Source organism: Anomaloglossus baeobatrachus, chromosome 12, assembly GCF_048569485.1.
Source record: "Anomaloglossus baeobatrachus isolate aAnoBae1 chromosome 12, aAnoBae1.hap1, whole genome shotgun sequence".
Taxonomy (NCBI): domain Eukaryota; kingdom Metazoa; phylum Chordata; class Amphibia; order Anura; family Aromobatidae; genus Anomaloglossus; species Anomaloglossus baeobatrachus.
In genome coordinates this window covers 53,986,368-54,095,212 of record NC_134364.1, presented here as the reverse complement: position 1 = coordinate 54,095,212, position 108,845 = coordinate 53,986,368, and the positions used below count along the sequence as shown (strand labels likewise).

Below are 108,845 nucleotides of genomic sequence, written 5' to 3'. Positions count from 1 at the left end.
CCGCAGTCATTGGTTGCAGACAGCTTCATTTTCAATTTCTTGAGTGCCAGATCAAACACCCGGAATCCAGGGCCCGGGTCTGGCATCCGGTTATCTGTGAAACCACGCGGATCCAGATTTTCACAGTCCAGGTCTGCTCATCACTACTCTTCACTCATAAGTCGTTGCTGGAGATCTTGGAGATGGGAAAACTCCTAAAACTGCAATCAAGAATCATGGCCACATATAGTGGGGTCCAGGAGGTTGGGCCACCACGCATAGATGGATAGCCTGATATGCTCATGTAATTGAATGTCATAAACCACTGCCTGAAACGTACCATTTAAAGTCCCTCAGGATGTGCAACTTACTGTTACTAGAGATCCCCTGCTGTTTCCCAGTTTAAGGCCTAAGACACACGACATGAAAATCGGAGCATTCCACTCGGACCAATATTAGCCCATGTACCAGCACCCATGAGAGATTATTTTCTCAGCCCCAATCGGACCGAGAAAACAATCGCAGTATGCTGCGATCAATGCAAATCTCTTTCTCTCACACCCCTTCAAGTCTATGGGGCGAGAGAAAGCTCGCACTGCACTTGCAGTACACTGGTGTAATGCGAGTGCAGAGCGAGAATGGCAATAGCCGGCTACGGAGGAGAGAGGGAGATAAATCAATCCCTCCCTCCCCAGCGCCGGCCCCGCGCAGCTGAGGTCCGATTGCATGATCGGACCTCAGTCGCAGTGACACTTGCATGACACTTGGCTCCTGCTGTGCTGCCAGTGTGAGCCGAGTGTCATGCGAGGATCACAGTAGTCCCCGTGTGGCCCCGGCCTAAGGCCATGTGCGCACTAGAAATTGACTTCCTCGAGGAAAATCCAGACCCTCTTAAAGAATCCCGCACCTGCGGTAAAAAAAACTGCAACAAAATCCGCATGCGGTTTTGCCACGGTTTGGTGCGTTCTTTCCGCAGGTTGGTGCCTGCGTATTTTTACCATTATCTATGGCAAAAACTGCAGGTACCTGTGGAAAAGAAGTGACATTGCTCATTAATTCCCATCGAAAATTCCACAGGTAAATCCGCAGATATATAAAATAAAATAAAAATGCACTGTGTGCACAGCATTTTTTTTTTATACCCATAGGTTTTGCTGGGGAATGACTGCAGAAATTAGACACATTTTCTGCAGCAAATCCGCAGCGTGCGCACATAGCCTAAAACTGGCTCCAAAATGCCAAAACCACGACAACAAATGGAAATAGCCCAGTGCTAGACAAAAGTTATTTATTTGCACATTAACAGCTGAACAATCGCAATTGGTCTTACAAAAAAAAAAAAAAAATGTTGAAACACATACAAAGCAGACAAAGGTTTGGCATTATCCCATACTCCAAATCTTTTACTAATAAAACTAAATCTGTACAGATACCATTGTCTACCATTAGCGATAATGTCACCCTGAGAGGTTGCTCACACCAAATGCAGAAACATTTTTTTCAGATCGTGGAGCCATTGGGTGGTCTCCAATTAGGTAATGGGGAACAGTGTCACAGTTGTATCACTCCCTATGCTAACTTTTAAAGTACTAATGTGGTTATGTTATGGATTTTTAGGGGAATAGGGTGAAAGAATAAAAGCTAGGTGCTTGTTCTTGTCAGTATTTTATGACTGTACATGTATGGATTCAAAGAAAAAAAAGACTAAGGGGTTAATTTTTGACGGTCCATTTACAGGGATGTATTTTAACCATACTTTTTGGACTTAAAGTAACACCAGAAAATAAGAGGCAAAGATACTGGGGGGAAAAAAAAAAATCCTTAGCGGTTTTTATTTGAAGATCTTTGAGCTTACACCTCGTAAATCACCAAATTACAAAATTATGCAAAAAGGTTTAAAATTAAAAAAAAAAATAAAAAAAAAAAAAAAAAACAATGAAGAAATTCTTTGTGCTTTCCGAAACAATTAGTACCATGCTATTGTTAAGGCAGCACCATGTTCTACTACAGTCCAGAGCATAAATTGGTCAACGTCTTTTGTCTTTTCTTTCCGATTTACGGTCTCGCTCGTTTCTTGACGGCCTTTTGGCTGACCGGTTACCTTCAGAAACAGTCCTCTTCCGGTCAGACCTTGAGCCTTTTTCCTTGGATCCTTTGGAGTCTCTGCTACTCACTTTAGAAGACTTGTGACTCCTCTCCACTCCTGATGCCTCTCTTTCCCTTCGCTTGCGCTCCACGCTTCTCCTACGTTTCTCTTCTCTTACGTGCCCCCTCCCTCTGCTGCGGCTCCGACTTTCGCTGCTGCTGCTACTACTGCTGCTGCTGTCCCTGCTGCTGCTCCCGCTGCTGCTACTGCTGCTGCTGGAGCTGCTCTGACTGCTGCTGCTGCTGGAGCTGCTCCCACTGCTGCTAGAACTGGAGCTACTGCTGGAACTGGAGGTGCTACTACTCCGGGTCCTGGGCTTGACCACTTTATTCTTGTTTCTTCCCCTATTTTTGCTCTTTTTCGCTTTGTGTTCGGAGTGGGTCATCTGGATCTGCTCTACTAGAGGCTCTAGATTAATTACACTTATTACGACCTCTCTTTCGGGCAGCGGCTCCTCTTCCACACGGTAGTGCGTTTCTAGCCTTGTCTGGGGCTCGTAATCGTCTGGTGGATGAAACATAAGTTCTGGCTCTCGCTCCTTTTCTTGCTTTCCTGTGCATTCTGTTTCTATTTCAGACTCCGGCTCATTTGTGGTTTGGATTTCGGTTTCCTCGTGGATCTTACTTTCTGCCTGATCATCAGCTCTCTCCTCGCTTTCCACTTCCTTACTATGATTCATATCATCACACGATTCATAAACACTTGCCTGACTAGTATCCATTGCCTCAGGTTGCTCCTCATCCTCCACATTATCTATCTTCTCATCTTCTTTTTCATCTTCCTTAACCGGTGTCTCCCTTTCTTCCCACTTACTAATCTGTGGCTCCTCTACTTCCACTCTACCCTCTTCCTCAATCTTCTCCTCAGCCTTAGCATCGTCCCCATCCTCCATAAGTGGGGTCTCCTGCACTATTTCTACCTCTGGTAATATAATACTAACATCCTTCTCTTCCTCAAAAGTCTCCTCCATCTCTATGTCATTAGGCAGGTTACCTGTCTCCTCATCTACCTCATTCCGAGCCACCTTACCATCTTCTGGGTCCTCCTTCTGTTCTTCGTTTTCTTCATCGTGCTTCTTTTCTTGATCTTTGTCTTTCATGGAATGGCGCCTTGGCCTAGCTTCCATTCTATTTAACTGTTCAGCAAATTCAGCACGCCTGTGTTCAAATATACCTAAAGAAAAAAAAAGAAATCATAAAGCATTTGGTTATATATTTTACAAATTTATTTAAAGGGAACCTGTCAGGTGGAATATGCCCCCCAGAACCACGAGCAGTTCTGGGTGTGTATTGCTATTGCCTGCCTAACCGTCCCTGTATACACTAAGATAGATAAAGAGATCTTTAGAAAAAGTATTTCTACAGATCCTTTATCGTATGCTAATGAGTGCAGGGACTAGTCCCAAGGGTGTTATATCCTCCTACTAGGCCGCCCTCTTAGCATGTTAGCACTCCCACATGGGCTTACTAACCTGCTATTCAATGCATAGTGTTATCAGTGTTCGCTGTGACTGCGCTACTGAATGCCGGGCATTTCTGCTCATGCGCAGTATGAAGGCGGGTGTATGCGTCCCGACTTCAGAGAGGTCTACTGCGCATAAATCCAAAAATGGAAATAGAAATCCATATTTCATGAATGCATATCTACCAAACTAAATATATTTAACCTATATTAGACCTGCATATTAATACAAGTGTGTCAAAAAGACAAAAGAAATCCAAAAATTGATAACATCTTTATTAACATGATACAAAAAAGAGAATTTTGTTTACTTACCGTAAATTCTTTTTCTTATAGTTCCGTATTGGGAAACCCAGACCATGGGTGTTTAGCTTCTGCCTCCGGAGGACACACAAAGTACTACACTTAAAAATGTAGCTCCTCCCTCTGAGCTTATACACCCCCTGGAGAACCAGATCTAGCCAGTTTAGTGCAAAAGCTGAAGGAGAATAGCCACCCAGAAGTAAAACAGAGCAAGAACCGGAACAACCGGAGACTCTGTCCACGACAACAGCCGGTGATAACACGCGGAACAAGAAATTGCCAACAGGCAACAGGGAGGGTGCTGGGTCTCCCAATACGGAACTATAAGAAAAAGATTTTACGGCAAGTAAACAAAATTCTCTTTTTCTTTATGGTTCCTATGGGAGACCCAGACAATGGGACGTCTCAAAGCAGTCCATGGGTGGGAATAAACAGAAAAACTAAGAAGTAGGCGGAGCCTAACTTCACAAATGGGCGACAGCCGCCTGAAGGATGCGTCTGCCCAAGCTCGCATCTGCCGAAGCATGAGCATGCACTTGGTAGTGCTTCGAGAAGGTATGCAGGCTAGTCCAAGTGGCAGCCTGACAGACTTGTTGAGCCGTAGCCTGGTGCCTGAAAGCCCAAGAGGCACCGACAGCTCTGGTCGAGTGTGCCTTTATCCTCGGCGGGGGAGGCACCTTAGAACACTGGTAGGCATCCGAAATGGTCGACCTAATCCAACGGGCTAAGGTCGGCTTAGAAGCAGAGAGGCCCTTGCGCCGACCTGTGGTTAGCACAAAAAGAGAGGTGCACCGCCTAAGAGCAGCGGTGCGAGACACATAGATCCGGAGAGCACGCACCAGATCCAGAGTATGCAACGCTTTTTCAAAGCGATGAACAGGAGCCGGACAAAAGGAAGGTAGGGTAATGTCCTGGTTAAGGTGGAAAGGAGAGACCACCTTAGGAAGAAAGTCCAGAGTTGGACGGAGAACCACCTTATCTTGATGAAAAACCAAAAAAGGTGACTCCGAAGAGAGCGCAGCCAAATCAGAGACTCTCCTGAGGGAAGTTATGGCCACTAGAAAGACCACTTTCTGTGAAAAACGAAACAAAGAAACCTCCCTAAGAGGCTCAAAGGGGGGTTTCTGCAAAACCGTGAGAACCAAATTGAGGTCCCAGGGGTCCAAGGGCCGCCGGTAAGGTGGAATGATGTGAGACGCGCCCTGCATAAAGGTGCGGACCTGAGCCAGCCGGGCGATACGCCGCTGGAATAGCACTGACAAACCCGAGACTTGTCCCTTGAGAGAGTTGAGGGACAGTCCCAGCTGCAGACCGGACTGTAGAAAGGACAGCAGGGTCGGCAAGGAAAAAAGCCAAGGAGGATGGCCGGAAGAGCGACACCAGGACAGGAAAATTTTCCAAGTACTGTGATAGATCTTTGCGGAGGAAGACTTACGGGCCCGAGTCATAGTGGAGATGACTTCAGGAGGGATACCAGAAGCCGTCAAGATCCAGGACTCAATGCTTTGTACCTCCAACATTGCCAGGCGGCTGCGTGTCCCGCCTTGGTGATTGATGTAGGCAACCGCTGTCGCGTTGTCTGACTGGACTCGAATGTGCCTGCCCGCCAACAGGTGGTGAAAGGCTAGGAGAGCTAGAAGCACAGCTCTGGTTTCCAGCACATTGATTGAAAGGGCTGACTCGGACGGAGTCCAAGTGCCCTGCGCTCGGTGGTGGAGACATGCTGCTCCCCAGCTGGATAGACTGGCATCCGTGGTGAGGATCACCCAGGACGGGGCCAGAAAGGAGAGCCCCTGAAACAGAGAGAGGGGCCGAAGCCACCACTGAAGAGAGCTCCTGGTCTGTGGCGACAGAGCCACTAACCTGTGCAAGGAGGAAGGCCGCTTGTCCCAACAGCAGAGAATGTCCAGCTGCAGGGGACGCAGATGGAACTGGGCAAAGGGAACAGCCTCCATTGACGCCACCATCTGACCCATCACCTGCATCAGGCGCCTGAGGGAATAACGGCGGGGCCTCAGCAGAGAGCGCACCGCCAGTTGGAGGGACTGCTGTTTGACTATGGGCAACTTCACAAGTGCCGGCAAAGTTTCGAACTGCATCCCTAGGTACGTGAGACTCTGGGTCGGAGTCAGAGTGGATTTGGGCAGATTGACCAGCCACCCGAATTGAGCTAGAGTGGCGAGAGTGAGCGAAACACTCCGCTGACAGTCCGCGCTGGATGAAGCCTTGACTAGAAGGTCGTCCAGGTAAGGAATCACTGCCAACCCCTGGAGGTGCAGAACCGCAATCACTGCTGCCATGACCTTGGTGAATACCCGAGGGGCCGTGGCTAACCCGAAGGGGAGAGCCACGAATTGGAAATGTTCCTCTCCGATTGCAAAACGTAGCCAACGCTGGTGTGAAACTGCAATTGGCACATGCAGATAGGCATCTCTGATATCGATGGATGCCAGGAAATCCCCTTGGGTCATTGAGGCAATGACTGATCGCAGAGACTCCATGCGAAAATGCCGCACCTGAACATGCTTGTTGAGAAGCTTGAGATCCAGGATGGGCCGGAAGGAACCGTCCTTTTTGGGGACTAGGAAGAGATTTGAGTAGAAACCTCTGAACCGTTCCCGGGCGGGAACCGGTACAATTACTCCGTTGGCCTGCAAGGATGCCCCGGCCTGAGAGAAGGCAGCAGCCTTGAAGCAGGGGGGAGTTGACAGAAAAAATCTGTTTGGCGGGCTGGAAGAGAATTCTATCCTGTAGCCGAGGGAGATGATATCCCGCACCCACTGATCGGAGACGCGTCAAAACCATGCGTCGCCAAAGTGGGAGAGCCTGCCACCGACTAAGGATGTTGCTGGAGCGGGCAGATAGTCACGAGGACGCTGCCTTGGCGGCAGCACCTCCTGCGGTCTTTTGTGGACGCGCTTTTGGGCGCCAGTTGGATTTCTGGTCCTTGGCTGAGTTAGAGGACGAGGCCGAGGGCTTAGAGGACGACCAGTTGGAGGAACGAAAGGAACGAAACCTCGACTGATTCCTGCCCTGGACAGGTTTCCTGGTTTTAGTTTGTGGCATGGAAGTACTCTTCCCGCCAGTAGCTTCCTTAATAATTTCATCCAGCTGTTCACCGAACAGCCGGGACCCAGCAAAAGGGAGTCCAGCAAGGTACTTCTTTGAAGAGGCATCTGCCTTCCACTCTCGAAGCCACAATATCCTGCGGATAGCGAGGGAATTAGCCGAAGCCACCGCAGTGCGGTGAGAAGCCTCCAGCATGGCAGACATGACATAGGATGAAAAAGCTGAAGCTTGGGAAGTTAAGGTAACCATTTCGGGCATAGATTCCCTGGCGAGGGAATACATCTCCTCTAGAGAAGCAGAGATGGCTTTGAGAGCCCACACTGCTGCAAAAGTCGGGGAGAACGAGGCCCCTGCCGCCTCATATACAGATTTGGCCAGAAGGTCAATCTGGCGGTCAGTGGAATCCTTAAGAGAGGTGCCATCAGCCACCGATACAACGGTCCGGGCTGAGAGTCTAGACACCGGGAGGTCTACCTTTGGGGAATGAGCCCACTCCTTGACCACCTCAGGTGGGAAGGGATAACGGTCATCAGAACCACGCTTTGGGAAGCGTTTGTCAGGACAGGCCCTGGGCTTGGTCACAGCGGCCTGAAAACTAGAGTGGTTAAAGAACACACTCTTTGCCCTTTTAGGCGAGGTAAACTGGTGCTTTTCTGCCAGAGAGGGTTGCTCCTCTGATACTGGCGGATTGAGGTCCAGTACAGAATTAATGGACGCAATCAAATCACTAACATCTGAGTCACTTTCGGACAGATCAATGGGGCACATGGAGGTAGCCTCCGAGCCCCATGTAAAGGCATCCTCCTCATCCAGCGAGTCAGCTCTGGAATCAGAGCCACGGGACGAGGAAGGAGAGGGAGCCCTGCGTCTCTTCTCAGGAGGACGGGGTCTGGGACCAGATGATGAATCCTCTGTGAGCTCCGGTCCTGAGAGACCCCTAAGCAGCAGAGGCACCCTGTGAGGGGGGCTGATGCATATTCAGCAAAGTCCTGGACAGAAGTCCCATGGAGTCGGCAAAAGACTGGGAGATAGACCTAGAAAAGGATTCTACCCAAGCCGGGGGTTCAGCCACAGAAGCAGGAGCAGCCTGAGAGACCCCTGGGGGGGGGGGGGGGGGATTCCAGGCTGAGGCACCGTCAGGTTAGAGCAGGCATCACAATGTGGATAGGTGCTCGGTTCAGGCAGCAGGAGCTTACATGCAGCGCATACTGAATAAAGCTTTGGGGCCTTGCTCCTCGTGTGAGACATGCTGCTGGAGTGGGGGCTCTGCCAAAGAATGACCCCCAGAGAGTATATACAGAGGTCCACAACCAGAGGTTGTGGCTTACCAGACCGCTGTGCTGTGCAGAGCGGTGTTGTGTGCCCTCCAGATCCCGAAGCCCGGACCCCCAAAGCACAGCACCTCAGCAGGGATGCTGCAGACCAGCGCTGCAAAGACTGATCACAGGGGGAACGCTGAGAAAATGGCCACCGGAGCGAAGAGAGGGGGCGGGACTTGCTTGAGAGCGGGATCTGGAGGGCCATAGAGACCTACAGGGGAGGGGACACACACTGCAGTGAGGAGTGACCCTCCCCTGTGCAGAACGGCCGCTGGGCGGAGCCGCACTGTCCCTCTGCATGAGTGACATGCGAGGGCAGAGAAACTGAAACTAGGCCTCCGGCGAAGCCGGGGCCTAAATTTGAGCGGTGCGGCCGGCGCGCAGGCACCATCGGCGCAGCTCTCAGGCGACAGCCAGAGAACCCGCCGGAAATGTCATAAAACATAATCAGCACACTCTCCCACAACAATAAAGTACAGGGACCCCCAATATATAAACGCCTCAGGTACTTAGCTTGCTGAGACGCAGGGTTCCAAGTCCCTGGGGATGAGTGCTCCGGTCCAGCAGGATCCTGAAGGGCTGCGGATGGAGACCGGTCTCCTGTCAAGCATAGAGAACCGTGCTGGCTCCCTCTTCAAGCCAGAGCCCAGGAGGGATGGTGAAGGAGCGCGGCATGTAAGGCTCCAGCCTTGGAATCAACCTTAACAACACCGCCGACACAGTGGGGTGAGAAGGGACATGCCGGGGGTCCAGATTTGGACCCGCTTTTCTTCAAACTCTTTCCAAAAATCAAAAATCAGATGAGAATGCATGTGTGGATGTATGCCTCCTGAACACAAAGCGATAAACTGGCTAGATATGGTTCTCCAGGGGGTGTATAAGCTCAGAGGGAGGAGCTACACTTTTAAGTGTAGTACTTTGTGTGTCCTCCGGAGGCAGAAGCTAAACACCCATTGTCTGGGTCTCCCATAGGAACGATAAAGAAAGATGGGTATAAAAAAAAAGAAGGGAATTTTGTTACTTACCGTAAATTCCTTTTCTTCTAGCTCCTATTGGGAGACCCAGACGATTGGGTGTATAGCACTGCCTCCGGAGGCCACACAAAGCAATTACACTAAAAAGTGTAAAGCCCCTCCCCTTCTGGCTATACACCCCCAGTGGGATCACTGGCTCACCAGTTTTAGTGCAAAAGCAAGAAGGAGGAAAGCCAATAACTGGTTTAAACAAATTCACTCCGAAGTAACGTCGGAGAACTGAAAACCATTCAACATGAACAACATGTGTACCCGAAAAACCACCAAAAATCCCGAAGGACAACAGGGCGGGTGCTGGGTCTCCCAATAGGAGCTAGAAGAAAAGGAATTTACGGTAAGTAACAAAATTCCCTTCTTCTTCGGCGCTCCATTGGGAGACCCAGACGATTGGGACGTCCAAAAGCTGTCCCTGGGTGGGTACAGAATACCTCATGTTAGAGCTGCGAAGACAGCCCTCCCCTACGGGGAGGCAACTGCCGCCTGCAGGACTCTTCTACCTAGGCTGGCGTCCGCCGAAGCATAGGTATGCACCTGATAATGTTTGGTGAAAGTGTGCAGACTCGACCAGGTAGCTGCCTGGCACACCTGTTGAGCCGTAGCCTGGTGTCGTAATGCCCAGGACGCACCCACGGCTCTGGTAGAATGGGCCTTCAGCCCTGATGGAAACGGAAGCCCAGCAGAACGGTAGGCTTCAAGAATTGGTTCTTTGATCCATCGAGCCAGGGTGGCCTTAGAAGCCTGCGACCCTTTGCGCTTACCAGCGACAAGGACAAAGAGTGCATCCGAACGGCGCAGGGGCGCCGTGCGGGAAATGTAGATTCTGAGTGCTCTCACCAGATCTAACAAATGTAAATCCTTCTCATACCGATGAACTGCATGAGGACAAAAAGAAGGCAAAGAGATATCCTGATTAAGATGAAAAGCGGATACCACCTTCGGGAGAAACTCCTGAATGGGTCGCAGCACTACCTTGTCCTGGTGGAAGACCAGGAAGGGAGCCTTGGATGACAGCGCTGCTAGCTCAGACACTCTCCGAAGAGATGTGATCGCTACCAGAAAAGCCACTTTCTGTGATAGTCTAGAAAGTGAAACCTCCCTCAGAGGCTCGAAGGGCGGGTTCTGGAGGGCAACTAGTACCCTGTTCAGATCCCATGGATCTAACGGCCGCTTGTACGGGGGTACGATATGACAAACCCCCTGCAGGAACGTGCGTACCTTAGAAAGTCGTGCTAGACGCTTCTGAAAAAAGACGGATAGCGCCGAGACTTGCCCTTTAAGGGAGCCGAGCGACAAACCTTTTTCTAACCCAGATTGCAGGAAAGAAAGAAATGTAGGCAATGCAAATGGCCAGGGAGACACTCCCTGAGCAGAGCACCAGGATAAGAATATCCTCCACGTTCTGTGGTAGATCTTAGCGGACGTGGGCTTCCTAGCCTGTCTCATGGTGGCAACGACCCCTTGGGATAATCCTGAAGACGCTAGGATCCAGGACTCAATGGCCACACAGTCAGGTTCAGGGCCGCAGAATTCCGATGGAAAAACGGCCCTTGGGACAGCAAGTCTGGTCGGTCTGGTAGTGCCCACGGTTGGCCGACCGTGAGATGCCACAGATCCGGATACCACGCCCTCCTTGGCCAGTCTGGGGCGACGAGTATGACGCGGCTGCAGTCGGATCTGATCTTGCGTAGCACTCTGGGCAAGAGTGCCAGAGGTGGAAACACATAAGGGAGCCGGAACTGCGACCAATCTTGCACTAAGGCGTCTGCCGCCAGAGCTCTGTGATCGCGAGACCGTGCCATGAAGGTTGGGACCTTGTTGTTGTGCCGGGACGCCATTAGGTCGACGTCCGGCCTTCCCCAGCGGCGACAGATTTCCTGAAACACGTCCGGGTGAAGGGACCATTCCCCTGCGTCCATGCCCTGGCGACTGAGGAAGTCTGCTTCCCAGTTTTCTACGCCGGGGATGTGAACTGCGGATATGGTGGAGGCCGTGGCTTCCACCCACATCAGAATCCGCCGGACTTCCTGGAAGGCTTGCCGACTGCGTGTCCCCCCTTGGTGGTTGATGTATGCCACCGCTGTGGAGTTGTCCGACTGAATTCGGATCTGCCTTCCTTCCAGCCACTGCTGGAAGGCTAGTAGGGCAAGATACACTGCTCTGATTTCCAGAACCTTGATCTGAAGGGTGGACTCCTGCTGGGTCCACGTACCCTGAGCCCTGTGGTGGAGAAAAACTGCTCCCCACCCTGACAGACTCGCGTCTGTCGTGACCACCGCCCAGGACGGTGGTAGGAAGGATCTTCCCTGTGATAATGAGGTGGGAAGAAGCCACCACTGCAGAGAGTCCTTGGCCGTCTGGGAAAGGGAGACTTTCCTGTCCAGGGATGTTGACTTCCCGTCCCATTGGCGGAGAATGTCCCATTGAAGAGGGCGCAGATGAAACTGCGCAAACGGAACCGCCTCCATTGCCGCCACCATCTTCCCGAGGAAGTGCATGAGGCGTCTTAAGGAGTGCGACTAACTTTGAAGGAGAGCCTGCACCCCAGTCTGTAGTGACCGCTGCTTGTCCAGCGGAAGCTTCACTATCGCTGAGAGAGTATGAAACTCCATGCCAAGATACGTCAGTGATTGGGTCGGTAACAGAGTTGACTTTGAGAAGTTGATGATCCACCCGAACGTCTGGAGAGTCTGCAGTGCAACATCCAGGCTGAGTTGGCATGCCTCCTGAGAGGGTGCCTTGACAAGTAGATCGTCCAAGTAAGGGATCACAGAGTGTCCCTGAGAGTGCAAGACTGCTACCACTGCCGCCATGACCTTGGTGAACACCCGTGGGGCTGTCGCCAGACCAAATGGCAGAGCTACGAACTGAAGATGGTCGTCTCCTATCACGAAGCGTAGAAAGCGTTGGTGCTCTGTAGCAATCAGCACGTGGAGATAAGCATCTTTGATGTCTATTGATGCTAGGAAATCTCCTTGAGACATTGAGGCAATGACTGAGCGGAGGGATTCCATCCGGAACCGCCTGGCGTTCACATGCTTGTTGAGCAGTTTTAGGTCCAGAACAGGACGGAATGAGCCGTCCTTTTTTGGCACCACAAAGAGATTGGAGTAAAAACCTTGTCCTCGTTCCCGAAGAGGAACAGGGACCACCACTCCTTCTGCTCTTAGAGAATGCACCGCCTGCAGAAGGGCATCTGCTCGGTCGGGGTGTGGGGAAGTTCTGAAGAACCGAGGCGGAGGCCGAGAACTGAACTCTATCCTGTACCCGTGAGACAAAATGTCTGTTACCCACCGGTCTTTGACCTGTGGCAGCCAAATGTCGCAAAAGCGGGAGAGCCTGCCACCGACCGAGGATGCGGAGGGAGGCGGCCGAAAGTCATGAGGTAGCCGCCTTGGAAGCGGTACCTCCGGTTGCTTTCTTGGGGCGTGAGTGAGTCCGCCAGGAATCAGAGCTCCTTTGCTCTTTCTGAGTCCCTTTGGACGAGGAGAATTGGGGCTTGCCCGAGCCTCGAAAGGACCGAAACTTTGACTGCCACTTCCTCTGTTGAGGTTTGTTTGATCTGGGCTGGGGTAAGGAAGAGTCCTTACCTTTGGACTGTTTAATGATTTCCGCCAATTGCTCACCAAACAGTCTGTCTCCAGATAATGGCAAGCTGGTTAAACATTTTTTAGAAGCAGAATCTGCTTTCCATTCTTTTAACCACAAGGCTCTGCGCAAAACTACAGAGTTGGCGGATGCCATTGAGGTACGGCTCGTAGAGTCTAGTACCGCATTGATAGCGTAGGTCGCAAACGCAGTCATTTGCGAAGTTAAGGACGCCACTTGCGGCACTGCTGGACTTAAGAAAGAGTTCACCTGTGCCAGACCAGCTGAAATAGCTTGGAGCGCCCACACGGCCGCGAATGCTGGAGCAAACGACGCGCCAATAGCTTCATAGACAGATTTCAACCAAAGGTCCATCTGTCTGTCATTGGCATCTTTAAGTGAAGCCCCATCCTCCACTGCAACTATGGATCTAGCTGCAAGCCTGGATATTGGAGGGTCCACTTTCGGACACTGGGTCCAGCGCTTGACCACGTCAGGGGGAAAGGGATAACGTGTATCCTTCAGACGTTTGGAAAAACGCTTGTCCGGATAAGCTGCTTGGGATACAGAAAATGGAATTTCTCCTGCTGGGCAGCTGCCTCCTCTGCTGAAGGGGCTGGGGGAGAAATATCCAACAGCCTATTGATGGCCGCTATAAGGTCATTTACCATGGCGTCACCATCTGGCGTATCCAAATTGAGTGCGGTGTCAGGACCAGACTCCTGATCACCCACCTCTGTCTCATCATATAGAGACCCTTCTCGCTGAGACCCTGACCCGCGTGATGACGTGGAGGGTCTCTCCCAGCGAGTTCGCTTAGGCGGCCTGGGACTGTCGTCAGAGTCAGAGCCCTCAGCCTGTGATGCCTGGGACCCCCTTGAAGTACGGATTAGTTCCAACTGAGGGGGACCGCCGTCCTCCAGCCAGACTGCATGCAGGAATGGCTGCCGGCGTCCTGTGGAGGGGGGGGCGGGCCCTGGGCGTGCTCAGACCAAAAGCGGGAAACCTGCGTCCCACTGTGCCTAGTGAGAGGGCTGGAGCATGTAAATAAGGCTCCAGCCCTCGGCGCTGACGATTGCGCAGCGTCTGTCCCATTCCCTGAGTGACAGGGAGGGGGCGGGAACGAAGCGGAGCTAGGCCGCAAAAGCCGGGGACTAAATTTATAAGCGCCGCCGCCGTAAAAGCGCGGTCGGCGCTAAGTCCCCGGCGCACTACAAGTCCCAGCCGCGCCGCCGCTCCGAGAGTGGCCGGCGCGGTAGTTCCCAGCACATGAAGTCACACAGCTAAGCTGCTGTGACTCAAACCCCAGCGTGCAGCGCTACTGTCCCCGGCGCACTAACACACCCAGCAAGTCTGGCGTGTGCGTGCCTGTCTGTACGGGGACACAGAGTACCTGAAAGTTGCAGGGCCTTGTCCCTGAACGGTACCCAGCTCCGTATCCAGCAGGTTCACTGGGTCTGTGGATGGAGCTCGGCCTCAGGGCTTGGGGGCCGGTAAGATCCCACTTCCTCAGAGCCCCTCAGGGGGATGGGGAAGGAAAACAGCATGTGGGCTCCAGCCTCTGTACCCGCAATGGGTACCTCAACCTTACAAACCACAAGTGGGGTAAGAAGGGAGCATGCTGGGGGCCCCATATGGGCCCTCTTTTCTTCCATCCGACATAGTCAGCAGCTACTGCTGACTAAACAGTGGAGCTATGCGTGGATGTCTGACCTCCTTCGCACAAAGCAGAAAACTGGTGAGCCAGTGATCCCACTGGGAGTGTATAGCCAGAAGGGGAGGGGCCTTACACTTTTTAGTGTAATTGCTTTGTGTGGCCTCCGGAGGCAGTGCTATACACCCAATCGTCTGGGTCTCCCAATGGAGCGCCGAAGAAAAAAAAAAAAAAAAAAAAAAAAAAAAACACCACACAATTAAAAATTAACCCCTTAAAAACACAGAAAAAATCCTGGAGCAGTGTGGTCAATACACTATTACATAAGGGTGGTCAGAAAAAAGAATTATACAATCAATTAGATATACCAAACATGTTATTCCAAATTGATAACCTGACAAAAAAGAGAACTTATTCACTGATAGTGGGGTTTCAAATTTAAAGTGACAGTGCCTCAAAAGTGCATGTATTCCATAAGGGGGTGACATATTAGCTCCTCAAGTACTTCATTAATCATATACAAGAGCATCACTGCAGCCTCACATGTATGAACACAAAAATATATGGCACAGTATTATTTTGAGATTCCCCATAAATAAAAATGCCCATGTTTAAAGGGAACCTGTCACCTAGAATATGCATTCTGGCCAATCAGCAGACGCATGTGTGCCCTAATTACACCTCCCTACCCATCCCTGTGCTGTAAAATTGTATAATATGAAAGTCCTAAACGTTTTCTTACCTTCATATTTCCTATGTAAATTAGAGAGCCGCTGGCCACATAAGCGGCGCCTTCCCCTATGGTCGTCTGCATACTTTCCGTGGTATCACGCCCCTGTGGGCGTGATACTATGGAGTCACATGAGCGACGTCCCAGTCGCTCATTCTATCCTGCGCGCATTTATACTATTGCGGCAGGCTTCTCTTCCGGTTTCTCCTTGTCAGTTTCAGACGCGCATGCGCAGTGCGCGTCTGGAGCCGGCGAGTGAACACCCGGAAAAGAAGTCTGCCACAATGCGCACAGGATAGAATGAGCGACGGGGACGTCGCTCATGTGACTCCATGGTATCACGCCCATAGGGGCGTGATACCACGGAAAGTTCACTTTAAGTCAAATTTACCCCATATACCGTCATACAACCCTGCAAAGCAAAGGAGGGGAAAGCCAGGGGCACCCAACTGCCAGGAAACAATTTGGCAAAATAGAGACCACTACCTGAAGAACCACACTTCCCAGCACCTCTTTCTTTTTTCTGTGTTTTTAAAGGGTTAATTTTGAACTTTTTTTTTTATACCCATCTCTAATCATGTGGTAAATTTAATGATGTCTTTTGTATCACGTTAATAAAGATGTAATCAATTTTTGGATTTCTTTGGTCTTTTTGACACACTTGTATTAATATGCAGGTCTAATATAGGTTAAATAGGTCTAATGCGCATGACTGGAAGTGCCGGGTATTCGGCAGAGCGGTCACAGCGACCACAGGTGCGGCACGGCGCCGCTCATGATGCTGCACTTAATAGCATGTTCGTAAACTCCTGAGGGCGTGCCAACATGCTAAGTGGGCAGCCTAGTCGAGGGATATTTGGGACTAGTCCCCGCGCTCTTCAGGTAAAGTAAAATATCTTTAGAAATACTTTTTCTAAAGATCTATATCTATGTTAGTGTATACAGGGATTAGCAATATACACCCGGAACTGCTCGTGGTCCTGGGTGCATACTGCACCTGACAGGTTCCCTTTAAGGGCTTTCATGGTGAGTAGTACCATCATTTACCCCGCAGTGCACCTCACTGGCCATAAACCTATAACTACACACCGAGCACATGTACTTACCATTCATCTTTCTCTGCGAGTCATCTAATAGCTTCTGCGTGGGTGGACAGTGTCTACCAGGTATGTAGAACAGGTGGGGTCTGGTTCTGGTTCTTATATACTTGATAATTTTCACATTATGTTCATTCCATTCTTCTTGCTGAAATTGTATTAATATAATGCATCAGAAACAATAAAGGCCGACATATACAAACCCAGAGGCTGATGCCGGATAATTTCTCACCAAGTGTGCCAGTTCTACTTTTTGCTCTAATAGTCGCAACTCCGTCTGTTTGGCACGTCTTTCTTCAAAGAGTTCTCTCCTCTCATTTTCCACCTGTTTTTTCTCCTCTTCTGCCTGCACTTCAAGCTTTTGTTCAATTTCTAGGCGTCTTTTTTGCTGGAAGATAGAAAAAAAGAAGGGAATTTTGTTTACTTACCGTAAATTCCTTTTCTTCTAGCTCCAATTGGGAGACCCAGACAATTGGGTGTATAGCTACTGCCTCCGGAGGCCACACAAAGTATTACACTTAAAAGTGTAAGGCCCCTCCCCTTCTGGCTATACACCCTCCCGTGGGATCACGGGCTCCTCAGTTTTAGTGCAAAAGCAAGAAGGAGGAAAGCCAATAACAGGTTTAAAGGGAACCTGTCATCAGAAATTTCGCCCAAAAGCTAAAAGATTCCCCCTCTGCAGCTCCTGGGCTGCATTCTAAGAAGGTCCCTGTTATTATTGTGCCCCATGTGAGACCAAAATAAAGCCTTTATAAAGTTCTACCTTTTTGTATGCAGCTTCTGTAAATCTGACACGGGGGCGGGCTCTCTGCCGTCCGTTATTCTGCCTCCTGGTCCTGTATGCCGCCCCCATCGCTCCTTTCCATATCTGATGCACCGCCCACTGCTCCAGCCATCCCCGCGCATGCCCAGTGCCAGTCTCACAGGACTGAGCAGTGTGACCGCTGGTGACGTGTGCGCAGGCAAGTGATTATGGGTGGGACTGTGACTGTTATCAGCAAGTACCCGCCCATAATCTCGTGAGCACGCAAACCTCTCCAGCGGTCACACTGAGCTCAGTGTAGATGCTAGACTGTATGGGCTGCTTCCAGGGATGACGTCCCTTTGTCATGTGATAGTATTTTGAACACGCCCCTATCACATGACAAAGGGACGTCATCCCTGGAAGCAGCCCATACAGTCTAGCATCTACACTGAGCTCAGTGTGACCGCTGGAGAGGTTTGCGCGCTCACGAGATTATGGGCGGGTACTTGCTGATAACAGTCACAGTCCCGCCCATCATCACTTGCCTGCGCACACGTCACCAGCGGTCACACTGCTCAGTCCCGTGAGACTGGCACTGGGCATGCGCGGGGATGGCTGGAGCAGTGGGCGGTGCATCAGATATGGAAAGGAGCGATGGGGGCGGCATACAGGACCAGGGGGCAAAATAACGGACGGCAGAGAGCCCGCCCCCGTGTCAGATTTACAGAAGCTGCATACAAAAAGGTAGAACTTTATAAAGGCTTTATTTTGGTCTCACATGGGGCACAATAATAACAGGGACCTTCCTAGAATGCAGCCCAGGAGCTGCAGAGGGGGAATCTTTTAGCTTTTGGGCGAAATTTCTGATGACAGGTTCCCTTTAAAGACAAATTCAATCCGAAGAAACATCGGAGAACTGAAACCATTCAACATGAACAACATGTGTACTCGAAAAAACCAAAAATCCCTAAGAAAACAGGGCGGGTGCTGGGTCTCCCAATTGGAGCTAGAAGAAAAGGAATTTACGGTAAGTAAACAAAATTCCCTTCTTTTTCGCTCCTAATTGGGAGACCCAGACAATTGGGACGTCCAAAAGCAGTCCCTGGGTGGGTAAAAGAATACCTCGTGATAGGGCCGTCAAACAGCCCTGTCCTACAGGTGGGCAACCGCCGCCTGAAGGACTTGTCTACCTAGGCTGGCGTCCGCCGAAGCGTAGGTATGCACCTGATAATGCTTGGTAAAGGTGTGCAGACTCGACCAGGTAGCCGCCTGGCACACCTGCTGAGCCGTAGCCTGGTGCCGTAATGCCCAGGACGCACCCACGGCTCTGGTAGAATGGGCCTTCAGCCCTGAAGGAACCGGAAGCCCCGCAGAACGGTAGGTTTCAAGAATTGGTTCCTTGATCCACCGAGCCAGGGTGGATTTGGAAGCTTGCGACCCTTTACGCTGACCAGCGACAAGGACAAAGAGTGCATCCGAGCGGCGTAAGGGCGCCGTGCGGGAAATGTAGATCCTGAGTGCTCTGACCAGATCCAACAAATGCAAACCTTTCTCAAATTGATGAACTGGATGAGGACACAAGGAAGGTAATGTGACATCCTGATTGAGATGAAAGGGGGATACCACCTTAGGGAGAAACTCAGGAACCGGGCGTAGAACCACCTTGTCCTGGTGAAACACCAGGAAGGGAGATTTGCATGAGAGCGCCGCTAGCTCGGACACTCTCCGAAGAGACGTGACCGCCACTAGAAAAGCCACTTTCTGTGAAAGACGAGAAAGGGAAACATCCTTCATTGGCTCGAAAGGCGGCTTCTGGAGAGCAATTAGAACCTTGTTCAGATCCCAGGGCTCTAACGGCCGCTTGTAAGGAGGGACGATATGACCAACTCCTTGCAGGAACGTGCGCACCTGAGTAAGTCGTGCTAGGCGTTTCTGAAAAAATACAGATAGCGCTGAGACTTGTCCTTTAAGTGAGCTGAGCGACAAACCTTTTTCCAACCCGGATTGCAGGAAGGAAAGAAAAGTAGGCAATGCAAAAGGCCAGGGAGGAACTCCCTGAGCCGCGCACCAAGATAAGAATATCTTCCACGTCCTGTGGTAGATCTTGGCGGAGGATGGTTTTCTAGCCTGCCTCATGGTGGTAATAACATTTCCAGATAATCCTGAAGACGCTAGGATCCAGGACTCAATGGCCACACAGTCAGGTTCAGGGCCGCAGAATTCAGGTGGAAAAACGGCCCTTGAGATAGCAAGTCTGGTCGTTCTGGTAGTGCCCATGGTTGGCCTACCGTGAGGTGCCACAGATCTGGGTACCACGATCTCCTCGGCCAGTCTGGAGCGACGAGGATGGCGCGACGGCAGTCGACCCTGATCTTGCGCAGCACTCTGGGTAACAATGCCAGAGGTGGGAACACATAAGGTAGTCGGAATTGCGACCAATCTTGAACTAAGGCGTCTGCCGCCAGAGCTCGGTGATCGTGAGACCGTGCCATGAAAACCGGGACCTTGTTGTTGTACCGTGACGCCATCAGGTCGACGTCCGGCATCCCCCAGCGGCGACAGATCTCCTGAAACACGTCCGGGTGAAGGGACCATTCCCCTGCGTCCATACCCTGGCGACTGAGGAAGTCTGCTTCCCAGTTTTCCACGCCTGGGATGTGAACTGCGGAAATGGTGGAAGCCGTGTCTTCCATCCACGTCAAAATCCGCCGGACTTCCCGGAAGGCTTGCCGACTGCGTGTTCCTCCTTGGTGGTTGATGTATGCCACCGCTGTGGAGTTGTCCGACTGAATTCGGATCTGCTTGCCTTCCAGCCACTGCTGGAAGGCTTGTAGGGCAAAATACACTGCTCTGATTTCTAGAACATTGATCTGGAGGGTGGACTCTTGCTGAGTCCACGTACCCTGAGCCCTGTGGTGGAGAAAAACCGCTCCCCACCCTGACAGGCTCGCGTCCGTCGTGACCACCGCCCAGGATGGGGGTAGGAAGGACTTTCCCTTTGACAATGAGGTGGGAAGAAGCCACCACTGAAGAGATTCCTTGGCCGCCTGAGAAAGGGAGACGTTCCTGTCGAGGGACGTCGACTTCCCGTCCCATTGACGGAGAATGTCCCATTGTAGTGGACGCAGATGAAACTGCGCGAAAGGGACTGCCTCCATTGCTGCAACCATCTTCCCTAGGAAGTGCATGAGGCGTCTCAAGGGGTGTGACTGGCCTTGAAGGAGAGATTGCACCCCTGTCTGTAGTGAACGCTGTTTGTCCAGCGGAAGCATCACTGTCGCTGAGAGAGTATGAAACTCCATGCCAAGGTATGTTATCGATTGGGTCGGGGTGAGATTTGACTTTGAAAAGTTGATGATCCACCCGAAACTTTGGAGAGTCTCCAGCGCAACGTTCAGGCTGTTTTGGCATGCCTCTTGAGAGGGTGCCTTGACAAGTAGATCGTCCAAGTAAGGGATCACCGAGTGACCCTGAGAGTGCAGGACTGCTACTACTGCTGCCATGACCTTGGTGAAGACCCTTGGAGCTGTTGCCAAACCGAAAGGCAGGGCTACGAACTGAAGGTGTTCGTCTCCTATAACGAAGCGTAGAAAACGCTGGTGCTCTGGAGCAATCGGCACGTGGAGATAAGCATCTTTGATGTCTATTGATGCTAGGAAATCTCCTTGAGACATTGAGGCGATGACGGAACGGAGGGATTCCATCCGGAACCGCCTGGTTTTCACATGCTTGTTGAGCAGCTTTAGGTCCAGAACAGGACGGAAAGACCCGTCCTTTTTTGGCACCACAAACAAATTGGAGTAAAAACCGTGACCTTGTTCCAGAAGAGGAACGGGGGTCACCACTCCTTCCGCTTTTAGAGTGGACACCGCTAGCCGCAGAGCATCGGCTCGGTCGGGAGGTGGAGAAGTTCTGAAGAAGCGAGTTGGAGGACGAGAGCTGAACTCTATCCTGTACCCGTGAGACAGAATGTCTCTCACCCAACGGTCTGTGACCTGTGGCAGCCAAATGTCGCCAAAGCGGGAGAGCCTGCCACCGACCGAGGATGCGGAGAGAGGAGGCCGAAAGTCATGTGGAAGCCGCCTTGGTAGCGGGTCTTCCGGCTGTCTTTTTTGGCCGTGACTGAGTTCGCCAAGAATCTGAGCTCCTCTGATCCTTTTGAGTCCTTTTGGACGAGGAGAATTGGGACCTGCCTGAGCCTCGAAAGGACCGAAACCCCGACTGTCCTCTCCTCTGTTGGGGTTTATTTTGTCTGGGCTGAGGTAAAGATGAATCTTTACCCTTGGAGTGTTTAATGATTTCATCTAAGCGCTCCCCAAACAGTCGGTCACGAGAAAAAGGCAAACTGGTTAAACACTTTTTGGAAGCAGAATCTGCCTTCCATTCTCTTAACCACAAGGCTCTGCGTAAAACTACGGAGTTGGCGGACGCCACTGCCGTACGGCTCGTAGAGTCTAGGACAGCATTAATTGCTTAAGACGCAAATGCAGACATTTGAGAGGTTAAGGGTGCCACCTGCGGAGCAGATGTACGTGTGACCGTGTCAATCTGTGTAAGACCAGCTGAAATAGCTTGGAGTGCCCATACGGCTGCGAATGCTGGAGCAAACGACGCGCCGATAGCTTCATAGATGGATTTCAACCAGAGCTCCATCTGTCTGTAAGTGGCATCTTTAAGTGCAGCCCCATCTTCCTCTGCAACTAAGGATCTAGCTGCGAGCCTGGAAATTGGAGGATCCACCTTGGGACACTGGGTCCAGCCCTTCACCACGTCTGGGGGAAAAGGATAACGTGTATCCTTAAGCCGCTTGGAAAAACGCTTATCCGGATAAGCGTGGTGTTTCTGGATTGCTTCTCTAAAGTCAGAGTGGTCCAGAAAAACACTTAATTTACGCTTGGGATACCTGAAATGGAATTTCTCCTGCTGTGAAGCTGACTCCTCCACCGGAGGAGCTGGGGGAGAAATATCCAACATTCTATTGATGGACGCTATAAGATCATTCACTATGGCGTCACCATCTGGTGTATCCAAATTGAGAGCGGTCTCAGGATCAGAATCCTGATCAGCTATCTCCACCTCATCATACAGAGAGTCCTCCTGCTGGGACCCTGACCAGTGTGATGAAGTCGAGGGCCGCTCATAGCGAGCTCGTTTAGGCTGTCTGGGACTGTCGTCCGTGTCAGAGCCATCACCCTGGGATGCAAGAGACACCCCCGGATCCCGGAGCTGTTCCGACTGAGGGGGACCAGGGAGCAATGAGTTAACAGTGTCCATGGCCTGAGTTACTGGTCTAGACTGCAATGTTTCAAGAATTTTAGTCATAGTCACAGACAATCTGTCAGCAAAGACTGCAAACTCCGTCCCTGTCACCTGGACAGTATTTACAGGAGGTTCTGCCTGGGTCACCTCCAGCAGAGGCCCCGGCCGAGCAAGTGCCACAGGGGCCGAGCACTGCACACAGTGGGGGTCAGTGGAACCTGCCGGTAGAACAGCCCCACAAGCGGTACAAGCAGCATAGAAAGCCTGTGCCTTGGCACCTTTGCTTTTTGCGGTCGACATGCTGTTGTGTCCTCTGAGAAATCTAGGAGGGTATATAGCAGAGGATCCCCAGCGACCGTACAGTGCAATGTAAAGCTGCAAGCATAAAATACAATATACACTTCGGCACCAGTGGGGTCAGCCCTTGAGGGCAGCTTACCGCCCGCTGAAAAGCGGGTGTGTGGGCACCAGAATCCCGTGTCTGGGTCTCCCAGTCTCCTCTCTCCAGCTCAGACTGCACACAGGAATGGCTGCCGGCGTCCTGTGAAGAGAGGGATCGTGGGCGTGCCTCAAACAAAGTGCGGGAAAACTGGCGTCCCACTGTGCCCAGTGTGAGGGCTGGAGTATGCAAAGCAGACTCCAGCCCTCTGCGCTGACGTTCTGTACAGCGTCCCGCCCTTCCCCTGACTGGCAGGCCTGGGGGCGGGAACGAAACGAAACTAGGCCGCAGAAAGCCGGGGACTCGAGTAATAAGCGCGGCCGTGATATATGCACGGCCAGCGCGGAAGTCCCCGGCGCACCACAAGTCCCAGCCGCGCCGCAGCGCTGACAACAGTGGCCGCGCGGCAGTTTCAATACATGTCCCCTCTCAGCAAAGCTGTAGATAGGAATGGCACCAGCGCGCAGCGCTGTTGTCCCCGGCGCACTAACACACCCAGCAATGCTGCAGTGTGCGCGCGGACTGTACGGGGACACAGAGTACCTTGGCGTAGCAGGGCCCTGTCCCTGACGATACTCCGCTCCATATCCAGCCGATTCCCCAGGGGCTGTGGACGGAGCACGGTCTCTGTGCCTGGAGACCGGTAAATCCCACTTCACCCAGAGCCCTAAGGGGGATGGGGAAGGATGCAGCATGTGGGCTCCAGCCTCTGTACCCGCAATGGGTACCTCAACCTTAACAGACACAGCCGACAAAAGTGGGGTGAGAAGGGAGCATGCTGGGGGCCCTAGTATGGGCCCTCTTTTCTTCCATCCGACATAGTCAGCAGCTGCTGCTGACTAAACAGTGGAGCTATGCGTGTATGTGTGCCTCCTTCGCACAAAGCATGAAAACTGAGGAGCCCGTGATCCCACGGGAGGGTGTATAGCCAGAAGGGGAGGGGCCTTACACTTTTAAGTGTAAAACTTTGTGTGGCCTCCGGAGGCAGTAGCTATACACCCAATTGTCTGGGTCTCCCAATTAGGAGCGAAAAAGAAATAATGCATTATTTGACAGCTTTTCATAGATCCACTAGCGCACATATATCAAACTCTGTATGCCAGGCACTCATTCTGTATGGAGGGCTATGTGGGGCCCATTATTCTGTATGGAGAGCTATGTGGACCCCATTATTCTGTATGGAGGGCTATGTGGGGCCCATTATTCTGTATGGAGGACTATGTGGGGCCCATTATTCTGTATGGAGGGCTATGTGGGGCCCATTATTCTGTATGGAGGGCTATGTGGGGCCCATTATTCTGTATGGAGGGCTATGTGGGGCCCATTATCCTGTATGGAGGGCTATGTGGGGCCCATTATTCTGTATGGAGGGCTATGTGGGGCCCATTATTCTGTATGGAGTGCTATGTGGGGCCCATTATTCTGTATGGAGGGCTATGTGGGGCCCATTATTCTGTATGGAGGGCTATGTGGGACCCATTATTCTGTATGGAGGGCTATGTGGGGCCCATTATTCTGTATGGAGGGCTATGTGGGACCCATTATTCTGTATGGAGGGCTATGTGGGGCCCATTATTCTGTATGGAGGGCTATGTGGGGCCCATTATTCTGTATGGAGGGCTATGTGGGACCCATTATTCTGTATGGAGGGCTATGTGGGGCCCATTATTCTGTAAGGAGGGCTATGTGGGGCCCATTATTCTGTATGGAGGGCTATGTGGGGCCCATTATTCTGTATGGAGGACTATGTGGGGCCCATTATTCTGTACGGAGGGCTATGTGGGGCCCATTATTCTGTACGAAGGGCTATGTGTGGCCCATTATTCTGTACGGAGGGCTATGTGTGGCCCATTATTCTGTATGGAGGGCTACGTGGAGCCCATTATTCGGTACAGAGGGCTCCACATTTATATATATAAAAGGAAAGATGCAAAACGTACCCTCTCTGTGGCAACATTAGATTCTTGTTTGAATTTTTGAAGGGTACCCATCAACAGGCCAAATATTCGCCGATTTCTAGGGAAAAAAAAAAATTAGTCCATGAATAAAATGATAATACATTGACACTATTTTTAACAGGAATGAGCTGGTAGTAAAGCGAATGAAGAAGATTCAAACACTGAAAAATTAGCTGCAGTAATTGGATGTCATGAAGACCACTCGTGTCAACATTCCCTACTGGGATGTACCCTCAGCTCCATCAGCCATAACGATCAGTAACATTCAGTTAAATATCTGCAATGTAACGTGATCTTTGCAGGGAATATGGATACACATACCCCTTGCAATAGAAGGCTTGGCTGGTGTTACATGGCATTTAGATGGGTTTTAAAACAAAAAAAAACAAACAAAAAAAATAAAAACACATTTATGCCAAGTAGAACTACAGTGCTGAATAGCAAAACCTATCATTGTGTGTATGTGGACTTTCCCCCATAAACTGAGGCTGGGAAGGTGTAAAAAAAAAAAAGAAAAAAAATTAGAAATTAAATTATTTATATATATATATATATATATATATATATATATATATATATATATATATATATATATTAATAAGAATAATTAGCATAATTATAATACTAATATGTATAATGATAATATGAATAATAATATGAATAATAATATGTATAATAAGTATAATAATATGCATAATAATACTATGCATGATAATAAGAATAAGAATAATATTATAATAAGAATAATAATCTTATGTGCATAGCAGCTCCCATTTAAAATTTTAGGGTTATACCATATATTTACCACAGCATATTTACATAGGAGCAATGTTTACCAATGAACTACCAGCCATGATAAAAATGGGTTTGGAAATTTGATTGGGGCCTAATCCCCAATTTGGCTTTTAAACCAGATTGCAACATCACTATATATGTTCCTGCACCATGACATAACTTTTTTCCCCCCAAACTTGCCAAAGCACTTCGTGCAGGGTGATATTTTTCGATGCAATACAGTATTCTTTATTTTGCATGTAATAGCCATATATACAGCAACATCACGGTTACTACATTTTCTACCTTTGCTTTCCTTTCTCGTCCATGTTCTGATCCTGTATGAGATCTCGGCGTGTCCGTTCTTTGGAGGTAGCAACAACAGAGGATTGCAACGCTGGCTGTTAAAATATGACAAAATAGAATAGAGTTTAAATATTCATAATATCTACCGGGTTTTCCTTCATTACCAATTTTACACCAAACACCTACTTTCTTATCATCCTCTTCCTCAGCGTCGCTTTCCTGGCGTGACTCTCTCCTCTGCCGACGCTCTCCGCCCAGCCTGAAATAATACATAGTTGCATAGGTTAAATAAAGCGCCCAGTCCATTTAGTTCATCCTTCCTCCATCAATTATAAATGTTGTCATTAAGTCATTTATAACTGACAATGTTGTGTACTGAGGAAATCATCCAGCCCTTTTTTAAAATCTGCCATTACTACCTCTTGTGGTCGGCATTCCAGAGTCTGACTGCTCTAACTGTAAAGAACCCTTTCCTATTTAGCTGTCGGAATCGCTTTTCTTCCACTCGCAGTGAGTGTCCCCTGGTCCTTAGTACTGTCTTTAGAAGAAATAAGTCATGTGCCAGTCCTTTATATTGACCACACATGTATTTATACATATAAATGAGATCTTAGACATCTTTTTTCTAAGCTAAACAAATTAACTTTTCCAACCTCTCATCATATGGGAGGCCTCCATGCCTTTCAATAATGTAGTTGCCCGCCATTATACTGACTAACTTCTGAATATCCTTTTTAAAATGTGGAGCCCAAAACTGGATCCCGTATTCCAGATGTGGCCTTACAATTGATTTATAAATGAGTAACAATACGTTGGGATCCCGGGATCTAATCTCTTTTTATACACTCTAAAACCTTGTTTGCTTTAGCAGCTGCTGCCTGACATTGAGTGCTGCTGCTCAGCTTATTTGTAATGAGAATACCCAAGTCCTTCTCCTGTTCTGTAGTCCTGAGTTCACTTCCATTTACAAGTAGTTAAAGCACACCAATCACCAGGATTTCCCTATATAACCTAAAGCCAGTGCTATACTGGCACTATCAGGCTGAGTCTATACATACCTTTAAGTGGTCACCTCGGATGTTTAGGTTTTGAAATACAAGTTTATAAAATTGGCAGCTTCTTGAGTGACAGCAGCTGAGGATCAGATAATATCTGGGGGGGATTCATAGTTATCCCCTCTCCTTGTTAGAATTAGCATAAGTATTATACAATCAATGTAACTTTTCACTTCCAGGACCTGTGGTGAGGTCATACCCCTGTGACCAGAAGGGGCTGGGCCTCATCCAATAGGAAAATGTTACTTCCTGATATCAGCTTTGTTGACTGACCTCACCACACCACAGGTCCTGGAAGTGAAAAGTTACATTGATTGTATAATACCTATGCCAATTCTAACAGGGGGAGGAGATAACTATGAATCCCCCCCATATATTATCGGATCCTCAGCTGCTGTCACTCAAGCAGCTGCCGATTTTTATAAACTTTACTTTCTTGGATTTCAAAACCTAAACATCTGAGCTGACCACTAACTATGTATAGACTCAGCCTGATAGTGCCAGTATAGCACTGGCTTTAGGTTATATACAAAAATCCTGGTTATTGGTTCCCTTTAAAAGTAAAAAAAAAATAAAAAAATGCCCTTTTAACGAAATCTCAAACTCATGTAAAATTACTTCTCTCTATAATTTCTATATATACATTCAAGGGTGCATTCTATGAAACAAAAATTTAGCTGCAGGGGAAGGTGGTGTGGAAGGGGGCAGGGCAGCATTCTTGCATTATTATTGACAAGAAAAAAGGCCCGAAAACAATAATGAACAAAATCGCAAAAATTAAATAAAAAGTTGTGAGATCACAAATTACTAAAAAAGGTAGACTACCTGCTCAGTGCACCCTCGTAGTCCCGTTGTTTGGCTGGGGGTCCTCCTCCATCAGAGAGTCCACGCCTACAAATGAGAACATTTCATAAGTAACACAAAGCACTGTGTAGTTGATGGGAAAGCTTAGCACTCTATGCAGCATTGTTTTCATCTCACACAAAAAGATCATAAAACTCAACTAACCCCATTCTAAGGTTAACGGCGTCCATCAGTACATTTAGATAAACTGACTCGGGGACGCTGCTTATTTTCCTATTTATTGGACCATCTAAACCTATGTTCACAAACTGAGTTTTATATTCTTTTGTTGCGGGCTTTTTTTATTGTCTTTTTAAGAAATTTCAGAAAATTGCAGTAAGACAATGACAAAAAGGCAACACAACTGCAACATGTAAGCAGATCGTAAACAGGTTCGCAATCATCTGACTAGCAAAAATCTTCAAGTGGAATCAGTAAGCTTAAAATGAATAGTTCTTGGCAGCACATTGTTACTTATAACCAGGACGTGCTGCTGATAACATGTCATATGTGCACACAATGAGTCAGTGGGATAGATATACACACACTGTATTTTTTGGACTATAAGATGCCGTTTTTTTAACAAGAAAAACTCTTACTAAAAAGTGTGTGCCGTCTTATAGCCCGGAGGCAGACTCCTGTGATGATGAACACCACGTCTTGCCCAATCACAAACAGTTGCCCTCGCACATTGATTTTTGTGATCAGGCAGGAGAGGATGCTGCCAGGATCTGAATAGACGGAGGCTGCAAGAGTTGAGTAACTAAAGGACCTTTCATTGAGTAATTTCACGACCTTTCATGTTATGTGACTGATCACATGATTGGAAAGGTCCTGCAATTATGCGTAAGGTCCTTCAGCAACTCAGGACATGCAGCCTCCGTTCAGCTCCATATCAGAAACAAGATGTGGCGATATAAATATATGGTATATAGTGTGTGCGTAAGCAAATGTAACAGTGCATGTAGCAGAGCCGTGTACGCAACTATGACAGTGCATGCAGCAGAGCCGTGTACGCAAGTATGACAGTGCATGCAGCAGAGCCATGTACGCAAGTATGACAGTGCATGCAGCAGAGCCATGTACGCAAGTATGACAGTGCATGCAGCAGAGCCGTGTACGCAAGTATGACAGTGCATGCAGCAGAGCCATGTACGCAAGTATGACAGTGCATGCAGCAGAGCCATGTACGCAAGTATGACAGTGCATGCAGCAGAGCCGTGTACGCAAGTATGACAGTACATGCAGCAGAGCCGTGTACGCAAGTATGACAGTGCATGCAGCAGAGCCGTGTACGCAAGTATGACAGTGCATGCAGCAGAGCCGTGTACGCAAGTATGACAGTACATGCAGCAGATCCGTGTACGCAAGTATGACAGTGCATGCAGCAGAGCCGTGTACGCAAGTATGACAGTGCATGCAGCAGAGCCGTGTACACAAGTATGACAGTGCATGCAGCAGAGCCGTGTAAGCAAGTATGACAGTGCATGCAGCAGAGCCGTGTACGCAAGTATGACAGTGCATGCAGCAGAGCCGTGTAAGCAAGTATGACAGTGCATGCAGCAGAGTCGTGTACGCAAGTATGACAGTACATGCAGCAAAGCCGTGTACGCAAGTATGACAGTGCATGCAGCAGAGCCGTGTACGCAAGTGGAATTGTGCATTTAGCAGAGCTGTGTACGCAAGTATGACAGTGCATGCAGCAGAGCCGTGTACGCAAGTATGACAGTGCATGCAGCAGAGCCGTGTACGCAAGTATGACAGTGCATGCAGCAGAGTCGTGTACGCAAGTATGACAGTACATGCAGCAAAGCCGTGTATGCAAGTATGACAGTGCATGCAGCAGAGCCGTGTACGCAAGTGGAATTGTGCATTTAGCAGAGCTGTGTACGCAAGTATGACAGTGCATGCAGCAGAGCCGTGTACGCAAGTATGACAGTGCATGCAGCAGAGCCGTGTACGCAAGTATGACAGTGCATGCAGCAGAGTCGTGTACGAAAGTATGACAGTACATGCAGCAAAGCCGTGTACGCAAGTATGACAGTGCATGCAGCAGAGCCGTGTACGCAAGTGGAATTGTGCATTTAGCAGAGCTGTGTACGCAAGTATGACAGTGCATGCAGCAGAGCCGTGTACGCAAGTATGACAGTGCATGCAGCAGAGCCGTGTACGCAAGTGGAATTGTGCATTTAGCAGAGCTGTGTACGCAAGTATGACAGTGCATGCAGCAAAGCCGTGTACGCAAGTATGACAGTGCATGCAGCAGAGCCGTGTACGCAAGTGGAATTGTGCATTTAGCAGAGCTGTATACGCAAGTATGACAGTGCATGCAGCAGAGCCGTGTACGCAAGTATGACAGTGCATGCAGCAGAGCCGTGTACGCAAGTGGAATTGTGCATTTAGCAGAGCTGTGTGTATAATACACTGTAGAGTAAGACTAATAAATTACTTTCTAATTCACCCCATTACATTTTAGGCATAAGTTAGCCGGCGCCACTATAAACATTAGATTGTCAGTTGAATACATCAATATCGGAGGGTTCAGCAGAGATTAGACTAAGGTGTATGGGGGCCTTAAGACACTGAAAAAGGATAGACTGTGTGGAGCTTTTTTGGTTTTTATTTCAAAAAGCTTTTATTAATTTTTATCTACCATATCTTTGTGGGTATGTCAGCGATATACGTGCAACTACAGAATAGACCAATATTGATATTAGTAACGAATAAAAAAAATTTGCAAAACTTAAAAAGGAAAAAGGATATCCTCATACAAAACTATTAATACAGTAAGGAAAATAATTACCGTAGCACAATGCCACCACGGCCTCTACCTCCAATCGCATTTGCGCCTGTGATAGTCATCCGCCTTGCTGGTGCCAGTCTAGAAAAGATCACACGTGTCATTACAAGACATTAGCATGGAGCGCTTAACTTTAACACTAATAGGTGATGTCTATATCCCATCAATGTCAGTGGGGGTAGGGGCAGATCAGAGCTTTTCCTCTCAGTACCAGTGGGAATTGCTTGAACTCCCTTGGATAGAATAAACATTGGCATCAGATTGATGAAAAAACCCTTCATATGTAAATGTGGTAGTACATGTGGCAGAATTAGCAAACAAAAAGATACCAAGAAAGAGTTAACATTAGCAAAACTAAACAAGGCTATTTGAATGGGAAAGGAAATGTGTTATCTAAACAACTGAACTAGACCAACCCTAGAAATCCGTTCACCTTTATGCACCCATAAGACACACACACACACACAGTACAGACCAAAAGTTTGGACACACCTTCTCATTCAAATAGTTTTCTTTATTTTCATGACTCTGAAAATTGTAGATTTACGTTGAAGGCATCAAAGCTACGCGTTAACACATGTGGAATGAAATACTTAAAGTGGGAAACAACTGAAAATATGTCTTATATTGTAGGTTCTTCAAAGTAGCCACCTTTTGCTTTGATTACTGCTTTGCACACTCTGGGCATTCTCTTGATGAGCTTCAAGACGTAGTCACCGGAAATGGTTTTCACTTCACAGGTGTGTCCTGTCAGGTTTAATAAGTGGGATTTTTTGCCTTATAAATGGGGTTGGGACCATCAGCTGTGTTGTGCAGAAGTCTGGTGGATACACAGCTGATAGTCCTACTGAATAGACTGTTAGAATTTGTATTATGGCAAGAAAAAAGCAGCAAAGTAAAGAAAAACGAGTGTCCATCATTACTTTAAGAAATGAAGGTCAGTCAGTCCGAAAAATTGGGAAAACTTTGAAAGTGTCCCCAAGTGCAGTGGCAAAAAACATCAAACGCTACAATGAAACTGGCTCACATGAGGACCGCCCCAGGAAAGGAAGACAAAGAGCCACCTCTGCTGCGGAGGATAAGTTTATCCGAGTCACCAGCCTCAGAAATCGCAGGTTAACAGCAGCTCAGATTAGAGACCAGGTCAATGCCACACAGAGTTCTAGCAGCAGACACATCTCTAGAACAACTGCTAACAGGATACTTTGTGCAGCAGGCCTTCATGGTAAAATAGCTGCTAGGAAACCACTGCTAAGGACAGGCAACAAGCAGAAGAAACTTGTTTGGGCTAAAGAACACAAGGAATGGACATTAGACCAGTGGAAATCTGTGCTTTGGTCTGATGAGTCCAAATTTGAGATCTTTGGATCCAACCACCGTGTCTTTGTGCGACGCAGAAAAGGTGAACGGATGGACTCTACATGCCTGGTTCCCACCGTCAAGCATGGAGGAAAAGGTGTGATGGTGTGGGGGTGCTTTGCTGGTGACACTGTTGGGGATTTATTCAAAATTGAAGGCATACTGAACCAGCATGGCTACCACAGCATCTTGCAGCGGCGTACTATTCCATCCGGTTTACGTTTAGTTGGACCATCATTTATTTTTCAACAGGACAATGACCCCAAACACACCTCCAGGCTGTGTAAGGGCTATTTGGCCAAGAAGGAGAGTGATGGGGTGCTACGCCAGATGACCTGGTCTCCACAGTCACCAGACCTGAACCCAATCGAGATGGTTTGCGGTGAGCTGGACCACATAGTGAAGGTAAAAGGGCCAACAAATGCGAAGCATCTCTGGGAACTCCTTCAAGACTGTTGGAAAACCATTTCCAGTGACCACCTCTTGAAGCTCATCAAGAGAATGCCAAGAGTGTGCAAAGTAGTAATCAAAGGAAAAGGTGGCTACTTTGAAGAACCTTGAATATAAGTCATATTTTCAGTTGTTTCACACTTTTTTGTTAAGTATTTCATTCCACATGTGTTAATTCATAGTTTTGATGCCTTCAATGTGAATCTACAATTTTCAAAGTCATGAAAATAAAGAAAACTCTTTGAATGAGACGGTGTGTCCAAACGTTTGGTCTGTACTGTACATACACACATACACTTGATAAGCGTCACACTGATTGGTTGGGTGTCGGGTCCTTTCACTTCCCATCCCTCCATCGATATGGGTTTCTTTTTCAACCATATTAACTATACAACCGTAATTCAAAATATACTCTGCGCTGTACGTAGCGGTGTATAGGCATAGATTTTCTGTGAGCCCACAGACTAAAAGTTTAGTTAATGCAAATGATAAACAGTGGCACCAAAAAGGCAGTAAGCCAGAGTTGAACAAACGGAATAAACTGAAAAGTGGATTTGTTGCATAACTGATACAAATGGAAGCAGAGGGCCCCCATTGAGTATTACACAGCAGTTTTTCAGCTATTTCTGAAGTTAAAATCTCCTCTCTTGGCAGTAAAAAAGAGAATTTTGTTTACTTACCGTAAATTCTTTTTCTTATAGTTCCGACATGGGAGACCCAGACCATGGGTGTATAGCTTCTGCCTCCGGAGGACACACAAAGTACTACACTAAAAAGTGTAGCTCCTCCCTCCGAGCATATACACCCCCTGGATGATCATATCCAGCCAGTTTAGTGCAAAAGCTGAAGGAGGACATCCACCCACAAGTAGAGATAGAGTAAAACCCGGAACAACCGGAGCCTCTGTCTATAACAACAGCCGGTGAAAACACACGGAACAAGAACTGCCAACAGGCAACAGGGAGGGTGCTGGGTCTCCCATGTCGGAACTATAAGAAAAAGAATTTACGGTAAGTAAACAAAATTCTCTTTTTCTTCATCGTTCCTTATGGGAGACCCAGACCATGGGACGTCTCAAACCAGTCCATGGGTGGGTAATAAACAGAACTGCGAAGTAGGCAAAACCTAACTTCACAAATGGGCGACAGCCGCCTGAAGGATGCGTCTGCCCAAGCTCGCATCTGCCGAAGCATGAGCATGCACTTGGTAGTGCTTCGAAAAGGTGTGCAGACTAGACCAAGTGGCAGCCTGACAGACCTGCTGAGCCGTAGCCTGGTGCCTGAAAGCCCAAGAGGCACCGACAGCTCTGGTCGAGTGCGCCTTAATCCCCGGCGGGGGGGGCACCTGAGAACATTGGTAGGCATCGGAGATGGCCGACCTAACCCAAAGAGCTAGGGTCGGTTTTGAAGCCGAAAGACCCTTGCACTGACCTGTGGTCAGCACAAAAAGAGAGGTGCACCGCCTGAGAGCAGCGGTGCGAGACACATAGATCCGGAGCGCCCGCACCAAATCTAAAGTATGCAACGCTTTCTCAAAGCGATGCACAGGGGCCGGACAAAGGAAAGGCAATGAAATGTCCTGGTTAAGGTGGAAAGGGGACACCACCTTAGGGAGAAAGTCCGGAGTCGGACGGAGGACCACCTTGTCTTGGTGAAAAACCAAAAAGGGTGACTCCGAAGAGAGCGCAGCCAAATCAGAAACTCTCCTGAGAGAAGTTATGGCCACCAGAAAGACCACTTTCTGTGAGAGGCGAAACAAAGGAACCTCCCTAAGAGGCTCAAAGGGGGGTTTCTGTAAGGCCGTGAGGACCAGATTAAGGTCCCAGGGATCCAAAGGCCGCCGGTAAGGAGGAATGATGTGAGATGCGCCCTGCATGAAGGTGCGCACCTGGGCCAGCCGGGCGATACGCCGCTGGAACAACACTGACAGAGCCGAGACCTGTCCCTTGAGGGAATTGAGGGATAGTCCCAGCTGCAGACCAGACTGTAGAAAAGACAGGATGGTCGGCAAGGAAAAAGGCCAAGGAGCATGGCCGGAAGAGCGACACCAGGACAGGAAAATCCTCCAAGTCCTGTGGTAAATCTTGGCCGAGGAAGACTTCCGAGCCTGAGTCATAGTGGAGATGACTTCAGAAGGAATGCCGGAAGCCGTCAGGATCCAGGACTCAAGAGCCACGCCGTCAATCTGAGAGCCGTAGAATTCTGGCGGAAAAACGGACCTTGAGAGAGAAGGTCTGGGCGGTCCGGGAGATGCCACGGCACCTCTACGGACAGACGGAGCAGGTCTGGGTACCAAGCTCGCCTGGGCCAGTCTGGAGCAATGATTATGACCCGACGGCCCTCCATTCTGATCTTGCGCAGGACTCTGGGCAAGAGAGCTAGAGGGGGAAACACGTAAGCCAGACGGAACTGGGACCAGTCTTGAACCAGCGCGTCCGCTGCCAAGGCCTGAGGATCGTGGGAGCGAGCCACGTAAACCGGGACCTTGTTGTTGTGCCGGGATGCCATTAGGTCCACTTCCGGAGTGCCCCACTTGCGGCAGATTGACCGGAACACTGCCGGATGCAGGGCCCACTCGCCGCTGTCCACGGTTTGACGGCTGAGATAATCTGCCTCCCAGTTTTCTACGCCTGGGATGTGGACTGCGGATATGGTGGATTTGGAGTCCTCCTTCCACTGAAGGATGCGTTGAACCTCCAACATTGCCAGGCGGCTGCGAGTCCCGCCCTGGTGATTGATGTAGGCAACTGCTGTCGCGTTGTCTGACTGGACTCGAATGTGCTTGCCCGCCAACAGGTGGTGAAAGGCTAGGAGAGCTAGGAGCACAGCTCTGATTTCCAGCACATTGATCGAGAGGGCTGATTCGGACGGAGTCCAAGTGCCCTGTGCTCGGTGGTGGAGAAATACTGCTCCCCAGCCGGATAGGCTGGCATCCGTGGTGAGAATCACCCAGAACGGGATCAGGAAGGAGCGTCCCTGAGACAGAGAGAGGGGCCGAAGCCACCACTGAAGAGAGCTTCTGGTCTGCGGCGACAGAGCCATTAGCCTGTGCAAGGAAGAGGTCCGCTTGTCCCAACAGCGGGGAATGTCCAGCTGCAGGGGACGCAGATGGAACTGGGCAAAGGGAACCGCTTCCATTGACGCCACCATCTGACCCAGCACCTGCATGAGGTGCCTGATGGAATGACGGCGGGGCCTCAACAGAGAGCGCACCGCCAGATGAAGGGACTGCTGTTTGACTAAGGGCAGCTTCACAAGTGCCGGCAGAGTCTCGAATTGCATCCCTAGGTACGTAAGTTTCTGTGTCGGGGTCAGAGTGGACTTGGGCAGATTGACAAGCCACCCGAATTGAACAAGCGTGGCGAGAGTGAGCGAGACACTCTGCTGACAGTCTGCACTGGATGAAGCCTTGACTAGAAGGTCGTCCAGGTAAGGAATCACTGCCAATCCCTGTAGGTGCAGAACCGCAACCACTGCTGCCATGACCTTGGTGAATACTCGAGGGGCCGTGGCTAACCCGAAGGGGAGAGCCACGAATTGGAAATGTTCCTCTCCGATTGCAAAACGTAGCCAACGCTGGTGTGAAACTGCAATTGGCACATGTAGATAGGCATCTCTAATGTCGATGGATGCCAGGAAATCCCCTTGGGTCATTGAGGCAATGACTGACCGCAGAGATTCAATGCGAAAGTGCCGCACCTGAACATGCTTGTTGAGAAGCTTGAGATCCAGGATGGGCCGGAAGGAACCGTCCGTTTTGGGGACTAGGAAGAGATTTGAGTAGAAACCTCTGAACCGTTCCAGGGCAGGAACCGGTACAATTACTCCGTTGGCCTGCAAGGATGCCACGGCCTGGGAGAAGGCGGCGGCCTTGGAGCAGGGGGGAGTGGACAGAAAAAATCTGTTTAGCGGGCTGGAAGAGAATTCTATCCTGTAGCCGTGGGAGATGATATCCCGCACCCACTGATCGGAGACGTGTTGAAACAACACGTCGCCAAAGTGGGAGAGCCTGCCACCGACTAAGGACGTTGCTGGCGCGGCCAGATAGTCAAGAGGAGGCTGCCTTAGTGGCAGCGGCTCCTCCGTTCTTCTGGGGACGCGGCTTCGTGCGCCAGCTGGTTTTTCGATCCTTGGCTGAGTTAGTGGACGAGGCTGAGGGCTTAGAGGATGACCAGTTAGAGGAACGAAAGGAACGAAACCTCGACTGGTTTCTGCCCTGGACAGGTTTTCTGGTCTTAGTTTGTGGCAAGGAAGTACTCTTCCCGCCAGTAGCTTCCTTAATAATTTCATCCAGTTGTTCACCGAACAGCCGGGACCCAGCAAAGGGGAGCCCAGCAAGGTACTTCTTGGAAGAAGCGTCTGCTTTCCACTCTCGAAGCCACAAGATCCTGCAGATCGCGAGGGAATTAGCGGAAGCCACCGCCGTGCGGTGAGAGGCCTCCAGAATGGCAGACATGGCATAGGATGAAAAGGCCGAAGCCTGGGAAGTTAAAGCAACCATTTCGGGCAGAGAGTCCCTGGTGAGGGAATGCATCTCCGCCAGAGAAGCAGAGACGGCCTTAAGAGCCCACACTGCTGCAAAAGACGGGGGGGAACGAGGCCCCTGCCGCTTCATATACAGATTTGGCCAGCAGGTCAACCTGGCGGTCAGTGGAATCCTTAAGTGAGGTGCCATCCGCCACAGAAACAACTGTCCGGGCTGAGATTCTAGACACCGGAGGATCCACCTTAGGTGAATGAGCCCACTCCTTGACCACTTCTGGTGGAAGGGAAAACGGTCATCAGAACTACGCTTTGGAAAGCGTTTGTCAGGACAGGCCCTGGGTTTGGTCACAGTGGCCTGAAAACTGGAGTGGTTAAAAAACATACTCCTTGCTCTCTTAGGTGAGGTAAACTGGTGTTTTTCTACCAGAGAGGCTTGTTCCTCTGACACTGGTGGATTGAGGTTCAGTACAGAATTAATGGACGCAATTAAATCACTAACATCCGCATCACCTTCGGTTAGATCAATGGGGTACATAGAGGTAGCGTCCGAGCCCACAGTAAAGGCATCCTCCTCGCCCTGCGATTCAGCTCGTGAATCAGAGCCGTGGGACGAGGAAGGAGAGTGGACCCTGCGTCTCCGTTTAGGAGGACGGGGTCTGGGAACAGATGGAAAATCCTCTGTGAGCTCTGCAGAGCAAGTCGGAGCAGCAGAGGCGCCCTGAGAAGGGGGCTGATGCATGGTCAGCAGAGTCTGGGACAGCTGTCCCATGGAGTCGGCAAAGGACTGGGAGATAGCATTAGAAAACGATGCTACCCAAGCCGGGGGTTCAGCCACCGGGGTCGGAGCAGCCGGAGGGACCACTGGGGAGACTCCAGGCTGAGGCACCACCATGTTAGAGCAGGCATCACAATGTGGTTATGTGCTCGTTTCAGGCAGTATGAGCTTACATGCAGTGCATATAGAGTACAGCCTTGCTCCTAGTGAGAGACATGCTGCTGAGGTGGAGGTTCTGCAGTAAAGAACACACTCCTTCAGAATTACCCCCAGAGAGTGTATAAAAAAGTCCACAACCAGAGGTTGTGGCTTACCAGACCGTTTTGTGTGCCCTCCGGTTCCACAGCTTGGACCCCCAGACAATTTGCAGAGCTGCTGCAGCCAGCGCCGATCAGCATGTGAACGCTGAGAAAATGGCGCCGGAGAGAGGAAGGGGGGTGGGACTAGGTCCAAGAGCGGTAACCGGAGGCTAAGGAGAGATACAGGGGAGGGAAACATCTCCTCAGGGAGGAGTGTCCTCCCCTGTGCTGAACGGCCGGTGGGCGGCGCCGCACTGATCCCCTGCATGACTGACATGCAGGGGCAGTGAAAACGAAAGTAGGCCGCAGCCGAAGCCGGGGCCTAAATTTTTACATGCGGCCGACAAGCAGGCACCCTCGGCGCGGTTCTCAGGAAAAAAACAGAGAACTGGCCGGAAATCAGAGCAAAGTTAAAAAACACACTCTACCCCCAATAAATGTACAAGGGACCCCTGAATAACGTCTCAATACTTAGCTTATGAGACGCAGGGCCAGGTCCCTGAGGGGTGAGCGCTCGGTCCAGGCAGGGACCTCAAGGGGCTGCGGATGGAGACCGGTCTCCTGCAAAGCAGTGAGAACCGTGATGGCTCCCACTTCAAGCCAGAGCCCAGAGGGATGGTGAAGGAGCGCGGCATGTAAGGCTCCAGCCTTGTAGAATCAACCTTAACAGCACCGCCGACACAGTGGGGTGAGAAGGGACATGCCGGGAGTCCAGCTTGGACCCGCTTTTCTTCCAATTCTTTAAAATGAAAAATCAAAAATCAGATGAGAATGCATGTGTGTGTGACCTCCTGAAACACAAAGCATTAAACTGGCTGGATATGATCATCCAGGGGGTGTATATGCTCGGAGGGAGGAGCTACACTTTTTAGTGTAGTACTTTGTGTGTCCTCCGGAGGCAGAAGCTATACACCCATGGTCTGGGTCTCCCATAATGAACGATGAAGAAAACGACCAGTCGCATGAGATTTCTAAAATCTCTTTTCTGGTACTGTGAAAGGGAACCGGTCACCGTTTTTTTTGCCCTATAAGCTGCGGCCACCACCAGTGGGCTCTTATATATTGCATTCTAACATGCTGTATATAAGAGCCCAGACCGCTGTGTAGAACAGAAAAAACACTTTATAATACAGTGGAACCTCGCTTAACGAGTAACCCAGTTAGCGAGTATTCCGCTTAACAAGCAAAGCTTGCTGTAAATTTGTAACTCTGTTTACGAGCAAGCTTTGCTGAACAAGCAAAATACTCACCGCACACACTTCCGGTTCCGTACATCCACCGCGCTTCTAACCCGCTCTTGCAGTCCACACAAACACACACGCACGCACATGCTCACCTTACCTTCCATTCCATCACCGGCCTCATGGTTCTTGTAGTTCGCCGGTACAGGATGTGTATCGGCAACCATCGCGACGAAGGAAAAACTTGCTCTGGCAGCGGACGTTCCTCCCTTGTCGCGATGGTTACCCGATACACATCTTGTACCGGTGAACTGCAAGTTCCAGGAGTCCGGCGATGGAACAGAAGGTAAGGTGAGCATAATAGGTGTGCGTTTGTGTGTGTTTGTGCGTGTGTGGAATGGCACAATAGGGCACCAGGATGGGACATTAAAAAGTTGTGGAACGAATTGTCTGCATTGCAATTATTTCCTATGGGAAATCTTGCTTTGCTGAACGAGTAACTTGGTTATCAAGCACACTCCCAGAACGGATTGCTATCGTTAACCAAGGTTCCACTGTACTCACCTAAACCAGTTGCTGCGGTGGATGTGGCTCAGATGAGCGTCTTCATCCTCCGGTGCCGGCGCGGCCTCTTTCGGCCATCTTTGTCTCCTTTCTGAAGCCGCGGTGCATGACACATCCAACGTCATACACACTCGCCGGACGAAGACGCCCATCTGAGCCACATCCACCGCAGCAACTGGTTTAGGTATTATAAAGTGTTTTTATGTTCTACACAGCGGACATATACAGCATGTTAGAATGCAATATATAAGAGCCCGGTGGTGAGGGCCGCAGCTTATAGGGCAAAAAAGTGGTGACCGGTTCCCTTTAAAAGTAGCTTTTAAGTTACATAAAAAAATGCAAAAAAAAAAAAAAAATAAGAAAAAAATGACCACTCCATGTAGGACATCAAGAGAGTTATCTTGAACAAGGACCCGTTTTTCATTTTTAACAGTCAGTCATATCATCCATGCAGAGATTAAAGGGGTGGTTCACCCATTTTTTTTTTTATTTTCTATATGAGTGTAACTTACCATTATAGGCGTTTTCTGCATTGGCGTCTATTTGCAGTTCTGGCAATGAGCGGCGCTATCCTGCACGCTCAGTGCCAGTCACATGACCCCCTGGTGCTGTGGCCGCTAGTATCCTCTGACGTCAAGTTACGGGCTCTCAGACTGGACGTTACGTCAGGGGATGCTGGCGCCACTCACAGTGATTGACAGGGCTGTGGGCGGTGACTACTGCACGTCACAGCCCAGCATCGAGGGGAGGATCCAGAAGATGGTACTGGACGCCAGTGTGGAGTGGTGAAGAGAGCTTAGCGTCCGGCAGATTGGTGAGGCATGGGGCGCCAGTGTGGAGTGGTGAAGAGAGCTTAGCGTCCGGCAGATTGGTGAGGCATGGGGCGCCACAGTGTGGAGTACAGGGGGGGGGGGGGGTCTTCAGCTGAAACCCCCTCTGTCACGTGTGTGATCTCACTATCCAGCCGCCCGCTCTGCTCCGATGTCAGGAGAGCGGGCGGTGTCGGCAGTGTTATCATATACTCCCACCAGCACTACAGGACGCAGCAAGAGTCTGACAAGCTGGTGACATGCAGCACCGCATGTGTCAGAGCAGAGCATGTCACCGCTCTGCTGTCACCTGTCCTGCTGCATGGGACCAAGTTACTGCACATTGTGACTTGTGCTGCATGGGACCAACTTTCTCCACTCTGTCACCTGCACAACAAGTCACAGAGTGGAGCAAGTTGGTGACAGAGCACCTATCTTTTCCCCCTCGCTCTCTCCCCCACTTCTCCCTCTCTCTCTCCTGGCATGGTCAGTACATAAATATCTCTATCGTGGAAGGGTGAGAGGGAGTAATAAACATGGAGTCCCTAATGTGTCTTTGTACTTATTTCTAATAAAGTATTTTTCTCTGTGTGATGTCTTTTTTTTAACCCTTTATTGGAGATTCTTAATGGCCGGGTCAAACTTGGCCTGACATTAAGAATCTCGGGCTTTATACCAGCTGGTAAAACAAAGCTGGTATTAGCCCCTTATTACCCAGTGTGCCACCTGGCACGAGGGCCACTGGAAGACTTGGATACAGCTCCAGAAGATGGTGCTTCTATGAAAGCGCCATTTTCTGGGGCGGCTGTGGACTGCAATTCGCAGCGGGGAGCAGAAATTTTGGGCCACTCTACACTGCGGATTCCAATCCCCAGCTGCCTAGTTGTACCTGGCTGGACACAAAAAAATGAGCGAAGCCCACGTCCTTTTTTTTTAATTATTTCATGAAATTCATGAAATTATTTAAAAAAAAAAAAAGGGCTTCCCTATATTTTTTGTTCCCAGCCGGGTACAAATAGGCAGCTGAGGGTTGGGGGCAGCCTGTACCTGCCTGCTGTACCTGGCTAGCATACAAAAAATTTTGCTTAGCCCATTGAGTACCAGAGCATTTTACTGCTCATTCATCCCTACTAGTGATGAGCGAGTACTAAAATGTTCGGGAGCTCGAGGCTCGGGCCAAGCATCTCAAAATACTCGTGTACTCGGCCCGAGCACCGAGCCCAATGTTATCCTATGGGAGACCCGAGTATTATTCTGAAATGATCCCCGGCAGCATGTAGAAACCATAAAACTTTAAATTAAAAAAAAAAAAACGTGCGTGTGTGTGTGTAAGCGTGCATATATATATATACACGCGGAGTGGAGTGCGGGAGGGGCCGTAGCCGAGCGGGGAAGTGTCGGGCTAAAGGCACGGTCATGCTGTGAGGGCCGGCCAATCACTGCAATTCCACAAGTAACAGGGCTGTGGCATTGCAGTGGTCTGCCAGCCAATCCCTGCATAAGGGATGGCTGTAAAAAGAGCGCCAACATGAAAACCACGAGTACAGCACGAGTATCGCGAAATTACTCGGTCCCCGCCGAGTAGCCCGAGTACAGTGATACTCGTGCGAATACCGAGTAGTGACAAGCATACTCGCTCAACACTAATCCCTACTCCTGACCACACAGCCAGCAGAACAAGTAATCAGATGACTCCAGTGTCGGTCGATTACTTGTTCTGTGTCCCCCTGCATCCATCGCAGCGTGTGTGGGCTGTGAGGTCAGCCGAGTTCAGTCCAGCAAAGGAGTCAGCTGGTCTAACCTCAGCTGACCTCACAGCCCGCACACGCTGCGATGGATGCAGGGGGACACAGAACAAGTAATCGGCCGACACTGGAGTCATCTGATCTGAACTCAGCTGAACTCCTGACCAAACAGCCCACACACGTGATCGGCAGCAGGCAGTAACTGCTGTTAACCTGCATTCATTGTAGCGTGTGCGGGCTGTGAGATCAGGAGTTCAGCTGACTCCAGTGCTGGCCGATAAATTCTGTGTCCCGCTGCAGAAGGATCCGGTATAATAACGGTTGCATGCGCTGCACATTTAATCCACAGGATCCGGTCATATGCGGTTTGCGGTTTTTTGCCTACAGGTAAAAAAAAACGATGTGAAAGTAGCCTGCAAAATGCATGCCACACGGATGATACGGACGACACACAGACTAGGCAAGAGGAGAAAAAGCAACCTCATGACCCCATCATTTTTTTTTCCCCAATTATTTTTTTTACATGTTGCGCCGGCTAATAATCATAATTTCTGTACAAACACACACCACACACACACTGTGTGTATACACACACACCACACACTGTGTGTATACACACACACCACACACTGTGTGTATACACACACACCACACACTGTGTATACACACACACCACACACTGTGTGTATACACACACACACTGTGTGTATACACACACACTGTGTGTATACACACACACCACACACACTGTGTGTATACACACACACACTGTGTGTATACACACACACCACACACACTGTGTGTATACACACACACACTGTGTGTATACACACACACCACACACACTGTGTGTATACACACACACCACACACACTGTGTGTATACACACACACCACACACACTGTGTGTATACACACACACCACACACACTGTGTGTATACACACACACACCACACACTGTGTGTATACACACACACCACACACTGTGTGTATACACACACACCACACACTGTGTGTATACACACACACCACACACTGTGTGTATACACACACACCACACACTGTATATACACACACACACCACACACTGTATATACACACACACACCACACACTGTATATACACACACACACCACACACTGTATATACACACACACACCACACACTGTATATACACACACACACCACACACTGTATATACACACACACCACACACTGTATATACACACACCACACACTGTATATACACACACCACACACTGTATATACACACACCACACACTGTATATACACACACCACACACTGTATATACACACACCACACACTGTATATACACACACCACACACTGTATATACACACACCACACACTGTATATACACACACCACACACTGTATATACACACACCACACACTGTATATACACACACCACACTGTATATACACACACCACACACTGTATATACACACACCACACACTGTATATACACACACCACACACTGTATATACACACACCACACACTGTATATACACACACCACACACTGTATATACACACACCACACACTGTATATACACACACCACACACTGTATATACACACACCACACACTGTATATACACACACCACACACTGTATATACACACACCACACACTGTATATACACACACCACACACTGTATATACACACACAACACACCATATACTGTATATACACACAACACACCACACACTGTATATACACACAACACACCACACACTGTATATACACACACACACACACACCACACACTGTATATACACACACACACACCACACACTGTATATACACACACACACAACACACCACACACTGTATATACACACAACACACCATATACTGTATATACACACAACACACCACACACTGTATATACACACACAACACACCACACACTGTATATACACACACAACACACCACACACTGTATATACACACACAACACACTACACACTGTATATACACACACACACACACAACACACCACACACTGTATATACACACACAACACACCACACACTGTATATACACACACAACACACCACACACTGTATATACACACACAACACACCACACACTGTATATACACACAACACACCACACACACACAACACACTGTATATACACACACAACACACAACACACAACACACTGTATATACACACACCACACCACACACTGTATATACACACACAACACACCACACACTGTATATACACACACAACACACCACACACTGTATATACACACAACACACCACACACTGTATATATACACACACAACACACCACACACTGTATATATACACACAACACACCACACACTGTATATATACACACAACACACCACACACTGTATATACACACAACACACACACACACTGTATATACACACAACACACACACACACTGTATATACACACAACACACACACACACTGTATATACACACAACACACACACACAACACACCACACACTGTATATACACACAACACACCACACACACACACACTATGAACTATATGAGAACAAGCAGAAGATAGCCGCTTTCTTCCCCTGGTTGTGCAAAGCTGGGAGCTTCGGCTATCGCTGCTGTGATTTCTCTCAGTGCTTCCACAGGGAAAAGGCAGGGAGGTGTCTTTGGGTGGAGAGCTGAGTGGGTGTGTTAGATACAGTCCTAGAGCCGCAAAGAATTATGGGAGTTGTAGGAACTGTACCCAGGAAGTCAGAGAGATTAACCCCATCAGAGCTGGAGCCAGCAATGAGGATGTGCTGCTAGAGCACGATAAAAGGTAATATTGCTGAAATAACATAATAGATGTGTGGAGAGGCACATATTAGCAAGATTTATCAGAAAACAAAATCAGTTTTGGTAACAGACAGCTTCTTTAATGTTTGACATCCCTACTAAGGTGTATGGCCAGCAGCACAGCAAGTAGCTTGATGGCCTAGAACACTGGCCCTAATTCACTGGTAGTAGGATCGCATGGCAGCCTGTGATCATCACAATTCCATTACTGCAGGAATTTTTTTTAGGATCTGGTAATAATCCCTAGAAATAAACTATCGACCCTTGCAATATTATGCTTTAAAGGGAACCTGTAACCAGTTTTTGAGCCTTTAAACAAATGTCACCACCATTAACTGTTCTGTGCTGCTTTTCACAAACATTTCCATCACGCGCCTGTCTGACCATGTATACAAACCAAAATACCATTTGATATACTCGGGTGCTACATGTGAATGATGATGGTCCAATCAGACGGGCGTCCTCGCTGCGGTGTCTGTCCATCCGCTCTGCCTTTAATGGCCATCCTCCTGCTTTGATAAGGATAATGCATCCTGCGTCATCCACATAGCGGACTAAGATCTTGTGCCTGTGCAGTAGCCTCCCAGGCCCATGAAAGCGCATTCTGTTCTGTCCTACCGTTGGCAGAGTACAAAACATCACTGTGCAGGCACCATCACTGGAATGGCGTTGCTCGGCACTTGCGCAGGGATGTTTTAAACTTTATCAACAGTAGAACAAGAGCAGAGTGCGCTTGCATGACCCTGGGGGGATACTGCGCAGGCACAAGATCTCAGTTCACTGTTCATGGCGGCCGGTGGAGGATGGATGCGCTCTGCACATGATCCGGGGTACCCGTGACATCGATCATGAGCACTAAACTGATGCCGGGTGTAAGCTTCCCGGCTTCAGTGAGGTATAGTGCGCATGACCAGAAGTGCTGAGGACTCCAGATCATGCCCAGTGCACATCCATCCTCCACCGGCCGCCATCAAGAGTGATGTATATGCGAGTCACTGTACATTCATTAATATAATAATAAGGCCGGCTAACTAAGGGAACAAACGCCTTCGGGACTAGTCCTCGCGTTCATTAACATAATATACGATCTTTAGAAATACTTTTTCTAAAGATCTGTTTATCTATACTACTTAAGCAGGGATTAGCAATATACACCCGAAACTGCTCGTGGTTGTGGGTGCATATTGCATCTGACAGGTTCCATTTAAAGGGAACTTGTCACCAGATCTTCCCCTATTGAACTAAAAGTATCCCCTTCTGCAGCTCCTGGGCTGCATTCTATGAAGGTGCACCTTGTTCCCTGATTCCCCTTCCAGACCCCAAAAATAACTTTAGAAAACCTGGCCGTTAGGTATGCTAATTATCTGTGTTGGCCAGATGGGCGGGCTCATTTTCTGCTCCTGTCCCCCCTCCTTCCGTTGTTCGCCGTCCTCCTTTCTTGATTGACATGATGATGCCTCCGTCATCATCCTCGTCGCATTTTCAAATCTCGTTCCTGTGCAGTTATGTCCGCTCGCGCAGACGCAGTTCACTCTGCCATATCGTGGGCAGAAAAAAAAAAACATAGCTGCCTTCACTCGCTCCGGTGAGCTAAATGCGCAGGCACGAGGATTATGGTCGGCGCTGTGCATGCTCTCACCAGCGCCATCCTCGTACCCGCCCATAATCTTGCGCCTGCGCATTTAGCTCACTGGAAAGCGTGAGAGCAGCTATGTTTTCTGCTCTGCCCACGATATGGTAGAGCAAACTGCGCCTGCGCGAGCAGACCTAACTGCACAGGCGCGAGACTTGAAAATACGACGAGGATGATGGAGAAGGCATCACGTCAATCAAGAAAGGAGGACGGCAATCAGCGGCAGGAGGGGGGACCCATCTGGCCAACACAAGTCATTAGCATACCTAACGGCCAGGTTTTATAAAGTTATTTTTGGGGTCTGGAAGGGGAGTCAAGGAACAAGGTGCACCTTCATAGAATGCAGCCCAGGAGCTACAGAAGGGGATACTTTTAGTTCAATAGGGGAAGATCTGGTGACAGGTTCCCTTAAAGCATACACTCCTGTCTGGAGGTCTTGATTATTACATCCTCAGTGGTAGAAAAATAAAACATTAAATCAGACCGAAATACATTCCTGTATCTTAAACATGATGCTGTATAACATTGTACTGTGACGCCGCAGAATTACAATTCTAACTGGAGTTAATAAATCAAGTATCTAGTTTATAAAGTAAACGAGGCCTGGAGATATAAAAGAACAAGGTGATTAGAGATTTCAGCCAACTTCCTATAAGATCTCATTGAGAAAACGGCAATTAGCACCCTCCCTTTAAATATACAAGTGGCTGATAACAGAGAACAACAGCTCAAAATCAGCGCCAAAAATCAATAAAAGACTAAAGCCCACCGCCTGGCCCTCTGAGCCTCAGGCCTGCAGCCAGGGTCCGGCAGGAGGAAGCAACGGCAGACACCGCCATTACGATAGACCCCAGGGAGACACGCGGCCCGCCGCGCCATGCGCCTCATGTCTGCAGGCAGCCCGGGCTCCTGTCGCACGCCGCACACCCTTCTGTCGCAGCGGCATCCATACCTCGCATCGTTAGGGTCACGGCCGGTCAATTTCCGTATATTTTCGTCCACATTTTTCAGGCTCTCCTTCGCCTTTTCCAATTGCTCTTGCAAAGTGCGCACAGCGACCGCCATCTTGTCCGCCCAACTCGGCCGAGTATCACTTCCGGGTTACAGAACTGACGAGAGAGGGGAAAAAAATGAGCTGGCGACCTGGCGTGACGCGTGCGCTACACAACTCACCGGAAATGACGTCAAAAATCCGCGCCCAACTGCGTAACCAATGAAAACAAAGGGGGCGTGGCGTCCCCGCTTTTTCACTGGAACGCAGAGTTGTGATTGGCTGCTTTCTCGCAACCTGTTCTTATGCAGGCGTCAGTTACCAAAGAGGCTGGAAGGAAACAGCTCTGACCATAGCAACGAGACTGCTCCCTTTATGGTTGCTATGGATGTTAGGCCCTTTTTCTGTCACACACCGTTTACATATGTTACATTAATATGACCTATCTGGTATATTCAGCCCATAGGCTTTGTGCACGCAGTCCATTTGGCGTCACTTCAAAGACCCTTCTTATTCATTCCTATTGTAAAACGACATTGCAGCCTCACACGTTTAGGCCTCAATTCACACCAGGTTTTAGAAGACGACGACGTGCAGTTCTTTTGGCGTTTTCAGCTAAAAAACTGCTCAAAACTTTACAATAGACGTCAATGGGACAAATACAAGGACCCCCAGGAGCCTTTTTGATCATTTTGTAAGTGATTTTGCCTTATAAAGGGCAAAATATGAGAAAATTGCCCACAAAATGAAAACAGAAAACACTTAAGGGGTATTCTCTAGTTTGAAAGTTATGCCCTATCCATGGTTCCTGATAAGTGGGGGTCCAACCTCTGGAACCCCCACGATCACAAGAACCAGGGTTCGGAAGAGTCCCATGTGAATATAGTGGTGCACGATCACAATGAGTGTTGCTTCTTCATGGGACAGAAAGCTCAGCACTGTGCTCAGCTGATCTTGGAGAGATCTTAGGATCGGTGGGGGTCTCAGCAGTCAAACCTCCTATGATTGGATGGGGATAACTTAAAAACTTGAGAATACCCCTTTAAAGGGAATCTGTCACCAGGTTTTTGCTCCCCCATCTGAAAGCAGCATAATGTAGAGACAGAGACCCTGATTCCAGCGATGTGTCACTTACTGAACTGTTTGCTGTCATTTTGATAACATCAGTGTTTTCTTTACTGCAGATCTAGCAGTAAGGCTACTTTCACACATCCGGTTTGAGCAGTGCGGCTCAATTCGGCTGTGAAACCTATGCAACGGATGCGGCGAAAACACCGCATCCTTTGCATAAGTTTTTACATGCGACCGGTCCGTTTTTTTCCGGTTGCGGCACGCTACTGAGCATGCGCAGTGGAAGAAACCGCATGCGGCGGCCGAATGCGTTTTTTTCCGCATCGTGCCGCATCCGGCGTCCATAAGCATGCATTGAAAATGCGCCGCAGTGGCCGGATGCGGCGCAATGCGTTTTTTTTTTCCAGAGCAAAAAACGTTGCAGGCAACGTTCCATCCGGCCGCGGCATCGGCTAATTCTGCCGCATGCGGCAAAAACCGGACCGAGCGCAAGCCCATGCGGCGCAATACGGCACTAATGTAAGTCTATGCAAAAAAAAAACGGCGGCAAAAAAAACCGGTTGCGGTTTTTCTGCAGAGCGCCGTATTGTGCCGCAGAGCAAAAACCGGATGTGTGAAAGTAGCCTTATACAGAGCTCATGAATATGCTGGACTACTTGCAGTACACAAAGTAGTCCTGTAATGATAATCTCCTGCTGATTATTCAGTGATTTTATTAAAGCTATACTAAGCAGCCCAGTAAGTGACACCTCACTGGAATCAGGATCTCTGCCCCTAGATTATGCTGCTCTCAGATTAGGTGGCAAAAACCTGGTGACAGATTCCCTGTAAGGATACTGTGAGGGTGGTGTCTATTTTGGAATATAGCAACGGCATCCAATTTTGCCTCCTGCATGGTGTTTTTAAATACACAATGAATTTTCCTGTTGGTGATTTGAGTACAATGGTTCTCTGTTCAAAATTTCTAAGAAGATACATTTTCCATAGATAGATAACACACTATCTAAATTTTCCCTTGAGAAGGAATGCAAAGCTCATTAGTTTTGCTTTGATAGATAGATAATAGATAGATAGATGAATAGATACATAATGGATAGATAGATAGATAGATAGATAGATAATAGATAGATAGATAGATCATAGATAGAGGAATAGATAGATAATGAATAGATAGATAGATAATGGATAGATAGATAGATAGATAGACAGATAGATAAGAGATAGATGGATAGATAGATAGATAGATAGATAGATAATAGATAGATGAACAGATAGATAGATAGATAATGGATAGATAGATAGATAGATAATGGATAGATAGATAGATAATGGATAGATAGATAGATAATGGATAGATAGATGAATAGATAGATAATGGATAGATAGATAGATAATGGATAGATAGATAGATAGATAATAGATAGATAGATAGATAGATAGATAGATAGATAATAGATAGATAGATAGATAGATCATAGATAGATAGAGGAATAGATAGATAATGAATAGATAGATAGATAATGGATAGATAGATTGATAGATAGACAGATAGATAAGAGATAGATGGATAGATAGATAGATAGATAATAGATAGATGAACAGATAGATAGATAGATAATGGATAGATAGATAGATAGATAGATAATGGATAGATAGATAGATAATGGATAGATAGATGAATAGATAGATAATGGATAGATAGATAGATAATGGATAGATAGATAGATAGATACAGAATGGATAGATAGATAGATACAGAATGGATAGATAGATAGATAGATAGATAGATAGTTAGATAGGAGATGTGCACGCATACACACCCCCCCCCTCCTATGGAAGTATTCCCATTACCTATTAAAACACTAGTTGAAATTAATATCCAATCATGTAGAAGATTGAAATACAACCAATCGGTAGTAAAATGCTAATGCAACCAATAAGATGCTTATATTTTGTATATTATCTCTTTGTTACACCCAGAATTTGAACTGTATAAAATCCCAGAACTTCCAGTCATGGACTGGAGTAAGATTTTTATCTTATGATACGCCATAGCTCATCGTGAACATAACAGTTTTGCCACTTAAGTGTTTTACCCCAGAAATCAGGTGAAAATACTTTGATAAATCAAGACCTTTGCATCTGTTCCAATAAACTCAATGCATGTCCTATTATAATCCGTTTTTTTGTAATTTAAAGGGTTTTCACACTTGTAAAAAGGTAGACCATACACCTTTCTAGTCATGGAAAATAACAAACCACAGATAGTTCTCACCCTCCAGGCTATTCTGCTGCTTTGGTCTTAAGGCCTCGTCACACACTACGATATATCGGGCGATATGTTCGTCGGGGTCACGGATCCCGTGGCACACATCCGGCATCATTAGAGATAGCATAGTGTGTGACAGCTACGAGCGACTGTGAACGAGCAAAAATACTCACCTTATCGTTGCTCGTTGCACGTCGTTCATTTTCATAAAGTCGTTCCTCCTTCTGTGCGCCGGCTGTTCATCATTCCTGAGGCAGCACACATCGCTCCGTGTGACACCCCGGGAACGACGAACACAGCTTACCTGCGTCCCGCTGGCAATGCGGAAGGAAGGAGGTGGGGAGGATGTTACGTCCCGCTCATCTCCGCCCCTCCGCTTCTATTGGCCGGCCGCTGTGTGACGTCGCTGTGACGTCGAACGTCCCTCCCCCTTCAGGAAGAGGATGTTCTCAATGCACAGCGACGTCGTTAGTGAGGTAAGTACATGTGACGGGGATTAACGACATTGTGCGCCACAGTCAACGAATTGCCCGTGACGCACAAACGACGGTGGCGGGTACGATCGCTCATGCGATCGCACGATATATCGTACCGTGTGACGCCGCCTTTAGTGTTTCTGCAGTGGTAACATCATGTCAACAGCTTACATCACCACTGCAGCCAATCACAGAGGTTGACAGGACAAACAACTGAGCTCAGTGATTGGCTGTGGAGGGGATGTTCATGTGACGTCACCGCAGTAGCCAAAACGCAAAGACCGGATCTGCATCAGAGGAATGGCGCTGGACTTGGGAAGAGTGAATGCTATCCTATTTTGATAATATTAGAGAAAAAGTTTGGGGTGTATTTTTCGAAAAATGGAAAATCCCTTTATGTGGTTTCATTAAAATCTAAATATTTTCACCAGTTTTTAAAGCACCACTCCAGTGTTTGTTTTTTTTCAGTGGTGGAGTGGTGCTTGACATCTAAGCCCTTTAAAGGGAACCTGTCACCAGTTATTCAGCCTATAAGCTGCGGCCACCACCACCGGACTCTTATATACAGCATTCTAACATGCTGTATATAAGAGCCCAGGCAGGGGGTATAACATAAAAACCCTTTATAATACTTACCTAACGGTCACACAGTGGGCCTTATGGGCGTCTCTGTTGTCCGGTGCCAGCGCCTAATATTTCGGCCATCTTCGTCCTCTTTCTGAAGCCTGTGTGCATGACGCGTCTACGTCATACTGTCGTGGACAGGTGCCACGCTGCGGCAGAGGGGCTGCTCGGGGGCACTCAGATCGTGTCTGGGGCTCGAATGGTGACCGGACCCGGGGCTTGTGCAACCGCCCGTCCTCGCAACAGTGAAAAGGGGGTATTTACAGGGGAGACAGTTTTTGTCTCTGACGCCACCGGTGGGTTGCGATGATGGGATGGTGGCACCGCCGCTGCCTCTTGTGCAAGCGCCCAGGACCGATGGTGCTGGGCAGCAAAGTGGTGTCCCCTCTTAGGTAGGGGAGGCATAGTCCCGACGCCCAGGTGTAGGTGGGCAGCAGTGCTGGGGCGCCATCGGCAGGTTGGACCAGATGACACCGGTGTACCCACGATTCGGAATAATCCACACAGAGTCTGTACTGTAAACCAAGGCCGGATGCCGATTGCCATTGGAGAGGTGTGCTGGTCCCGCACACAGGTTAGCAAGGTATGGACCCTTCCTCCTGTACTCGTGTCTTGCTGTGTGTTGATTTAACCCGCTTGGAACGGGAGAAATCTGCTCCCCTGCAGTTTTGTATACAGGGGGAGCCGTACCTGCAAAATCTGACCCGTGGGATTTTAATGGGTTCTTGGAGGACACCCTATCCCCCGTGTTGGGCTGCTGTTTTGCTCTCTCTGGACTTTTCTCTCTGGAAACAAGTCCTGAAACCTTGTCCCGCTGGTCAATTAACAAGGGGCTTGAAGCTTGCCTCGTCCTAGGGTCCAGGTACCCCGCCTGTGCACGGCCTTCGGACCGGATTCCCGTTGTCGGAACCGGCGGGCTACAACCCTGCCCCGGTCCACTTCAGGTCTCCCGCTATCGGATCACCGTCGCCTGTGGCCCTACTCTGCCGTCTGCCACCTAGTCAGCTCTCCCGTGGTCCAAGGGCTCCAACCCTGACCCCACTACATTTCAGCTCCACTCAGACTTCCTCTGAACTCCCACTTCAACTTCAACTGACTCTTTCCCGCCCCTTGTCACCTCAAGACCCCAAGGTGGAAAAAGGAGAACAAAGATGGCTAAAAGAGGCGGTGACGGAACCGGACAACGGAGATGCCCATATGGCCAACCGCACGACCGTTAGGTAAGTATTATAAAGGGTTTTTATGTTATACCCCCGGCCTGGGCTCTTATATACAGCATGTTAGAATTCTGTATAGAAGAGCCCCGTGGTGGTGGCCGCAGCTTATAGGCCGAAAAAGTGGTGACAGGTTCACTTTAACTCTAACTCACTTTCAGGTCTCTTTACCTTTTACTGACACTGCTCCGATCCCGCCAATTCAAACCTGCAGCATGCTTTCAGATCTGCACAGAATTGTTGCAGAAGGTACATGAGAGTTAAGGGGGCTTTACACGCAGCGACATTGCTAGCGATGTCGCTGGTGAAAGCACCCGCCCCCGTCGGTTGTGCGTCATGGGCAAATCGCTGCCTGTGGCGCACAACATCGTTAGGAGCCGTCACACATACTTACCTGCCTAGCGACGTCGCTGAGGCCGGCGAACCGCCTCTTTTCTAAGGGGGCGGTTCGTGCAGGGTCACAGCGACGTCACTAAGCAGCTGCCCAATAGAAGCGGAGGGACGGAGATGAGCGGCCGTAACATCCCGCCCACCTCCTTCCTTCCTCATTATGGGTGGCTGTGTGTGTGTGTAATGACTCTATATAATATATAGAAATAGATCCCTCTGTGTGTAATGACTCTATATAATATATAGGAATAGATCCTCCCTGTGTGTAATGACTCTATATAATATATAGGAATAGATCACCCTGTGTTTAATGACTCTATATAATATATAGGAATAGATCCCTCTGTGTGTAATGACTCTATATAATATATAGGAATAGATCCCTCTGTGTGTAATGACTCTATATAATATATAGGAATAGATCCCTCTGTGTGTAATGACTCTATATAATATATAGGAATAGATCCCTCTGTGTGTAATGACACTATATAATATATAGGAATAGATCCCTCTGTGTGTAATGACTCTATTTAATTTATAGGAATAGATCCCTCTGTGTGTAATGACTCTATATAATATATAGGAATAGATCCCTCTGTGTGTAATGACTCTATATAATATATAGGAATAGATCCCTCTGTGTGTAATGACTCTATATAATATATAGGAATAGATCCCTCTGTGTGTAATGACACTATATAATATATAGGAATAGATCCCTCTGTGTGTAATGACACTATATAATATATAGGAATAGATCCCTCTGTGTGTAATGACTCTATTTAATTTATAGGAATAGATCCTTCTGTGTGTAATGACTCTATATAATATATAGGAATAGATCCTCCCTGTGTGTAATGACTCTATATAATATATAGGAATAGATCCCTCTGTGTGTAATGACTCTATATAATATATAGGAATAGATCCCTCTGTGTGTAATGACTCTGTATAATATATAGGAATAGATCACTCTGTGTGTAATGACACTATATAATATATAGGAATAGATCCCTCTGTGTGTAATGACACTATATAATATATAGGAATAGATCCCTCTGTGTGTAATGACACTATATAATATATAGGAATAGATCCCTCTGTGTGTAATGACTCTATTTAATTTATAGGAATAGATCCCTCTGTGTGTAATGTCTCAATATATGCATTTCCCTTTTTGTATTGAATTATAGAAAAAATTAACTCTTTGGGAATATGCTAATTTATTGAGATGCACTTGTATGTGACTTCTCAGCACCAGTCCTTGTAGTAGAAGGCACTTTGGACTCTCCTATTGCATCTCCACATCATCTTATTTCATGGTGAACTTTGTCCACCAGGTTTGCTCTGGGTGACAAGATTATGACTGATTTTTATACAGCATTTGAACACTGAAAGAAATTAGGAGAGTAGAAAAACAGTAATTCTCAGATGACAGGTGGCATTTACAGTTTTCAGGTGCAGACACACATCTCAATTTTTCATTGAGGTTCAGGATTATGTGCATTTGTCATCAAGAATGAAATATTTTCATCTGCGATACAGAGAATGATATACAGATAAGTACACTAAACTCTCATCAACTGGTAATAGCCTATAAACGTACCGTAATTAGCATAGATCACAAAGAAAATTCTCAAAGTATTGGGCTAAAAATTATATACTTTATTAAGCAAAAAGTGACATACAAAAAGTGGACATAGACAATATAAAATACAAATACAAAGCTGCTACTACCAGAACAGTGGTGAATTATTTGAATGCAGATATGGATATGACCATTTATTATCAATGTGATCTAGTCACAAGATAGATGTATATATTTTTGTTTGCAATAATAAGGTCATACCCGTAAATACGTATAGTCGCAGTCTGAAGTAATATATAGCAGTTGGATGGAATGCAATTTTATAATTAGGGATATTATTAATTACAGATATACAGACATATACCATACAGGCTGTTAGAAAATAGTATATATGACTAGTGTGATGGTGGAATATTACCACGCCCAAACATTAACCCACACAAACTGGTATACAATCCACAATATTCCACCATCACAACTAGGCAAATGCATGATATACAGCAGCTTTGCGATGTAAGGCAGGTATGAGACAGGTGTATCAAGAAAGGGGCCTGGCATGTCCGCAAAGTGTGGATGTTGTTATCACCGTGTTAGGGTGAACACTCTGGGATGTCCAGTAGTTGCCTGCTCCTGACCTCATTAGTGTGGATCAAGTGTATGCACGAAAGAATAACACCAGATGTCACAGGGTCCTTCTCCCATATCACACAATCCACAGAGTGAAAGATGATTGAACAATCCAAAGACCATTTATTCCAAGCAAGTCAGAAGATCCATAAAATAATCCACCACATGGAGGGTAAAGTAGTCCAGTAATGGGATACATTTCCTGGGGATCAGTCACAGTCCTCCAGCAGTCCTTTTCCAGGGAAATCAGGGTTTCTCAACGGCTCTCTGGAGTGCTGCCTGTAGCTGCAGCTTCTCCCCCAGAGGATGAATCTTCCTGCTTGTCTCTTGTTCTTCTTATACTGACCAAATAATCCCCCAGGTAAACAAAGAGTTTGGGTGGATTCCAGGCCCCCTGCCCCAGACCTAGGGAAAGAAGCACTGCAGAGGGTTATAAACCTGCAGACAGAAAAAATAATTCATAGAATGGACTGAACACCATGCCTAAAATACAAACCTACACAACCCCCGCATAATCCACCATCACACCAGACAAACACAGTTGGATGTGAATTTTCCCTTGATCAGAGGTTGGCCCAAAGTGTGTTTTATTTGACAGAGCTGCAACTTATATAAACTAGGGTATGAGGTGTTGTTAGCTTCGTAGTAGGCATGTTCGAATATGCCCATTGGCTGGTGGGTTGAGCAATTAGTTAATCCATGGGCTGGTTGGTGGGCGTCATCATGGGCTTGGTCCGTGAGGTCATCAATGGAGTTGTGCCATGAGGTCATCAGTGGGGTGGTCCTCTAGGTTGGCCAGTGGGTCTTTCTCTTATATGGTGGTCTTCTTACATCTGAACATTCCTTACCTACCAAAGTAGAGTGTGGTGAACAGGAAATGGCAGCCATCTTTAATGTGTGTTACATGATGATATATCTGAACTGGCTATTTAAGTGTAATAATACAACCCCCTACGTCTCAAGGTTAATTAAGTATTTGATCCAATGGCCCTCCTCAACATCTGCCTGCTCGTCCGTTTTCCAGACAGGAGTTGGAGCTGACTTCTAGGACATATACTATCCTGGTCTGTGAGACGGATCAGAATAATGTGTCAACTTTTATTCATACTGACCATTGGTCTAGTTGTAAAAACACGCGTGTGCTCTAGCTTTGGGAAAGTGCAGTGTGCACTTCAGCTTGTCCATGTGTGTAGCACAAATTGCATATTGACAGCGCGTTTGTCTGAATGACCTCTTAGGGCTCATGCAGACATCCAGGTACATCGGTCCGATCTCGGATTGCAATGCACAGACTGGCCGCGGCTCTTCCGACCTAAGTGTTAAGCGGGCTTTACACGCTACGATATATCTTACGATATGTCGTTGGGGTTACGTAGGTAGTGACGCACATCCGGCATCGTTTGATATATCGTAGCGTGTGACAGCTACTTGTGACGGTGAATGAGCAGAAATACTCACCTTCTCGTTCATCGTTGACATGTCGCTCATTTTCTAAAAATCGTACGTCAGGTTGTTCATTGTTCCCGAGGCAGTACACATCGCTCCATGTGACACCACGGGAACGATGAACACAGCTTACCTGCGGAAGGAAGGAGGTGGGCGGGATGTTAACGTCCCGCTCATCTCCGCCCCTCCGCTTCTATTGGCCGGCCGCTGTGTGACGTATCTGTGACGCCGAACGTCCCTCCTCCTTCAGGAAGTGGATGTTCGCCGCCCGCAGCGAGGTCGCTTGGAAGCTAAGTCCGTGTGACGGGGGGGTTACAGCATTGTGCGACACGGGCAACAAATTGCCCGTGCCGCACAAACGATGGGGGCGAGTGCGATCACACGATGAATTTATAGGTGTAAAGCGGCCTTAACACACCCTCAGAAATAGACTATTCTCAAAGAAGTTAGGGATATTGGACTTTCTGGGGAAATTTCAGGATGACCCTACAATACCCTCTACCCTTTTCATATGAACCTAATGTGATCTTCTGTAATCTTTTGGATGCTCATGTCCAACTGTTCAATGTTTCAGTACTGTTTGCACAACTTACAATTCTCCATAACACAACACAACAAACAAATTTGGGGGTCAATTAGGATTAGTATTTAAAGGGAATCTGTCACCACTTTTCCGTCCGATGTCATCCGCAGTTGCTGGCATTCAGTTCCTGAGCAGGCGCACTTTAATCTGCCTTGAGCAGGGCAGATGAAAGTATTGTAGTGCACCTGCGCAGGATCGGCCAGTGTGTATGACGTAGACGCGTCATGCACACAGGCTTCAGAAGGCGGACGAAGATGGCCGAAAGAGGAGGCGCCGTCACCGGAGACGCCCAGAGGGCCCACTGCATGACTGTTAGGTAAGTATTATAAAGTGTTTTTTTAGTTCTCACAGCGGCCTGGGCTCTTATATACAGTATGTTAGAATGCTATGTATAAGAGCCCGGTGGTGTTGGCCACAGCTTATACACCAAAAGTGGTGACAGGTTCCCTTTAAACCTTCTTCCTCATCATGCTGTTCACATTTTGAGATCATGAAACCAAGATAACACCTAACAAATGATCAAGAGTGATGAGTGGGCACTACCATGCTCAGGTGCTCAGTACTCGTAACTAGTGATGAGCGGGCACTACCATGCTCAGGTGCTCAGTACTCGTAACTAGTGATGAGCGGGCACTACCATGCTCGGGTGCTCAGTACTCGTAACTAGTGATGAGCGGGCACTACCATGCTCGGGTGCTCAGTACTCGTAACTAGTGATGAGCGGGCACTACCATGCTCGGGTGCTCAGTACTCGTAACTAGTGATGAGCGGGCACTACCATGCTCGGGTGCTCAGTACTCGTAACGAGCAGTTGGATGCTCGGATGGGCGCGACTCGATTGCCATAGTAAACTGAAATTCAATGGGAAAAAGGACCATTTTTGGGAAATCCTCCGGAAAAATGCTTGAGTTTCTCATTGAATTCCTGTCACGATGTGACTGCAGGTGTCACGCCAGGTATGAAAGGACTCCAGCGAGCAGCGCAACACTCTTCACATCTCTAGATGCGTCCTTTTCCCATACGCCGTCTTGTGCCTACGCCTTCGCTGGTCCTGAACTCACCCTGACTAGTAAAGGCCATTGCAATAAGATAACTTAAGGAAGGCAAGACAAACACGTGGTGAAGTACACAACAAACAACACACCGCAGCTTCTCCAGCATGAACTTCTCAGCTGCAACAGAAGCAACACCTCAGCTTCTCCAGAGACAGGCTCCTTCAGAATGGACCACATAGATATGAGCTATAGCTGTCATAGTGTGTAACAGAACGGAATGGCTGCAGCTGAGGTTGCAACTGACTGTTAGATCACTGCAGGATAGAAATGAACCATACCCCTTCAGTACCACATATAATTAAATACACTCTAACTTCAGGTAAATGACTAAAGCGGATCTGCAATCCACAATACGTTCTGACCTTCTGATCCCAGATTATGCCTAGATCACATCAGGCCGTGACACACTTGTGAAACTTTCATTATACTCGGGTACTTGAGTTGCGCACATCAGAGCATCCAACTGCTTGTTATGAGTTTGGAGGACCCGAGCACATTAGTGTTCGCTCATCACTAATGATCAGCAGTACCTCGCCATAGCGAGACTTCAAGCAGGATGTTCTCAGATGGAAGTGGCCACTAAGCTTAGAGAGTCACAGAGTGTCACCAGCAGGGTGTACAGAGATACATAGAGACTGGAAGAGTCAGAGAAATGCAGAGAAGTGGACGTCCTTCCGCCACATCCCACACTGATGACCGCTTCATTGTGAACAATGCCCTTAGAAAGCGGACGATGAATGCCACACAACTCCAGGCACATTTAAGGGAGGTAAGAGGCACCAAGTGTCAGGTGAGACGATTCTAAACTGTTTACATCAGTGTGGTCTGCGTGCTAGATGACCTACAAGGTACCGGACCACACCACCAGGCACAGGCGTAAGCTACACTGGACGAGGGACGTAATGTATTTTTTGACGAGTTTTTGATGCATTTTTGGAGCATTTTTGCCAGCTCTCAGCTCTTGTGATGCATTTTTGCCAGCTCTCAGCTCCTCTGATGCATTTTTGGAGCATTTTTGCCAGCTCTCAGCTCCTCTGATGCATTTTTGGAGCATTTTTGCCAGCTCTCAGCTCCTCTGATGCATTTTTGGAGCATTTTTGCCAGCTCTCAGCTCCTCTGATGCATTTTTGGAGCATTTTTGCCAGCTCTCAGCTCCTCTGATGCATTTTTGGAGCATTTTTGCCAGCTCTCAGCTCCTCTGATGCATTTTTGGAGCATTTTTGCCAGTTCTCAGCTCTTCTGATGTATTTTTGGAGCATTTTTGCCAGCTCTCAGCTCTTAGGAATAACGTTTGGAACACCATTCTAAGTCCGAACTGGGTGCAAAAACCTAACAAAAAACATCACTATGGGGAGATAAGGTATGCACACCAGTGACTATGTAAGGGGAATACATGGAATAGCAGAAACTGCTGTGTGAATACTGACTTGAAAAATCCAATAGCTATATGTATTTTTTTTATATTTATATTTTTTCGTTTGTGAACCCTCCCCAACCACACCTATTGCCAATCCATATCATACGCATAAATAGCCTGGGTCTCAGCTTCCCATACACGGTAGGTTTTTTAACTGCATGAGAGGACACACACAAGCTAGGGACCCCAACGTAGAGAAATACTTTGGCGTAGTGTTGGGGCTCTATTGCATTGATCAATTCAGTAGCTAAATTTCTCTTGATTCATATGTTCATGGCAGTAATGCAGGTTCCATTTTTCACATTTTCACTCTTACATATAGCTTTTGGATTTTTCAAGTCAGTATTCACACAGCAGTTTCTGCTATTCCATGTATTCCCCTTACATAGTCACTGGTGTGCATACCTTAGCTCTCAGCTCTTCTGATGCATTTTTGGAGCATTTTTGCCAGCTCTCAGCTCTTCTGATACATTTTTGCCAGCTCTCAGCTCTTCTGATGTATTTTTGGAGCATTTTTGCCAGCTCTCAGCTTTTCTGATACATTTTTGGAGCATTTTTGCCAGCTCTCAGCTCTTCTGATGCATTTTTGGAGCATTTTTGCCAGCTCTCAGCTTTTCTGATACATTTTTGGAGCATTTTTGCCAGCTCTCAGCTCTTCTGATACATTTTTTGGAGCATTTTTGCCAGCTCTCAGCTCTTCTAATGCATTTTGGAGCATTTTTGAGAGCTCTCAGCTCTTCTGATGCCTTTTTGGAGCATTTTTGCCAGCTCTCAGCTCTTCTGATGCCTTTTTGGAGCATTTTTGCCAGCTCTCAGCTCTTGTGATGCATTTTTGGAGCATTTTTGCCAGCTCTCAGCTCTTCTGATGCATTTTTGGAGCATTTTTGCCAGCTCTCAGCTCTTGTGATGCATTTTTGGAGCATTTTTGCCAGCTCTCAGCTCTTGTGATGCATTTTTGGAGCATTTTTGCCAGCTCTCAGCTCTTCTGATGCATTTTTGGAGCATTTTTGCCAGCTCTCAGCTCTTGTGATGCATTTTTGGAGCATTTTTGCCAGCTCTCAGCTCTTCTGATGCCTTTTTGGAGCATTTTTGCCAGCTCTCAGCTCTTCTGATACATTTTTGGAGCATTTTTGCCAGCTCTCAGCTCTTCTGATGCATTTTTGCCAGCTCTCAGCTCTTCTGATGCATTTTTGCCAGCTCTCAGCTCTTCTGATGCATTTTTGGAGCATTTTTGCCAGTTCTCAGCTCTTCTGATGCATTTTTGGAGCATTTTTGCCAGCTCTCAGCTTTTCTGATACATTTTTGGAGCATTTTTGCCAGCTCTCAGCTCTTCTGATGCATTTTTGGAGCATTTTTGCCAGCTCTCAGCTTTTCTGATACATTTTTGGAGCATTTTTGCCAGCTATCAGCTCTTCTGATACATTTTTTGCAGCATTTTTTGCCAGCTCTCAGCTCTTCTAATGCATTTTGGAGCATTTTTGAGAGCTCTCAGCTCTTCTGATGCCTTTTTGGAGCATTTTTGCCAGCTCTCAGCTCTTCTGATGCCTTTTTGGAGCATTTTTGCCAGCTCTCAGCTCTTGTGATGCATTTTTGGAGCATTTTTGCCAGCTCTCAGCTCTTCTGATGCCTTTTTGGAGCATTTTTGCCAGCTCTCAGCTCTTCTGATGCATTTTTGGAGCATTTTTGCCAGCTCTCAGCTCTTCTGATGCATTTTTTTGTATGTGTTTTTCAATTGAATTCAATGTGTGAAAACCGCTGAAAGTATCAACATGCTGCAGATCATTTTCAGCACCAAATCTGCAAGGGAAAAATACTCCACGTGTGCTCCACACTTCAGGATCATCATAGCCTTTGCTGGCATCAGGCTTTGCTGACATCAGGCTTTGCTTGCAGTTTTGTGTCAAATCTGCAATTAAAAAAAAACCCTCATAAAAAAACACAATAAAAACGCGCCGTGTGCACACAGCCTGACATGCTGCATTTTTGGCATAATGAAAATATGCAGCTACAAAAAAAATCATTGAGGGAACGTGGCCTTAAAATCTGCTGCAGTGGAAAAAAAATCCACAATATGTGATCCCAGCCTAAACTAGCTCACATAACACTATAGATTCTAAATAAAACAAGAATTTCTAAAAACACATGAGAACTGCAGCAATAGTACAATGCCTAGGATGTTGTCACGCTGCAGGCACGCATTGCATGCTGGGAGTTGTAGTCCTTGATGAAGAAGACTCCTCGCTATGGCCAAATATCACAGCTGCAGGCAGGAGAGCAGCGGCCGCCTCCTAGTCATGTGACTGTGATGTCATCAGGGGCGTGGCTGCCCTCTAGTGGCAGGTGTGAGGCACTGCACAGGATGTCAGGCTGATGCCAGGCGGTCAGGGCTGGGCTGTGGGGCAATTGTGTGCTGCATCCTTAGTGGCAGTGTGGCCGGGTAGCTGGCAGCAGCAGCCATGAACAAGCAGGACCTGGCGGATGAGGCTCTGTTCCTGCTGCTGCACAATGAGATGGTGTCCTGTGTGTACAAGTCCTCGGAGCAGGGGGATCTGGTGAGTGACAGCAGCGGTGACTAGCAGCAGATCAGCACATTGCATTGCTGCAGATTCTGCCATTCAGGAGCCTGGGAAAGCAGGGTGACTCAGGAAGGCTGACAGCTGCCATAATGGTTGGCACAATTCTGTTATTACTGCATCTGATGTTACATATTTGCTAATCTGCCCCAACACCCTAAAAAAGAGGCCATATTCTATATGAAATCCATATTGCGGTTGATTTGAGGAGTATTGGAAGTCTTATTTAACCCCTTCCCTTCCAGACACACAGACAGGACCCCCTGTGTAAGAACAGTATATGGGCCCGGTATAGTCCAATAGCTCCACATAATGCATAATCCCACTTTGCAGGCGGATGTAGCCCCCTTACCCCTTAGGACCAATAATATGTCATTCCTGACCCCGTCGACTTTTCCACTTTTCATTTTTCCCTCCCCTTCTTCTAAGAGCCATAATTTTTTTTTTTTTAAATCTATTTCCATTAATATAGTCATACAAGAGCTTGTTTTTTTTTGCGGGTGACGAGTTGTACTTTTGAATGACACCATTCTGCCCCATGTTGTATTGGAAGACCGGAAAAAATAATTGAAAGGGTGGTAAAATTGCAAAAAAAAAAATAAAGGATAATTCTACAATTTTTTTTTTTTTATTTTTTTTTTTTTTTTTAAATTATTTACCCAGGTTTACTGGGTAAAACTGATCTCGCATTATGATTCCTCAGATCAGTGCAAGTTCATAGATACCGAACATGTATAGGTTTTTAGTTAATTGGTGAAGAAAAAAAACCCCAGAAATTTGTCAAAAAAAATAACACTTTAGCCATTTTCCAAGACCCATAGCGTTTTCATTTTTGGGGTTCTGGGGCTCAGTGATGACTAATTTTTTGCTACTTGAGCTGACAGTTTTATTTCTACCCTTTTGGTGTAGGTGCAATGCCGTGATCGCCTGTTATTGCATTTATTGTAACGTTGCAGGTGCCCAAAAAACACAATTCTGGCGATTTTTTTTTTTAAATACATTTTTTCCATTAGACTATTTACTGGTCAGATTACTTTATTTCATATTTTGATAGATTGGGTATCACCATGTTCAGAAATGTCCAATGTGTGTGTGTGTGTGTGTATAGATAGATAATGTGTATGTATATGTACAGACCAAAAGTTTGGACACACCTTCTCATTCAAAGAGGTTTTTTTCTTTATTTTCATGGCTCTGAAAATTGTAGATTCACATTGAAGGCATTAATACTATGAATTAACACATGTGGAATGAAATACTTAAAGGGAACCTGTCATCAGAAATTTTGCACTAAACCTAAAAGATTCCCCCTCTGCAGCTCCTGGGCTGCATTCTAGCAATGTTCCTGTTGTTCTTGTGCCCCCTTTCTGACCAAAATAAAGACTTTGTAAAGTGGTACCTTTTTTGTATTCAGATCTTTGTAATGGTACACGGGGGCGGTCTCTTGGTGTCCGTTAGTCTGCCTCCCTGTCGCTTTAGGCCGTCCCCCATCGTGCAATTTCAAAGAGGTGATGTGAGGTAAGCTGGCCAGCGCTTGCGCAGAACGGTGAAGGCGGCGGTGAAAGCACGAGATTATGGGCGGGTACTTGCTGATGAAAATCACAGCGCCGCCCATAATCCCACGCATGCGCAACACGTCACCAGCGGTCACATTGCACATTGCAGTCCCGTGAGAGTGGCACAGCGCATGCGCGAGATTATGGCCGCCCATAATCTCGCGCATGCGCAACACGTCACCAGCGGTCACACTGTGCACATTGCACAGTCCCGCGAGAGTGGCACGGCGCATGCGCGAGATTATGGGCGGCCATAATCTCGCGCATGCGCCGTGCCACTCTCGCGGGACTGCAATGTGCAATGTGACCGCTGGTGACGTGTTGCGCATGCGCGAGATTATGGGCGGCGCTGTGACTTTCATCAGCAAGTACCTGCCCATAATCTCGTGGGCGCTCTTCCACCACCGCCTCCACCGTTCTGCGCAAGCGCTGGCCAGCTTACCTCACGTCACCTCTTTGAAATTGCGCGATGGGGGACGGCCTAAAGCGACAGGAGGCAGACTAACGGACACCAGAGAGCCCGCCCCCGTGTACAATTATCAAGATATGAATACAAAAAGGTACCACTTTACAAAGTCTTTATTTTGGTCAGAAAGGGGGCACAAGAACAGGAACATTGCTAGAATGCAGCCCAGGAGCTTTGATTACTACTTTGCACACTCTTGGCATTCTCTTGATGAGCTTCAAGAGGTAGTTACCGGAAATGGTTTTCACTTCACAGGTGTGCCCTGTCAGGTTTAATAAGTGGGATTTCTCTAGTCCCTTCCACGACAGCATAGGAGGTTGTCTCTCCACGCCCTAATTGGGACAGGAAGTTCAAGAGGTTTAAAAGGACCCTCCCACCTCCCATAGCCAGTGTCTTTCCTGTCCCCATGGGGCATGGAGAGGTTTCTATTTTCTCCTATGCTGTGGTGGCCGTCGAACTACAGTATAATATTTTTTTTTTTCTTTTTTCTTCCCCTGTTACCTTAAGCCGGACAGCATCGGTCGGGCCTTCACCGCTCCTCCCTTGCTGTTCCCTCACGCTGTGGGGGACCGCTGCTCCAGCCTTCCGGAACCTCCGCTGGGGTGATGCAGGCTGTCGAGCTCCCCGGCCGGCGTCCTCCCTGAGCCGCCGGCCGCTTCCTGCATGCACGCTGCCGGAGCGATCCGGAAGTGCTCCCGGGGGCGGGACTTCCGGTCTTGCGAACTTCCGGTTGAGCGCTTCCGGTTTGCGGAGGCAGCGTGGAGGACACGCCGACGCTGACACGGCCTGTCGGGGACCTGCTGCAGGAGGCGGGGAACATCACCAGTCGCTGGGGGGGGGCAGGCCTTTCCACAGGAAGGCTGCCCGGAAGGCATCAGAACCGCGGTAAGGATTCTTCTGTGTGCTCTGTCAGGTCTTCCTCTGCTGCTGCAGAGCCCAGCGTTTCCCCCTGCTTCAGTAAGAGGCTGAGGGACGGTCCCTGATGCCTGGTATCAGGCTGACATGGTGAGTGGTTTCCAGGAGGATATGCCTGCTGGTATTTGTGTCAAGTCTGACCAGTGTGCAAGGCTACGGAAACTTTGCCAGCAGTGTACGTCTGTCCCTTCCATGGGCTACTGGTGATGGCCTTGGGTCCCAGTGGACACTCCTGGATATTGCTGTATCAGGACATGGGCTGGATGCCTGGTCTGATGACGCCTCTCTGTTCCGTTGAGTGGAGAGGGCAGGCATCGTGTGTATAGCTGCTTTGGGCTACACATCGTCCCTTGTGCCAAGCTGAGGTCCATGTTGCTACAGGAGCTTCAGGCCTCGCTAGCCTCCCTCCCTGCTGCTGACCCTTCTGCCACAAAACAGTTACCTCCAGTCGTCTGATCCTGAGGCTGATTCCGCCTCGGTGGGTCCCGATAAAGGTTTTCCTCCGGGGGGCCTGACCGGTCTTTTCTTTTTCCCTGAGATGATTGGAGGATCTTAATGGAGCAGTTGGGTGCACTATGGGGTTGGAGGATGAGTAGGTCTTCCCCTCCGTTCAGGGCGAAATGTTCGCGGACCTGAAAACCACTGGGCAAGGGGGTTTCTTGTCCATGCTACTGTCCTGGATCTTCTCTCTAGAATGGGATTTCCTTGAGGAGCTTTCTGGAGTGTCCTCTGAAACAGTTTCCCCTGGAGAGTTCTGGGTTGCTTTGGGAGATTCCCATGCAGGTGGCCAAGGTCGCTCTACAAACAGCGCTCCCCCTTGCGGCCAATTACCAGCTTGGGAATCTGATAGTTAGGTCAGGAGTCTCATGAAGAAGTCCTGGGAGGCTTCGTCGTCTCCCATCGGGCCCGTACTGCCTCCTCTTAGGTCCCCCTGTCCCTCCTTCGGAGGCTCGACCAGTGGAGGCTCAATTCCTGGGGTGCTCCTAGGGATGAGTACTGGAATCCCTTCCCTTACTTCGGAAGGCAACTAGTTTGACAGGTACCTCTGTGTAGTCGGTCCGCCTGGCTGCCAGGACCTCAGTCTTGTCTAACTCGGACAGACGAGCGCTAGGCTAAGGCTTGGAGTAGGGACTCTACTTCCACACTGCGGCTTGCTCCCGTCTGTTTAAGGGTTGGGCCTGCCCTGGATGATATTCTGGACAGGGCAACTGATCGTCAGGCCTGCCGGATACACCCTCCAGGCAACGGTCCTTTCGTCCCTCGATACCTCGGGCCTCCCAGCCCAAGGGGAGAGGTGAGTCTGACCGTGGGAACTACCCTTAGGGTGAGGGGAGTACTTTCTCATCCCTTCCCACCCACTAAGTCCTCAGCATGACGAACAGTGTGTCGGCTCGGGTGGGGGGACGGCTCTCTGCCTTCTTTCCCAGTGGCGGGCCTTCTCCACCTGGCCAGGGGTCCTACAAGCTCATCTCAGAGGGTCTATTGGTAGACCCCTCCCCCCGGCCTCCGCGTCACGGCCCTGTCGTCACAGGGTTCTCAGGATCTCCTGTGCTCGATGATTCGGGAGTTAATCCTTTCGGGGGTCGTTTCTCTGTCCCGAGTCGGGAAGTAGGGGTAGGTCGCTTCTCCGTCTCTTCCTTGTCAACACACCATCTGGAGACGTCCGGTTTTTCATCTATCTGAGGCGTCTCAATCCAGCGGATCAGATACCGACGTTTCATGGATGGAGTCTGGGAACTCTGTTGTTCCCCTGCTCGGTCTCCGCCACCTGTTGGCCTCGATTGCCCTGAGGGACGCCTAGTTCCATGTGCCCTTCCATCCTTGTCTCCGGCAGTACCTCAAACTTGCGGTTCTGCACGGAGGGACCATGCTTCTTTTCCACTTACAGATCCTTCCCTTCGGGTTCTTCTCGGCTCCAAGGCTCTTTTCAAAGATCAGGGTTGAGGTGGTCACCTTCCTCCGTTGCAGAGTTGGCCTCAACCTGACAGGCATCCTTCCCCCAGAGGATCACAGATTGACGCTGCTGGCCTCACTCTCGATGTTCATAGCCAAGCGCGCCCGACCCTTCAAGGCGCTATATCGGCCTGGGTTTTATGACGTCCTGCATTCCCTCAGTCTTGTGGGCTCCGGCCCACTCTCGTGGTCTATGGGATCATATCCTGGTTCATTGGGTTGGACTCCCTTCCTCCCTGAACACCGGTTTCGCCTGTCGGCACCCATCTTCTCGTCCCTTCTCTGGTGTGTCCCTACAACCTGATGGTTGGGGTTGCCTGGACCCGGTCACCCCTGGTTACACTGGCAGCAGATGCCAGCCAGAGGGGCTGGGGGGCTATGGTGGAAAACTCTCTGTTCAGGGGGGCTGGAGCCCTTAGGTCGGCACCCAGTCCTCCAACTACCGGGAACTCGGGGTGGTCGGAGAAGCCCTCCTCGCTGCCCAGGATCCCATCCGGGTCACTCACGTCCAGGTCTACTGGGACAATGGCTCCACAGTGGCACATCTCCGCCATCAGGGCAGTTCTGGGTCGGCGCCCTGAAGTCTGTATCCTCCCGGATCTTCCACTGGGCAGGACAGTCCCTGCTGCAGTCCATCTACAGGGATCCCTGCACCTTCAAGCAGACTTCCTGAGTCGTCAGGTTGTTCACCCAGGGGAGTGGAGTCTGGCCCAAGCGGTGTTCTGCTCTCTGGTGGCAAGGTGGGGTGCTCCAGAGGTAGACCTCTTTGCTTCCGCAGGAAATTGCCAGGTCGCTACATTTGTCTCCCTGAACCCTCGGGGCAACGCGTTGGGGGTGAACGCCTTCTGCCACAATTGGTCCTTTTTGCCTCGATACGCCTTCCCGCCTACTCCTCTTCTCGCACGAAGCCTGAGGACGATCAGGGACGACGGAGCCACGACCATCATGGTAGCTCCTCTGTGGCCGCGGCGGAGTTGGTACTGCCTGACCCTGACTCTCGGACTCGACGGACCGGTCCTCCTGGGTGCAGACCCCAGTTTCCTGTCTCAGGATCCGATATTCCATCCGGTCCCCCAGGAGCTCCAGTTGGCTGTCTGGCTTCTGAGGCCCGAGCACTGAAGGCCCAAGGACTTTCTGACTAGGTCGTGGCTGCTCTACAAAAGGACCGTCCACCAGTGGCTAATAGTATTTCCACTGAACTCTGGATGAGATTTCCTCCTGGTGTGGTTCTCGGCCTCCTGACCCGCTCCGGCCTACCATTGCGCAGATTCTCGAGGTCATCCAGAGTGGATTGGACTTAGGCCTTCGGCCCAGCACCCTGTAGGTGCAGATCTCGGCGCTTAGTACAGTGTTGTCCCGGCTCTGGCAGATCGTCGCTGGATCCGCCGTTTCAGGGTATCCGCTAGTAGGCTCTGTCCGCGGCGGAGGATCCTGACACCTTGCTGAGATCTCAATGTGGTCCTTACCGGATTTTCTCAGTCACCCTTTGGGCCACTGTCCTCTTGTACCATTCGTTCTCTTTCTCACAAGACTGCCTTTCTTGTGGCTATTACGTCTGCTCGTAGAGTCGGGGAACTTCAGGCTTTGTCTATTCGGGAGCCTTCCTGACCGTCAGAGATGACAGCATTGTTTTCAGTTGGACCCTTCCTTCCTTCCCAAGGTTGGTTTCGGATTTTACCGTTCTCAGTCCATCATCCTGCCTTCCTTCTGTCAGAATTCTCCGGGTGAGGAAGGGTTTCATTCTTTGGTTGTTCGTCGGACAGTGTTGCACTACCTGGAGGTTACTGCTTCTTGGCGCCTTGATTATATCCTGTTCATCCAGCCCTTTGGCCGACATAAGGGCAGGAAGGTGGCTAAGAGTGCGGTCGCCAACTGGATTGTGCGGGCAATTTGAGACGCCTACCTCGCTCGGCATCTCTCTCCTCCTACCGGATTCTAGGCGCACTCCACCGGGGCTAACTCTGTCTCCTGGGCTGCACGGGCAGGGGCTTCTCCTGAGCGGATCTGCAAGGCGGCTACGTGGTCTTCCCTCCATACTTTCACAAAGCATTATTGTCTGGATCCGGATTCCAGCAGGGATTGGCTTTTGGCAGGAAGGTCCTGCAGGCTGTGGTCCCCCCCCTAGGTATCAATTCTTTGGTATTCCTCCTATGCTGTCGTGGAAGGGACTAGAGAAATAAGAATTATTCTTACCGTTAATTCGATTTCTAGGACCTTCCACGACAGCAGGTAATTCCCTCCCCTTTTGTATTCATATATTCCTGAATATGTGGTACTTCTCATATGCTATGGGTTCTTTGTAAGACACTGGCTGTGGGAGGTGGGAGGGTCCTTTTAAACCTCTTGAACTTCCTGTCCCAATTAGGGCGTGGAGAGACAACCTCCTATGCTGTCGTGGAAGGTCCTAGAAATCGAATTAACGGTAAGAATAATTCTTATTTCTTGCCTTATAAATGGGGTTGGGACCATCAGTTGTGTTGTGCAGAAGTCTGGTGGATACACAGCTGAATGTCCTACTGAATAGACTGTTAGCTGCTTTTTTCTTGCCATAATACAAATTCTAAGTAAAGAAAAACGAGTGGCCATCATTACTTTAAGAAATGAAGGTCAGTCAGTACGAAAAATTGGGAAAACTTTGAAAGTGTCCCCAAGTGCAGTGGCAAAAACCATCAAATGCTACAAAGAAACTGGCTCACATGAGGACCGCCCCAGGAAAGGAAGACTAAGACTTATCCTCCGCAGCAGAGGTTACTCTATCTGAGTCACCAGCCTCCTAAATGGCAGGTTAACAGCCGCTCAGATTAGAGACCAGGTCAATGCCACACAGAGTTCCAGCAGCAGACACAGCTCTAGAACAACTATTAAGAGGAGACTTTGTGCAGCAGGCCTTCATGGTAAAATAGCTGCTAGGAAACCACTGCTAAGGACAGGCAACAAGCAGAAGAGACTTGTTTGGGCTAAACAACACAAGGAATGGACATTAGACCAGTGGAAATCTGTGCTTTGGTCTGATGAGTCCAAATTTGAGATCTTTGGATCCAACCACTGTGTCTTTGTGCGACGCAGAAAAGGTGAACGGATGGACTCTACATGCCTGATTCCCACCGTGAAGCATGGAGGAGGAGGTGTGATGGTGTGGGGGTGCTTTACTGGTGACACTGTTGGGGATTTATTCAAAATTGAAGGCATACTGAACCAGCATGGCTACCACAGCATCTTGCAGTGGCATGCTATTCCATCCGGTTTGCGTTTAGTTGGACCATCATTTATTTTTCAACAGGACAATGACCCCAAACACACCTCCAGGCTGTGTAAGGGCTATTTGACTAAGGAGAGTGATGGGGTGCTACGCCAGATGACCTGTCCTCCACAGTCACCAGACCTGAACCCAATCGAGATGGTTTGGGGTGAGCTGGGCCGCAGAGTGAAGGCAAAAGGGCCAACAAGTGCTAAGCATCTCTGGGAACTTCTTCAAGACTGTTGGAAGACCATTTCCGGTGACTACCTCTTGAAGCTCATCAAGAGAATGCCGAGAGTGTGCAAAGTAGTAATCAAAGCAAAAGGCGGCTACTTTGAAGAGCCTAGAATATAAGAGATATTTTCAGTTGTTTCACACTTTTCTGTTAAGTATTTCATTCCACATGTGTTCATTCATAGTTTTGATGCCTTCAATCTGAATCTACAGTTTTCAGAGTCATGAAAATAAAGAAAACTCAATGAATGAAAAGGTGTGTCCAAACTTTTGGTTTTTACAGTATGTATGTGCAATATTTTATATATGTATGTATGTATGTATGTATGTGTGTGTTACTTTTTGTTCCGAAAGAAAAAGACAAAAAAATATTTAGTCAGCCACCAATTTTGCAAGTTCCCCCACTTATACAGATGAGGTCGGCTTGTAATTGACATCATAGGTGACCACAACTATGAGACAAAAGGAGAAAACAAATCCAGAAAATCACCGCGTCTGATATGGCAAGATGTGTGTGGGGTTTTTTTTGTTTTTTTTTTAAATTATGGTGGAAAATAAGTATTTAGTCACCTAAACACATGCAAGATTTCTGGCTCACAGACCTGTAACCTCTTCTATAAGAGGCCCCTCTGTTGGTCAGTCTCCGGTAAGTTGTGATCTACTGGCAGTTCGAGTTTTTTTATGGAGCGCATCGGAGGTCACAACTCAATACAAGTCTATGAGAGCCTCGTTCTGGCTCTCATAGACTTGCATTGAAAGGTTGTAATCTGTCTTCTGATTTCAATCCAGTCAGAAGTTATGAACAGAAGATGGTAATGAGGTGCTGGAAAAAAAAGGGTGAAGATGCCAGAAAGTGAGTATATGACAGAGAATGGGGGCTTATATTTAACCCCTTCACGATCTTGGACGTGTCAGTCCCTTTAATACGGGCTCACCGGTATGTGCAAGTTTCCCCGCACATGGCAGCTGATCAGATCAGCCAACATGTGCAACTAAAATCCACGGGTGTGATTCCAATCCACCCGTTACTGATAACCAGTTAGCTGTCAAACTCTGACAGTGGGATTTAACACACTAACTGCTGTTCCCCGCCATCGGGGCAATCACTATCACAGAACCGGAAAAATAAAAATGCTACGAGTCTCGGAAAAGCTCAATTTTTTTTATTTATTTATATTTTTTTTTATTTTTACAAATTTCAGTTTTTGGGGTTTTTTTGTTTATTTTCCACACAGCGGCCTGGGCTCTTATATACAGTATGTTAGAATGCTGTATATAAGAGCCCAGTGGTGGTGGCTGCAGCTTATAGGTCCCAAATTTGGTGACAGGTTCCCTTTAAGTATAACTATACATGTTTGGTATATATGAACCTGCACTGACCTGGGGAACTATATTACCAGGTCAGATTTACCATATAGTGAACACTGTAAATAAAAAAAACCCAAACTGTCATTGCATTTTTTTTCAATTTCGCCGCACTTGAGAGTTGTTTTTTCCCATTTTCAAGTACAATATGGGGCAGAACAAATGGTGTCATTCAAAAGTACAACTGGTCCCGTAAAAAACAAGCTCTCATATGGCTATGTTAATAGAAAAATTAAAAAGTTGTGAGAAATCCCTCTAAGGCCTTCTTGGCACTTCCGTGTTCTGCTGCTCGGGCACAGACCATTCTGCGTTATCTAAAATATGTTTTGCGTGTCCGTAGAGGAGAGCTATCAGCACAGTCCAGGCACGGCCTGCCGTCTATTGATAGTGTACAGCCTGCCGTCCGCAGTCACCAACCACCGCTTCTGGGGCAGTGCTGGCACATACAGTGGGTACGCAAAGTATTCAGTCCCCTTTTAAATTTTTCACTCTGTTTCATTGCAGCCATTTGATATCAAAAAAGGTGTTTTTTTTTCTCATTAATGTACACTCTGCACCCCATCCTGACAGAAAAAAACAGAAATGAAGAATTTTTTGTAAAACTGAAATACCACATGATCATAAGTATTCAGACCCTTTGCTCAGACACTCATATTTAAGTCACATGCTGGCCATTTCCTTGTGATCCTCCTTGAGATGTTTCTACTCCTTCATTGGAGTCCAGATGTGTTTAATTAAACTGATAGGACTTGATTTGGAAAGGCGCACACCCGTCTATATAAGACCTCACAGTTCACAGTGCATGTGACACCAAATGAAAATCATGAGGTCAAAGGAACTGTCCAAGGGGCTCAGAGACACAATTGTGGCAAGGCATAGATCTGGCCAAGGTTACAAAAGAATTTCTGCAGTAGTCAAGGTTCCTAAGAGCACAGTGGCCTCCATAATCCTTAAATGGAAGACATTTAGGAACACCAGAACTCTTCCTAGACCTGGTCATCCAGGCAAACTGAGCAATTGTAGAAGAGTCTTGGTGAGAGAGGTAAAGAACAACCCCAAGATCACTGTAGCTGAGCTCCAGAGATGCAGTAGGGAGATGGGAGAAAGTTCCACAAAGTCAATTATCACTGCAGCCCTCCACCATTTGGGCCTTTATAGCAGAGTGGCCCAATGGAAGCCTCTCCTCAGTGCAAGATATATGAAAGCCCACATAGAGTGTGCAAAAAAATATATGAAGGACTCCCAGAATGAGAGTAAGATTCTCTGATCTAATGAGATGAAGATAGAACTTTGTGGTGGTAAATCTAAGCGGTATGTGTGGAGAAAACCAGGCACTGCTCATCACCTGCCCAATACAATCCCTACAGTGAAACATGGTGGTGGCAGCATCATGCTATGGGGTGGTTTATCAGCTACAGGGACAGGGTGACTGGTTGCATTTGAAGGAAAGGTGAATGCGGCCAAGTACAGAGATATCCTGAGTGCTCTGGACCTCAGATTTGGCTGAAGGTTCGCCTTCCAACAAGACAATGACCCTAAGCACACAGCTAAAAAGCAAAGGAGTGACTTCAGAGCAACTCTGACCATTCTTGACCGGCCCAGCCAGAGCCCTGACCTGAACCCAATTAAGCATCTCTGGAGAGACCTGAAAATGGCTGTTTACCATCCAACCTGACGGAACTGGAGAGGCTCTGTAAGGAAGAATGGCCGAGGATCCCCAAATCCAGGGGGGGAAAACTGGTTGCATCATTCCCAAAAAGACTCATGGCTGTAGTATCTCAAAGGAGGGTACTTCTACTCAATACTGAGCAAAGGGTCTGAATACTTATGACCATGTGATATTTCAGTTTTTCTTGTTTAATACATGTGCAAAAATTTCTACATTTCTTTTTTTCTGTCAAGAAGGGGGATGGGTGCAGAGTGCACATTAATGAGAAAAAATGAGCTTTTTTGAATTTACCAAATGACTGCAATGAAAGTGAAAAATTTTAAAGGGGTCTGAATACTTGCCAAAAGTGGACTCCCGCTCATTACTAACTTTGGGAAGCCGGGGATTATTTTGCTTCTTAGCAGAGATTACTTGAAGTGTTTTGAATCTCCTTATAATGTCTATATTTTCTTTTTAGGAAAATGGAAGGTGCATTACGAAATTGGAAAACATGGGTTTCCGAGTAGGACAAGGGCTAATAGAAAGGTAGGTTCTTCTTCTTCCTTTTTTTTTTTTTCTTTCTTTTTTTTTTTTTTACTAGTTGTTTAGCAATCTCTACTAGTGATGGGCAGACCCGGACTGTATAAGTCCGGATCCGCGCGGGTTCAAAAGAACCCAAGCACCGACCCCGGCCACGTAGTTCTCAGGAATTACCCACCTGGGAATACAAAAAACAAAAAAAAAAAACCCTCTAACTTACCGTTCTGTGCACAGCTGTAACTCCTCTTCCGGGAACGCTCCTTATCTCCACATTCACTGGCCACCAGCTGTCCTGGCATCTGGTTGCAGTCAAACTGTTCCCCCACCGTGTGTGACAGCGTGTCTGACTGCAACCATCAGTGTGTGTGTGTGTGTGTGTCTCTAGATTGATATAAAAATAGGCGTGAGGTCCCCCCATATTATGATACCCAGGACAGATAAAGCATACGGCTACAGACTTCAGCCCCCAGCCCTGCGCTTATCTTGGGCTGTGTATCAAAATAATAGGAAACGCATGCGGTATTTCTATTTTTTTTTTTCTTTAAATAATTAAAAAAAAAAAAAAAAGCAAAGTGATTTTGATCCCCAGCCATGATAAAGCAGACAGCTGGGGGCTGGCATTCTCAGGCAGGAGAGGCCCATGGTTATTGGGGCCCCCAAGCCTAAAAATATCAGCCTGAAGCCGCCTAGGATTGTCGTATCCATTAGATATGACAATCCCGGCACTTTACCCAGCTTATTGCCCTGGTGCAGTGGCTATTGGGGTAATAAAGGATTACCAGCAGCTCATGGCTGCCACTAAGAGCTAGATTAGTAATGGGGAGGGTCTATGAGATTCCCCCCCCCCCTCTTCCATCACTGATCAGTAAGTGAAAAGAAATAAACACAAATACTAAATCATCATCAGTGGGTTTCCTGTCCCAATGGCCAAATACCCCCCCCCCCCCCCCCCCCCAATCATGAAGGGATAGGATTACTCAACAGTGCGGTGAGTTTTGTAAAATTGAACTTTTATGGTGCTTTCTGAAAATTTGATAGAAAAGCCAGTGTGGGGTGTTAAAGACTTAGGTTAGCGCTAAATGTTTCATAGGTTCAAAAAAGCCCTCGGTCCATCTACTTCACCCTTCCTCCACCAATTCTACATTTGGTCACTAAATCCTTTTTAACCAGCAATGTTGTGTGATGAGGAAATCATCCGGCCCTGATATAAAAGCTGTTTTAGTATCTGCCATTACTACCTCTTGTGGTCGGCATTCCACAGTCTGACTGCTCTAACTGTAAAGAACCCTTTCCTATTTAGCTGTCGGAATCGCTTTTCTTCCACTCGCAGTGACTGCCCCCTGGTCCTTAGTATTGTCTTTGGAAGGAATAAGTCATGTGCCAGTCCTTTATATTGACCACACATGTATTTATACAAATAAATGACATCTCCTCTGAGACGTCTTTTTTTTCTAAGCTAAACATATCTAACGTTTCCCACCTCTCATCATACGGGCGGCCTCCATTCCTTGTAGTAGTTTAGGTACCCGCCTTTGAACTGACTCTAACGTCTGATGTGATGTGATGTAATGTATAAGACTGATGTTGTGCTATCGCTCAAGACACAAAATGGCCTTAAAGGGAATCTGTCAGCAGGTTTTTGCTATTCAATCTGAGAGCAGCATGATGTAGGACACGAAAGGCTGATTCCTGTGATGTCACTTACTGGGCTGCTAGGTGCAGTTTTGATACAATTACTGTTTGATCTGATGTGGATCTAGCAGAGCTCAGAATGCTGCGCTGTGTAACCCCGCCCCCACCACTGATTGGTAGCCTGCTCACAAATCAATCAGTGGTGGGGGCGGATCTACACAAACCAGCCTGATCTCTGTTCATGTGACACCTATTCCTGTAGTGATAATCTGCTGCTGATAAAACACTGATTGTATTGAAACCATACAAAAAATTGGTCTGATTCTCATCAAGAAAAGTACAGAGCTTGAATGTGTTGGTAAAATCGGATGTCATTCTGAACAAGTCCTATTGTGAACTTATTTTCTTCTTTTTTTTTCTTTCTTCCTTTTGTAGATTTACCAAGGATACAGCGAGGTTCAAAGATGAATTAGATATTATGAAATTTGTCTGCAAAGATTTTTGGACAACAGTGTTCAAGAAACAGATCGACAACCTGCGGACCAATCACCAGGTGACCTGTCGGCGCTTGTCTGGCCTCACCGCGGTTTACTTTTCCATAGGGGGTCAGGGCTGTTTGCACATACATTGTGCGAGTACCAGCCAACGGTAAACACACCTGATCTGTTTCCATGGACAGGGATTTCTCAGCGCTGGTCGCTGCATAGAGGACATTAGTTACACCCGAGCAGTGATCCGTGAGTCATTATAATGGGGTCATGGGAGTTTATATTCTAGAGGTTTTCAGGGTTAAATACCCCCACTCAATGCTCGGAGCATCCCTCACTTTGGAGGGCATAAAACAAATACATATTACATGGGCATCTTTTCAGATGATCTGTTGTGATAGCAGCCATTGATCAGCTTGGTGCTGGGGGAGCTGCCATTGCCATACAGGATGGTACTAACCGGACATCCAACCGAGCAGGAACCGGCGCTGACCACCGAAAACCTTGTGTCTTTTCATCTGCGAAAGTGCTGCGCGCTGTGCCGGGCAGCTAACCACTGAGCCTCAGTGCTGCGCGCCGTGCCGCTAACCACTGAGCCTCAGTGCTGCGCGCCGTGTCGGGCAGCTAACCACTGAGCCTCAGTGTTGCGCGCCGTGTCGGGCAGCTAACCACTGAGCCTCAGTGCTGCGCGCCGTGCCGTGCTGCCAACCACTGAGCCGCAGTGCTGCCCTTCGTTGTTACTGTACAATAACAGATACTGTTGTATATCATAGGTAACGTCCACTACTCGACAATCTGTGTTGAATGCCCCTGGTGTGCTAAATATAAGAGTAAAGCAAACGTACCTCCCGGACCTGAGCGATCTGTGACCTTATATATGTCACATGAGCGCTGCAGCCCATCAGTGGCCGATGACTGGCTGCAGCCTTCACAGTTCTATCAATGGGTTCCAGTGGTCACGTGATATAAATAATGGCACATGGGCACCAGGGGACACTGCGATATGAGCAAATGAGAGCTGTTAGTCCGGTTAGATAGGATTTATTTCTTTTTTTTCTGGATTATTTAGCACATCGGGAGCACTCAAAGGAGATTGTGCAGTTGAGGACCAGCCCTCTAATTCAGAAAAAGGGGTAGCTGAGGTTTTCATTATTATTAATAATAATAATAATAATAATAATAAAAATAATATTTTTTTTTTCTGATTTATCAGTTTGAAAAAAATATCAAAATATCCATGCCAAATTTAAAACTCTAAAGTCATATAACCAATTTTTTTTTTTTTTTTGTGGATATTCATAATTACTCTTCTGATGTTTAGTAGAACAGTATATTTTCCAAGTGTTAATTTGTCTGTGTGCCTAAAACCTTAGCGTAGCTGGCGTCTTATTGATTTATCTTTTCATAAATCAATTGTACAAGTGAAAAACATAAACTTTTGTAATATATTTTATCAGAGAAATCTGCTTTTACCTCCCCCTGAACTGATCTTTCATTCACAAGTCATCAGTGAAGACAGATTTTCCCATTACAGAGATAGGAGATGGCAGTTGGTGCTCATAACATTCTATGGAGAACTGTAATGGTGGGTTCAGAACTTACAGCAGAAGGTCGGTGTCTTCCTCTAGCTCCACCCCCCCCTCCATAGAACGTTACAAGCACCAACTGTCATCTCCTATCTCTGTAATGGGACAATCTGTCTTCACTGATGAATTTAGAGAATTAAAGATAAGATATATGACACAGTTTCTTATTTTTATGTGTATTATTGATTTATGGAATAGAAAACAATTACTTTTTAACCATTTCCTCCATGTTTGCAGCATTTATACATCCACATGTTGATTCCTCTGCTACATTTATGCAGTATTTTGTTTTCCTCCTCTCTTTATAAAGGGTATTTATGTGCTTCAGGACAACAAATTCCGACTTATCACTCAAATGTCTGCAGGGAAACAGTATTTGGAACATGCTCCCAAGGTAAGAATACCTCCAGATCTCGTAACATCTGTGTGTAGCAAGGTCTCTTTCGCGCCCCGTCTCTTTCGCGCCCCGTCTCTTTCGCGCCCCGTCTCTTTCGCGCCCCGTCTCTTTCGCGCCCCGTCTCTTTCGCGCCCCGTCTCTTTCGCGCCCCGTCTCTTTCGCGCCCCGTCTCTTTCGCGCCCCGTCTCTTTCGCGCCCCGTCTCTTTCGCGACATTTTATCATTATAAAAACTGAGTGAGTAATAATATTGCACAGTGCACATTCCTAGCCCACCTTTCTGTCTGCTTTGTTGCCATTACCTTCACTAATCCAGATGAAAAACCTCTCTGATTTGCCCTCGGTGTGTACATTCACATTTCTAAGCTGGAATTAAAAATTGTGTGCACTGAGTATTCTCATCAGTCACTATTACTAGAGGATATTACATCCTCTTTGACATATCAGTTGCAGGAGTAGATATGAGAGATGGATGGATATTAGATAGATGGGTGGATAGTTAGATATGGGATGGGCAGACACAGACAGGGAATTTCAGGCGGAAACAAACGAGTTGTTGGTAATTTTGGTGTTAGACAGGGGTGAGGGGTAGACAGTTGCTTTTGGCGCTTGATTATAATGCGCATTTTGTGAACATCCAGTTGGGTGTAGGAATGGTTCTTGTCACACAGACGTTTCCTGTGCTGCAGGCGACCAATGTAAATAATTAGCCGCTCCTAATAAAATTAGGCTGTAAAGGGGTTTAAGAGCGTAATCTGAAACCTCGCCTTTGGGCACCAAGGCCCCATGCACACTTTAATGAAGCAATGCAGATTTTGGTGCATATTCCATGGCAAAATGTACTTCAGATCCACAAACAGTCCACTTGTCCGCTTGTCCGCCAACAGTCCGCTTGTCCGCCAACAGTCCGCTTGTCCGCCAACAGTCCGCTTGTCCGCCAACAGTCCGCTTGTCCGCCAACAGTCCGCTTGTCCGCCAACAGTCCGCTTGTCCGCCAACAGTCCGCTTGTCCGCCAACAGTCCGCCTCCACTTGTTTACTAAGGGTGGTGTCACACACAGCAACGACGACGACGTTGCTGCTACGTCACCTTTTTCTGTGACGTAGCAGCGACGTCGCTGTGTGTGACATCCAGCAATGACCTGCCCCCTGCTGTGAGGTCGCCGGTCGTTGCTGAATGTCTAGCTTCATTTTTTGGTTGTCACTCTCCCGCTGTGACGCACACATCGCTGTGTGTGACAGCGAGAGAGCGACGAACTGAAGCGAGCAGGGAGCAGGAGCCGGCATCTGGCAGCTGCGGTAATCTGTAACCAGGGTAAACATCGGGTAACCAAGGGAAGACCTTTCCCTGGTTACCCGATATTTACCTTAGTTACCAGCTTCCGCCGCTCTCGCTGCTAGTGCCGGCTCCTGCTCTGTGCACATGTAGCACAGCAACGCGTGTCGTTATGATCGCTGCTGCGTCTGCTGTGTTTGACTTACAAGGTCGCTGTTGCGTCACAGAAAATGGTGACGTAACAGCGACGTCGTCGTCGCTGTGTGTGAACCCAGCTTTATCCTCCAACAATCCGCCGCCACTTTAAGTGAATGGGGTTTGCACAACTCCATTTATTCACACCCGAAAATGAATGAGTAGCTTCACATCTATTGTTACAGATTGTGCTTAGAGTAGCCGGTTATTAGGGGAATCAATCCTTATTGAATAGGGGTGGATGTGTTGTACCCGGGCTCGGCCACTATTCAGTTGATGGAGCTGGGAAATTCCACTTCTGGCTACCACCAGCATTGAGGACAGCTGAGTGCTAGGGGGCTGAGTGCCGCTCCCCCACTGATCTGATATGAAAGACTTATCCTAAGAATGGGCCATCATTTGAAAGTTTTGGACAACCCCTTCAAAATGGCCATATACTTTAGACTGCTATCTCTACCTGCCTTACCATACACATACATACGCTGATGACTGTTCCCCATTAACACACAGAATCTGGCATATTAAATTCCAATTTCCCCAACTTTTAGCAGAAAATATAAATCGTCAGGATTGACTGACAATATTTATGGGCACCTGTTTGTTGTCGGAATGTTTGGAGCTCTATCGGCACAAGTGACATTGTCAATGAATGAATATTATGGTATGTAAAGGACACAATCAATTTCAAATGAGAATAATGGAAATTACATGGTGAATAGATAATTAGCAGCAAGTACAAATAATGGCAAATTAGCCTAAATGAACCTCTGAAGAGAAGAACGTGGTCGGGCAGATTCATGAATTTAGTTGATGATTATGTATTCATGTGCTTATGGGACCATGTAGTCTCGTCACCCCTGTAGACATATATACTTGTCTACTAAAAATAACTCAGCTAGAATTATATATTAGTAAAAATAAATAATATTTTTTTTTTTTGTTTGTTTTTTTTTTGTGCTCAGTATTTGGCTTTCGCCTGTGGTCTAATTCGAGGAGGATTATCTAATTTGGGAATAAGAAGTATTGTAACAGCGGAAGTCTCAGTAATGCCTGCATGTGAGTATACAGTCCTTCTCAGTGCCTATGGTTTATGATGTATTATTACTAGCAGCATATAGATTCCAGTAGTGTTTTATGTTGTTTTGCAGCAATAGAGTAGTGCTTTACTGTCAAAAATTTCATAGACCGTGAGATGCCATCTCTTAAAGAGAATCTGCAATGTGAAAAAGCGCTATTAACCTGCAGATATGGGGTTAAGGCTGCTTTCACACATCCGTTTTGAGCCGTGCGGATCGATCCGGCTGTGAAACCTATGCAACGGATGCAGTGAAAACACCGCATCCTTTGCATAAGTTTCTCCCATGCGGCCCGTCCAGTTTTTGCCGCTTGCGGCATGCTACTGAGCATGCGCAGTGGCAAAAACCGGATGCGGTGGCCGGATGCGGTTTTTGCCGCATCGCGCCGCATCCGGCATCCATAAGGATGCATTGAGAAAAGCGCCGCATTGGCCGGATGCGGCGCGATGCGGGTTTTTTTTGGTTTTTGCCGCACAAAAAAACGTGCCAGGCAACGTTCCATCCGGCTGCCGCATCAGCTAAATCTGCCGCATGCGGCAAATACCGGACCGAACGCAAGGCCATGCGGCACTAATTAAAGTCTATGCAGGAAAAATGAAACCGGCAGCAAAAAAAAAAACGGTTGCGTTTTTCCTGCAAAGTGCCGGATTGTGCCGCACAGCAAAAACCGGATGTGTGAAAGTAGCCTAAGACGTAGACTGTTGGCCAATCCCATGAATTTCATAGTCTCCCTTTTATGGGGATCTTTAGACGGAGCACAATTATTAGTTAAAGGGAACTTCTCATGTTAAAAAATTGCTATTAACCTGCAGAAATGGAGTTAATTTTTAGGTTAATAGCGTTCTGGATCTTCCTGGCGCCTGCACAGAGAGCCCCACCCCCCTCCCGCTACCGGGAGGAAATTAAAGGGAACCTGTCACCAGATTTGGTGACTATAAGCTGCGGCCACCACCAGTGGGCTCTTATATACAGTATGTTAGAATACTGTATATAAGAGCCCAGGCCGCTGTGTAGAACGTAAAAAACACTTTATAATACTTACCTGGGGCGGGTCAATCCAAGGGGTGTCGCTGCTCTCCGATCCGGTGCCTAATCCCTCTCCGGTCTGCGGCGATCACGGTCCTCCTTCGACCAAGCCCAGTATGGATGACGTAATTCTACGTCATACACATAAGTCGGCATTGCTGTCCTGCGCAGGCACGCTTTGAGGCCCTGCTCAGGGAAGATCAATGTATTGTAGCGCACATGTGCGGGCGACCTGTAACCTTTCCACGCGCCTGTGCATTACAGTACTTTTGGTCTGCCCTGAGAAAGGGCAGAAGTGCGCCTGTGCAGGACCACAATGCTGGCCTGTGTGGATGACTTGGAATATGTCATCCACACTGGGCTGGGTAGAAGGAGGATGGTGATTGTCGCAGAGAGCAGTCGCCGGACTGGAGAGACGAGGTGTCAGACCGGAGAGCAGCGACACCCATCGGACCGGATCGTCCCATAGCTGAGTATAATAAGTCTTTTTTACATTCTACACAGTGGCTTGGGCTCTTACATACGGTACTCCAGAATGCTGTATATAAGGGTTCACTGGTGGTGGCTGCAGCTTATAGTCACCAAATCTGGTGACAGGGTCCCTTTAATGCTATTTCTCCCCCCCAGCAGCACTCTGCTTTCAGTCATTGATGTGCAGCCTACATACGTTCAGTCACCGCTCTGTATATAGTGAGCGGTGGCTATAACTGTGCCCCCATGCACTGACTGACAGCCGCTCATCATTACAGCCAGCTGTCAGTTAGTTCTGGAAGCACGGTACAGCCACCACTCACTATGCACTGAGCAGTGACAGAACACCCGTTGGCCGCGATACTATGACTGAAAGCCAAACTCTGTCGGAAGGAATAAACTTCGTCTCATCCCAGCAACGGGGCTCTAAGTGCAGAAGCTGGGAAGGTTCAGAACCCTGTTAACCTGCTAAGACCTCTGGGCTGGTAATAACCCTGCCCACACCTCTGATTGGCAGCTTCCTGTGGACATTGTCAGCAAGCAGCCAATCAGTGATGAGAGTGGGGTTACACAGATTAGCCTGACTGTCCTGCATGTGAGAATTAGGGGTGCTTCACACACAGCGAGCTCGCTGCCGAGATCGCTGCTGAGTCACGCTTTTTGTGACGCAGCAGTGACCTCATTAGCGATCTCGCTGTGTGTGACACTGAGCAGCGATCTGGCCCCTGCTGCGAGATCGCTGCTCGTTACACACAGCCCTGGTTCGTTTTCTTCAAAGCCGCTCTCCTGCTGTGACACACAGATCGCTGTGTGTGACAGCAAGAGAGCGACAAATGAAGCGAGCAGGGAGCAGGAGCCGGCGTCTGACAGCTGAGGTAAGCTGTATCCAAGATAAACATCGGGTAACCAAGGTGGTTACCCGATATTTACCTTAGTTACCAGCCTCTGCAGCTCTCACGCTGCCTGTGCTGCCGGCTCCTGCTCTCTGCACATGTAGCTGCTGTACACATCGGGTTAATTAACCCGATGTGTACAGCAGCTAGGAGAGCAAGGAGCCAGCGCTAAGCAGTGTGCGCGGCTCCCTGCTCTCTGCACATGTAGCTGCATTACACATCGGGTTAATTAACCCGATGTGTACAGCAGCTAGGAGAGCAAGGAGCCAGCGCTAAGCAGTGTGCGCGGCTCCCTGCTCTCTGCACATGTAGCTGCATTACACATCGGGTTAATTAACCCGATGTGTACTGTAGCTAGGAGAGCAAGGAGCCAGCGCTCAGTGTGCGCGGCTCCCTGCTCACACTGGTAACTAATGTAAACATCGGGTAACCATACCCGATGTTTACCTTAGTTACCAGTCTCCGCAGCTTCCAGACGGCGGCTCCGTGCAAGCGCAGCGTCGCTTGCACGTCGCTGCTGGCTGGGGGCTGTTCACTGGTCGCTGGTGAGATCTGCCTGTTTGACAGCTCACCAGCGACCATGTAGCGATGCAGCAGCGATCCTGACCAGGTCAGATTGCTGGTCGGATCGCTGCTGCATCGCTAAGTGTGAAGGTACCCTTAGTCCTGTAGTGATAATCTCCTGCTGATAAAACACTAATTGTATGGAAACTTCAAATAGGAAGAAAACCTCCAGCGGACAATAGGCGAGGATAAGTAAAAACATCCATCTTCATTAAACCATTAAAAAGAATTACATATTATTAAACAAAGGATGAATGATCCAACACTTTCAGACAAAAAAAAAGGGAATTACGTCTTATCCATGAATAAGACATAATTGTCGTTTTTGTTGAAACGCATTGGTTGTTCATCCTGTGTTTTCTGAGGGTGTTAATACTGCAGTGGCAGCTTTTTAATGGTTTAATAAAGGCGGATGTTTTTATTTATACTCGCCTATTGTCTGCTGGATGTTTTTTTCCTTTTTGGAGTTTCTACAGCCCGGACCGGGGTCTTTTCGCGCAGACCGCGTGACACACTGAATCATGGTGTACTGGTTATCTGCATGTTTATTTTTCATGAACTGTATGGAAACTACAGCACACAGCCTAATAAGTGGCACATCACTAGAATCAGTGCCTCAGCCCCTACATTATGCTGCTGACAGATTCCCTTTAATTGGAGCAGAAATATGCATACTCAACCATTGCTCCATTCTCTGTCCTGATCCTCCGCGATGAAACAATATCTGGATTACCTACTGTGTCCATTTTGAGAATAGGCCATAAGTTACCTACAGCTAGGTGTCACTATATAAAATACGCCCTACAGAGCTGTTTTTATAAACCTGCTTTGCATATCATCAGTTAGTGTTACATTTATTACAGCAAAATATCATTTCCGTTTTAACCTGTTTTTTTTTTGTTTGTTTGTTTTTTGTTTTTACAGGTAAATTCCAGGTGATGATTCAGAAGTTGTAGCACATACAGAGGAATGCCATAAACTGACAGCCTGTACGGATCATAACACATAAAGTATCCTGGGCTCATATAACAGATGATCGTCTACTTTACCTCCGAGTCATCTGGAGCCCGCTCATTGCACAAGTCTCAAACCCTGAAATCGGGATGACGAGGGATAGTTCAACATTTACTCATCTTTCTGACCACATGAGAACACTAAACTATGTAGACAAACTGAACACTAAACTATGTACACAAGCACATTGATTTTTTTTTAAATGCTTAGGAAACCTTCAATTACATCTCTCAAGCAGCGTGCGGAGCACTTAATATATGTGAGCGATGGAAATTGCAACCCAGTGAAAGGTATTGTAGACATTAGAATGTCTTATTCATGGACGCTATGACTTCCAGACTACAAAAAGATACATTTTATCTCAATTATGTGCAGTAATGGGAATGAATAATAAACCTTTCTTCATCGTTCCTTATGGGAGACCCAAACCATGGGTGTATAGCTTCTGCCTCCGGAGGACACACAAAGTACTACACTCAAACGTGTAGCTCCTCCCTCCTAGCATATACACCCCCTGGTAGCCAGTCCTAGCCAGTTTCAATGCTTTGTGTTCAGGAGGTCACACACACACATGCATTCTCTGATTTTTGATTTTTGATTTTTTGGATTTCAAAGATTTGGAAGAAAAGCGGGTCCCATCTGGACTCCCGGCATGTCCCTTCTCACCCCACTGTGTCGGCGGTGCTGTTAAGGTTGATTTCAGGGCTGGAGCCTTCACATGCCGCGCTCCTTCACCATCCCTTGGGGCTCTGGCTTGAAGTGGGAGCCATCACGGTTCTCACTGCTTTGCAGGAGACCGGTCTCCATCCGCAGCCCTGTTCAGGATCCTGTCGGACGGAGCGTTTAACCCCCCCCAGGGACCTGGCACCTGCGTCTCAAAAGCTAAGTATGAGACGTTTTTACCACAGAAAGTGGTCTTTCCAGGGTTCCCTGTACTTTATTTATTGGGGGGAGTGTATATATGTCTGAGGTAACATTTCCGGCCGGTTCTCCAGTTTTCACTGGAGAACCGCGCCGATGGTGCCTGCACGCTGGCCGCATGTTTAAATCTAGGCCCTGGCTTTGCCTGAGGCCTAGTTTCGGTTTCACTCCCCCTGCATGTCAGTCATGCAGAGGGACAGTGTGGCTCCGCCCAGCGGCTGTTCAGCACAGGGAAGGGACACTCCTCACTGAGGAAAGATTCCCTCCCCTGTATACCTCATTTGCCCGCTCTCAGAGTAGGCCCCGCCCCCTCGCCTCGCTCCGGTCGCCATTTTCTCAGCGTTCTCAGTGTCTGCATAGGCACAGAGATACCACATTGTGACAAGTTGGGGCCAGGGCTGGGGGACTGGAGGCATGGAAATGTATATTAAACGGTCTGGCAGCCACAACCTCCAGTTGTGCAGCTGCTTATATTCTCTGTTTATATACTCTGCTGGGGGTCATTCTGGAGATGCATTCCCTCACAGAGCCCCCACTTCTGCAGCATGTCTCACATCAGAGCAAGGCTGCAAGGCTGTTCTTAATAGGCACTGCATGCAGACTCGTACTGCCTGTACTGAGCACATAAACACAGTGGTCCCTCAGCCTGGAGGCTCGCCAGTGGTCCCTCCAGCTGCTCCGGGGGTGCTGAGCATGCATTAGCCCCCTTCTCAGGGCGCTTCTGCTGCTACGGCTCGCTCAGCAAGCTCTTAGAGGTCTCTTCATCTGGTTTCAGACCCCGTCCTCCTAAAATGGAGACGCAGGGTCCCCTGTCCTTCCCCGTCCCGCAGCTCTGATTCACGAGCTGACTCACTGGACGAGGAGGATGTCTTTACTGGGGGCTCGGACGATCGGTCCGAAGGTGACGCAGATGCTAATGATTTGATTGCGTCCATTATATTTGTACTGGACCTCAATCCGCCTGTATCAGGGGAGTATCCCCCTCTGGCAGAAAGGCATCAGCATACCTTAAGAGAACAAGGAGTGTGTTCCGTACCCACTCCAGTTTTCAGCCCACTGTGACCAAGCCCAGAGCCTGTCCTGACAGACGCTACCAAAGCGTGGTTCTGATGACTGTTTCCTCCTTCCACCAGAGGTGGTCAAGGAGTGGGCTCATTCACCAAGGGTGGTCCCTCCGGTGTCTAGTATTTCAGCACGGATAGTTGTATCAGTGGCTGACGGCACCTCTCTAAGGATCCCCCTGTACATTAATTCTGTACTGGACCTCAATCCGCCAGTATCAGAGGAGCAAACTTCTCTGGCAACAGGACACCAGTTTACCTTGCCTAAGAGAATAAGGAGTGTGTTCCTTAGCCACTCCAGTTTTCAGGCCACTGTGACCAAGTCCAGGGTCTGCTCTGGCACACGCTTCCCAAAGCGTGGTTCTGATGACAGTTTTCCCCTTCCACCAGCGGTGGTCAAGGAGTGGGCTCATTCACCAAAGGTGATCCCTCCGGTGTTTAGACTCTCAGCCCGGACGTTGTTTCAGTGGCTGAGGGCTCTTCACTTACGGTTTTGCTGTCCGCCAGTTTGTCCTTCTGGCCAAATCTGTATGGAGGCGGCAGGGGCCTCGCTCTCCCCATTTGCAGCAGTGTGGCTTTCAAGCCATCTCTGCTTCTCTAGAGGAGATGCATTCCCTCATAGGGACTCTTTGCACGAAATGGTTGCCTTAGCTTCCAGACTTCAGTCTTTTCATCCCATACCATGTCTGCCATGCTGGAGGCTCTCACCGCACTGCGGTGGCCTCGGCTAATTTTCTCGCTATCCGCAGGCTCCTGTGGCTTCGGAAGTGGAAGGCGGATGCTTCTAAAGAAGTTCCTTGCTGGGCTCCCTTTTGCTGGGACCAGACTGTTCGAGAACAACTGGATGAAATTATTAAGGAAGCTCCTGGCGGGAAGAGTTTCTTCCATGCCTCAAACCTAAACCAGGAAACCTGTCCAGGGCAGGAATCAGTCGAGGTTTCGTTCTTTTTGTTCCTCCATCTGATCGTTCTCTTAGCCCTCGGCCTCGCCCACTGGCTCAGCCAAGGATCGTAAACCCAAATGGCGCGCGAGAAGACCGCAGGACATGCTGCCACTAAGTCAGCCTCCTCCTGGCTATCTGGCCACGCCAGCAACGTCCTTGGTCGGTGGCAGGCTCTCCCACTTGGCGACGTATGGTTTTAACACGTCTCCGATCAGTGGGTGCGAGATACCATCTCCCACGGCTACAGGATAGAATTCTATCCAGCCCGCCAAACAGATTTTTTTCTGTCAACTCCCCTCTGCTCCAAGGCCGCCGCCTTCTCACAGGCTGTGGCATTCTTGCAGGCCACTGGAGTAATTGTACCGGTTCCCGACTGGGAACGGTTCTGAGATTTCTGCTTAAATCTATTCCTAGTACCCGAGGAGGGTGGTGCCTTCCGACCTGGATCTCAAGCTTCTCAAGCATGTTCAGGTGCGGCAGTTTCGCATAGTCTCTGCGATCAGTCATTGACCCAAGGAGATTCCCTAGCATCCATCGACATCAGAGATGCCTATCTGCATGTGCCAATCGCAGTTTCACACCAGCGTTGGCTACGTTTTGCAATCAGAGTGGTCCAATTCGTGGCTCTTCCCTTTGGGTTAGCCACGGCCCCTCGAGTATTCTCAAGGTCGGGGCAGCTGTGATTGCGGTCCTGCACCTCTAGGGGTTGACAGTGATTTTTTTTGTCCAGACAGCCTTCTACTCTGGGTTTTCATCCAGTGCAGACTGTTAGCGGAGTGCCTCGCTCACTCTCGCCACTCTCACCAATTCGGGTGGTTTGTCATTCGGTCCAAGTCCACTCTGACTTCGACCCAGAAGTTCACAGACCCAGAGACGCAATTCGAGACTGTCGGCACTTGTGAATATGCCCTTAGTCAAGCAGCACTCCCTCCGCTGGCGGTCGACGTCGTTCCTTCAGGCACCTAATACAGGTGCTGGATCAGATAGTGGTGTCAATGGAAGCATTCCCTTGCCCAGTTCCATCTGCGTCCTCTACGCCTGGATATTTTACGCTGTTGGAACAGGCGGACTTCCTCCTTCCACGGGGCGGTGGCTTTGCCACAGACCAGGGGCTCATTTCAATGGTGGCATCGTCCCCCTCTGTCTCAGGGACGCTCCTTTTTGGCTCCGTCCCGGGTGATCCTCACCAAGATGCTAGTCCGGCTGGGGAGCAGTATATCTCCACCATGGAGCGCAGGGCACTTGGACTCTGTCCGAATCAGCCCTCTGGATCAATGTGCTGGAAATCAGAGCTGTGTTTCTAGCTCACTAAGCCTTTCACCATCTGTTGGCAGCCAGGCACATTCGAGTCCAGTCAGACAACGCTACAGCGTTTGCCTACATCAACCTCCAGGGCGGGGCACTCAGCCGCCTGGCAATGTTGGAGGTTCATCGCATTCTTCAGTGGACGGAGGACTCCTAGTCCACCATATCCACAGCCCACATCCTAGACGTGGGAAACTGTGAGGCAGATTGTTTCTGCCGTCAAACCTTGGCTCCACGATCCTCAGGTTTTTGCGGCAGACGCACTGGTTCGAGTTTGGTCCCAGCTTCGTCTGTCCTACGTGTTTCACCCTCTAGTTCTTGCCCAGAGTCCTGCGCAAGATCAGAAGGGAGGGCCGTCGGGTCATTCTCATTACTCCAGACTGACCCAGGCAAGCTTGGTACCCTTACCTGCTCCGTCTGTCCGTAGAGGTGCCATAGCATCTCCCGGACTGTCCAGATCTTCTCTCACGAAATCCGTCCTTCCGCCAGAGCCTACGGCTCTCAGTTTGACGGCGTGGCGTTTGAGTCATGGATCTTGCTGACTTCTGGTATCCCTCCTGAAGTCATCTCCACTATGACTCAAGCTCGGAAGTATCCTTTGGCCTTTTGGCCTTGCCGTCCCTCCTGTCCCTTCTGCAGTCCGGTCTGCAGCTAGGACTATCCCTCAATTCCCTTAAGGGACAGCTCTCGGCTCTGTCAGTGTTGTGCCAGCGGCGTATCGCCCGGCTGGCCCAGGTGCGCTCCTTCATGCAGGGCGCATCTCACATCATTCCGCCCTACCGGCGGCCCTTGGAGCCCTGGGACCTTAATTCGGTCCTCATAGCTTCCGGAAACCCCCCTTTGAGCCTCTTAGGGAGGTTTCCTTGTTTAGTCTTTCACAGAAAGTGGTTTTTCTAGTGGCCATGACTTCCCTCAAGGGAGTCTCTGTTTTGGCTGCACTCTCTTCGGAGTCCTCCCTTCATCAAGTCAAGGTGGTTCTCCGTCCGACTCCGGACTTTCTCCCTAAGGTGGTTGCTGCCCCCTTAACCGGGGCATTTTCCCTGCCTTCCTTTTGTCCGGCTCCTGTTCATCGCTTTGAAAGGGCGTTGAATACTCTGGATCTGGTGCGGGCGCTCCGGATCTATGTGTCTCGCACCGCTGTTCTTAGGCGGCGCATCTCTCTTTTGTGCTGACCGCTGGTCAGCGTAAGGGCCTTTCGGCATTTAAGCCGACCCTGGCTCGTTGGTTTAGGTCGGCCATTTCCGATACCTACCAGTGTACTCAAGTGCCTCTCCCGCCGGGGATCAAGGCACACTTGACCAGAGCTGTCGGTGCCTCTTAGGCTTTCAGGCACAGGCTACGGCTCAGCAGGTCTGTCAGACTGCCACTTGGACTAGTCTGTATACTTTTTCGTAGCACTACCAAGTGCATGCTCTTGCTTCGGCAGATGTGAGCTTGGGCAGACGCATCCTTCGGACAGCTGTCGCCCATTTGTGAAGTTAGGTTTCGCCTACTTCTCAGTTTTTCTGTTTATTCCCGCCCATGGACTGCTTTAGAACGTCCCATGGTTTGGGTCTCCCATAAGGAACGATGAAGAAAAAGAGAATTTTGTTACTTACCGTAAATTCTTTTTCTTATAGTTCCGACATGGGAGACCCAGCACCCTCCCTGTTGCCTGTTGGCAGGTTTCTTGTTCCGTGTGTTATCACCGGCTGTTGTTGTAGACAGAGGTTCCGGTTGTTCCGGGTTTTGCTCTGTCTCTACTTGTGGGTGGATGTCCTCCTTCAGCTTTTGCACTAAACTGGCTAGGACTGGCTACCAGGGGGTGTATATGCTAGGAGGGAGGAGCTACACGTTTGAGTGTAGTACTTTGTGTGTCCTCCGGAGGCAGAAGCTATACACCCATGGTTTGGGTCTCCCATGTCGGAACTATAAGAAAAAGAATTTACGGTAAGTAACAAAATTCTCTTTTTTTGACACTAGGCCTGATACATACATACTGTGCTAACAAAGTGTTAATAGGAAACAAATTACTTCTTTAAATTGTATTTGTACTCTAAAAAAAACAAAAAGTGTTTTTATACACATATTCCAACTTGTTTGAAAATGGGGCATGGTCTGATGGCAGGTGGATATAGCTTAAATAGAATCTGTCAGTAGGTTTTGGCTATGTAATCCGAGAGCAGCATAACATAGTGGCAGAGACCCTGATTCCAGCGATACGTCACTTGCTTAGCAGTTTCCTGCAGCTTCAATATAATCGGTGTTTTATCAGAAGGAGGTTATCACTGCCAGACTAGGTGTTGCGTGCAAGTCAGTCTAGTAAAGTTAATCTGTGTAACCACAGAGGCAGAGACACAGATTTAAGTGAAGTGTCACTTAGGCCCTTTTCACACATGCGGCATTTCGCCGGACTGCCGGATCCGACACACTCCAGTACAGTGTAATACAGTACAATGGCAACCTCCAGTCACATGCTGTCATGTGACCGGAGCTTTCTGCGATGCCATTGAACAGTATTAACACTGTACTGGAGTGTGCCGGATCCGGCAATCTGGCAACATGCCGCATGTGTGAAACTGCCTTTATTGGGCTATGTTTTGCTGTTTAAATACAATGAGTGTTTTATCAGAAGGAGATTATCACTACAGGACAAGGTGGCTTGTTCCTCCTGGTCCAAACCACACTTCCACCACTGATTTGGTAGATTTATGCCAACATATAAAGTACACAGCTGCCAATCAGTGATTGAGGGTTATACACTGCTCCGCATTCTGAGCTCTGCTAGATCTGGAGCAGGGAAAACTGACTCGATTTCAACTGCTGCACTCAGTAAATGAAGTGACACCGCTGGAATCAGGATCTCTACCCCTGCATAATGCTGTAGTGAGATTGCATAGCAAAACCCTGCTGACAAATTCTGATTAAAGGCCATAATTTTATGAAAATTGACACCTAGCTATAAAACTAACAGATGGTGGAAAGTTAGACTAAACAGTCCAAAGAGTCTTGGCGCAACATGAACCACATGCAGAATGCCTGGCTGAAATTTACACCGGATTAGTACATTTACAGCATTAACCACATGCAGAGCGCTGGGCTGACATTTAGGCCAGATTAGTAAATGGTCTCCTGAGTATTTTATGTATTGTATTTATGTTAAATACGCCATATGGATTCCACAATGAGCTGTTTTATTTGGTGCAATTTTTTTATTGTTCTTACCAAGAGGGAGGTGTTTACACGGCAAAAACCACGCCCCCTCCCCCAGCGGCGCCTGGGAGACACTCCCCCTCCCCCCAGCGGCGCCTGGGAGACGCCCCCTCACCCCAGCAGCGCCTGGGAGACAAAAAGTAATACTCAGGGGAGCAGTGGGAATAAAATAAGAGCACAGCCTGACCTCATTTGACCTGAAGACAGATCCGCATTAAACATGACCAGTGTGATCTCCATTAGGTGCTTTTCAGGACTAGTCCCAGACATTTACTATCAATATTTCGTAGAGTTCTTATTTTTAAGGGTATTTTAACAGCAGACATGCTAGAGGCCCCCCATACTCAATAAATGGTAACAGTGCCCCTCAATTTTGGCAGGATGGGTTAACAATCTAAATAAGTATGGAAAGCCCCCCAACCCTTTCCCTACAGGTGATCTCAGGAGAGAAAAGGATCCAACCTGGGGAATTTCAAAGGCCATGTTTTTTTTTTTGTCTTTTTTTCGGGTGGTGAGGGAGGTAAGACGCTGCCAGTCATTCCTATGTGGGGGAGTCGGAAGAGATTGATGTCGGTCCAAACAATCTTTTTATCAACAGCTATCTAGTTTGTATTAGGGTCCTAAAGGGAATCCGTCACCAGGATTTTGCCTCCTAATCTGAGAACAGCATAATATAGGGGTAGAGATCCTGATTCCAGCGATGTCACTTACTGGGATGCTTGCTGTAGTTTGGATCACTGGAGGACTAGTAATCCTGCTACTATGTAGTTCTCTATATTCATGAGCTCTGTATAACCCCCTCACCACTGATAGGGAGCTTTCTCCCTATGCACAATGTACACAGAAAGCTGCCAATCAGTGGAGTGGGCGGAGTTATACATGGGAGCTGCCAATCCGTGGAGTGGGCGGAGCATTTAGAGATTTAAAAAAAAAAATGTTTGTTTTTTTTTTTTTTTTTTTATCAAAATTGCAGCAAGCATCCCAGTAAGTGATATGTCGCAGAAATCTGTGTCTTCGTCTCTACATTGTTCTGCTCTTAGGTTCAACTGAAAACCAAAAACCTGATCTGGACCTAAGCTGTACACACAAAATGCTTGTATGGGGCACGGTGGAAAAGTCATGAGGAGTCAATGGCAGACAGGTGATGATGGATTTTAGCAGTTATCTTATATATTGTATTAGCCATAATTCTAATTAAACGTCATACATAATGTCAAACTACAGATGTCTCGGATTTTAGTATTGACCTATATTTTAATTTTTGGGAAAGGTTTAAATTGATGCACAGAAGAACAAGTGATCCTAAGTGTTTCTATCCTGCGGTCACAAAGATGGAGAGAACGATTTATATACACTTCTAGGTACCTTTACTATATAGAATATAGATTGACCACCTCTGCATATTAGAATTAACCTGACCATTTTGCAAACCTGTCTTTTTATGGTTGCAAGGATAAAAAGGGGACATTATTACTTTATTGCAATGTCGTTCTATAACCACAAAACTAGTTTTTCGGGCATGTGGTTTATTATGAGAAGCTGATATAAAAAGAAGAAAAAAAAATATACAGTGTGTGTGTATATATGTATATATGTGTTATTAAATGTGTGTGTATATGTGTATATATACACACACATATACACACACACACTATCTAATAACAATAATAAATTATATATATATTTATTATTAGATTAATGTGTGTGTGTGTATATGTATATATGTGTGTATATATATATATATATATATATATATATATATGTATAAACACATATAATATATATAAAAAATTGTTATTAGTGTGTGTATAATTATTATATATATATATATATATATATATATATATATATATATATATATATATATATATATATATATAATTATACACAAACTAATAACAATACAATGATCTTATGCTAACTTACAAAGCGATCTATGACTCTTTCATGAAAAAAATATTCAATGTACGTTATCCATGAGCAGCTCAGTCTGTACCAAAGAATTTCTGATACTATCATATGGGAATAGTAGATCTATTTAACAATGTCCCAATGTCCTCTTTACTAACACTAGCATGCATTAGCATATAAGGGCCCTTTGCAACCTAAGAGCTCATAAAAATGCAATATCGGACCTGCTTTTGGAGGTAAAAATGCCCCCCCTGACCTCTTGGGCCCCTGTGCGGCTGCACAGGTTGCACCATTGGTATGTCTGCCCCTGATCTGGCCCTGTGGAATAAAGTGCACCTCCAATAACTGAGTGAACTGCCTCTCCAGAGGCAATAGTTGTTCCTCACTGTCACCCTTAAGGCCATGTCGTACACCGAGATATATCTGCGGCAGATCTGTGGTTGCAGTGAAATTGTGGACAATCAGTGGCAGGTTTGTGGCTGTGTACAAATGGAACAATATGTCCATGATTTCACTGCAACCACAGATCTGCCAAAGATTTATCTGTGTGTGTGACGGGGTCTTTAGGCACATGCAGGCTCCATTTAAAGGGAATCTGTCGGCAGGTTTTTGCTTCCTCATCTAAGAGCAGCATTACGTAGGCAGAGGCCCTGAGTTCAATGATGTATCACTTAGATTAGTGGCTGCAGCTGTTCTGACACAGTGAAAGATTTTAGATTTTGTAGGTAGCAGAGCTCTGAGAGCTGCCCCCACCCACATCAGGCTTTCAGTGCACATTTCCATAGACAGAATCTGCTAATCACACAGGGGGCGGAGTCTGACTACAACTTACTGCTGCTGAGATCCACTAATGATAAAGATAAGAGGGTTAAGCTAATATTGCAAGGTAAAAAAAAAAATAAAAGACTGAGGTAACAGAGGCAGGGATGAAGTCTCTGTTTTAACACTTGCAGCATGATGTCTTTAGTTTATATTGCAGAGATCTGCTGACAGACTCCCTTTAATCGAGTCCTAGAAGAGGGGGAAAAAGCCGCTGCCAAATACCCCTGCCGGAGGCTTATTCCTTCTGAGAACAAAATGACAGCGAGAGGTTTGAAGTTCAATCATTCTTTTCTTGTAGTCCTTTCATACTGGTAAGATAGTTGGCCAATCCTACCGAAGGCTGACTTATCTCCACTTTGTATAGGTCTTAAGACTGACGCCTCGAAATGAGATAGGTGAGGTTTTTGGCATGGTACTTTTGGGAAGACCGTGACTGAAAGCAGAATGAGGGGCTATCTAATCGTAGTATTCTGTTTCGATATAGCTATGTAAAAAAGAGACACTACTCTCCCCTCAATATGTTGTCCAAGGGAATGGGCACAACTCCATAAAGGGCCTGGAAACTGTATCCTCCTGTTCACTCACGATTTATCAAGGTAAATAAATGGCGGAAAGAATCCACAAATTGACACCGACATTGGCGCTAGCTTTGTATTTATTCTATATGAATGCACTTTTGGCTGAAGAAAAGGATAGCCTTCTTTTTACCATAAAAGTGCCTTCTTTTTCCAAATTCCTGCAACAGCGCCAATCTCAGTCATACTTTGTGGATTTGTTCCCCCCCCCCATTTATCTACACTGTATGTGTATGGTCAATTTGAACTGCCCCCGTTCTGTCTAGACCACTTCTCCCGCTCTGTTTTACACCAGATCCTGCACAGTCATTGGTGCCATGTATTATATACCACATGTAGATTATAGATTTCATTATAAAATATACCAAAATTACATAGTACTATCATGCCCTAGAACAAAACTTTTACAGACATTGCTTGGTATTGTAGTTTAGTCTTTAAAGGGAATCCATTTGCAAATCCACACTTAGGGCAATATGGCCCTTCTGACCTGCACCTTTTTAAATTACATTTTGGCTTTATACAGCATATCAGTTTTTGTGAAGGTGCTATTATTTCATACAGTTGTTTACAGGTTATTTATAATAGGATGCTAGGTGTTCACCGAAGTACATTGTAGATGAGGGAGAAATTGTAAAGAGAGTACTTTGGATAAGGACTCGTATAGATGGATACAATATAGAAAGTGGTTGGTCCAATACTAGTGTTGGTAGCATGTCCTGGGGTGGGGGGGGGGGCATTGATTCCTTGTTAAAATGCCCTTTAAAGGCATTCTGTCAGGTGATATTTGTAGTACAATGCTATTGTTATCTTTAAATGGGGCTTAAGCAGCTCTGACAGGATCAGTAAGTTTATTGCTGTACCTTTTCCTGTTATCTTGTTATAATTTGCAGAGAATTCAGTGTGAGCTAGTAAGTAATCAAGTATATATAAATACAAACCGTTTATGCCCTGCCCTCCCCTTCCATCTCTGTGCTGGTATCAGTAATAGTAAATCTGAACTGAATTTGCACTGCTGTCCCCACCCACACTCTCGCTCACCTCTTAGCAGTAATAGTGAATGCACTGAGAGGTGGGTGGGTGGAACAATGCATAGGCAAATTGTATTTACATACACTGCAATAGCCATGGCAAGACACTGAATCCTCAAAAGCGTATAGCAAGATAACAGGGGAAGGTACAGCAATAAAACGTTGGGCTTAAGCAACTTTAACAGGATCAGTAAGTTTTATTGCTGTACCTTCTCCTGTTATCTTGTTGTAAGCTCAGGAGAATTCAGTGTGACATACAGACTGCTTATATCCTGCTCTCCCCTTCCCATCTCTCAGGGCTGGCATCATCTGATCTGAATTTGCACTGCTGCCCCCACCAATACTCCCTCCTACCTCTAAGCAGTGATAGTGAATGCCCTGGGAGGTGGGAGGGGGAACAGTGTATATGCAAATTGTATTTACATGCACTTGAATATCCTGCACAAGACACTGAAGTCTCCCATGTACAGCAAGATAACAAGATAAGGTAGAGCAATAAAACTTACTGATCCTGAGCTCCTTAAGCCCTATTTAAAGATAACATTGGTATTGTACTAGAAAATTATCTGACAGATTCCATTTTATCCACTTTTCTATGTGCACTGTCCAATGCCAAGAAGAAAAAAAAACAAAAAAAAAAAAACTGCGAGCCTACTTTTACCCAAAGTCTATTCTAACTGGACTAAGGGTACCTTCACACTTTAGCGATGCAGCAGCGATCCGACCAGCGATCTGACCTGGTCAGGATCGCTGCTGCATCGCTACATGGTCGCTGGTGAGCTGTCAAACAGGCAGATCTCACCAGCGACCAGTGAACAGCCCCCAGCCAGCAGCGACGTGCAAGCGACGCTGCGCTTGCACGGAGCCGCCGTCTGGAAGCTGCGGAGACTGGTAACTAAGGTAAACATCGGGTATGGTTACCCGATGTTTACATTAGTTACCAGTGTGAGCAGGGAGCCGCGCACACTGAGCGCTGGCTCCTTGCTCTCCTAGCTACAGTACACATCGGGTTAATTAACCCGATGTGTAATGCAGCTACATGTGCAGAGAGCAGGGAGCCGCGCACACTGAGCGCTGGCTCCTTGCTCTCCTAGCTGCTGTACACATCGGGTTAATTAACCCGATGTGTACAGCAGCTACATGTGCAGAGAGCCGGAGCCGGCAGCACAGGCAGCGTGAGAGCTGCAGAGGCTGGTAACTAAGGTAAATATCGGGTAACCACCTTGGTTACCCGATGTTTATCTTGGATACAGCTTACCTCAGCTGTCAGACGCCGGCTCCTGCTCCCTGCTCGCTTCATTTGTCGCTCTCTTGCTGTCACACACAGCGATCTGTGTGTCACAGCAGGAGAGCGGCTTTGAAGAAAACGAACCAGGGCTGTGTGTAACGAGCAGCGATCTCGCAGCAGGGGCCAGATCGCTGCTCAGTGTCACACACAGCGAGATCGCTAATGAGGTCACTGCTGCGTCACAAAAAGCGTGACTCAGCAGCGATCTCGGCAGCGATCTCGCTGTGTGTGAAGCACCCCTAAACCCCCGGAAATAGTAGAAATGCTATTTAAAATCAAGCTGAATCTCTGAGGTTCTATGCAGTGCGTCCGGAGGTCCTGTCTGAACCCCTCCAAAAATCAGATGAGACCATATAATATAACATAAAAATGGAATTGAAAGAAACTTTAGTTTTTTTATTTTTTTCTCAGTGTCAATTTGTTCAGAATATATATATATATATATATATATATATATATATATATATATATATATATATATATAATATATATAATATGTATATGTGTGTGTGTGTGTAATGTATGTATATATATATATGTGTATATATTATATACATACATACGTATATATATTTGTGTATATATATGTGTGTGTGTATAATAAATAAATATATATATATATATATATTAGTATGTATGTATGTATGTGTGTGTTTGTTTTTGTTCCCTTCCGAAAAAAATGCAAATACACACAGGGAAAAATGATAAATACTCGTGTGTGGCCCCATGTGTGTTTTTGGGCAGATTTACAAGGAACCCCTGGAGTGATAACCGGGCTTAAGTATTTCAGGTGCAGTAGAAAATTGATCATGTTGTCCCATCCATTTTTATACTTTTGCATGACTGTATATTACAAACCTATATTGTGCCAGTATTAAGCTGTACATTAGCGTTATATTAAAGTTTGTGGGGTGTTTTTTTTTTTTTTTCTTTTTTTGTTAAAATTGTAACAGAAGGTGTGTTTCTAATATAATATATGAAGTAGAAATGGGAAAGAAATCAAAGCTAATAATCATGATAAATATGTATCATTTTATTTTTATCAGGTTTGTGCATATTAAATGGAATATTTCCATTATCTTTGTATTGTATACATTCTTTCTAATTGACCAGAAAATAAAGTTGATGACTGACCGTTCCGGATATTGGTGTTTTTTATTTCTTTGCATGTTTTTGTGCTTGGTTCTGATACACAGAAAAGCAGGTAAGCTGATGAGATATTTCTCAGAGAAAAAGGATAAACCCCCCAATCCCCCTTCCTCTGAACATATTAGACTAATGTCAGCTGAACCCACCGATATTGGCCCATGTGTATGGGGTCCCAGGATAGATGATTGTCAGGGAAGTTAAAGGGAACCTGTCAGGTGCAATATGCACCCAGAGCCTCGAGCAGTTCTGGGTGCATATTACTAATCCCTGCCTAACTGCCCCTGTATCTAGTAGTATAGATAAAGAGATCTTTTGAAAAAGTATTTCTACAGATCCTTTATGATATGCTAATGAGGCCAGGGCCTAGTATCAAAGGCGTTAGTTCCTGCGCTCATTCCACCCTCTTAGCATGTTAACACCCACAGGGGCGTACTAACATGCTATTCAATGCAGCGTCATCAGCAGTGACGTTCATACCTGTGTCCACTGTCACCGCTGATCTGAATGCCAGACACTTCCGGTCATCGCACTAGACCTCTCTGAAGCTGGGATGTGTACACCTGTCTTCATACTGCGCATGAGCGGAAGTGCCCAGCATTCTGATCAGTGGTGACAACGGACGCAGGTATGAGCGTCACCGCTGGTGATGCTGCATTGAATAGCATGTTGCCACACCCCTGTGGGAGTACTAACGTGCTAAGAGGGTGCACGAGTCGGGGGGATATAATGCCTTTGCGACTAGTCCCTGTGCTCATTAGCATATCATAAAGGATCTTTAGAAATACTTTTTCTAAATATCTCTCTATCTATGCTACTAGATACAGGGACGGTTAGGCAGGAATAATTAGAGATCTGCACCCAGAACTGCTCATGGCTCTGGGAGCATATTACACCTGATAGGTTCACTTTAAGGATCCTATCCAATTTTGGATTGACTATTCTTTTTGTTCTCTTTGAAATAGACAGATCTAGTGATGGCCACCCATAGAGAACATTGGAGCATTCGGCATAGCGAGGGTTTGTCAGTCAATATAGCTACCGGCAGAATAATCTAAAGGCCGCTTTACATGCTGCGATATCGGTACCGATATCGCTAGCTTGGGTACCCGCCCCCATCTGTTGTGCGACACGGGCAAATCGCTGCCCGTGCCGCACAACATCGCCCAGACCCGTCACACTACTTACCTTCCCGGCAACGTCACTGTGACCGGCGAACCGCCTCCTTTCTAAGGGGGCGGTTCGTTCAGCGTCACAGCTGCGTCACTGAACCGCCACCCAATAGAAGCGGCGGGGCGGAGATGAGCGGGACGAACATCCCGTCCACCTCCTTCCTTCCGCATTGCGAGCGGGAGGCAGGTAAGAAGAGCTTCCTCGTTCCTGCGGTGTCACACGGAGCGATGTGTGCTGCCGCAGGAACGAGGAACAACTTCGCTACTGCTGCAGTAACGATATTTGAGAATGGACCGCCATGTCACCGATGAGCGATTTTTGCACGTTTTTGCGACGATGCAAAATTGCTCATCGGTGTCACACGCAACGGCATCGCTAATGCGGCCAGATGTGCGTCACCAATTCCGTGACCCCCAACGACTTCGCATTAGCGATGTCGTAGCGTATAAAGCCCCCTTTAGGCATATGGGAGGCTCGTGGTTAATTTCACACCACGTTTGTGTAGTTTTTAACAACCTTCTTATCATGATTCCTCTGCTCGCGCAGTGAGTGACTGCTGTCACTATGGGATCGGGGCGTGCTGAGCCGTCTGTTTGGTGAGTGACAGCTCAGTCGTCCATTCGGGTACTGGGGCGTGATGAGCTTTGTCGTCTAGTTTTGATTCTGGCAGCTGCTGGGTTTCAGGTGTTCCCTATTCCCAGTGATTGCTCAGCTACTTAGCCGAGCGGTCTCTCCCTGATCTCTGCCGGTCGTATCATTCTGTTTGAGTGGTCCTGTTAGCCTTCATTCCTGTGCTGGGCCTGTTCATTATTGCTGTCTGTCCCCAAACCATTGCCTGACTTCTCCTCTGTTTGCTCCCTGTAACCACATGTACTCCTGGTATTCTGACCCTGGACCGTACCTGACCACGTCTCAGTTTACTCCTGATATTCACGACAAGCTTTCCTGGTATGTGACCCTGGATCATCCGACTAGCCTGTGAGTAAGTGGCTAGTGTCACATTCATGTGTTTATATTGTAAGAATACAAAATTTGGTCCATTGGAAACCTGATGCGAACAGATGCATTTCAATGCAAATGTTATTCGTTTCCTAATATAAGTTGCATCCATTTATTTATTTTTTTTACATGGGGAAAATTCAGACAATATTAACCTACTGAGTATAGGCAGCATCAAGGTGCATTTGCGGAGGGTGGGAGGATTACCTCCCATAGATTCCCAACAATTGTAAGCTTGCGAGCAGTTATATTGTCTGCACAAGCCCCCGCTTAATTGTAAAGTACTGCAGAATATGTTGGCACTATATAAATACACTTTTATTTTATTACCTGTAGGCCCTCAGCTGTCTAAATTATATAGTCACCTTAAAGGGAATATGTCAGTAATTTTTTTCCTATGTAATCTGAGAGCATCATGATATAGGGGCAGAGATCCTGATTCCAGGGATGTAGCACTTACTGGGCTGCTTGAAATAATTTGTATAAACCTATAAAAATACAGCCAATACACAAATAGTAATAACAGAATTCAGGTTTTATTAATGAATAAAATATTAAATGTGCAAAAGCACAAGAACAGCACGACAGAGGACAAAAATTGGGGACATGGGTACATATAAGCATAAATATGAATTACTCCACAGTGTATATAGAGGACAGAATTTTTTTTTAGATAGATATATATAGACTAGAAGGTGGCCCGATTCTACGCATCGGATATTCTAGAATTTACGTATTGTGTAGTTCATGTATGATTTTTGTTATATATATGTTGTTGTGTGTAGTTACCAAGTGTTTGTGTAGGCGCTGTACATGTTCTGGGTGTGACGGGGGGTGAGAGCGGTGTTGTATGTGTGTTGCGTGTGTTGCGTTGTTTGTGGAGCGCTGTGTGTCTGTAGCGTTGTGTGTGTGTTGCGCGGTTTGTGTGTGTGTGGTGTGTTTTGGGGGGAGGTATGTTTTGTGCAATGTGTGTGTTGTGCGGTATGTGCGTATATTTGTGTGTGCAGCGTTGTCTGTGTGTGTGGGTGTCTGTGTAGGGCAGTTGTTTGTGGTTCCCAGTGTGTGTGTGTGTGGTGTGTGTGGTGTGTTGTGCAGTGCGCGCGTGTGTGTGTGTGTGTGTGTGTGTGTGTGTGTGTGTGCGCATCAGCCTCTCTTCTCTCAGCCTACCTCTCCCAGCCTCCCTCCTCCCAGCCTCCCTCAGCATCAGCCTCCCTCTCCCAGCCTCCCCAAGCATCAGCCTCCACCAGCATCAGCCTCTCTCCTTCCAGCCTCCGCCAGCATCAGCCTCCCTCTCCCAGCCTTCCCCAGGATCAGCCTCTCTCCTCCCAGCCTCCGTCCTCCCAGCCTTCCCCAGCATCAGCTTTCCCCTCCCAGCCTCCCTCAGCATCAGCCTTCCCCAGCATCAGCCTCTCTCCTCCCAGCCTCAGCCTCTCTCCTTCCAGCCTCCCCCAGCATCAGCCTCTCTCCTTCCAGCCTCCCTCAGCATCAGCCTCCCCTTCCCAGCCTTCCCCAGGATCAGCCTCTCTCCTCCCAGCCTCCTTCCTCCCAGCCTCCCCCTCCCAGCCTCCCTCAGCATCAACCTTCCGCTCCCAGCCTCCCCCAGCATCAGCCTCCCCAAGCATCAGCCTCCACCAGCATCAACCTCTCTCCTTCCAGCCTCCCCCAGCATCAGCCTCTCTCCTTCCAGCCTTCCTCAGCATCAGCCTCCCGTTCCCAGCCTTCCCCAGGATCAGCCTCTCTCCTCCCAGCCTCCTTCCTCCCAGCCTCCCCCTCCCAGCCTCCCTCAGCATCAGCCTTCCCCTCCCAGTCTCCCCCAGCATCAGCCTCCCCAAGCATCAGCCTCCACCAGCATTAGCCTCTCTCCTTCCAGCCTCCCCCAGCATCAGCCTCCCCAAGCATCAGCCTCCACCAGCATCAGCCTCCCTCGTCCCAGCCTCCCCCAGCATCAGCCTCCCCCTCCCAGCATCAGCCTCCCCCTCCCAGCATCAGCCTCCCCCTCCCAGCATCAGCCTCCCCCTCCCAGCATCAGCCTCCCCCTCCCAGCATCAGCCTCTCTCATCCCAGCATCAGCCTCTCTCATCCCAGCATCAGCCTCTCTCCTCCCAGCATCAGCCTCTCCTCTCTGTCCCCAGCATCAGCCTCTCTCCTCCCAGCCTTCCCCAGCATTAGCCTCTCTCTTCCCAGCCTCCCCCAGCATCAGCCTCTCTTTTTCCAGCCTCCCCCAGCCTCAGCCTCTCTCCTTCCAGCCTCCCCCAGCCTCAGCCTCTCTCCTTCCAGCCTCCCCCAGCATCAGCCTCTCTCCTTCCAGCCTCCCTCAGCATCAGCCTCCCCTTCCCAGCCTTCCCCAGGATCAGCCTCTCTCCTCCCAGCCTTCCCCAGGATCAGCCTCTCTCCTCCCAGCCTCCTTCCTCCCAGCCTCCCCCTCCCAGCCTCCTTCAGCATCAGCCTTCCCCTCCCAGTCTCCCCCAGCATCAGCCTCCCCCTCCCAGCCTTCCCCATGATCAGCCTCTCTGCTCCCAGCCTCCTCCAGCACGCGGTGCTCCTCTGCCGACACTCACACACCCGATCGCATCCACTCACACACACCCGATCGCATCCACTCGCACACACCCGATCGCATCCACTCGCACACACCCGATCGCATCCACTCGCACACACCCGATCGCATCCACTCGCACACACCCGATCGCATCCACTCGCACACACCCGATCGCATCCACTCGCACACACCCGATCGCATCCACTCGCACACACCCGATCGCATCCACTCGCACACACCCGATCGCATCCACTCGCACACACCCGATCGCATCCACTCGCACACACCCGATCGCATCCACTCGCACACACCCGATCGCATCCACTCGCACACACCCGATCGCATCCACTCACACACACAGACACTGACGATATCGCACATACGCGCTCACACTCACAACATCCGGAGATACCACATGCCTCTGGCCATGTGATCCTCCGTCAGGTCCTGGAAGGTCACAACAGCACAGTATCGAGGCCGAGAAGCAAGCGATATCGCCGGATGCTGTAAGTATGTGAATGCGATGTGAGGTGTGTGTGAGGTGTGTGTGAGGTGTGTGTGAGGTGTGTGTGAGAGTGAGTGTGATCTGATGTGTGTGTATGTTTTCTTCCGCCGCAGCAGCAGGACCTTGATGCGCTTGTAACCAGAGCTAGCGTGCATTGCGTGAGGGGGGCGGGGCGTGGCGTGGCCGAATTGCCAATGCCTGCAGGGTGCCGGGGCGAGAGGCCAATCTGTGGGGGGGGCGGAGCCTGGGCGAGCGGCTGGCCAATCCGTGTGGGGGCGCAGCCTGGGCGAGCGGCCAATCGGTGTGGGGGGGCGGGACCATGGCGAGCCCAGCGGCCAATCAGCTTTGTGTCACCGTAAGGACACAATTTTGGAGCATGACTGACAGACAGACAGACAGACAGACAGAATAAGGCAATTATATATATATAGATAGATAGATATATAGATATATATATATATAGCCCAAGAAAAAAATAAATATATGCCAAGTGGCAGGGCATAGCACTATTTGTACAAAATGGATAAGAATATATTATAGAAAAAAGTGTACAAAAGGTATAAGTGTAGAAAAAATAAAAAATGTATATGGGGGATTATTGCACAATGAATAAAGTGCAAAGCTAGTGCAAAAAATGTGAAAAAATACACTTATCAGTAGAATATATGACTAGTGAATCCAAGTGGAGTTTCCATAATAGTTGTTTGCACAAGTGCTAGATTATAGGGCTATCACAGAATCATAGGTCCATATTAAATAAGGTGGAGATAAGAAGCCGAAAATATCAGCATATAAAGTCAAATGACAAGAGGAGGTAGTAAGAAGGGGTTACCTGTGGTCATGTCCTGCTGTCGTGCCTTTGGTAATCATTATTGAAATAATTTGTATAGAATCCCTTTTTTCGCTGCTGCCCTGTATAACCGCACCCATAGCCCTGATTGGTAGTTACCTGTGTACATTGTCAGCAAGCTGCCAATCAGAGGTGAGGGCGGGGTTACGACACTTAGCTGGACTGACCTGCATGTGACACCTAGTCCTCTAATGAAAATCTTCAGCTGATAAAACACTGATTGTATGGAAGCTACAACACACAGCCTAGTAAGTGACACATCCCTGGAATCGGGGTCTCTTTCCCTATATTATGCTGCTCTCAGATTTCCATAGATGTTTTGCCAAACTAATTTTACAGTCAAATTGGAGTTCTTGGAGAGATTTACAATAAATTGAAGGAGCCAATTATCTTTTCCTAAATACTGCAAAGTCTATAAATCAGATAAACTTACTTTCCATTTTCTATGAGAAATCTATGTAGTTGGATGTGATCGATATGGATATTTTATAAAGACAAAGTCTGCTACTAAACCTTACGTAAACAGCAGAGCCGCTCATGGGTGCTCTCTGCGCCGCAATATAGTGTCTGTGTCCCTGCATTATGGAAGGAATACGATTTCTGTACGTATAACACTAACTGCTCGGTGGTGAATTACAAGCCCAGAAATGGCCACTACTTGGAGCTTTCAAGGAGTTGTAATACAGCGTGAGGCCCAATTTGTATAATGAGGACTTAACACAACATACAAGGTGCATTTACTTCATTCCTCAGCAATTAGTAGCTGCTATTATTTCTTTGTTTGCAAATTAGTTAACATGTAAAATTAGCTGCCTCCAATCCGTATGGCCTCTCCTTACAGAATCCTACATCTAGCAACTAATAAACAACCTTATTGTACATCATATGTAAAAAATAAAACCCAAAACACTCTACTTTTTTGCCAGCGAACGGTTTGGCCAAAACGGGGTCCTCATACAAGTGGGTTTTTTCCAATAATTCTTACAAAGAAAATTAACAAACAAATTGCTAAAAATTGAAGGTTAAAGCAGTAGATGAACACGTATATGGACTTTCCATAGGATATGCCATAAGTGTCTGGAAGGTGAGGGTAGGTTTGGTCTTGCACCGCTTTGGATGTGGCCGCACCTCTTTTTTCACTTATGTTGGAGTTGTGATATTAGCCAAGTTTGGCTATTTCCAGAACTCGTATAGAAGTTCAATATAGAGCTGTGCTGCCATCTTTCTATTCACTACATTGTAAGACGTGGCCCTGTTCTTGAGGTGGGTGTAGCTCTGAAGAGACACCGACTTACTCGCCGCCCCAGCCGGGTCGTGTCCTCCCCTGCACTCCCACAACCTTACACGTACGCTGCTGCCTCTCTCCCCTTCTAGATCCTGTACATGCCGCACACAGTTCCCGGGAATGCATTTTAGTCGTGCACACTGGCCCTCCTCTTAAACCGCTGGCATGTCTTTTCCTGGAAATGGCTCTCAGCCTATATCTGATAAGCACTGTATATTTAAGGCACCCTCCCATTAGGGGAAGTGCCTGTGCAACACCTTACTTAGTCAGGCACTCTCCAGTCAGCTAGCTAGTTAGTTGTCAGGTCCAGAGCTCTTATTCTGTTATCCCTGTGTCCATTACTTATACTTCTCTGCCTTCCCATAACTACCTGCCTCTGCTGTGTCCACCATACCTGTCTATACCTGCCTGTCCAGCCTGTACCTGAGTCCATCTCTTGTCCTGGTGGTTAGCTGACAGTCTCGGTCACTTCACTTCGAGGCAGATGCCTGGTACCACTCCAAGTGCATGCTTAGTTAAGCTCCTCCCACTAAAAGGGGTAAGCCAGGGGTCTCCCTGTGGTCCAGTGGGTCCACTTATCCCGCTCGCTGCCCCGACACCGGCCACGAGTTTTACAGTTGGAGCTTTATCTGCACACTTTTACAGCATTTTTTGTGTCTGAGATGGAAATACCCCTTTTAATGTAAACCTTACAGCGGATTGAAACATGACCCAACATGCATTTTAAAAACCAGCAGTGGACAATCCCGCTTGGGTCACTAGTCCAAGGGGCCGGTCCGTTAATCGCAGATTCCATTCCCCTAAGTGACTAGTAAATACCGTAAAATGTAAATTAAAAAAAACAAGTTCACATCACCCCCTTTTGCTCCATTAAATGAAAACCCAAAATAAAAATATGAACATATATTCTGCTGTAACTAAATTAAAGCATAGTGCATATAAATAAACACAGGGTGCTTGGTAAACACTATTTTTGATCAAAAAAGTGTAAAGCCATCCCACCGCGACAAGGTGTACCCAAATCGGGACAGTACCTACACTCTAATATTTTATAAACCTCACCATGTGTCAACAGATATCTCTTGCCTATAATCGGGACCCAGCCACTCTCTGCCCTTATTCAGACTGATGTCTGTTGACACATGGTGAGGTTTTAATATTCGAGTGTAAGTACTGTCCCGATTTGGGTACACCTTGTCGCGGTGGGATGGCTTTACACTTTTTTGATCAATACTAGTGTTTACTAAGCCCTCTATGTTTGTATGCAATATGCTTTTTTATTTTTAGTTACAGCAGAGTATATGTTTTATATTCTTAGATTGGGTTTTCGTTGTCTGATGGCCAGTGTGAACATGCGCTTATAACAGAGACTAATAACTAGAATCCTAGATAGGAATGAGACACGACCATGACATTATGGCTCTTAAAAGAAGGGAAAGAAAAAAAAAACACAGAAAATCGCAGGAGAGTGAAGGGTTTAATGTATCTCTCATCTTCCGTTCTCCATCTCTTTACGTTGTTCCCTGGTTTATAAGTTCCAATAACGTATAAAATACAAAGTATCACTGTGTAAAATTCTAAAACCAAGTAACTAAAATAAGGAATACAAATAGATTCTAAACTATCTGCTCTCGAATTCTTCTCTGATGAGGAATGCAGGTATGCACTGACAGGGACATGTTGGGATAGTTGATGGGTTCTCGTTACTGGAGATTACAGCCTTGTAAACCTTTATTCTTTTA

General features: G+C 47.7%; 2 protein-coding genes across 2 annotated transcripts; one reads left to right on the top strand and one right to left on the bottom strand.

The window, feature by feature from the left end:
• Window positions 1-1,253: 1,253 nt before the first annotated feature.
• On the bottom strand, window positions 1,254-47,819 carry PNN (pinin, desmosome associated protein). The gene is made up of 9 exons (XM_075329871.1): window positions 47,656-47,819; window positions 30,560-30,637; window positions 27,739-27,804; window positions 26,045-26,117; window positions 25,859-25,953; window positions 24,761-24,836; window positions 16,610-16,765; window positions 16,387-16,525; window positions 1,254-3,298 (listed from the first exon to the last, which is right to left on the bottom strand). The coding sequence occupies exons 1-9, from the start codon at window positions 47,766-47,768 to the stop codon at window positions 2,007-2,009; spliced, it is 2,088 nt and encodes a 695-aa protein (XP_075185986.1). The 5' UTR covers window positions 47,769-47,819; the 3' UTR covers window positions 1,254-2,006.
• A 14,983-nt stretch (window positions 47,820-62,802) lies between these two features.
• TRAPPC6B (trafficking protein particle complex subunit 6B) lies at window positions 62,803-94,804 on the top strand. The gene is made up of 6 exons (XM_075330304.1): window positions 62,803-63,006; window positions 74,881-74,948; window positions 77,010-77,127; window positions 78,959-79,042; window positions 81,476-81,569; window positions 85,468-94,804. Exons 1-6 carry the CDS (start codon window positions 62,911-62,913, stop codon window positions 85,497-85,499), a joined length of 492 nt encoding a protein of 163 aa, XP_075186419.1. The 5' UTR covers window positions 62,803-62,910; the 3' UTR covers window positions 85,500-94,804.
• The last annotated feature ends 14,041 nt before the right edge of the window (window positions 94,805-108,845 follow it).

Excerpts from the sequence above, each read along its gene's own strand:
- PNN (XM_075329871.1), bottom strand. The coding sequence starts at position 47,768 with ATGGCGGTCGCTGTGCGCACTTTGCAAGAGCAATTGGAAAAGGCGAAG. Across the intron at positions 30,638-47,655 it reads CGTGACCCTAACGATGCGAG|ACTGGCACCAGCAAGGCGGA; the intron begins GTATGGATGCCG and ends GATCTTTTCTAG. Across the intron at positions 16,766-24,760 it reads CTAATGTTGCCACAGAGAGG|CAAAAAAGACGCCTAGAAAT; the intron begins GTACGTTTTGCA and ends TCTATCTTCCAG.
- TRAPPC6B (XM_075330304.1), top strand. The coding sequence starts at position 62,911 with ATGAACAAGCAGGACCTGGCGGATGAGGCTCTGTTCCTGCTGCTGCAC. Across the intron at positions 79,043-81,475 it reads ATTTGGAACATGCTCCCAAG|TATTTGGCTTTCGCCTGTGG; the intron begins GTAAGAATACCT and ends TTTTGTGCTCAG. Across the intron at positions 81,570-85,467 it reads AGTCTCAGTAATGCCTGCAT|GTAAATTCCAGGTGATGATT; the intron begins GTGAGTATACAG and ends TTGTTTTTACAG.